Source organism: Gadus macrocephalus, chromosome 20 (assembly GCF_031168955.1).
Source record: "Gadus macrocephalus chromosome 20, ASM3116895v1".
Classification (NCBI taxonomy): domain Eukaryota; kingdom Metazoa; phylum Chordata; class Actinopteri; order Gadiformes; family Gadidae; genus Gadus; species Gadus macrocephalus.
In genome coordinates this window covers 8840398-8984277 of record NC_082401.1, presented here as the reverse complement: position 1 = coordinate 8984277, position 143880 = coordinate 8840398, and the positions used below count along the sequence as shown (strand labels likewise).

General features: G+C 45.4%; 6 protein-coding genes and 1 pseudogene across 12 annotated transcripts; 3 read left to right on the top strand and 4 right to left on the bottom strand.

The window, feature by feature from the left end:
* Positions 1-14645: 14645 nt before the first annotated feature.
* LOC132448697 (carboxypeptidase O-like) lies at positions 14646-21177 on the bottom strand. The gene is made up of 11 exons (XM_060040181.1): positions 21013-21177; positions 20460-20526; positions 19886-19987; positions 19449-19559; positions 19004-19123; positions 18777-18870; positions 18420-18512; positions 17827-17936; positions 17382-17466; positions 16605-16685; positions 14646-15754 (listed from the first exon to the last, which is right to left on the bottom strand). The coding sequence occupies exons 1-11, from the start codon at positions 21069-21071 to the stop codon at positions 15543-15545; spliced, it is 1134 nt and encodes a 377-aa protein (XP_059896164.1). The 5' UTR covers positions 21072-21177; the 3' UTR covers positions 14646-15542.
* Positions 21178-26501: 5324 nt separating this feature from the next.
* On the bottom strand, positions 26502-39412 carry LOC132448568 (toll-like receptor 13). Of its 3 annotated transcripts, none has more exons than XM_060039982.1 (4): positions 39120-39412; positions 33934-36549; positions 27810-27927; positions 26502-27112 (listed from the first exon to the last, which is right to left on the bottom strand). In XM_060039982.1, exons 2-4 carry the CDS (start codon positions 36419-36421, stop codon positions 26827-26829), a joined length of 2892 nt encoding a protein of 963 aa, XP_059895965.1. In that variant the 5' UTR covers positions 36422-36549; positions 39120-39412; the 3' UTR covers positions 26502-26826. The 3 variants fall into 3 exon arrangements, with proteins under 3 accessions (XP_059895965.1, XP_059895966.1, XP_059895967.1); XM_060039983.1 differs by having other exon boundaries at positions 36484-36549; positions 39120-39405; XM_060039984.1 differs by lacking the exons at positions 33934-36549; positions 39120-39412 and having other exon boundaries at positions 27810-28262.
* A 33742-nt stretch (positions 39413-73154) lies between these two features.
* Positions 73155-76399, top strand: LOC132448833 (melanoregulin-like). The gene is made up of 5 exons (XM_060040370.1): positions 73155-73411; positions 73738-73969; positions 75351-75441; positions 76011-76168; positions 76276-76399. Exons 1-5 carry the CDS (start codon positions 73335-73337, stop codon positions 76348-76350), a joined length of 633 nt encoding a protein of 210 aa, XP_059896353.1. The 5' UTR covers positions 73155-73334; the 3' UTR covers positions 76351-76399.
* A 5398-nt stretch (positions 76400-81797) lies between these two features.
* Positions 81798-89539, top strand: tent5c (terminal nucleotidyltransferase 5C). 3 transcript variants are annotated; one of them, XM_060039666.1, is made up of 2 exons: positions 81798-82037; positions 85195-89539. In XM_060039666.1, exons 1-2 carry the CDS (start codon positions 81950-81952, stop codon positions 86316-86318), a joined length of 1212 nt encoding a protein of 403 aa, XP_059895649.1. In that variant the 5' UTR covers positions 81798-81949; the 3' UTR covers positions 86319-89539. The 3 variants fall into 3 exon arrangements, with proteins under 3 accessions (XP_059895649.1, XP_059895648.1, XP_059895647.1); XM_060039665.1 differs by lacking the exon at positions 81798-82037 and adding an exon at positions 83667-83752 and having other exon boundaries at positions 85162-89539; XM_060039664.1 differs by lacking the exon at positions 81798-82037 and adding an exon at positions 83776-84040 and having other exon boundaries at positions 85162-89539.
* A 4169-nt stretch (positions 89540-93708) lies between these two features.
* gdap2 (ganglioside induced differentiation associated protein 2) lies at positions 93709-123073 on the bottom strand. 3 transcript variants are annotated; one of them, XM_060040812.1, is made up of 14 exons: positions 122635-123073; positions 121978-122211; positions 118452-118591; positions 117616-117769; positions 116728-116816; positions 116467-116543; positions 116210-116369; positions 115534-115684; positions 112966-113042; positions 111533-111609; positions 111122-111261; positions 109278-109332; positions 101836-101979; positions 93709-96058 (listed from the first exon to the last, which is right to left on the bottom strand). In XM_060040812.1, the coding sequence occupies exons 2-14, from the start codon at positions 122157-122159 to the stop codon at positions 96017-96019; spliced, it is 1488 nt and encodes a 495-aa protein (XP_059896795.1). In that variant the 5' UTR covers positions 122160-122211; positions 122635-123073; the 3' UTR covers positions 93709-96016. The 3 variants fall into 3 exon arrangements, with proteins under 3 accessions (XP_059896795.1, XP_059896794.1, XP_059896793.1); XM_060040811.1 differs by having other exon boundaries at positions 122849-123073; XM_060040810.1 differs by having other exon boundaries at positions 122658-123072.
* Positions 101987-108501, bottom strand: LOC132449157 (uncharacterized; annotated as a pseudogene).
* Positions 123074-123281: 208 nt separating the features above from the next.
* On the top strand, positions 123282-136530 carry wdr3 (WD repeat domain 3). Its single transcript, XM_060040809.1, has 27 exons — positions 123282-123421; positions 123972-124174; positions 124472-124681; positions 125030-125148; positions 126723-126801; positions 126974-127069; positions 127515-127613; positions 127975-128076; positions 128201-128301; positions 128523-128627; positions 128920-129174; positions 129923-130016; positions 130411-130512; positions 130812-130894; positions 131189-131327; positions 131901-131957; positions 132102-132202; positions 132433-132544; positions 132764-132898; positions 133264-133314; positions 133437-133502; positions 133650-133742; positions 134159-134209; positions 134413-134456; positions 134990-135118; positions 135748-135841; positions 136250-136530. Exons 2-27 carry the CDS (start codon positions 124001-124003, stop codon positions 136403-136405), a joined length of 2847 nt encoding a protein of 948 aa, XP_059896792.1. The 5' UTR covers positions 123282-123421; positions 123972-124000; the 3' UTR covers positions 136406-136530.
* Positions 136531-143880: the final 7350 nt, after the last annotated feature.

Genomic DNA, 143880 nt, shown 5'->3' with positions numbered 1-143880 from the left:
CGTAGGACAGAGAGAGCGAGAGAGAGAGTGGGACCTGGTCAGGCCAAACCACCTACAAACGGTAAACTAAGCAGTGCGTTGCATCCGTCAAACACAACTTACGAGTCTGCTCCCCTCATCAGAGAGCAAACAGGAAGATCAGACAAGGATACAGGAAGTCAGAGAGACAGACGGACGTGCCGTCTATCAAACAAAAACAGCAAGGGGAGAGGAGAGAGGGCGAGAGGAGAGAAGCGGTAGAGACAGAAAGACAAACAGTCTCTCAGGGCCGGAGGAGGAGTGGAGGGATTGAGGGATGGAAGCGTGAGAAAGAGGAGAGAGGGGTTGAGGAGCACCGGGTTGTGTAAACAGTGGCGGTGTCCGACGTGCTGTAAATCAGTGTGTGGGGTGTGTGCGTACGTGCATGTGTGTGTGTGTGTGTGTGTGTGTGTGTCTGTGGTTGTGTGGGTGTGAGGTCAAGGTTGACTGGAGGTGTGTCTTGGATGCATCATTAGAAGTCAGTGGCTCGAGGCCACCGGAGAGGAAGGCTGCGGAGGTGGGGTTCAACGGCAGAACCTTGCTCTGCGTCAGTCAACGTGTCGATGGAAGACGCTCCCTGTGTGTGGTCGGGGGGTCTTGTTTGTTTGCGGTCCCTTTTTGTCACGCGGTACGACATCAGTATGGACACGTCCGTTCCTCACCCAGGAGGCCAAAAAAAGCGTTCGCTCCAGGCTCTTGCCATCTCGCGCCCGGACCACTGCAACTCCCTTCTGGCTTGTCCTTCCTGCATGTGTCATCCGTCCGCCGCAGCTTATCCAGGAATCAGCGGCCCAGCTGGACCTCAACCCACCCAAGATCTTCCACACTAGACCCATCCTCCCGTCCCGTCCCGTCCCGTCCCGTCCCTGCACTGGCTATCGGTGGCGGCTCAAATCCAATTCGAGTCTCTGGTACGTGCCTACAGTGCTGCCAACGGCTCCGGCGCGTGCTACGGCCAGGCTGCGGGTGTAGCGTGCGCCCCCAGCCCGTCCGCTGCACTGTATGCCTGCCAAGCGGCGCGCTAGTCCCCCTCCCCTACATGGGGGACCCGAGCAGCCGCTGAACGACAGCTCTATTGTTTGCGGCCCTGGCTCCACCGTGGTGGGACGTGCTCCCCACTGACATCGGGACGTCTTCCAACACAGACTGGAAAAACACAACAAGCAGACACCCTCTCTTTATCTAGTTTCTACATTGTGGCACTTCAAGTAGTTTGCTTATTTGATCTTATTTATGTACTCCACTGATTCTCACACTTTTTGGGGTTATATTTTCATTGTTGAATGCACTTACTGTAAGAGGCTTTGGTCTAAAGTGTTGGCTAAATTAGTATCAATGTGTTAGTGTGTGCATGTGTGTGTGTGTGTGTGTGTGTGTGTGTGTGTGTGTGTGTGTGTGTGTGTGTGTGTGTGTGTGTGTGTGTGTGTGTGCGTGCGTGTGTGTGTGTGTTTGTGCGTGTGTGTGTGTGCGTGTGTGTGTGTGTCTGTATATGTAAGTGTGCTAGTTTACATGTGAATGTGTGCATAATATGTGCTTGGGTGTGCACATGTGTGATATTTTGTGTGTGTGTTTGAGAGAGCCAGTTTATGAACAGTCAGCAGGCATCCAAGCACTTAGCCATAATCAGTAATGAAGGACCGTGTCAATATGTAACCGTAGCAACCAATCAGACAGGAAAACAGACCATAATGACCTCTGACAGCTGAGAAAGAGCTGAGAGCTTTTGAATTTTGAACACACAACTTTATCCTAGTCATAAGCAACTTACTAAGCAAGACAGAGAATGATTGATATAGAAAGTGATATATTGTATATTACATTTATATATTGCATAAGTAAATCGCATAGTGTGTGCTCAGTGCTGATTTGCATAAGCACAGTGCCGATGTGCACGGGTACAGAGAGGATTTAGTGTGATCACTGTTTCCAGATAGTTTTCAATCTGCAATAGGCCATCCCGTCATCTGGGTTTCATTATACTGTGGCCACTGTTCTACAGAATCAGATATGTGTGCTACCACTCTATTGAGGTCACCTTTTCTACTTTATCTCTTCGTGCTGCCTATATTCAGTCTAAAGCCATTCATGTGCTAATGCAACCAACAGTATCATCATGCGGTTTTCATTCTTCTATAGCCGACAATGTTCTTTCCACAATACTTCCCAAATGACAATGTGACAATTCAGGGTGCACTTTTATAGCAGGGAACACAGTGTTGAGCTAAATATCATGTTATATAGTTGCGAATGGAAGATATGGTTTAGTAACATTGTTATAACTAGAAATAGGAGAATGAACACACACACACACACACACACACACACACACACACACACACACACACACACACACACACACACACACACACACACACACACACACACACACACACACACACACACACTATGAAATCATATGATAAACAACATCAGCTCGCCCACTTATTTTCACAATGAAGTAATGATAGACGATTTTATTTACAAAATCTTGGCAAGTTTGAAGTTCAGTCTTGCTATGTTTGAAGTTCAGATTTTTGTCAGTGAGCCATAGCCTGTTGAAAGAGGATTCAAAGAGTTGTATCTTACTTGGATCTACCTGGCTATTCAAAGCATGTAGCCTCAGGGGGATCAACCTTATTGGTGATTGTAATGTGTTCTGGGGACTCAGACTGATTTGTATGGCCCATCGCCCTTTGACACACATTCCACTCAGAGGGCCTGAGGATAACAATTTAATCTTCCATCTTAGCTTCCCTGTTTAATAATGCAGCCAGATATCATTTGAAAGTTTGCATTCTCTGAATATCTTGCTAACATATTATAATCAATCCCTTGGGTTTGACATACAACCATTTACAGGCCACAAAAATACTCATCAAACTTTGGTGATGAATTTACACTGTGGTTTATCGTATGAATTGAGTTTGACTGTCCCTGCATTGCTTGTGGTTGAAATATAGAATTACTCCACTGACAACAGTGCCAATTAATTCTGGTTTATTATGGATCATTTGGGATTGGCTCATCATGTGACAGGACCCATCCACTGCAAGGTACATCAGTACACACAGAGAAAAACAACAAATCCACAATAAAATTATAAAAAAGCAAGAGAACGCTTTTTTTTTTCGACCCTGTCAACCAATACTAAACCCTAAACACAAACCCTAACCCTCCAGTGTCAGTTGCTTTCATAATCCTTTCAGCTAGGTCAAGTAATGAATTTTGCCTTATTTTCAGCGACAAGCTCCAAAAAATTAGACGTGTCAGTACTTCCATATCAAAAATAACTTGTGTACCTCTACATATACACACAACTATTCTGACTTGGATGACTCAATTGAATCCAATTGACCGTAAAACCTGTGAGGACGCACAGCATTTGAAAACCTCTACATGTAGCCTTGCTGCACTTCCGACACGTTTCTTTAATAATGGTTTAAATTGCAATGCTTAAGATACACTACAGAGAGTCAACAATGATCCCACCTAGTGTTTCTAAGTAAAATCATTGACAAAGTTGTTTCCTTTGTCGTAGCAACTTCTTCCTGCGTCGTGCTTCTAGGAAAGATGAGAATTCTTAATGCGAAGAAGTAAACAATAGTTGTACGATACACCTACTTAATGGATGTATACACCAGTCTACTCTCTGGTAGAGTGAGCCCTGATCACAGTTTCACCCCTTCCCCGGCAAGCCATGTCCTAAGATCAAAGGAGGGGAGTATTTACCTAAAGGTAAAGAGATCCCTGTGTCCTTGCAAAGGGCTCTCTGCTTCTTTGTGACCGGCAATTACGAGCTACAATCCCTGAGCCTACCCCCCTTTGTTCAGTTCACACTGGGCCTAATGGCTAACCTACAGGGGGGCTTCATAACAGAACACGAGAAACCAAAGCTAAAATAAGAAAAGGAAAACAACATATTGATTTTCCTTCACACCTACGACTCAACACATTTCTGGTGTCCAACAGTGTGGATTCCGGCCTCAACACAGCACTGAGTTGGCTGTTATCAAGAATAACGGCCAAAATTACATTAGCTTAAAAAGTGATGTTTGCACAGAGCTCTCTACAAAACCTATTACAGCGCTCCAGATAGAGTTTAAGTTTGAGACTAACACGAAGAAAACAGACCACTAACCTCAGTGCTGAGATCACTGCACCGGTTGGTTCCTATTTGACAGATAACTGAGTCAAATATCCCTTGGAGTATAATTATAGTATTAGGTACTAAATGGGTCAGGACCAAAACACATCTGTGATCTTATTGTGTGTTATGGGTCATCAGGTCCCGGCCCGCTCACCGTTCCCCGGGTTCGAACCAAGCATGAAGCAACTTTTCGTTTTGATGCACCATAAAAACTTAGAATAAACTTCCAGAACGCGTGAGGTCTGCCTCAACAATTTATTATTTTAAGTCAGGCCTCGAAAAGATTTGTTTGTCGCAGCTTTTAATAAAAATGTATGTCTGCATCTTAGATTTTTTAATGTACTTTAAATTGTTGTTATTATAAGAGATATATTCCTTTGTAAAGCGCTATGAACTGCCTTGTGTTTGAATGGCGCTTTACAAATAAGCTTGCCTTACCTGTATATATCACCAGTTTTTAAAACACATCAGCCACTGTTGACATTGCTTCAACATCAAGTCACTGACAACGGTGTCATTGTGTGTGTGTGTGTGTGTGTGTGTGTGTGTGTGTGTGTGTGTGTGTGTGTGTGTGTGTGTGTGTGTGTGTGTGTGTGTGTGTGTGTGTGTGTGGCTTGCTCAATGCTCCCATATCAGTTCATCTTTAATACTATGTTTTAATTAACTCTAAAGTAAAAGGAAGGAAAAGAAAACACCAATTTAATCTGCGCTTTACGACTGGAAAGGAGTCGTGAGAAACACACTCTCCCTGGATGTACGCCAGGGAACAAGATCCTTATTTCTGTCCTTTCTCTCTTTTCCCCGAAATACAAATTTAGAGAAGAAGGGTAACGGATGGCAAGGTTTTAATTAGTGTTGTGCTTCGTGACACGTTAATAGCTGGGAAAAAGCGGGATAATATGACTAATGACTAATAGTGAGTTTTACGCACTGGAATCCAATTGACTCAATACAATTCTGCTTGATTGGAAGAAAATGGCAGTAATTCAATTAGGGAACACGTGCCCATTTAGCTGTGTAAGTTTGTAGCATATCACTCGTTTACGTCATAGAGACGCCAGTTACAGATGGCTTCACGATGGAAGTGTGGGGAGAGAGTGAGATAGAGAGAGAGAGAGAGAGAGAGAGAGAGAGAGAGAGAGAGAGAGAGAGAGAGAGAGAGAATGAGAGAGAGAGAGAGAGAGAGAGAGAGAGAGAGAGAGAGAGAGAGAGAGAGAGAGAGAGAGAGAAGAGAGATAGAGAGAGAGAGGACAAACGATAGAGACAGCATGACTGAAAGGAAGAGATAAGGAGAGTGAGGGAGAGAGATTGATAGCGAGATCAAGCAAAAGACATGGGGGAGAGAGAGAGACAGAGGGACAGGTAGAGAGATAATAACTACTAGTCGATCTCAGTTAAAAAGTAAATAGTTTTGTCGTGCCGCAGTGGACTTCCTTGCTAACGAGACGGACGTGTAATGGATGGAGATTTCAATTGAGTTGCATTCCGGGGACACATTAGCCAGGACACACGTAGCACCCTATCATCCATCTGAGGCACCCCCGCACCTCTGTCTCTTTCTGCTCACCTTCCGGCCCCCCCCTCCCCCCCCCTACTGGGATCAAAGGTCAAAGGTCGACCAGGGTTTCGATCCAGAGGATACAAAACTGTATAATACATACAATGCCGTCAACCACCTGTAGGTACTCTTGGTTAGGAACCACCAGATTGATTTTAATATATATATTATGTACCAATGACGCATCCTCCTGATAAAATGAAAAATGGTCTTCCTTTCACGACCCGCAGTTTGCTGACCGCAACTCTAGAGAACGTTACGATAGAGGGTCAGCCTACTCCTGACCCTAGTGATGGAAAAGGGGACAACTTCACTCACTGCCTTAAACAGCAGTCTGTATGCATGGCGCATCGCAAGGTTGAACTAATGAGGGAGGTGCACGTGTGTGTGTGTGTGTGTTTGTGTTTGTGTGTGTGTGTGTGCGTGCATGTGTGTGGGCATGTGTGTTTTCCAAAGTAGTTTCCTCTTCTTCTGAGCATGATTAAAAGGGGTGATGTGTGTGTGTGTGTGTGTGTCTGTGTGTGTGTGTGTGTGTGTGTGTGTGTGTGTGTCTGTGTGTGTGGGTGTGTGTGTGTGTGTGTGTGTCCGTGCGTCGATTACCTGCCCGTGCTTATGCATGTGTTTTTCTGCATTGTTGTTTGTGTCTGTGTGATTTGTATACAAAAAGCATCCACTATACACCAGTGTATGACCTCATCTAGGAATTATTCCTCTATTGAAAACTAGCGCCTGGTTGACTTTGACTGGAAAGTACGGTTGAAACAACCCTTCTGATTGGAGTCTTCATGCTTGAGGGCGAAATCAATGTGCAGGGATTAAAACACTATATAAGTCACACTTTGTCGAACAGTTACATTTATAGCGCAGCCAAATCACGCACACCTCACGCCTGGAACTTAGAAACAGAAAAATGTAAATAGGAGTCAACAGAGCTGAATTTATAAAGTTGAATCCACATGAACTGTTCCTGGAAGGGTTTTTCTAAATTGAGTTACATTTTCCAGACAAAGAATTATCTAATCTGTTTAAGAAATATCTTGGGTACAACTGTGTACACACTAGTGCTGAGCCAGAATACTGAAATATCCAGACATTCATTCATCATTATTCAAATTTCATTTCAGTATTCAAATTCTAAGTTTTTAGTTATCTTTATGATTACATTTTAGTTAAACACAAAAAATATATATTTGTGAACCCAGAGATTTCAAAGGGATAAACACAAATAGATAGGGAAGGGCTCGAGACTCGAGACATCCCTCAGTCCCAGAACGCTTCAAGTCAACACTGCAGCTGAGGTAATGGCAGTTAGTTTTGGATATTAGAACATTATTTGAACACTTTGACACATGCCATACAATGTGAGAATCGGCAAGATAGACAGAGACAGTCTTCAAACTAACTTGATGCAGTAATAATAATATTTATTAAATGTTCTAGGATTCTCCCCAGGATTTTGATTTCCATGGTCACGCTACCACTTAGTGGCTTCTATAGAAATATGGATATATTTCTATTGATTGCTTCTATATTTGCTTCAACAGAAATATGGGTAAGGTATCGTTACCATTGTTTCAAAAGGGTAACTATACCTACCATTAAGAACAGGTTGATCACTTATAATTCAAAATGTTCAAACCACCAACAATATGAAATAGGCCTACTCTCATGCTATGGAAGCAATGTATCTTCGGAAGTGTTAGTTAGTGTGTTAGTTAGCTCATCCAATTCTAATTGGATGAGCTGGTAGGCACTTACATTTTTTTCGCTCTTCTATTTGTCTTCTTATGCACACAGTTAAGGTGGACCACAGCATTTAGAAACAAAAAAAAAATGCAGATAATTTTTTTCTTTGGATTAGACTCACATCAATATTAAAAGGAATGGAGAGTATTACATATAGTATACAATAATCACTTCACTATGTCCCTTTTAAACATCTTGTGATGATATATTTAGGATATACACACACACACACACACACACACACACACACACACACACACACACACACACACACACACACACACACACACACACACACACACACACACACACACACACACACACACACACACACACACACACACACACAAACACACACATACCCTTCCACAACAACCATATGTTCTGCACCATTAAAATCACCACACCAAACTCTAGTACAATCTCCAGGCTAATGAATCACATGTTCAACAAACCACAAACAATCTATTCACGACAACACACTAAACAACACAGCCATGGAGAAGCTGCCAGTGAGCTACAGCGTTCATTAAACTAACACTCTGTCAGTGGTAATGAGCGCCAGACCAACAGTGCCATCTAGAGGCACGGTGTAGTAATGCAGGACGTTACCTCGCCGGAAAATACCAATGTCAAATGTCATCTTGTTTTTAATAACTTCCCCATTATAATCATCACTTTTAATCATGTGGAGTTTAGCATCTCAGTTTGTTTGTGTTGTTGGAGATGGAGAAACAGAGCAAGAGAGAGAGCAGCATGGAGAAAAGATATGTAAACAAATATAGAGAGGGGATGAGAGAGAAAGAGAGAGTGAGAGGGAAAGAGGAGAAGAGGGATGGAGATACTGAGCAAGAGAGAGAGAGAGAGAGAGAGAGAGAGAGAGAGAGAGAGAGAGAGAGAGAGAGAGAGAGAGAAGAGATGGTTTAGCTAGTATGACTTTGCTGTTAATCATGACTGATGAATGGATTCTCAATATCTTTTCAGATCCCCCCCCCCCCCCCCCCGACCCCCCCCACACACACACACACACACACACACACACACACACACACACACACACACACATACACACACACACACACACACACACACACACACACACACACAAATACGTGTGCACCAGCATACATACTCATTACTCAGTGCTGCCTGCTATAAATCAACATGTGGAATGTGGATCTATAAAGCCATTAGATCCAATTCATCACAAACATATTACTGCCCCCCACACACAGTCTCAAACACATGCTCACTGATACTCATACCTCATACACAGTCTCACACACATACAGGCACACACGAGCCCCCCCACGCCACACACACACACACACACACACACACACACACACACACACACACACACACACACACACACACACACACACACACACACACACACACACACACACACACACACACACACACACACATTCAACCACTGAGTCATACTATGTTCCTTGCTCTGGTCAGTTTATCATAAAGTAGTGAAACATGCTGATTGGAATTACCTCCAGAGACACAGTAACTGTAACCTTCGTATATCCTTGAACACATTCATGAATTTATGCATCTTCAAGACTTCTCGCATCTTGAAAATGCCATTTTGGCACTGTAACGTAAAAAAGTAGTACTGTAATTTAAAGATGTCAGTGCCCAATCCTACACCATGTGATAAAAAAATATGTGTTGTGCTGAGAGTCCTAGGAGGAGAGGGCAGGCTTTATGCCCCAGTACTGGAGTCTGGAGCAACCTTGGCTTACTGTTTGGCGGAGTATGGCTCAAACAACGGTATTTCTGCAAAATAATTTAGGTATGTATTATGTTACTTAAAAAAAGTGAAACAAGGGCATAGATTAGGTCATACTTTCAAGTTTAAAACAAAAAAAAAGATTTTGGGTTCACTGGCACTTAAATATATGATACTAAAACATCAAAGAGGTTGATTCTAGGATAAGCTACGTTGTGAACTATACAATTTTCATTAATGGGCAACTGTTCACTCACACGTCACACTGCTTCATTCGTGTGTCGTAAAAAAGAATTGCGGTCTGCAGCTACAACCCGGTTTCCAGGAAAAGGTTGGACACTTGACGTCATTCTTCCAAATCAGACTGGAGAACGCAAATCCCGGAATAATGGCGTCAATGGTTCAAGTTTTCAGCGATCCCACATATGAGGCAGTACTCTCTTATATTAGAAAATAGCAGAGCGACATGTCCACCCTGAGGATTTCACCAGAATAAGCTAGAAGATACACACCCACCTGTTTGGCCGTATCAATGCAATCAAATAACTCAGACAACCCTTTGGTGTGGAACAACCAAAGGGTTGTCTCAGCTAGTTAATTGCAACGATACGGCAGAACATCTAGGTGTTTATTTTGGGTTGAGAGAGGTGCGGTGGAGGGTGTGTACCTGGTGGTGATGAGGAGGGTGTGTACCTGATGGTGATGAGGAGGGTGTGTACCTGGTGGTGATGAGGAGGGTGTGTACCTGGTGGTGATGAGGAGGGTGTACCTGATGGTGATGAGGAGGGTGTGTACCTGGTGGTGATGAGGAGGGTGTGTACCTGGTGGTGATGAGGAGGGTGTGTACCTGGTGGTGATGAGGAGGGTGTGTACCTGGTGGTGATGAGGAGGGTGTGTACCTGATGGTGATGAGGAGGGTGTGTACCTGGTGGTGATGAGGAGGGTGTGTACCTGGTGATGAGGAGGAGGGTGTGTACCTGGTGAGGAGGGTGTCTGGGTCTTCTGTTTGTGAACATCACAGGAAGCTCCCCTCCTACTGCCCAACCCCCCCCCCCCCCACCACCACACACACACACACACACACACACACACACACACACACACACACACACACACACACACACACACACACACACACACACACACACACACACACACACACACACACACACATTCCCAGTGTGAGGGGTACCATGCCTATAAAAGACCAGCGAGGAAGGAAGGGAGTAGGGGGTCTAGTATGGGGTCCTAACATGGTTCCGTCACAGATGATATTGACTGAGGTCACACCCAGGTGTCACACCACCGTGCTCTTCACCGATACACACACGTCCTCTTCTGTCTCCCCTGTACGTCCACACCAGAAGCGAATTGAGCGACCAAATCGCCGGAAGTCATTCACTTTCTATGGGCAAGAGCGACCAAAGCGACCAAAGCGACCAACGCTACCAGCGGCCAAAGTTGAGCGACCAGAGCGTCAAAAAAAAGTTGAAAACGTTTTAACTTTATGCAAATGACTATGACGCGCTTCAGCGGCCAAACACTGACAGCCAATCGGAATGTAGACGCTCTTCGCTTGCGTGGATCCCAGGGAACACCGGCAGGCACTTTGGTTCCTACCTACCTTTATTCACTCACTGAACAAAATGTCGGCTGAAGTATTAATCGCGGCTGTAACTGGGCACCCGGTGTTGTACGACCCAACCCTTTTTCAGTTCAGAGATCGAAACGCCATAGTGGTTTGGATACCAAGTGATGATAAGCGGGAGTATTTATACATCTAGAACGTTCGTATTTAAGCGGGAATCATTTTCATTTGCTTTCCATGCCACCAATCTAACCAACCAATCGCGTGTAGCATGCTTTAAACAAAACCCAAAAAGTTTTTGAAATCGTCACATAAACAAACTAATCGACAAGACGAGGGATAAATGACAATATATCTATTGTCTTTTATCCCTCTATTCCCCACTATTCACGGAGCCTGAGGTGAATAATTCTTAATTAAATAGTCTGATAGATAGATAGCCTAGTCAAGTCTTTATTAATACCAAACGACACAAATCGTCGGGAATCCATTTAGGTGGTTCGGCCCACACAGGACAGTAGCCTACAAGACCACACAGAACAAGTCTGACTGGACATACAAACAATACATCACATTAAAAATAGACACGCGTTGATAGATAGATATGTTCCATTATTTGCTTTGCGGAGCCAACCAGTCCTGTGCACGTATGCAAATTAGCCATGTGCGCCAATGTCTATTTGTTTTGAGTGCGACGAATGAGTGCAGATGGAGATCAGTGAAACATATTTTAACTAGCCTACTACAGCACGCAGGGTTTTTTGTTCTCGGTTGTAATTAGCCTACATTTTAGGAGTTTTTTTATATTGGGGGGAATCACTGTTGTCGAAGCACTTTATCCAACAAGCAAAACCGTCTCGGCAATATGGCCAAAGTGTATTAACTCTTTGATATGGCTGTCTGTACTAAAAGCAGATGGCTCCTTTAAATGCGTCTGCATAATTGAATTGTACGTCATGAGCGACTTGAGCGACCAAAGCGAACAGAAATATTCGCAGCGAAACTTTGTGAGTGTGGACGTACGGTGTGGACGTACGGTGTCTGCTCTTCTTGTCTGTTCTGCATGAACACACAAACACACAAACACAGACACACACGCCCAAGCACACACGCCCACGCTACAACCATCATGGTGTGTGGCGGTTATTGACTGGCTGTAGTAATGATTATGACATACGGATGAAGAACCCATCCTCATTGATCTATAGTGACTGTTATACAGCAATGCTATCGCTGTTATTGATTGTGCGTGGCAGTTTGTTTCAGAAGTGATGTCGTGTGCATTGATCAGAGGGAGTAGGCCATACACACACACATGCACACACACACACACACACACACACACACACACACACACACACACACACACACACACACACACACACACACACACAATGCACGTTTTTAATGGGAGCTAACAAACACACGCACACAATAACCACTCACATACACACACACAAACACATATAAAGACATGTCACATTTCAACTCCTCATAGACACACACAAACACACACAATGCTATTTTTTTATGGGAGCTTGCACACACACACAAGCAAGCGCACACACACAATCCTATTTATCGTGGGAGGGAAACACAACATATAAGCAATGCACACACCCATGGACACACGCACACACACAGACAGACACACTCACTCAGCATAGCAATATCCCCCTTTAACCGTGAAAGTTCCAAAGGTCCACAAGGTTGAACGGCCCACTAGCTCAGTCGTAGTGCGTTGGCTTTCTATCCACAAGTCAAGTCAGAGGAGTCCATAACGTCACCATCATGTTAATAAGACCGCCAGGCCAAAACCCCAGCCCCTTTAAACGCCTTGAAGAGCATTACAGCATCACATCATCTCTCAACCAGTATAAACACATTCCCCGCTCTGGAAATGCTCTCCCCTCAGCTGCCCCGTGCTCCATCTGTCAGCCGCCGTCCCCTTTTTCTGTGTTCGTCTCGACAGAGCACAAAATGTGTTGTCATCAGGATTTTTCACTGCACCGCGGCGCCATAAAAAAGGGCTTAGCGAGACGGATATCTCCATTTGGCCACAGGCGGCTTGTCCGTCTCTCTCTCTCTCTCTCTCTCTCTCTCTCTCTCTCTCTCTCTTTCTCTCTCTCTCTCTCTCCCTCTCTCTCTCTCTCTCTCTCTCTCTCTCTCTCTCTCTCTCTCTCTCTCTCTCTCTCTCTCTCTCTCTCTCTCTCTCTCTCTCTCTCTCTCTCTCTCTCTCTCTCTCTCTCTCTCTCTCTCTCTCTCTCTCTCTCTCTCTCTCTCTCACCACCCCGACTGGCACCCCCGACACATCCATCGTGTCACCCTCGCACACAAAATGGCCGCCGCTCCCCCCGACTCGCTCGTTATGGCGCAATAACAGAGCATAAATATGTAAATGTGTACGCCGGGTTGGCGGTGGGCGAAGCTATAGGTTCTATCTGCTCTCCCTGAAAGACATCAATCACTTATGGCGTTTGTTATAGAGACTTTACTCAGATGTATCGCTTCATATTTTCAGTTTTTCCTGTCCTTTATCGACGCCTCGGCCGTGTGTTTGTCTTGCGCAGCGTTTCTTCTTCCTCCCTCTAAATGGACGCGTGAGATATGTTCTTGTTTTTCTCCAGCCTTCTAACCTTTGCAGAGTACCGCCCACACACTTCATCTTCATATCTGTCTTTATCTCCATGATTTATACTGTAGTTCGCCTAAAGCACAGCTACCGCCTCCCTCTCTCCCCTAGACACACACATAAACACACACACAGCCAGGCACGCACGCACACACACAGGCCAATGATGAGCAGGTGATATCTGTAACATCCAGACTTCGGCTTTGTGAATTGAAATCAATTTCGATCTGCGGCACTCTTGCAGTTTTATTGTGTGTCTGTGCGTGGGAGAAAGAGCAATATAGTGCACATGTTAGTGTATGTACGGTTTGTGTGTGTGTGTGTGCGTGTGTGTGTGTGTGTGTGCCTGTTATTTGTATGCGAGTAAGAGATCAGGCAATAAATATATATTGTTTTTGATGGGATGGAATAGGCATGCCAACATGTTGTGCATATATGTGTGTGTGTGGATGTGTGTGTGTGTGTGTGTGTGTGTGTGTGTGTGTGTGTGTGTTCATTCTCCCGGTTCCCTAATGACCTGTCCCTTTCTCTCTTTTGTCCAGTTGAGGTTTTTATGTGGGCTGAAATATCACTCTTTCCCCCGCCAGTCCCATACATTATTCACACACACACACACACACACACACACACACACACACACACACACACACACACACACACACACACACACACAGCTTAGGGGAACAGTCCATTCCCTGTTCCATCATTCAACCCCACATAAGTTATGCAGCTGCATTAAGTCAATGTCACTGTCAATAGCAGAGAGTGAGAGAGAGTGAGAGAGAGAGAGAGAGAGAGAGAGAGAGAGAGAGAGAGAGAGAGAGAGAGAGAGAGAGAGAGAGAGAGAGAGAGAGAAATCAGTAGGAGATAAGATACAACAATGGAGCAAAGATTAACACAATAAGAGAAAGAGTGTGTGTGTATGTGTGTGTGTGTGTGTGTGTGTGTGTGTGTGTGTGTGTGTGTGTGTTTGTGTGTAAAGAAAGTGAGAAAAGGGATAGAGCTCCTCTTGGCTGCTTCCAGCATCACTATCAACCAACGGATTTGTGTTGTCCATCATCAATCTGAGCCTTTATCAAGATAGCCTCCAGACAGCCAAGAGGACTTGATTTGTAAAGGAACTTTTGAACATAATGTCAGTAATTTTGAAATACTGTTATTTTTGTTATGAATGAATTCGGCTAAAATGTATAGTTGGATGTAGGCTAATAAGGATAAAATAAGTTGTTTATTACATTTCATTTGACACATTGCCTGAACTGGGCTTAATTTACTCAGAGAGGAATATAGGGAGACTGTAATTTACTCACTTTATTCCTGCAAGACGTGGAGCACTAGGTCATCTCACAATTCACATTTCAATGTAATTTAACTAGTTTAGTTTCCATGGATGAAGGCTGGTGTTTCCGGGTGTTTCTCGTTAGAAATAGCACTTGGTGTGAGAAAGTAATATTCAACCAAGAGTAGCGACTCTCACGTCAGGAAAGGTGGAGCATCAGCGCCCCCTGCTGTAAGGAAACGGCACTAGTTTCTTTTTCATTTGTTTTGGAACATATTTTATTTCCATAAGCTACAAGAAGTAATCAAATGTTTATGCAATGTTAGAATCTATTAATGAATAGCATGGATTTGAGCTGTTATAAATAGTTTACATGATAAGGACAATAAATAAACAATCATATTCCAGATAATAATTATCAGTGCCAATGATCAACTTTGATCTAGAAAGTCTTAATCAGAGAAACAATAATCTACACTAGATGGTGTTAGGCATTAATACGGTTGAAATATTTCATGCTTAAATATCGCACTGATATGAGCATTTGGGAGAAATGGGAGAAAGACAGATCATCCTATTGTACTTATTCTTTGATTACTTGATACTTTGATATTTATCACCATTTTCCAACCATTCGCCCACTCACCCAAAATATTTTATTATTATTTTACAATTACAATTACCATACAGTTACATTATCTTTACTTTGTACTTTTTCCTTGCACTAACATGTACCCAAATTCCATGTATGGGTAAACCAACTCAGCAATAATACACATTGTGATTCCGATTACAGATTCCAAACCCGATTTCGATTCCAAACCGTCTCACACAGATCCCAACGTAACGAGGAGTGTAGCCAGTGTCGTCATGACGATGAGCCCAGTGGCGTGCACGCAGGCGGTGGCGGCGGCGGTGGGCAGTTTGTCGTTAGGGAAGTTCTTGTCGTACACGTAGGAGAGGATGGAGGTGACCCCCACGTAGGCCTCCTCACAGGCGGGCTTGATCTGATCCTCTGGGAGCAGGTGGCCAAACTCCCCTGGAAGAGGTTATCCGCACACACACACACACACACACACACACACACACACACACACACACACACACACACACACACACACACACACACACACACACACACACACACACACACACACACACACACACACACACACACACACACACACACACACACAGGGTCAGATGTTCAAAAATGAACCTGGAATATCAGAACCAAGCAAAGCTGTTTAAACTCTGGATTATCAGAACGAAGAAGATGTTTAAAAACAACCATATTTCCAGTCGGCTTATATTATTTTATCTTATCAGACACAAAGAGAGATCTTTAAATCGAAAATATACTCAAACTGGATCATCAGTAACTCTATTTCATTTGAATGTGATATTTAGAGAACAAAACAATGGTGGTGGAGTGTGTGTGGATTGACGGCTGGTTTAAGCAGCCTCACCTGACCCGAGTCAGACTGATTGGACTTGGGCCGGGAGAGGCTGCACACCTGTTGTGCATTGACTGATCAGATCAAAGCTCACAGGTTAACCAGCGGTCACCACACACACTCTCCTGCATGGCATCATGCTACACCTCCTTCTCAGTATAATTTGTCTCAAAGTACGCAATAAACCAGTTCAAACACCACCACCCTGCGTCCTTGTTATGGAGGAGCCCAGTAAAACACACCTAGTTGGAGTGTGGCATGGAAATTGTTACAAATGGCTTGTATAAATATAAATAAATTGAGATATAAATATACTTTATATTATAGATTTAACGGTAAATAGATTTCAACGTATACGTTTCCCGGCATTCCTGCATGGCTGCATTTACCTTAGTGGACGTGGTGTGTTATGTACTTGGTGTTCAGACTCACCTTTGTCCCTCAGCTCAAAGGTGTAGGAGAAGGGAATGCCCAGCAGCCTCGCCCAGTCTCTACTGGACCCGGAGTTAGCATCTGATCAGAGCAGAGGAGGAGGGGGTGAAATGGAGAGGAGCATACGGAGGAGAGAAGAGAATGGAGTGGAGGACAGGAGGTGTAGGAGGAGGAGAATGAAGGAGGGGAGGAGGAGAGGGAAGGAGGGCAGGAGGGAAGGAAGAAGAGGGTAGAAGGAGGGGGTGGAGGATGAGGAGGAGGAGGGGTAGTTATTGAATACGGAGGAGGTGGAGAGAGGAATGAAGAGCAGGAGGTGAGGAAAGTAGGAGGAGGAGAGTGGAGGAGGGGAATGGAAGAAAGGGAGGAGAGAGGAGGAAGGATAGATATTTTTGTGGTCTTTGAGGAGTTAAGCTGCAGTGAGTGTGGGAACGAGGCAGATGGCCTTGGATTTGCACACGTTGTTTATTGCTGTGTTAATAAGTATACTTTGTTATCTTCTGTGTTTGTGCCCCACAGTAGCCTCGTGAAACCATCCTGATCTCGCGAGCTCCATTGTATTTACTCGCAGATCAGTCTGGTAACCTTCGATGGAGAAATTTTGGAGCTGATCGATAAATGACCGGCCAATCAGCGTTGGTTTTGAGGTGGGTTTAGGTGTGACGCAATTAGAAGCGACTGTTATGTCTAAAAATAACATGGCGGCTTCCGTTGATCTGATTGGTTGATTTGACCCGTCCATCACCATGTGTTGGGTGATGGGTTTGTGTTTGTTCTTACACAGTATTTGTGGAGATGTTCCAACCCTGTACTCCATTCCGTATAACTTCTTCATCTCAGAGGCTGCTGCCTTGCCCACTGACACCTGGGTCCACCAACACAGTACACAGTATCACTGCAACATGTTACTACAACTTACTGTAGTACAGTATTACTACAATCTGCTTCAACAATAGACACACCACGCACCAAAATATACACACACGCACATGCACAGACAAATACACACACACACATGCATAAAGATCTCCTTCACCACACACGCGCACGCACGCACGCACGCACGCACGCACACACACACACACACACACACACACACACACACACACACACACACACACACACACACACACACACACACACACACACACACACACACACACACACACACACACACACACACACACACACATCAACACACACACACTCACACACACATACAGACCAGCTCTTCGTAGTTGGGGGCTGTTATCTGGGGGTGTCCATAAGGCAGGAGGATCAGCTGACCAGAGGAGTGGATGGTCAGGTAGCACAAGAACTGTTCCACCCTAGTACCTTAAATAGAGAAAGAGAGAGCAAGAACTGATCCACCCTAGTACCTTAAATAGAGAAAGAGAGAGCAAGAACTGATCCACCCTAGTACCTTAAATAGAGAAAGAGAGAGCATACACGATTAGCTAGAGTTTGTAACTAACATGCTAACTATTGTAGGGCTAACATGCAAAGATAGGCGATATGTATATGGAGCAGTATGTAACGGTTCTCCAATGGCACCCCCACTAAGCACTAGGGGCTCAAACCGGGTACCCTAGGTCTCGGAGACGCTTTTACTTGAACGCAGCCATCCAGGTCAGCGGTGAGAACGATCTTAAGGCGTGAGGAGTGAGGTTTATCCTGCAGACACCTGTTGCTCCAGTCCAGTCATTGTATTAATGGGGTGACATTATGGCACATTGGAAAAGGGGGATTTTCAAAGGTCTTGTAATGGCTAATCACAGTCACACCCGGGGCCATGATATAACGACTTTAAATACTCACCAACAAAGTCCGTCACTGCCTTGGCCTCGGGTTCAGAGGCTGGAGACACGCCGCAGTACGTGTTGGAACAGCAGTCAGTTGACACACCCACCGCTGGAAACAGAGCATCGTCCGTCAACCATCAGTCAAACTTTATTCAAAAAGAGCTTTTCCAACAGAATGGACCACACATTATCTGACATACAGCCCTACACCTGAATACATACTACACACCTGGCTACACGCAACATTGGACTACTCTACGCAAACACCAATTGCTACCCCAATCACGGTTGCTGTGGCAACAGGGTGTTGCCACAGCAACCGTGATTAGGGTAGCAATCGAAGCAGTCACATTATAGTAACTTTACTACTCACTCCCCCAGTTTGCATTGAAATTTCGGTTAAGGTCGACGCCGTGGCAACCACAGCCTTGAGGAGGGAGGGACCTGGACTTCCTCCAGAGACGAGTCTACACATACACACACACAAACACACACACACAAACACAGACACACACACACACAAATGGATCCTTGGTCATGCGATAGGTAATTTAACCCTGTTTTAGTAAAATCTTCTTTGTGTCTCATTGTGAAACTCACGCTCTGATTGGTCCAGGAGAACATGTATCCGTCCACATTGAGCACAGGGGTCACATAGAGGTCAATCTTCTGCAGAAACTTGGTCAGCCTCACGTCACTTTCGTTGTAGGACTGTAAAATCTGAAGAGGAGCCCTTATTAATATTGAAATGATTCATACTAAAAAGAAAAAGCATGTGTGAGGACTGTATCTATACATTTGTATGTACGCAGAATTCAGTATTTGCAGTTGGCTATATAGTCATGTAGCAGATGGATTTAACCCAGGTTACTAACAGTCAATGTCAGATGCTTGTCATTCAGGAACATTGGAGTTCAAACCCTGAACCTTTCTGCTTGAAGTCAACTACTAGAAGACCTGGCCTGCCCCCGCTAGTGTGTATATATGTTGTGTATCTGGGTTTGTAGGCTGAACCACTGTTTGGTTGTGCTCCCTGCATGTGTACCTCTTTAACAAACCACTGGCAGAAGGCTGGAGCGATCCACTCTCTGGCGTGGATCCCACAGTCCACCCACACCGCCTTCTTCTCCAGACCCCCGGGATCCGGCAGACCAAACTGGAGAGACCAGAACCTCAGTCACACAACCACTAAAAGCACACTCATGATCAAACCACTAGTGACATAACATAACAGGCGCCACCCAGATGTGTGATGGTTGTATCAACTACCCGGTCTCCTCCCTGAGGGCTGTACCAACTGGTAAGCCGGTACACTGATCTATCTCTCTGTTCAAATCTGGGTGGAAACTCACTCTTGTGATGTCAGTAGTTTATCAAATTTTAAATGGCTGATCAACTTCAGACCTGGTGGTGATTTTGGGGACTTTTTCATTAACTCCAGTACCTTCCGACTGTGATTCAAGCTGTATTTCAACAACAAACCTTGAGTAGCTTAATGTCTCTCTTCTCGAATGTCTGGCCGTAGACAAGGGAGGTCACCAGCTTAGGGTTCTGCTCCTCCACACTGTCCATCCAACTGGAGATCTACAGAGAGACATAGAGCGAGAGTGAGAAAGAGAGAGAGAGAGAGAGAGAGAGAGAGAGAGAGAGAGAGAGAGAGAGAGAGAGAGAGAGAGAGAGAGAGAGAGAGAGAGAGAGAGAGAGGGAGAGAGAGAGAGAGAGAGAGAGAGAGAGAGAGAGAGAGATAGAGATCTTACCTGTTCTATATTGTGGTACCAGTTGTACCTTACCAGTTCTATACAGTAGTGTGGTACCAGGTGTACCTTACCTGTTCTATAGTGTGGTACCAGATGTACCTTACCTGTTCTATAGTGTGGTACCAGGTGTACCTTACCTGTTCTATAGTGTGGTACCAGGTGTACCTTACCTGTTCTATAGTGCGGTACCAGATGTACCTTACCTGTTCTATAGTTGACCATGGTGTACGTTACATGTTCTATAGTGTGGTATCAGGTGTACCTTACCGGCTGTTTAACATGCTAAAGGTATTTCTTACCTCATCCATAGGATGATATCTGGTGTAGTTGTAATTCCATATCCTCTCTGAAACTCCCAGCGACAAACTTTCATCAAACAGAAAGTTCACATTATTATTAAACATATCACGTGTGGTTAATCTTCAAATCACATATTTAAATGTAGCAGAACAGAAAACATTAATGTTGCTTTAATTTAACATTTTATAACATTTAAAAGATTACAACGTTTTTACATTGCATAATTCTTATATTCGTTATGGTATTCCTTATAATGAAAAGGCTGAAAACCACATCAAGGTAGGCCTACCTCAGTTTTGACTTTGGTCCTACTATTTATTGGAGTTATATGAACTTTGGCAGACCATGAATATCAATAACCCTAATGTAACATGACATGATGAAATAAGTATTGAGAGGAGATCGAAGAACATATTGGTCTTGATGCATTCACTTGTTAACAACTAGGTGACAGAACGATTGACATCCACAAACCAAAGCACTTACTCTATAAAGGGTCTTTCTCTCCATAAATGTAAATGCCTCTGGTGAATATAAAGCTGAAGGACTCACCTGAACTTTAAGTTGGCATGAAGCACCAGCAGGAACACCAGCAGCCCAGAGGACGGCATCCTTCTGCCACTGTGTTTGGTACTTCTACAGACGATTGGACAAAAGCGACCGTATTGGCAGATCGCTGCTGTTCACTGAGACCAGCGACCTCTGTCATGTACAGGAGCTTTAATGATAACCGGCCTCTTTACAAGCACAAGTTGATTTATTACCATTTTATTATCTCACCACACTTTGCCTTGTAAATTCTGGTGTGGCAGTCAATGTCAATGTGACAGTAAACAAACATAATGTATTTGATAGTAGGGTTGCATATGATTCTCAAAGTGCATTAAAATATACTCAGATTTCCAGGTCCCTAAGAATGTAACTCATGGATGGAATTATAGGTTGTTTGGTCTGGAAACGTGAATATATGTTGTTTGCCTTGATACATAACTCGTATTGTTTGAGAGGGACCTAGCAATCTGACTATTCATTAGGTGGAAGAATGTGATGTTTTTATAAGCATAAAACGGCCATGATTCAATCTTTTATAACTATGTTCCATCACTGTAAAGGCACTATTTATTATTAGTTTGTAGTAGTGGTTGTAGTATTATTAGAAGTAGTAGTAGTAGTAGTAATAGTAGTAGTAGAATTATCAGAATCCCAGACCATTACAAGTTCAAGTTAAAATATATATATATGATGCAAGATCTGCAAAATGTAGAGTAGCGTGACAATGTTACATTAGCAGTCTACAGAACAACGCACACACACACACACACACACACACACACACACACACACACACACACACACACACACACACACACACACACACACACACACACACACACACACACACACACACACACACACACACACACACACACACACACACACTCAAGGAATGTCCTACTGTGGGTGAAAGAATTAAGTATTCATTCTCTCTCTCTATCTCTGTCTCTCTCTTTCACTCTCTCTTTCTCTCGTTAACTCTGCTGACAGTCAGACTATACCACCACCATAATATAATAGAGATAGTGAGGGAGGGGATAGAGAGGGAGTAAGAGATAGAGTGGGAGAAAGAGATAGAGGAGGAGCGAGGGAGGGAGAATCCTTTATACAGGAGAGAGGAGGAGGTCAGATTAGAGAAAGAAAATTTGTGTGAGAAAGAGAGATAGAAATAAAGAGAGAGAGAGAGAGAGAGAGAGAGAGAGAGAGAGAGAGAGAGAGAGAGAGAGAGAGAGAGAGAGAGAGAGAGAGAGAGAGAGAGAGAGAGAGAGAGAGAGAATCATTGGGAGAAAGAGATAGAGAAAGAGAGAGAGATAGAAAAAGAAAGTCTGAAAGAAAAAGAGAGAGTCAGAAAGAAAGAGAGAATCAGCATTTGAGCTTCTCTCAACTGGTTCCCAATAACTGCCAGATCAGATTGTATGTTGCTGCTGCTTATCTGTAAATCCTTGCAGTAATAAACAACATCCTATCTGAAGGACCTTATTATACCCTTTAGTCCTTCGCGGCCCCTCTGGTTTTCGGGAGCTGGCCTTCAGCAGGAAACAGAGCATTCTCCTATCGAGCATCCAATCTAGGGAACATTCTGCCACCTGTAATCAGGGAAGCTGACTCTACCGAGATAGTCAATTCAATGCTGAAAACCTACCTCTTTTGTCTTTCGTTTGGCCCCTAGAGGTGCTAGAATCTAAAAGAATTTAATCCAACTTTATTTGGCCGTGTGTTGGTCGCTGGAGGATCGTGGATCCTGTGTGCAGCATTATGTTGCTGTTACTTGTCATAGTTCAAATAGTCTGGATGAGGTTATTCACATATTATATTAAACCCATATGTCCTAACCATAACTGAATTTCATAACCCTAATCCTCCAACTGTATGTCATAATGGTAAGGATTAATCATATCCTTACCTTAATTGTTTTAATAATTTTTAGATAATATAAACGACAGTTCCTTTGCAAGAAGCACTTTGGCTGCCCATAATCTATTATAGCACACTTTTGTTCCCATATTTGTGTTTATTTTGCCTAACATTAAATATGTATTTTATATTCCTTTCATTCATCTTACATATGGATATTTATTTAATAAACAACTGTAGTTTGTGGAGCTGAATGGACCTTTCTTTCTACAAGCATTTTTTGTTTCCTTTGCGCGTTCTCGTGTATTTGGGACACATCCCTGTTGTTTCCATTCTCACGGGTCCTCAGAGTGAGGCAGATTCCCCTTTTTGTTTGGACTATTTCCTTTTGCACCCTCATCTACCACACAAAGACCCTTTCACACCTTTCATGAACTTTCATGGCCTGTGGCCATTATTTATTTTTTGTAACATGCATGCTTATATCCTTTTTTTATTCATGAACATGTACATGTACATGTTAAATAACGCAATATTCTATACTCCAAACAATAGCTCACTTGATGCCATCAATTGTTGGATTTTTGTCATAAACTAGGTTCCGCTCGCTAAGAAATAGACACATATGCTAAGGTGCGCGGCGTGCGCCAGACAGAACAGCGCCTCTGTTCTCTGACGTCTCTGGTATTTCCACAATGAGACTTGTAGTGGGTGTTATCTCAGCCATGGTTGAGAAGAAATTGGGGGAAAGGAACTTGGGCTTTGCCTCCTTGCAGTACATGAAACGCTAAATGAAGGAGAAAGGGATTGTTGCCCGCCATTTTCTCCCACCGGAGAAACTGCCCGCTGCCACGAGGCACCACCGCCACGAAGCACCACCGCCGCGAGGCACGCTGCCCGCTTCCGAGGCGGTGGTGCCTCACAACGGGGCTCCGGCGGGAGACAATCGCGGGCAACATACCCTTTCTCCTCCATGTCACGGTTCAGTCTACTTCAGATTGATGTGGAAGTGGAAGAACCAAAGACGTTGGAGAACCCAACGCAGTCGTTTGAGAATCGTCTGGAGGCGCACACAGCTTTTGGCCATGATAACATATATTATATGATATAGATATCTGTTCTGCCTTCCGTAAGAAATGTGTTCTGCCTTCCGTAAGAAATGTATTATTTTCTACATCTTTCCTTAGTTTGTTAAATACTGCCACCCTGTGGTCAAATTGTGATATTGACGACGCTATAAACAGCCGCGAACCTACTTCCGGTGTTGTGTCGAGATCGGTTTCCCCGTCGAGATGTGTTTCCCCTAGTCCACGCCCCCGTCCGAAATTACCCGAAGAGCGAAGGAAGCGCGCGTACACAAAAAGCTCGCCCACGAGCTGCTGTGCTCGTACCACAGAGGCACTTTGGAGAGAGCTAAGGTTCAAAACTGACTTTCTTTAGCGAGTTTTATCTGAAGATGTTGTATTGTAGATTTCTATCAATAAAAAATATTATTTTTGTGAGAGACTTTTCATTTTGAATGTTATGGACTTTTGGAAGGAAGTGTGCTCATTCATAATACTGTCAGATACTGTTCCCCCTCTGTTCCATAGGAAAGGAGGCTCACACATCTTTGAAATTCATACTGCTGACTTATTTCCCCACAACAGATACGATTTTCAGGCTGATATCACTAAATTTGACCATTTAGAACAGGGGGAACGCATCCTGACAGTCATTATCTGACAGTAATATTCCAAGCTGTCAGGATGCGTTCCCCCTGTTCTAAATGGTCAAATTTAGTGATATCAGCCTGAAAATCACAGCACTTATCTGTTGTGGGGAAATAAGTCAGCAGTATGAATTTCAAAGATGTGTGAGCCTCCTTTCCTATGGAACAGAGGGGGAACAGTATCTGACAGTATTATGAATGAGCACACTTCCTTCCAAAAGTCCATAACATTCAAAATGAAAAGTCTCTCACAAAAATAATATTTTTTATTGATAGAAATCTACAATACAACATCTTCAGATAAAACTCGTTAAAGAAAGTCAGTTTTGAACCTTAGCTCTCTCCAAAGTGCCTCTGTGGTACGAGCACAGCAGCTCGTGGGCGAGCTTTTTGTGTACGCGCGCTTCCTTCGCTCTTCGGGTAATTTCGTACAGGGGCGGGGACTAGGGGAAACACATCTCGACGGGGAAACCGATCTCGACACAACACCGGTTCTCTTCCCGATTCACTCGACAAGGAAAGACCACGCCGTACTATCACTCCCGCAATCTATCAAATACGTTTGAACTATCGACATTATTTGTCTGTAAGTTAAAATCAGATCACTTCATACGAGTTTGTGTTAAGATTTTATGTTAAGATTCTGATCGAGTTCAAGTGTAAAATGTAATCTATCTGTTTAGCAATACTAGCTCTCGGATTCCCGTGTGTTAGTAATGATGCAAGACATCTAAACGCATATATGTTTTTATTTCTGTATTTGTTACAGTTCTACAAAAAACAAAGTTATGAAGAAAATAACATCCGATAAAGAAACAAGAAAAGCAAGCCTTGTGTACCGGATTCCACTTCTTTGTAAATACTGTTAACTAGCTGTCTAGTTTTGACTGGAACACATTACGAAAGGAGCACAGTAAAAAGACAACAACTCAACGAGTTCCAGCTAAGAAGATAGCCCAGGAGAATGTCGTTACACGGGGATAAACCGAAGGTGGATGCCGTTGAACAACCACACGCCGCAGCAGCTCTAGAGCCACTGGAAGACGGCCACGAGGCAAACGTGAGGGAAGACTCTCTCAGTACACCTGACTCCCGGTCACAGTTATCCAAACGGTCCAGCGGATCAGCAATATCGTCAGCGCCTGCTAGAGCACGTGCCAAGTCAAAAGCAGCACAAGCCCAGGTGACTTTCGCCGAAAGAGAAGCAAGCGTGATGAGACAAAAAGCTGAACTCGAAGCCAGTCTCCATGTTCTCAGGAGCCAGAAGATAGCTGCTGCTGCTGAGGCAGCAGCTGCAGCATACGAGGATGAGGAGATTGAAAGCGGGGAGAAGCGCTATGAGCCATACGTCCTGGGTAAGCCTTCCACACGACGTTCGTAGGATTGTAACTGTCTACTGACACGGTGCTGAAATGGTCTCCGTACTGAGAGAGACGCAGGAATGTCGCAGGAAAATGGGGTTAAAAAGCGTTAAAATATCTCGCCATCAAGGGCAACAGCAGAGTAGCCTACAAAAAGAATAGACTGCAATAATTTGAATGCTTAAGATATTAAAACACAATGGAATAGGCCTAGGCCGACATATGTTTCGGTCCTAATCCTTCATGCACTGTGCGTAAGTGTCTTGCTCAGGGACACATCAACACTCTGAGCTGGGGATCGAAATAGCAACCTTTCGGTTACAAGACAACTGCTCTACCTCCTGAGCTAAGCCGACCCCACACACGATGGTTGAATTAAAATCAGAGATAGACAGCAAGGGCAGCTCGAAAGCGACCTCACAAGACCAATGGAATCATTCGATTTTATTATATGCCTGGTGGCGTGGCAATTGATCGGTACATTTCGGTTGCGCATGTATTTTTGGAATTTTAAATTGCTGCAATAAATTGTGTTGTTGTTGACTTCTAACATGTCTCTATCTTCGCTGTTTAAATCTAACAGTAGTCTATGAGTAAAATATCGGCGGTAACCACTGTTTTTGGTTGCGAATTTGTGCCAGCTGGGCATTCCGTGGTATTGGATGTGTTTTAATAAAACACATCCAATAAAACACAATGCAAAGAATGTCCGCTGGTGATGCCACTAAGGCTATAGTAGGCTAACGATGCTCTTAGCTTCCTACGAGTACTCATGGAGTCCTCGTTAGCTATGAGTGTTTTCACGGCGTTCGTAACCAACGATGCTTTCGGGCAACGGTGTGAAAAAAACTGTACGATGCTCGTACAACGCACTTCACGATCCACTTAGGCTAACGATGCTTTCGGGATACGGGGCCCTGGTCTCTCTCCAGGGGCTCCGTCCTCCACAGTGAGCCGCATATGCTCACCCATTGGGTGCTCTCGGGTCTCCAGGGCCTGCCGGAGCTTCTCCCAGAACAGGTTTGGGTGTGCTAATGCACGGGACCAGCTCAGGTACGTTTGCCTCTTGAGGAGCCACCTCATGCGGTAGTATGGAGACAGCTGCTGTATTGGAATTTCTTCCAGGAACACCAGGATCAGCACGTCCTTCTGCTCGTCAAACAGACGGAAGCTGGGGAAATGGAGAGCTGTTTAACCATTAGGTGAAGGTTGGCCTGGGCTCATTCCCATATGAAGACTTCATTGTACCCCTGGGCAACCCGTCCCACCCAGCACCACAGAAACCATACCTATCTACATGGTTGTATTGGTCCTCGAGTGGAAATACTTTCTGACTATACTCAAGTACTTTACTTGATTTTTTTTTGACACATTTTCCATTTGCTCCATTGTCCATGCATTGATGTAGCCAATCATTGATCAGCAAGTCAGTTATGAGAAAATAAACCCATGGCGATGTTGTGATTTAATTAGATTACATATGTGTTGGAGATAATTGGGTGCCCTACTCAAACAGGGTAAATGCAGGACTCTTTCCACAGACTGCACAGGCACCAGGGGCAGTTAATCAGAAACATTGCGGGAAAATAATTTAAAGCAGTATTGTTTTGGCCCTTATGCACTGTATTATTGCCATACAATCTTTTTCCTTTTCTAAACTAACTTGGATAGCCGGTTGCAAACTTCTGGCTTAGTGGTTAGTGCGTTATAGCACGTCTGTAAATGTGTAATTTATGCTTTGGTCCATTGCACTTTACATTTTGAGGAAGGATGTATGAGGGTCGTACAATAAGGCCACAAATACACACGTGAAGCTGAATTAATGATCAACCATAATCTGGTCATGCATGTAAACTCTGGGTTCTTACCTGGCAACCTGGATCTCTCTGGAGCACCATTCACTCTCCAGGTAATCACGACTGACCACACAGATAGTCTTCCGGCTGCCATAGATGGCATCTGTTATGTTTTCCATGATGGGTTTACCTGAAAAGCATTGGTCAGTGAAAATACAATAAAATATTATAAAAGTAAAACAACAAACTGTAGCTTTGTTACGTCACAGCACTAGGGAATGAAGGGCTAACATCAATAATAATTTATATGGCAACCAGAATAAACGTCTTCATTGCGACAATTCCAACCAGTAAGGATTCAGTTCTTCTGAAACGTTCTTGTGCTGCCGCTCTTTCAGAGCAATAAATCCTATGAATTAGTAGGCCACGATCGCATGTCCCCGAAATACATAAATGTTATCAATTTAAATAATTTAGATTAGTCCTTATTCTAAACTGTTTATTATATAAATAGCTTTTCCAGCCACGTGGGTCCATTCTCGCATTAGGGCTTTGACTTGGGCTTTTTGCCCAAAAATCATATTCGAAGTTTGTTTGTTTATTAATATTAATATTCGAATATATTCGAATATTTATTAATGATATTTTGACCATTAAATGCCTTCAGTAAGACCTGGATTGGGCTTTGCGAGGTGTGTTTACTGGTGTTGCTATGGTTACCGGTCCTGCGCGTTCCAACGGTTTATTAGGTTTCTAATAAATCGCTGTCTAATCAATACTTCATTCACCGCCTCTTCCGTGGTCATTACAATATTATGAATAGACTGCGTCGGGTTCTCAGACGTCTCTCCCTCTTGGCCTGCCCATAACATGTTCGAATATTAAGGGCTGCCTAATATTCGTTTGAATTTTGATTTATTCTTTGATATTCTAATTATATTCGAATAACGAAGTTCGGAGTCAAAGCCCTATCTCGCATTAGCCAAACTGATCTTTGTTTCCTAAGACCAGTTGGCTAGTAAGTCATCTCAGGTCCAGCAGTCCAACTGTTATAGCAGAGCTTCTTGGGTGAGACGGCACCGTGCCTGGGCCAGAAACCAATAACTGTGATGGGCGGAGTTACACCATGCTTCCTCTTTCGTTATGGTTATGAAATTCTACCGAGTTCATGTTGGTTGCTCGCCTACAGATCCCAAACTCAAGAAACATGATTGATTTAAACAAATTAATTGAAAGAAAAGGAAACACACAATTCTGAGCCCGTCTGCCATCAGACTTTCAATATAAATAAAAAGTCTTACAAGTGAGTCAGTCAATTTTAGCCATCCGTGAAGATCGCTTATTTATATAGCACTTTTCACTTTTTCATACACAAGGCAGACTCAAAGTGCTTCACATCTAAACATTGTCACAAAATAAAATAAAATGATAGTTAAGCAATAGAAAACTTGTGGAAAAAATGAGTATAATGGATAGAAAACAAAGGCAGAGTTAAAAAAACATCTTAGAAAGTGCAATGTATTTAAGATCAGGGGCCGTATTCACAAAGGATTTTAGGGCTAAAAGTAGGTCCTAACTGGCGAATTTAGGAGTAACTCCTAAAAATAATGGGCGTGTCACTCTTAAATTTAGGACTCCTAACTTTTTTCACTAAGAGCAATTCACAAAGTATTTTAGGCCTAAAAGTAGCACCTAAGTCTAGGAGAGCTTAAAAGTCCTCAAGAGGACTCCTAACTCAGTAAGACCTATTCACAAAGAATCGTAAATGCCTGCGAGACGAAATGTTAGGGTATTAAACTTGTTGTGGAGTTAATCGCAATGCAATAACATCCCCGACTAACAGGAATAATCAGATTAGTCCCGAAATAAAATGTTTGGCCACACTACGTTATTTAGCAACAGGGGAAATGCAACTTTGCAATGCCGACGATTTAAAAATATCGCAACCATCAGTCAGCCGTGCCATAAACTTTCCTTTGGACATTCAACAATTACACAGGATCAAAGCCAACTTCATGGCAATTGCAGGTATGCCCGGTGTGGTCGGTGCTATTGACGGGACGCACATAAAAATAATTGCGCCATCAAAAGACGAGGACGTGTTCGTCAATAGGACGAAAGTGCATTCCATCAACACGCAGGTTGTTTTTGATGCAAATTTTAACATAGCCTACTGGATGTTGTTGCAAAGTGGCCTGGATCTTCAGCTACCCATGATTCGCGCATTTTAATGGAGAGCGGTCTGAGGCAGCTTTTTGAGATGTACCAGTTGGGTGTCCCTTGCTGGGAGACAGTGACTATCCATGCAAGACGTGGCTCTAGACACCCTACCTCAATCCACAACCGGGAGCACAGTTAAAGTATAACATGTAAGTGATTACGCATATTACGCTTAGTCCTACGTGTAAAACACATCGTATTGGCTCTTTGACGCCTTTTATTTGTTGAATCCATATTTATTATTGTTTACTGATTTCTTCCATATATGCTAGAGCACACAAACATACACGAAATGTTGTGGAGAGAGGAATTGGGCAGATGAAACGTCGGTTCATGTCCTCCATGGCGAAATACGCCTCACCCCAGAGAGGGCAAGCACAGTCATTACTGTATGTGCCATTCTACACAACCTCTGCAAGCGGAGGAACATTCCACAGCCAGACGATGGTGATGATGATGATGATGATGATGGCGATCAACATGACAATGAATTTGGCCGTGTGGAACCGAGTGGACTGGCATTTAGGGATCACTTTGAAAACACATTTTAGGTAAACACCTTGGCACAAATCAGTCAACACTTGTGTAGTTCATAACATTTATTTTCTTTTCAATTGTACGTATTTTTATTGTTTGCTTTCTCTCTCTTGAACGTGCAGGCTACAACGTCATTATCGTGGTCTGCACAAAATTGTCATCATGCGTGTATTCTGCTAACTGCACTATAACTACTTAATAGGAATTCATTTCTAGCCTAGGCTATTTCCTTGTTTTTCGGTGATTCAGTGGGCTCGTCTGAACAACCAATCACCGAACTGACTGCTTCTAAACTCGTGCATGAGAATTGACGTAATCCATAGCAACGGCGCGTCACTCTTAGTTCACTCTTTGTGATTTATCCTTAGTAAGAGTAGGTCTCAGCGGCTTTGTGAATAACTTTTAAGAAAAAACTCCTACGTAAAATGTTTTAGCGCGAGTTAGGAGCACTCCTAGCGGTAAGATAAAATGCTTTGTGAATACGGCCCCAGATAAACAGTCCCTCTCGTACCCACGTTGGGACTCCTACCCGACCAAAAGGAACTAGTTCCTTTCTCTGGGACACCAACATGGATTCTAGGACTCTAACCCAGACAGAACTCGGGTCTCAAACCCTTCAAAGTTCATGTCTCTGGTTGATTATCTCTGCCATAAACAGAACAAAGTCATTTTTATTCACTATCAGAGTTGCCTCCTTCAACTTGTCGCCTCCGTGATGTTGCTTGAGACCTTTTTAACTGCCTCTGCATAGCCAATTCCCTGAGCAACTCTGGCTCGCTGAACCTCTTCTGTTTTTTTGCTCACTCCAGAACCGCGGTACGCTGAACTATGTTCCCCTCCACAATTGCAACACTTCTGCTTTGCCCCCTCTTCACACTTGCCATATTCATGGTCTCCACCACATCTGCCATCTTGCTTACCCTTGCACACCCTTGCACACCGCCGCCACATGCCCAAATCTTTGACATTTGAAACATCTTAGGGGTGGAGGGACATACGGTCTCACACCATAACACATGTAGCCAATAAAGATCTTTTCCGGACCTTTCTTCATCAAAGATGATCAAAACTGAGAGACCATCCGTTTTAATCCCATCCCGATTTGCTTTAAGACGTTTGACCTCAGTTATTTTTAAATTTTTTACATTTTCTTTCACTTCATCAGTCGAAACTCTAACAGGTGTGCCGAAAAGTGATCAGCTGCCGGAAAGTGATTTCAGCCGCGGGAGCGCGCACAGCCTGTTAAAGCTAGGCTATATCGCCTCGAAACGTGTGTGCGGCAGCAAAGTCTGATCAGTCATACTAGTCAATAGCACTACATGTATTAACTGTATTAACACAGATATGTATTTTAAGGTGACAAGACATCGACGTTGTACGGGGATCGACGTCTGATCGGTCATAAATAGCACTACAGGACTATTGTCCATGAGTCAATTATCCTTCTTTATGTTTTTAAACCACTGTAATTAAAATTATTTCTGTGTCTTTTTTATACAATAAAACATGTATTTTCTTACTATGCATTATTTTCCCATCTTATAGATTTTTCAAGAAGAAGTTTTTTTCTTCTAAAAATGAATTGATAACATTCATGAGTAGGTCCTATCACATTAAATAGATTAGGGTTCAAACTGACACTATAAAATTCATGTGGGCTATGTGGGGTAGATATGAACAAATCCAGTCTCTTTTATCAGCTGTAATCAGCGAAAATATGACACATTGGAGTCCTTTTCCTCCTGCCAGAAAATGATCTCAAGCCCTCTCTTGGTACTGAAATGTTTTATAATGAGTTGATAACATTCATGAGTATCACATTACATAGATTATATCCCATCCAGTGTCTCTTACCAGCTGAAACACCTTTACATGGGCAAATAAAACATTTCAGTAGTAGTACCAAGAGAGGGCTTGTGATCATTTTCTGGCAGGAGGGAAACAACTGAAATGTCTTATATTTGCCCATGTAAAGGTGTTTCAGCTGGTAATAGACACAGGATAGGATATAATCTATGTAATGTGATACTCATGAATGTTATCAACTCATTTTAAGATAAATAAAACATTTCAGTACCAAGAGAGGGCTTGAGATAATTTTCTGGCAGGAGGAAAAGGACTCCAATGTGTCATATTTTCGCTTCAAAACGTATTACAGCTGAGTTGATGAAAGAGACTGGATTTGTTCTTATCTACCCCACATAGCCCACATGAATGTTAGTGTCAGTTTGAACCCTATTCTATTTAATGTGATAGGATCTACTCATGAATGTTATCAATTCATTTTGAGAAGAAAAAAACTTCTATAAGCTGGGAAAATAATGCATAGTAAGAAAATACATGTTTTATTGTATAAAAAAGACACACAGAAATAATTTCGATTACAGTGGTTTAAAAACATAAAGAAGGATAATTGACTCACCGACAATAGTCCTGTAGTGCTATTGACTAGTATGACCGATCAGACGTCGATCCCCGTACAACGTCGATGTCTTGTCACCTTAAAATACATATCTGTGTTAATACAGCAGACAATAGTCCTGTAGTGCTATTGACTCGTATGACTAATCAGACTTTGCTGCCGCACACACGTTTCGAGGCGATATAGCCTGGCTTTAACAGGCTGTGCGGGCTCCCGCGGCTGAAATCACTTTCTGGCAGCTGATTACTTTTCGGCACAACACCGGCATGAAAACCCACACAACCGAAACGTTATTTCGTTGATAATCGAATATAGAGCTTGCCCAAAGTTGCCCGGAGCAATGTAACAGCCCAAATTACTTCCATAGAGGCGCCAACAATTATAAATGGCCAAGTATCAAGAGGGGAGATTTGTACTGTTTTACAAATCTATAGAGGCTCTGTCACAAATTTGGTGTGACAGAGCCATATTGTTTACGGTAGCCGGTAATCGATTTGTGTGATGGACTTCCTGGAAACATAGACCAACCGGTAATGCACAGACTTGGAAAACTGTATTTTAAAATAAACTGCAGTAGGCTAACTAAGTTGTTGATGCTTCGTTTTATGTGTAAGGACCCTAATCATATGATACTGCATAGGTTTGGCGCTATTTTAGAGCAATATTAGTGTTTAGAAAATGCCGATTTGGAAGCGTTAGAGGGGCCCCTAACCAATAACATGGAGGTATTTTTTTAATTTTAGTTTTCATGCCAATTTTCGATAGAATTACACTTTAACACATTGTTTTGCGCCACATTAGATATTTTATATTTGACAGGGATAAGAGTATATATGATTATTCGATTCAAAGCCAAGATTTTAAAAAAAAAATCATTCTGAGCCAAGAAAAATCCCCCTACCAAGTTCATGAGCATATCTGATAGCATATCAACTGGCATGTACAATATATGAAATAGTGTAGGCTAGCATGTATGCTAATTGAGGTGAAAATGGTGTTCAGGATAGGACTCCTCACCTGGCTGGAAGTCTCGGTGGTGCAGACAAAGTCTCCAGCCCTGCTCGTCCTCCAGCTTGGGCAGCAGCTCCCCAAGAACCCAGCCCTCGTCGTTTGCGTTGTAGGAGACGAAGGCGTCGTATTGATGAGCACGTTTGTCCTTGTTCTTTGAGTTGTAGAGGATAGCCAGCATGAGGTAGTACGCATAGACCAGATGCCATTGCAGGAAATGGTGGGTGAAGGAGACTGCTATGGTCATGATGACCGTGCATGCCGTGGAAATATAAAAGATGAAGCCCATGTCTACTGTACAAGAACCGAGGCCAATCTCCAAAAGTTTTCTTCCTTTAAGGTTTGGAGGGTAGTTGCATTCAAAGTTGTACGCATCAACCACTTGTGTTTGCTTGTTGCTGATTACCCATTGGAGGAACCACGCATTGTCACAATTACAGGTGAAGCTATTACCCTTCATATCCAGGATATTAAGTGCTGTTAGGGACAGCATCACTGGCTCTCTAATCACAGAAAAGGCATTCTTTCTCACCTGCAAGAACTCCAGCTCTGTGAGGTTAGCATGGAGCAGAAAATCTAGAGACCTCAGGTTTGTCTGTGAAATCCAAAGACTTTTTAGTTTTTGAATCGGGGAAAACAAATTGTCCGGAATGTCTGTGATATCATTTTGAGACAGAATTAGCTCAATCAAATTAGGAGTATAGTTGAAGGTGTGTGGGTGCAGGGATGCAAGTTCGTTACCTCGGATATCTAGTACTGACAGATTTGTCAGGCCATGCAGAAAGTTTTGAGGGAGGGCCCTCTTATGGATTTTTTTTTGAGCTGTAAAAAGCAATGTATCCAGTTGTGAAAGCTCAACAAATGGTGGATAAGAAATACGCTCTACCGATGCATATTTAAGGTGATTGCAATTCAAATTCAAAGTCTTTAAAGCTTTCAAGTCAGCGAAAGCACCGTTTGAAATTTCAGTTATTTCATTTGATTGGAGAGAAAGATGTGTAAGACTGGACAGTCCAAAAAAAGTCCCATTATTAAGTTTGTTTAATTTATTCCCTTCTAATGTCAAAGTCTGGAGGGAATTCAGAGCTTTAAATTCTCCATGATCTAGAACAGTGAGTTGATTGTGTAATAAAGAAAGATGTCTAAGATTTGGCGTGTTTTTTTTAAAGGCGCCGTTTAACTGATCAATGCTGCAGTTTTGCAACATCAAGTCCTTTAAATTGACCAAATCTTTGAAAACACAATCCTTGAGAGCCACAAGAGGATTTTTGTATAGATGGAGAACTTTGAGACCGGTCATATTAGCAAAATCATCACAGTCAATCAAACTGATGTTATTGCAGCTGAGATCCAGTGTTGAGATTTGAGTATTCCTTATGGCATAGGGGACCGATGTGAGACAGTTAGACTTCATGATTAAAGTCTGAAGCTGCCTGAGAGATTGAAACGATTTGTTTGAGATTTCAGTTATTTCATTCGCCCCTATGTCCAACAGTTTCAGATTAGTGCAGAGGTGCAGCATGTCTGGTCTTATATGTTTGATGCCGTTGTTTCGGATTTCAAATTCACTCAGCAATGGGTTTTTGCAGGAAATATTGATGAGAGCCTGCAGGTTTTTATTCACATGGTTTAGCTTCAAATAACTCAGTGAGGAGTTAATTGTCTCGAGAACGTCCTGCAGTCCATTTAATGAGGAGCGAACCCCACTGATATCTAGTTCGGACACACTGCTAAGGTACGATGTGTCATTCATCTCCCAGACGATACCATTCTCTATACTATCCTCAAGGTTCAACCTTGTGAGGTTGGGAAAGATATCTGCAGTGAGCCTAAAGGCCATGAGCTCATTTTGAGACAAATCAAGTGTAACAAGTTCTGTAGACTTATTCGACAGCTCCCATGAATGAAAAGTGGACATCTCGTTTGCTGTAATGATTAGGGAGTGTAAATGTGGTGTATGTTGTAAGACGTTTGCTAAGTTGTGCAGTTTGTTATGGCCTAGGCCCAAAATCATAAGCTTGCTCAGAGACTTGAAAGAGGCTGGTGCTACTGTTTGGATCTGATTGAAATTCAGCCACAATAATGTGAGATGGACCAGGCCATCAAACATACCCTCCTGTATATTTCTAAGCTTATTGTTCTCTAAATGCAACACCTCTAGAGAGATTTGACGAACAAAACTGCCAGATTCAATCTTGGAGATCAAGTTGTGACTCAGGTCTATGTACAACAGTTTTGGTAAATTTTCCAAATCTCTTTCATTTAGTTTAGAAATGTTGTTTCCCTGCAGGAGTATTTTTGTGACTCTTGCTGGAATGTCCTTTGGAAACACTTTGAAACCGAATTTCCTACAGTCGGCCTGTGCGTTCTGTGTGACCCAGCAGTTCTTCATCACGTAGCCAGTAGTGGGACGAATATAACTGTTCAAAAATAAATATAATATTCCAAATGAACAGAAACAAATTCCCCTTAGAGGCATCGCAATTTCTGTTTTCATTCAAGCACACAAAGAAGTTTGTTGATGTTGTTAATTTCCAGGACAATGTATCTCAGTCCTACCAAGGTGATCTCTGGTTCCGTTCGTTAATTTCTTTCAGTCCAGGTTAAAACCCCCACTCCCGAAATCTGTCAAACAGACACATGAAGAAACACAGAAAGTGGTCATTACAATCTACTATCTACTATTTAGGCACACCATCCGCACGCTATGTGTTTGAGATTTCATGAAAACGTCTTATATAGGCCTACATGATGTAAACATCCTCAGTTAAATATAATCACATGGTAATTCATATTTTCTAGGAAAATAATGAATTTCAGTCATAGCCTTAGGCCTACATAATCTATTTTTAAACCACAATAAAAAATATACATAAAAAAGCAAAGGAGAAACTGATTGCTTCAGGATAATCAGTGTTGGCCCGAAACAATTTTTAACATGAGGAGGTGATGTACCTGTTGCTCTGGTGTGGTTGCTTACATTTAAATTTTGTTAATTAGAAGACCTCCTTTACATTTATATTTGTCAAGTATTCCTAGTTATTATTTATATTTAGTAATTTTTCAGAGTAGAAAATTCTCTACACTTTCGTCGCAATTCCTTTACCAGATATTGCGTCTAAGGCAGATGAGATTTCCAAACGCAAAAAGCACACAGTACTTGTGGACAATTATGGTCATATATATTTGTAATAATAGTACAAACAACGATATATCACAACATGGATCAACAAACAATAGAATAGGCATACAATACATAATCCGAGGAATCAGAGGGGAGTTCGCTCTGCGTCTCTCTAAAGGTTTGCAAGGAGAAGTCCACTACTTGGCTAACGGCAGGAGTTCTTATACATTTCTGGTGGGTGTCTGAGGGCAGCAGTCCCCCATTAAACCAAAAGCATTTTGTTAACCAGATGGTGATCTATTGATTGAAGTTTCTCAGGATTTCATAAAGGGGGTCGCGGCCGTGCCTTTTGGAACCCTTCGCTTCTCGACGCTCCCCAGGGGGTCAAGAAACGGGCCAAACCGACAAAAAGCAACATGGGAAAACGACCCCGAAGAAGAGCAGGGTGGCAAGACCACACACATAGTAAACAAAGCCTAAGTTCATAAAGAAAAACGTCACAACATTTTTCAACACATCTTCCGTAACCGACATTCTGTATGCATGTCACTCAGATATTTTGTTATGACGAGGGTCTTTCTCTGTTGTGTTGTGTTATTATATGTCATCTATGCATCATTCTCACTATTAACCATCTGTGCCACTTTTCTGAGTACGTGTCTATTTTGCTTCCCTCTTGTCTGTGGATTACCCTGAAGATAACAGATAAGATGCATAGGCTTTTCATGTCCGGGTCGTGGTCTTCCCCTTGAACGAGCTGTATAAACGTTAGATTTCTCCAAGTAATACTGCCTTGTGTCCCAGTGTTGTTTTTGGCAGGCATTTTAGATTTAGTTTTAGTCTTAGTCTTTTTGACGAAATGCTTCTTAGTTTTAGTCCCATTTTAGTCATTTCTATCTTTGAAAGTTTTAGTCTAGTTTTAGTCTGACGAAAACTCAAAAGGTTTTAGTCTAGTTTTAGTCCGACGAAAACTCGTCCACCAGCCTCTCTCTGTAGTGTATGAGTGTGTGTGTGCCGTGTGCGTGCAGGCGCAGCTGCGCGCGAGCACACGAGCCAGTGTTGCGGGGGGGGGGGGGTGGAAGGGTCTCACGTGACGCGTTTTATCCAATCAGGTTGCTTGGATGCTCCCATTGAAACCCATTCTATTCTACGTGAACCACCTACATGTAAGCCGCTAGAAGCAGTTAAAATTGGAGCGGACTAGAGCGGACTGGAGCGGAGTCAAATCCCCGCTCCGGCCTTTGAATTTAAAACCGCTCTGCGCTCCAACCCGCTCCAACGTATTTCTTCCGCTCCGCTCCACCACCCGCTCCACGCTCCGCTCCGCTCACATGCTCTCACTAACAATTTAGTCTCGTCTAGTTCTCGTCTGACGAAAATGTCTACATTTTTCGTCACATTTTAGTCTTTATATGGCTTTGGTGACGTTCGTCTTAGTCTCGTTTTCGTCATGGAAAAAAGGGGTCTGACGACGTCATTTTCGTTTTCGTCTTGCCTGACGAAAACAACACTGTTGTGTCCCATTGATTCAGCTCGCTGCTTTGCTTACAGAGATGATCCAGAACCAGAAAACTCAGCCACATTAGAGTTCAGATCAAGAAAGCATCAGTTTATAGGTCTTCTTTACATTTATATTTAGTCAGCTAGCATGCTTCCTTTATATATTTATTCAGGCAGTTAGAAGGCCTCGTTTATTCAAAGTCACTTTCAGGTGAGGCTGAGAACAATCCAAGCATGGATTTAATATCGCCACAATTCCAAAACGGACGTGACAACCAAGTTTTTAAAGAACAACTGAACTCTACATTCCATGATTTGGATGTAATTTCTGACAAATAGCTCCTATATAATAGTGAACTGGTTGAGTCTCTCCTCTCCAACGGTTACTTATAAGGATGATTATAATGATGAAAAAAAAGCCTTTACATTTTCATCATAAACTAACATAAACAGGCAAAAATAAACACATGAAATGGTTGAAATGGTAAAATGTTAATTTCCTTTTTGCAGAAAGATAATGTACTTGAGTTCTAGCTAAATTGTAGTGAAAGAAGTGGGTTTAAATACTTACTTTACATTTTTCGGTATTAAAAAGAAGGAACAATCGAAATTCCCCGCAAAAAAAGAAATCTTGATCTGGCCTCCCCAAGAAAAATTCTTCTTCAAGATGGGTCTGGCAGATCAAAATAATGTGTTATTGAAAAGCTGGTTGGAAATGGCCTTTTGTGTGGACCATTGGGTTATAAATGACAAAGCAAAAAGAAGAAGTCAAATGTTCTATAGGGAACTGATACTTTTTTTTTTCTAAATAAAAGACTGCAAAAGATAGCGAAAAGCAGGATCCTGGTAATCTACATGAAAGTGGGGGAAACTATTTTGCACTGCATGCCACATTGTGGTGGAAAATAAGCGGAAATCTTGCATTGATAAGCATTTTGCCACCGTGAAACATAACTACAGAAATGCAGAACTGCAGGCAGGACGTCAGACGACGAGGCAGATCACTATCAGTTCAGTTCAGTTTAACTTTATTGTCCCAAAAAGGGAAACTTGTCTTGCAGTCAGGTACACATAAAAACATAAAAACACAATACACACAAGGACACACAACAAGGAGATAGACACGGGCTAATAAGTAAAAAAACGGTCATACTTATCTAGTCATCTGATTCAAATACATTTACAGGTATGTGCAAAGAATTGTGCAAATTTAGCAAACGAATTGCGCTAGGAATAAAAGAGTTCTTTGACCTATTGGACTTAGAAAGAGGGACTCTTAGTCTCCGGCCTGAGGGAAGGGCCTCAAATGAACAATGAAGGGGGTGATTTTTATTGTCCAATATAGACAATGCTTTCTTAGTAACCTGCTTCTCATAAATGTTCAGCAAGGATACTTGTGGACACTATGACAGGCTATGGCATCCAAGTCAATTGCCAGCGCGGAAAGAATCAAGAATCAATTATTCATAGGACCATTTCTCTCTTTTAATTACAGGCCTGATAGAGTTCAGGCGTGGTGCCTGAATTCAGGCTTGAGCTCGGCCATGTATGTTGTCAAGAAAAGTGAAAATAGTTAAGCGTTGCCTTTTTAAAATGTCTAGTCAACGCGTCACCCTACCTGAACTTTTGATTGTTATGTCTGCCACCAACTAGGCGTAGTCTTTATAAGGAAGTCTTTTACCTTTGTATGTTTGTACTGAGGATGGTCTGAATGGGACTGAAAACGTTTTGCACTCACTTTGGGCAGCACTTTACACCTTTATGCAATAAAAACTTATTGTTGCATCGGCTACATGGTGTGAGAGTTCCGCTCCTTTTATTGTTGTCAAGAAAGGCAATTCTCTAGGGTGTCTACGAATATATTAGTAATTGTTGAATGTAAAAAGTAATTTCAGGCACAGATAATTTCATTTCCTATTAGCCCTGTAATTATTATTTTTTTGTGATAACTTAATGTTTAACAAATTACTCTGGGAAATTTTCAGTAATAACTTAATATTTAACATCAGGAAAATCGCAACTTTCACTTCCTCTCGCACGGTAATCGTAACAAAAACCTAAAAAACATCGCAACTTTCATCGCAACTTTTTGGAAAAGCTCACGCAACATCAGGGGACTGTACTACGTACCTCGATTAGAGGGTTAGCGAGGTATGTTGAGCTCAAAGCCTGGGTTAGCAGGACCACGAAAGTCGATCTCTTTTAGCGTCGCTGTATCACCACGGTGACTTATGCCCGCAACCAAACCTGGTCTGGAGCAGGTTTTCAGATTATGCCGCGTTTCCACTGCAGGGTGCGGTACGGTTCGGTTCGCAAAGGTGCGGTACGGATTGCGTTTCCACTGCCAAAAGTGGGCGTGACCCGGACTGAGCCGTACTTGTTTTTCCCTCGTCTTCAGTACTCCTCCGTTGGGGTACTGGGACGCCTGAAAGGGTGCCGGAAAATTCGAGCTACACACCCCCTCCGTTGATTGGTCGACAGAATCGTCACTTCCGGGCGACGTGGGGATAAAAACAAACAAACAGTAGCCTCAAGGTATTATTCTTAAAAATGAACTTGTCGCGTAAAACGCTTGATTGGGCGAACAAGGAGGTGGAGACATTCCTCTGCATTCTTGGGGAGGAAGATGTGCAGAGGTAGCTCTTGGTTTAATGTGTCGCGTTAATCTTTTCCATTGTTTTTATTGAGCAGGCTACACTGTGTCGCACTGCTATGATGTCACAATGTTTACGTAGCTGCCGCGGCGATCGACATCCGGCCTACCATAAAGGGTACTGTCGGCGGTGGAAACGCGACCTTGGAACTGAGCTGGGCTATACCGCCCCCTCCCTACCGGACTGAGGCGAACCGAACCGTACCGCACCCTTCAGTGGAAACGCGGCATTATGCCGCGTTCTATGTCGTATAGGCTTTGCCTTTTAAGGCTATCGCTATTGGGTTATCCCTAGGCGTGAGCTGTAGCACTGAAAAATGTGTAATCCCCGCCCACCAACAGCGTTGGCCTCAATCACGTCCGCAGTTCGCAGATATACGCGGGCGGCGGCGGACGTTCTGCTACCATTTTCTTCAGGACGATCCTGTAGCATACTGAAGTAAATAAATAGATATTATGGACTCGAAGACGATCCGCATCTGCAAGACACGGGTTACATCTTGCCGTATGGCGGCCATGAGGTGTGCGAGGGCTGCCTTGGCGCTCTGTCTGTGTCGGCATTGTGCGGCGCTGCCGTCGGACGACGGACAGCGCAAAGCCGACACTGCCGCCGCCATTGCTGAATGGGCTGACAACTTTACTGTTCCGCTCGACGATGCCCTCTCTCCTTGTGAGCTCGGAGTCGGACGACTCCGACCGCGACGAGGAGGGGGCGTCTCCCCCGGCTTCCCCTCTCCGAATGGAGAGGCCCGGGGCAGCAGCATTGCTCTGTGTGGTTGGAGCTTTGGTGGCAGATGCCTCAGGCCCCCCAACCAGAGGTGGGTAGGAACGCGCTACATTTACTCCGTTACAAATACTTGAGTAACTTTTTGGATAAATTGTAATTTTAGGAGTAGTTTTATTGCAACATACTTTTACTTTTACTTGAGTAAATATTTGAAGAAAGAACGGTACTTTTACGCCGTTCCATTTGGCTACGTGACGGTCGTTACTTTGTTTTTTTAGATCTTTTCTTTTATTACATGCGAGATCTATTTCTATCACGTGAATATTCCTTAGCCCAAGTGAAGGAGTTCAAGTACCTCGGGGTCTTGTTCGCGAGTGAGGGTACTATGGAGCGTGAGATTGGCCGGAGAATCGGAGCAGCGGGGGCGGTATTGCGTTCGCTTTACCGCACCGTTGTTACGAAAAGAGAGCTGAGTCGCAAGGCAAAGCTCTCGATCTACCGGTCGATCTTCGTTCCTATCCTGAGGGTTGGGTGATGGCCGAAAGGACGAGATCGCGGGTACAAGCGGCCGAGAGGCAATTGAATAACGCCTGCACACACACACAGGCACGCACGCACGCACAACGCAGAGTGGTAATCGGGAGAGTTGGGAAAATTCCCTGTGGCCCGTTAACGTTTCGGGGGGCGCCGGGTCATCGTCGCAACCAATTCGGTTTTGTCTAGAGGGGAGTAACTGAGCGCCCCCTCCCGAAGTGGCACAGCCCAGGTCGGCCTTGAACTGCGATTGGTCAGAAAGACGTTACAGCTAATGACAACATTGAACTCTCATGCAGGCTCGAACAGAGTGACACGCACGCACGCGCGCACACACACACACACACACACACACACACACACACACACACACACACACACACACACACACACACACACACACACACACACACACACACACACACAGTTTTTCACCCACTCCGTATCCAGCTTATTCCATGCTTAAAGCACCCAGGCTACTATGCGGCGAGCTGGGGCTCTCATGTTTTCCCCTGCGGTGTATTCCTTGTCCGCATCCCCTGCCATCCAGTTGTCATACGATTCATGCAGACTGGTTTTGAACGGCTGATTCCATGGATGTACTTTGTTAATAATGTTAGTTAACAGTTATACGTGTACTGGTTTTAATTAATATAATTTTGGATAAACCGAATTTATTTTAATTTTATTTAAAGGTTGATGTATTTAATTTTGCAAAGATTTAATTTGTTATTGTTTTAGTTCAAGGGTTATACATTTTATTTTTAAAGACCTTATTTATTTTATTTAAATGGATGTTATTTACATTATCTTTATTTGAACATTGCTGTTGTATATTTTGTTGGTGTCTATTTTGTACCGTTTGTGTCGCTCTGTTTATTTAAAAAATAAATCGGAGAAACTCAGTACTTGTACTCTTGAGTACTTGAGTAGTCTTTTCACTGCATACTTTTTTACTCGTACTTGAGTAATTATTTTTACGAGTACTTTTACTTCTACTTGAGTAATTATAATCTTAAAGTAACAGTACTTTTACTTGAGTACATTTTTTAGCTACTCTGCCCACCACTGCCCCCAACGCCCGGACCAGCTGCATGGCATCTGGGGGCTCGAGGCCGCGACACGCCCCGCCCGTCTCGACCTGATCTGGCCGATGTTTCCCGCCATCAGACCGCTGCCCCACTCTCAATGACCAGCTGACGGCTAAGCTTACAGACAGAGCGCATCAGTGTATGATGCAGCAAGAGGCCGTTATGAATAACATCGCCCTGCTGGCACATAACATGGCGGCTGACCCTCATCGTCTGGCCGAACCGGCAGTCGACGTGGCGAAAACCACCCGGGCAGCAGCGCTCCGCTCCAGGCTCCCGTCGCCGCCATAGGCCCCCGACAGCCACTATCACCGCGCCGCCGGCAGCTCCTCCTCCTGGCCCCCAGGCTTACCAGCCCCGCCCGCCTCCATCGCAGGCTACGGCGAGTGGCCAGCGAAGGCCCTGGGCAGCGGGCTCATGGGGCTATGTCCCGCCCCACAAGCGCCGGCGAAGGCAATTACGGGGCAAGGGAGAAGCGTGTGACAGCGAGAAACCCCTCTTTGCTAAAGACGGCTGTTTTCTCCCCACACCCCAGTTAACGCCGGAGCCTATCGGCTCGGCCATAACTGTTTCACACGCAACTCCCGCTACATAATAGGCAGGCCGTCAATAAACCTCGTATTATTGATCAAGCCAGCCCTTCATTGCTTTTTAAAAAGGCAACCTCGCCCGGCTAACCAGCCCCGCCCGCCTCCATCGCAGGCCGCGGCGAGTGGCCAGCAAAGGCCTCGGGCAGCGGGCTCTTGGGGCGATGCCCCGCCCTGCAAGCGCCGGCGAGGGAGAAGCGTGTGTCAGCGAGAAACACCTCTTTACTAAAGGCGGCTTCTCCACACACACCAGTTAACGCCGGAGCCTACCGGCTCGGCCATAACTGTTTCACACGCATCTCTCGCTACATATAGGCAGGCCGTCAATAAACCTTGTATTATTGATCGAGCCAGCCCTTCATTACCTTTACAAAGGCAGCCTTGCCCGGCTTACCAGCCCTGCCCATTCAATCGCAGGCTGCGGCGAGCGGCCAGCAAAGGCCTAGGGCAGCGGGCTAATGGGGCAATGTCCCGCCCCACAAGCGCCGGCTATTACGGGGCGAGGGAGAAGTGCATGACAGCGAGAAACACCTCTTTACTAAAGACAGCTGTTTTCTCCCCACACAGTTAAAGCCGGAGCCTACCGGCCCGGCCATAACTGTTTCACACGCATCTCCCACCACATATAGGCAGGCCGTCAATATACCTCGTATTATTGATCGAGCCAGCCCTACATTACTTTCCCCTCACCACATCATGCCTGGCATGACATCTGGTGAGACGGCCGCTAAAACGAGCTCTCTGTCTACGAATGACACGCAGCTCGTTCACAGTGTCAGCAGTCTGCTACCCAGTCACAGTGTTATTCCTCCTCGCGTCCCAACGCTCAGGAGAGAGGAGGCTACACTCTTGTCACAAGCTGAGCAGGCAGAGCATGCCTCTGCTAATGACACACACACCCAGCCCTTTCGGGCAGAGCTCCTCATGGGCTGCGAGGAGGACTCCTCCCCTCGCAGCGGCGGCAGGGGCTCAAGCGTGGCTCGTTTCCATGACAGCCGCATCAAAAAAAGAGGCTGCACAGCCGTTTTCAAAGCATTACTCAGAATGGCTGAACGCATGCACCCTGGCCAAATGGATGGACAGGCTGATCAGCAAGGGTCACACCCTACAGTTCACCTCCGTTCCGCCATGATACAATGGGATTGTGGAAACAACGCTGTCATCCAAGGATCAACAGCTGTCACTTTTGGCGGAGCTCCAGCAGCTTCTAGCGAAAAAAGTGATTTCCACATTCCCGAAGGGAGAGGAAATGCAGGGATTCTATTCCCATTATTTCCTGGTACCCAAGAAAACAGGAGGGCTGAGACCGATTCTCGATCTAGCCCTACTCAACAAATGCATCGCGGAGAGGCCGTTTCACATGTTAACAATCAGACGAGTGTTACAGTGTGTAAAACCGGGCGACTGGTTCACCTCAATAGATTTGAAGGACGCCTACTTCCACGTCACAGTGATCCCCAAATACAGGAAATTCCTGCGTTTCTCATTCCAAGGGTCACACTACCAGAACAGCCGTCTCCCGTTCGGCTATTCTCTAGCCCTACAAACGTTTTCCAAATGCGTGGAGACGGCTCTCCGGCCGCTGCACGCAACAGGAATGAGAGTACTGTTCTACTTGGATGATCTGCTTTTGATGGCTCACTCCAAGGAGGAAACAGCTATTCAAACAAAAAAGCTGGTAATTCACCTGTCGAATTTAGGCTTCGCCATAAATTGGAAGAAAAGCTCCCCCCTCCCCTCACAGAGTGTGATGTATTTGGGGGTAGAGCTGGATTCAGCTGTAATGAGAGCACGGCTCTCACAGCAGAGGATGGAGACGCTGTGGTCTCTCCTCCGCCGCTGTTCCCTGGGCAGCGTCGTGACAGCCGCCTTGCATGAGGCTGCTGGGAATGATGTCTGCCACTCACACGGTGGTGCCGCTGGGGCTGCTTCACATGAGGCGGCTGCAGAGATGGTTCTTTTTCTAACTTCGCTCGGCGTTTCACTATGGGAATCGCCTAGGCGTGACCTACTACTGGAAGCTCCAATTGGACCACCTCTGTCCTTGACAAAAAGGTCGGACTGTGCCACAGGGTCCCTCCTCAAATCATTCTTGCTTTCTTCTCGTGAGAAAGCTACTCAAGCTCCCTCAGCTCATCTAGGTTAGCTTTAAACTGCTTAACAGTTCACAGACGGGCTGTCAAGGATTCCGCGTCGAACGTAGGCTTTTAACCTGTCCGCATAAAGGCGAGCTGCTTCTCCGGTTACCCTGTATTTTTTTACAGGTGTCACTGGTTTACGGTGTAGCTTATCGGCTAACGCGTCAAGGCGAGCTTACCGCGGCACAGTACACATTAGCTTGTTGGCTGAGCCAAAACACCCGGAGTACAACGAACGCATCATGGCGAGTGAACTCTGCGGTATGCCTTCGCCCGCCACCCCCACCAAAGGGTCGGAGCCGAAGGCTAAGGAGGCTGTATCCCGCCTGTGCCCCGCGTCATGTGGAGCCTCCATATCAGGCCGGGACCCCCACCCCATGTGCATCGCGTGTAGGGGCATTAAACACGCTCAAACTTCGCTAGCGGACCCGCATTCATGCGCTCACTGTGCATCGATGCCGGAGAAAATTCTGGAAAGGAGGCTAAGGGTGACGGTGGCTACCAACCAGGATCCCTGCCTGGCAGGTGCCCCTGCTATACCCTCAACGAGCTCCCATCAGTCCCATGCGACAACGAGCTGGGCGGACATGATGGAGGCGGCATCCCCGCTCGTGCCCCCGCTATTCGATGATTTAATCCTCGAGGCGGAACCGGGCGCTGAGGACGCAGAGGGTGACGGCGACGCCAACTTTGACCTCCTCAACATGGACGGAATTGAGGAGGAGGAGGACGACTCCACTTTTCCGGTCCAACTGTCCAGACCCCCTAGCGCCTCTGACGCTGTGCAACCGGTAGACGGTAACCTGTACGAGGTGTGCAAACGGGCCGCTGCGAAACTAGGCATTCAATGGCCTGCAGGGGCAGAGAGAGACCTGTACGACGGCAAGAGGCTCCCACCAGCCCAGCCGCCTTCTAAGCAGCTCTTACCAGCAGTTCCCAACTGCATGAAGGAAATGAGCCGCTACTGGTCCAGCCCATTTAAGAGCAAGCTTCCAACCAAGGGCTGCTCAAAGCTGGAGATCCACGGGATGGGTGAGCTGGGGCTGGCCGAACCCCCAGCTGTGGAGCCTTCAGTGGCTTACCACCTCCACCCAAACCGTCACTCTCTGTCCGCTTCTTCAGGCATCTCCCTGCCTGGTAAGATGGACCGCCTTACCGCTTCCACTTACCAGAGGATGTATATATATGCAGCGCAGTCGGTATGCTTGCTTAATGCCATGACACTACTGTCTGCATATCAGGCTGAAATCCTAGAGGAAATGGGTCGCCAGCTAGACTCTGGGTCACCCAACCCTGCCCTCTGGGATGAAATTTGCATCGTCAATGACCTGGTCCTACGCTCCTCACGGGGCGCAGTTCAGGGCTGTGGCCGAGTCATGGGACTCGCAGTCTCGGGTGAGAGAGCGTTGTTGCTCAGTCTCTCCGGACTGAGTGACGCGCAGAAAGCCGAGGTCATGGATGCTGCATATGACCCAACAAAGGGTCTGTTTTGTCCAGCGCTGCAAAAGATGGGAGAGACCAGCACTCTCAGGAAACAGGAAGGAGAGGCCTTCGATCTCTGCCTTCCCCGAAAACAGGATCCCCGCCCACCCCAACCAGCGAGGTCACGCTTTGAGGCCGCGGCGGCGGCAGCAAGGGGAAAACAAGGGGGAAACAGGCCTCAGAAAGCCTAAAAAAGGTCTTGTACGGTCAAGACCGCAAAGGTCTTGTACGGTTCGGCCTTCTGTCCACACGAAGCCGACGAATCCGCTGACCGAAACCGTAAACTTCAAAAGGTGGTTTCAAATCTACCCGGTTTCGTTTTGGATTCGTGTGGACGCCTGAAACCGACTGAAACCGTAAACCATGACGCCATCGCCCCACCCCTCGACCCTCTAGCCAGTGGCGAACTTAGCCACTGGCTAGAGGGAGCCCCCCTTTGGGGGGCTCCAGGCGAACAGTCTTTTGGGGGCCCCTGCATCTACCGGTCTAATGTACCATATGTCGCATAATGAGATACTCCATACATGGGATGACAAAAGTCACTATCCTTCTTTCATGCAAATGTTAATTATCTATTTACAAATTGAGAATAACATACAAAACAATAAGATTAGTTTTGTTGACACATTACACTGACTGTTAACCTTATGTCATCATTTACCTGAGGGTTTCCAGTAGCTCACAGCAGCTATCTGCTGTGACCTACTGGAAACCACTACTGGAAACCTACTGATAGCTGTTTCCAGCTATCAGTATTTTTCCTGTGCTCTTCAGACCTTTCATGGTTGATTAGATGCATTGCAAGGTTATTCCAGTCTCTAAATCTCAGTTGATTTTGTTTTCCAAAAAGGCAACAACAAAAGCAAAAAACACGGTCTGCACTTTCACTGTAGACTAACCAAGACCTGTTCACCCTCTCACCATTTTTCATTACTATGTAATAGTATGCTTTTGTGATTCTGCGGCCCTTGGGCCAGAGTGCTGGGTCATCCACAAGAATATGTGTGCACCTGGCCAAGACACAGCAGCTTGGGCCAGAGTGCTGGGTCATCCACAAGAATATGTGTCTCGCAGTCATTGTTATCGTTATTGTCATCAATTTCAATAACCGAAGTGGAAGAAGGAGAGTGAGAAATATTCACTACCAGTTGTGCATCATCTCCGTCAGTTTGTTGACACACGTCATTAGCATCGCTGCTGGCTGAGCCAGAGCCACTTGGAATGAAAGGAGCAGTAACGTGACAGCAAACGACGTTGACGGCTGCTCTTGATCCGCTGCCACTGCTGTGGCTGTAAAAAAGCTGGATAGCTTTGGCAGCTTTGAAAGAAAGTCCTGCCTTTGGTCTTTCTTCTTCTTTTTATGTGACCCGCTTTTGTACGATCGCTTCATGTTTCACTCGATTTATGTCTCACTCGATTTCTCTCTCTCTCTCTTACCGCTTACTGTTTTGAATTTGACATCATTTCCGCATACGCGTGATGAGCGTGATGAGCGTAACATGGAATAGTCCATATAGTGCAGACTGAAGGGGGGTGCACACGGAAAGATCGTCAAATGTTACGCGGCTCAGACGCAACAAAGAAACGGGGCAGGAGACAGCGCGGAAAGTCAATGTTTCTTAATTTAATTGACTCAAAAGCAATGAATCAAACAGATAAGAACATTCATGGTGCAAAGCACAAATCAAATCTCCCGCTCCCGCTCCCCGTCTCTCCAGGCCAGGCCCCCTTTTATCCCGTACACGGGGACACACCCCGTACGCGGGCACACCCCCATCCTGGAACATGCGGGTCCAGGCCTATTAGAGTAAAGGCAGACAAAACACGTAGCACACATATCACGACAACCGAAAGGCCAATGTGGCCGTAACACCCCCCCCCCCCCTTAAGAAGGAGCTTGCAGAGTATCAAAAGACACCACAATTACAAAACAACTAAATTCCCGAACCCATCTCCAACTAAAACCCCTTTTCCTGGTAGGCGTTTTCCACTTTGTCCAAAACGTTGTCATCTGGGCTCTGGAAAACAAAGCAGACAAAGGAAAACATGGAGAAACCACATGACCACACCTAGTCAGTGGGAGCACGGGACAGGGTATCAGCAATCACATTAAGCGAACCCTTAATATGACGTATATCTAAACTAAATGGTTGAAGAAAAAGAGCCCAGCGCATCAACCGCTGGTTGGGGTTCTGAAGTGACTGTAAAAAAGTCAAAGGATTATGGTCAGAATAGACCACCAGAGAAACAGCACCCCCTACATAAACATCAAAATGTTGAAGTGCCCAAATTAACGCCAACACCTCTTTTTCAATCACAGAGTAACTGTACTGATAGGAGAGAAACTTCCTCGGAAAAAAAACTAACTGGGCGATCGATGCCTTGCTCATCTTCCTGGAGCAAGACAGCACCAGCTCCTACCTGGCTCGCGTCCACATGCAGCTTGAACGGCCTGTCCAACTGCGGCGCGGCCAAAACAGGAGAAGATGTTAGGAGCGCTTTTACTTTCTCAAAAGCAGACTGGCATACCGGAGTCCAGTCGAACTTCACCGAGGACCTCAAAAGATGACAAACTAGGACAGAAACCACGGTAAAACCCCACCATGCCCAAGAAACGCATCAAGTCCTTTTTACTTGTGGGTGATGGGTACCGGTCAATGGCCAAAGTTTTTGCCCGAACAGGACGCACCTGTCCTTGTCCTACCACCTTTCCTAGATAGGTGACTGTTGCCCTCGCAAACTCACACTTGGCAAGGTTGACCGTCAGACGGGCCTCAGAAAGGCAACGAAAAAGAGCCCTGATGACCTCCAAGTGCGCCCCCCAGGTATTGCTATGGACCACTACATCGTCTAGATACACAGCACAGCCGTCCAGTCCAGCTACAACGGTGTTCATAAGCCGCTGGAAGGTGGCTGGTGCGTTCCTTAACCCAAAACTCATCACATTGTACGACAACAATCCCTCTGACGTAATGAAAGAGGAGACTTCCTTCGCACGGTCAGTCAAGGGCACCTGCCAATAACCTTTTAGTAGGTCAAACTTGCTGACAAACCTGGCGGCACCGGCCTGATCTACACAGTCCTCGATCCTCGGGAGTGGAAAACTGTCTGGTTTTGTAACAGCGTTGAGTTTACGATAGTCTGTGCAGAACCTGAAAGTACCGTCCGGCTTGCCAACTAGAAGGCACGGCGACGCCCAGGCTGATGAAGACGGGCCAGCAAGTCCATTTTCGAGGAGATAGGCCACCTCTTTGTCTATGTGTTTCTTTTTCTGGGGAGAAACGCGATAAAAACGTTGTCTGATCGGCAAGCTATCGCCAACATCAATATCGTGTTCCACCAAATGTGTCTGAGTTGGAGTATCGGAAAACAACATTGGAAATTCTTGAATAAGACGAATTAACTCTGCACGCTTGTCCCCAGACAGGTGCTGCAGTAACTGGGGAAGCTGCTTCAAGGTCTCAGAATTATCTAAGCGGGCACGCAAGACGCCATCGTCAGGAGCCCGGATCTCTTCTTGTTCCTGTGCTTCCACCGAAGGATCTACAAGAGAAGTAGGCGCTAGAACACCCTCACTCAGAGCCACAGCACTAACAGCGCCTCCTGCAGGCACGTTCGGACGTTCATGATACGGCTTTAGCAAGTTGGCATGACATAGCTGCAAGCTCTTTCTCCTGTCAGGGGTAGCCAGCAGATAATTAAGATCCGACACCTTTTTGGTCACCGTATACGGACCAGCAAACTTTGCCTGAAATGGTGAGGACAGGACCGGCAAAAGAGCGAGGACTTTATCCCCCACTTCAAACACACGGCGCTTAGCTTTCTGATCATAGCGCTGCTTCATCTTAGCCTGAGTGTTTGTCAGATTTTCCCGAGCTAGACGAACTGCCTCATACAGACGTCTTTTAAATTCATTAGCATAATCACTTAAGGCAAGTGGTGGCTCCTGGAGGCCTGCACCATCCTTAAGCACAGCCAAAGGACCACGCACTGAATGGCCAAAGACAAGCTCATTAGGGCTAAACCCTGTGCTCTCCTGTACTACCTCCCTAGAGGCCAGCAGCAACCAAGGAAGGCCTTCTTCCCAGCCCCGTCCCAACTCCATACAGTAAGCACGAAGCAGAGACTTTAACGTCTGGTGGAAACGCTCAAGGGCTCCCTGGCTCTGAGGGTGATAAGCCGAGGAAGTGTGATGCTTGATAAAAAGCTGACGCATGACCTGAGAAAAAACACGAGACATAAAATTAGAACCTTGGTCAGTCTGAACGACTTTCGGAATACCAAAAATTGAGAAAAACTGGGAAAGAGCCTTCACAATGGACCTGGTGGTAATCGCATGCAATGGGTGGGCAGCAGGGTAACGAGTGGACTGACACATGATGGTCAACAAATATTTACACCCAGTTTTCGTCGAAGGCAAAGGCCCAACACAGTCCAACTGCAAGTACTCAAACGGAGCAGCCTCCACTGGTATTGGCTGCAAAGGCGCAGGCTGAACAACCTGGTTTGGCTTACCAGTCATCTGACAGATGTGGCAAGTCTTTATGTATGCAGCCACGTCTTTTTTCAATTTCGGGCCAAAAAAATTACGCATAATGCGGTCATACGTCTTTCTAACACCAGAGTGCCTCAACATGTCATGGGCAGTCTTCATGACTGCTCGTCTAGCGGTTTCAGGCACCACAACCTGTAACCATGGCTCACCCATCGAAGTGTCAGTGGACGGCGTCCATTTTCTCACAAGCAGACCATTTTTTACACAGTAGCCATGAGCCATGCTCTCAAAAGTGTCAGCTGGGACAGCACGTTCAAACAATGAACAGAGAGACTGATCGGCAAGCTGTTCTTTAACTAGGTCTCCATACGAGAGATTCAATGGAAAATCTGGTAAGGCAAACCTAGTCTTCTCGGGAGGTACCTTGAGCTGCACGGCGTCCGCCGCAGCACGAGTAGCTGAGCGGGTCACGGCACAAGCTGCAAACACGTCAGGGAACTGCTCCGAATCAGCAGTCTCCGCTCTCAGCTGAGGAGAAGAAGATACTACAGACACAGGATTACTCCGCCAAACAGCTCCTCCCGCGTAATTATTCCCAAGAATCACGTGGACATCATCAACAGGGAGGGCAGGGCGAATTCCCAACTCAAGCTCCCCCTCAACCAACTCAGAAAACAACTTGACTCTATGTAATGGAACTTCAAAAGTAGTGAGGTCAATTCCCTGAACTAAAAGAGATCTTCCAGAACTTGAAGTGGGAGAAAATGGCAAAACAGACTCCATAATGAACGACTCTGACGCTCCTGTGTCACGGAGAATTTTAACTGGAACCAAATCATCACCGTCTTTTAAAGAAACAAAACCACTGGAAACGAACGGAGCGTAACTAGAATTCACTCCAGTAGGCTGCAACGAATCAACACTCGAGTCTGAAGGAGATACTGCCAACATGTCCGGCTTCACCTCAAAAAAACGCTCTTTTGATTTAACTTTTAGCACTGGACATGTCCACTTTGAATGACCAGTTGCATGACAGTACGTACCGGCAACCCTGATCCGCGTCAGATCTACTCGAGCGATCTACTCCAGAAGCCTGATGTGACTGTGCACCAACGTTCACACTTCTATTGGTAGAAAAATCAACCTTGCGGACGTTAGATGAGCGCATATGAGCTTTGTGAGTCAACTCGTACTCATCTACCAACACCGCAGCGACAGACTCACTAGTTGCCTGCTTCTCCGCAACGTACGTTGCAACACGCTCTGGCAATGTGTTCTTGAATTGCTCGAGGACAATTAAATCTATCAACTCCTCATAAGACTCAACCTTACAAGCAACACACCATCGCTGACATTGCAGACGCAACTCCCTTGCAAACTCAACGTCGTCTGGTCCGAAAGTCGCCGCATATTCCTAAAGCGTTGACGATACGCCTCCGGAATTAATTCATATGCCCGCAACACCGAAGCTTTCACCAGGTCGTAATCACGGGCCTCTTCCACAGTTAAGGCAGAGAAAGCCCGCTGTGCCTTTCCTGTGAGACGGCTCTGGAGCAGAAGCGCACGGTGTGAACCAGGCCAGTCCTGTGTATCAGCCACACGCTCAAACAGAAGAAAAAATTTATCGACGTCTTTCTCATTAAAGCGAGGAAGCAAGTGTAGACTAGTTGCTATATCGAGTTTATGACCTGCTGCACCAGGTGACATTATTTTCCCCTGCCGAATGAGATCCAAACGCTGAGCCTCAAGCTCCAGCTTTTTGTGTTCCAACGACCTCCGTGCGCGTTCATTCTCCTCAGTGAAGCGGAGCCTTTCGAACTGCAACTGCTGCAAAACTTTACTGTTATCCAGCTGCATCTGAAGCAACTCTTTCTGCTGCTCAAAAGACAGCATTGCCGCAGGTTTACGAGACGGACCTTCCTCTTCGTCTGCAAACGAAGGGTTTCCGAGGTCCTCAACTAAATCATCGAGAGGTTCTTCCTCATCCTCTTCGTCAGACTCGGGTCTAAAGTTGGGCGCGTTAATCAGACCCTTCGCGCACAACGCCAACTTCACCGAAAGTTTGACGTAACTTTTAAGCCGAGTGGAAGGAAGTTCGATGTTATAATGGGCAGCCAACTGCATTAACTGATCCTTAGTTAACGCATTGAAGACAGCCCTGGAGGGTTCCTCAACAAACTGTGCAACAAGTGACGTCATCCTTTTAGTGATTAACGCGTCACACCTGCTGATCAACGGAATCAGCCAAATCTCCACGCCACCAAACAATGAAAACTAAACAGGGAAGCCCAGCGATAACGTAAGCAAAAAAACATTCCAATTTTAACCCAAATTGCAACTAAACGCGGATCTTCAAACAGGCCCGTGGTGGGATGAATTAAGCACCAAGCCCGGAGGTATCGCAAAACAACCAGAAAACTGGGGATTCCACCAATGCCTCGGAGTGCCCCCGAGACAAATGCTCTAGCCACAGGATCTGTTCAAAAATAAAAAACCACACGTCCCACAAAATACGCAAGCCCGAAAGGAATAGTTAATGGCCCCGCAAATAGATCGCTGAACTTACCCTCTCTCATTGTCCGACATTCCTGTGCCGAACAACGTAGCACGCAGCCTAATGCAACGCAGCTGCAGCCTGCAGGTAACACACACCTGTCTCACGGCAGAATTGCGAGTTTGGAACGAGCCCCCATTTGTTACGCGGCTCAGACGCAACAAAGAAACGGGGCAGGAGACAGCGCGGAAAGGAGTAAAGGCAGACAAAACACGTAGCACACATAACACGACAACCGAAAGGCCAATGTGGCCGTAACATCAAAACATAAGTAATTAGAAATCCTGATGCTACTATTGTGAAGAGATTTTTATAAAAATAATAAATATGGGGACAAAATATATACATTGGGGCATTTTGGGGGCCCCAAAAACCTTTTATGGGGCCCGGGGCTCCAGGCAAATGCCTGGTTTGCCTAATAGTACGGCCCGCCACTGCCTCTAGACAATGACTGTTAAGCCCGCGGAGTCTCAGAACTCACAACAACAAAGATGATGGCGGACTACAGGCTTGTAATCGTTCTGCAGCAGATCATGTCCCTTGTTGGGTTGCTAAGCCATTATTTATTGAGACTGTTGACTGACTATTTGTTTGTGTTGTTAGTGGTTCCGGGGGCAGCCTTTATGCGCATGCTTGCCCCTTATGGGCCTGGCATGTTTACTACAGTGTTTCTACAGATCTACCCGGTTTCGCTTGACTCTGTCTTTACGGAGATACTCCGAAACCGGATAGATCGAAACCGGTACGGTTTCGCCCGTTTCGGGCTTCGTGTGGACGGGGCCTCAGTCTCTCTCGCCTCACGTTCAGGGCGAACTGAGACAGGGGCAACTGTTGACACAGTGCCAGCAAGCATTTTCCCAGTGTCACAAGTTATTTTCCCTCGTTTTAAAGGTGAACACAATAAACCCTGCATTTTCGCAACCAGGCCCAGAGCCAAGGGTGAAATGCACAAAACAAAATAAAACAATATCTTGGTCCCAACATTCCCATAGGGGGAGCTCACGCTTCTCCTGTGAGGGCAGACCTCTCCCCTTGCATCTCGAGGGTGACGTCGCTGGGGCGTGATCACATGGGCCCGCTACGCGAGTGGAACAGTGGCGCGAATGCACAGTTCACCCGTGGATCCTGTCTACGGTTTCCCAGGGTTACAGACTGCAGTTTGCTATGAAACAACCCAGATTCAACGGCTTGTTGGTTTCTATGGCCAGTGGGGATTCGGCACGAATCCTAGAGGACGAAATATCGTCCCTGCTGCGAAAACAAGCGATCAGGGCTGTCCCGAACAAGCAAGCCCAACAGGGTTTTTACTCCCGTTATTTTCTCATTCCGAAGAGAGGGAGCTCGTCCCTTCGCCCCATATTAGATGTTTTTTTAACAGACATCCTGAAATACACGTTCAGGATGTTAACACACAAAGTACTCTGTCGTTCAATCCGTCCAGGGGATTGGTTTGTAACGATCGATCTGTCGGACGCATATTTTCACATTGCCATCTATCCCGCGCACCGGAAACTTCTCCGGTTCTCTTTTCAGAACAGGGCTTACGAATACCAAGTGGTCCCGTTCGGGCTATCGTTGGCCCTGAGAGTGGTCAGCAGGTGTGTGGAGGCAGCACTGTCACCGCTAAGAAACAGCGGCATCAGAATATTCTCTTATCTGGACGATTATCTGATATGTTCCAGTTCACGCGAACAGGCACTCAGAGATTCTACTACGGTGGTCAATCATCTGAGGACTGGGATTCAGCATGAATTGGGAAAAAGAGCCGTGTGGACCCCGCACAATGTGCGGAATATTTGGATCTCCACATAGACTCTCTCTCTTATCGCGTTACACTATCAGAGAGGAGACGTCTCTCACGCAGTGTCTCTCCCTCTTCAGGCGGGGAGAGACCGTGTCGTTCAGATTATGCCTACGCCTACTTGGCCTTATGGCTTCGGTGATATCAGTAGTGCATTTGGGTCGTCTGATGATGAGAGATTTTCAGCGCTGGGTCGCAGCACTACGTCTGTGCTCCTGTCGCCACCTGAATCGCAAGGTGAAAGTAACACCAGCGTGTGTTACGCTGGTGTTAAAAAGTGCAACTCTTGGCGGGCGACCCATGGCCCCATCCCCTGCGCAGGGATCTCCTCTCCCAAGCGGGCGGGGAGATTTACCATCCGCACCCGGACCGCGTAGCGCTCTGGGCTTGGCCCGTGAGAGTTGGAACTTGAATGCGGCCGGCCTGCCTGCACAGGTCGTTGACACCATTCAGAATGCAAGGGCCCTTTCAACTCGCCAGCTCTACAGTGGCAAGTGGCGGGTTTTTGAGGACTGGTGCGACTCGAGGCACGCCATTCCATATCAGTGTTCCGTGGTGAACCTACTGTGTTTCCTACAGGGATTATTGGAAAAGGGTAAGGCCTTTTCCACGATTAAAGTGTACTTGGCGGCCATCTCAGCTTGTCATATTGGCTTTGGGGATAAGCCTGCAGGGCAGCATCCCTTGGTTTGTCGCTTCATGAAGGGGGCGCGTCGCAAGCTCCCAGTTTCCAGGCCCCTGGTCCCTTTGTGGGATTTATCGGTGCCCCGGATGCCCCGTCTCATCACCCTTTTGAGCCGTTGGAGGCGGTGGGGATGAAGTTTGGTTCGCTGAAGGTGGTGTTGCTCTTAGCTTTAACCACAGCTAAGCGTGTGAGTGATTTACAGGCATTGTCTATCCATCCTTCCTGCTTGCAGTTTGCTCCGGGGATCTCGAAGGTCTGTCTGCGGCCCAATCCGGCTTTTTTTTGGAATGTCTTTATTTAGGACGTCATCAAGCATCTAAGCTCCTCCCCTTACTCTGCCTGGCCCGCCCAGAGACGTTGGCCAGAGACGTCGCCAATGAGACTCGACATGTGTGTGTGTGAATACACACACTGTGACGCAAGTGTTTCTTGTCGGTTCTTTGACGTGTCTTGTATTTCCACAACGAGACTGTTGTGGGGGTTATCTGAGCCATGGTTGAGAAGGAATTGGGGGGAAGGAACTTTGGCTTTGACTCCCTCAAGAACATGAACCACGACATGGAGGAGAAAGGGATTGTTGGCGGCCCTCCTCAAAATTATTTGAGGAGGGCGGGTCGACTGTATAAGTGCAGGGGGCGGGACCCTGTGGCACAGTCCGACCTGTCTGTCAGGGACAGACATGGTGCAATTGGAGCTTCCAGTAGTAGGTCACACCTAGGCGATTCCCATAGTGAAACGCCTCACTCTGTTATCAAAGAACCAGGGATTACGTTAAGTAACTCAACGTTTTCTCGCCTGCGCATCGACCCGGTGTGCCAACAGCGGCGCAAAGTGACCATTCCCCTATCAGTGGGCCCCGATTTGACCCACTGGGGCGATCCCCGAACTCTTGCGAGAGGGGTGCCGTTGGGCAGAGCAACGTCACACATCTCAGTGTTCACGGATGCTTCTCTGTCGGGCTGGGGAGGAACATGCGAGTTTCACGTAGTGGGCGGCATTTGGCCGCCCCCCGTGACCATACATATAAACGCATTGGAGCTCCTCACTGTGTTGAAAGTGATCCAACACTTTGCCCCAATGTTGATGAATCAACACGTAATGATTCGCACGGACAACAAGGCGACAGCAGCATACATAAATCGCCACAGGGGCGTGCGCTCGGCACAGCTGCTGAGCATAGCGAGACAGCTGTTATGCTGGGCGCACACAAACTTGCTCTCCATCAGAGCAGGGTACAACCCCGGTGTCCAGCCCATCTCACAGACCGTGGCCGAACACACTCCTGTACGCTTTCCCACCCGTCCCTATGATTCCCCAAGTCTTAGACCGGGTCCAAGAGGAGCGGCTGTATATGATTCCCATTGCACCGCAACGCACGAGTGCACAGTGCTTTCCCTGCCTCCAGCGTCTGCTCTCGGGGCCGCCGAAGGGACTCCCTTGGCGGCGAGACGCTCTCTCACAGGCAGGCGGAGCAATCATAGATTACCCAGAGATCGGCCAGCGCTTGTGGGCCTTGCCGCTGAACGCGAGCGCCTAGAGGGTCTCGGCCTCTCTCTTACTCTGCCTCCAACGAAGGCGGTCGCTTCTCCCTCTGCTCGCTCCCGGGCCTTATCTCTCCTGCCTCCGCTCTTTGTCTCTGTCTCTATCCTGTGCTGTCTCTTCTAAATCTGTCAGAGCCTCCCTCTGCATTTCTATCTGAAACCTAAATTATGGATCTGATTGGCTGGTCTCTCAACGCTAGTGATCATATTTTCTCGACGAGAAAACAGGGCAAAGGAGAGCCCGCCTGCCCTGACGGAACGTTCTCAGCGGGATACATGTTGGACTCCTGAAAGCAGTGGAGGCCTTTGTGTCTCGCCATACTTTCCGTCGAGGATGTTGAAGACGTCTTCATAATTGGGATTATGATAACAGGATTCCTTGTTTGGAGGTTGCGGGTTCCTGTTCTATCGCAAAGCTAGTAAGGCGATGGCAGCATATTCGGCTATTGAGAAGCTGCCCGTCATTGTTGGATTGTGCCGGGCTGCCCTCACACAGACTCATGCGATGTGCGAACAAAATTGCAAGTTGGATACCATTCTGGTGAAGTTGGATCGGGCTTAGTACGGGCCACCGAAATTCGGCTAATTCGGCTTTTTGGATTCTGGAGTTTGGAATACTGCAGAGAGTATCAGAGAGACTTTAAGGTTGGCGGAAAATTGCAGAGTCGGCCTGACCCAAAGCAATCGTTATCTTTATTCGGCTCCCCCACTTCGGCCTTGGAAGGCTGATATCTCTCCACTCCCCTGGTTGTTATGCAGACAGATGCCCTGCCACCCCTCCCCTATCCTCCACCTCCCGTGAACTTTGTCTCTGGTTCAGAACTCTTCGTGGTCGTCTCCACGGCGACGGTCGTGTCCTCGTCACCAGCATCAGACGGGAGAGACACTGTTGAGTCTGGGTGGAGATGGAGTCCTTGGGCTCACACACACACACACACACACACACACACACACACACACACACACACACACACACACACACACACACACACACACACACACAAGACAGATAACACAAACCCCCTGGACTCACCGCCTACTGGACTCCCTCCCCCTCTCCGTCCCTCGTTACAGTACAGTATGCCGTGTGTGATGCGATGCGCCCGTTGGCTGCGTCCTCCTCCCGGGGTCTGAGCTGTGACACCTCCCCTCCCCGATACCCTTCCCCCCTCCCACATGTGTTTGTGATGTTTTTGATATGTTGCTTATGTGCTGAGGTGTTTTTTGCTAATCCCTACACTGTGCCCCCCTTAGAGGAGCATAGTTTAGGTATTCACTTTTTTTCCCTTGTTACCCTCTTGTTTTGCTTTTTATTTTTATTTTCTAAAGAGGGCAGCATGTTTCTTATCAAACGAGCGCCTGACAGTCTCTCTGTCCTGTCTCCCCAAACTGTCTTTTATGTTTCTTGGACGGAATGTAACTGGTAATTTCGTTGCTATGTAACATGTGCAATGACAATAAAGTTATCTATCTATCTCCCAGGAGTTTGTATGGACCATCCAGGGTGCCAGAGCGGACTCCACCAGAGCGGACTCCACCAGAGCGCGTTACTCGGCTAAATGGGCGGCTTTCCAGAAATGGTGCACAGAGAGGGGTTGTGATCCCATCTCCTGCACTTTGTCGCATGTGCTCTCTTTCCTCCAGGCGCTGATGGAAGGAGGGCTGGCTTTTAGCAAGGTTAAAAGGTACGCGGCTGCTGTTCCATCATGCCACGAAGGCTTCGGGGATAAAAACAGTTTTTAGTCACCCCTTAATGAAGCGCTTCCTAAACGGTGTGAGGGGAGAGAGACCCGTGACGCGCTCTCGTACTCCACAATGGGATTTAACACTGGTGCTGCGCGCACTGGTTAAAGCCCCATTTGAGCCTCTTGACCGGGTGCCCCTCAAGTTTGTGTCAGCCAAGACAGCTTTGCTGCTGGCCCTGACTTCAGCTAAGAGAGTGAGCGACCTGTCTGTTATGTGAAGCGCACGGAGGCTCTGCTCAAATCTCAACAGTTATTTGTGCATTATAGTGAACATTCCCAGGGCCTCCCCCTGACGATACAACGGCTGTCACATTGGCTGTGTGATGCTATCACACAGGCTTATGTGTCAGCGGGGGCAGAGACGCCTGAGACTATCAGAGCTCACTCAACCAGAGGAATATCGTCCTCTGTCGCTCTGCAAAGAGGGATGCCTATGGAGGATATCTGCACAGCAGCCTCCTGGGCTTCCCGATGCTCTTTTATTAGGTTTTACCTAAGAGACATGTCGCGCCTCTCTATGACACACTCAGTTCTAGGTGCTTTGTCAGAGTGAGTGTGATTGTGTGACTATTCCCCTTGCATATTAAACGTCCCATGACATTCTATTTTATGTATTCTTTAATATAGGTATTAGTGGGCAACTAACACAGTATTCAAAGACGTTCCCGAAATTCAGCCGTGGTGCAGAGTTACAGCCACTCCGAGCCAGTCGCACATTGAGCTTCCCCCAAATGCGCTGTTTTGGTGTCTAGCTATAATGCAAATGAGGAGGAGCGAGGCGGGTCAAGGAGGAGAGTGGGGCCCTGAGCAGCTTGCAGCCACGGTACCATGCGCTCTGTTTACAGTTGATGTATCTCAATGGCGAGGCGCACACAGCCATTAGCCGTGTTCTGTAAATATTCTAGAACACACGGGAGTCCTGGAGCTCTATATCTAAATATTATCATATAGCCTACAGAGATATCTATATCATATAATATATATTATCACGGCCAAAAGCTGTGTGAGCCGATATTATGAATCTCAAACGACCGCGTTGGGTTCTCCGACGTTCCTGGTTCTTCAACGTCCACATCAATGTGAAGTAGACTGAACCGCGACAAGGAGGAGAAAGGGATTGTTGCCGGGCAGCGCTTAGGCACCTCCGCCTCCGGCGGTGGTCCCTCAGCGGGGCTCAAGCGGGAGACACTCGCCGCCAACAATCCCTTTCTCCTCCATGTCGTGGTTCATGTTCTTGAGGGAGTCAAAGCTTCCCCCCAATTCCTTCTCAATCATGGCTCAGATAACCCCCACAACAGTCTTGTTGTGGAAATACAAGACACGTCAAAGAACCGACAAGAAACACTTGCGTTACAGTGTGTGTATTCACACACACACATGTGGCGCTCGCACGGTCGAGTCTCATTGGCGGGCCAACGTCTCTGGGTGGGCCAGGCAGAGTAAGGGGAGGAGCTTAGATGCTTGATGACGTCCTAAATAAAGACATTCCAAATCAGCGCGCTTGAGCCTCCGTTTTTTCAAAGGCGAGCAGAACAGCTAGTGCTCGTTTTACACCAAACGCAAGTTTTAGCCACTGGGGGACCATAGGCAGGCTAGGGGAACTCATATTTATGTTAGAAAACCTCATAAAGTGAGATTTTCATGTCATGGGACCTTTAAACAATGTGAGGTGGAGTCAAATATCCATGCTGAGAGCTCTTGTGTCTTATCAGACACATTAGAGCTGCTCGTTGATGACGTGCCGTTAGACGCATGACGTATGTTATGCTACGTCTGACGCATGATACTAGCGAGTATGTAGCTGTGTTTCTGGTACTGATCGGGACCAATGAGGCATAGACTATATCTTGCTTCGCCCTTTTAACCCAATAGCGATAGCCTTAAAAGGCGAAGCCTATACGACATAGAACGATAGTTACGTATTGTAACTCTAGATTTTATGAGTATGGGCGCAGCCTTTTAAGTGTCGGCCTCATTGTCCTTTAAATAGCTGAAGAAAAGCTGTTTATTTGGAGCAAAACGTCCGCCGGCGCCCGCGTATATCTGCGAACTGCGGACGTGATTGAGGCCTACGCCGTTGGTGGGTCTTTTTTTTCTTTATGCCCCTTGCTCCGGCCTGGAGCATAGGCCATCGACGACGACTCTCCACTCAGCACGGCTCTGGGCTCTCTTCTCCGCCTCCCCCCAGCTGGATCCAAGCCTCTTCAGCTCCGCCTCCGTGTCCCGTCTCCAGGTGTTCCTGGGGCGTCCTCTCTTCTGCTTCCCCTGGGGGTTCCAGGTCAGGGCCTGCCGTGTGATGCTATCGGCGGGTTATCTCAGTGTGTGGCCTATCCATCCCCATTTTCTTCCCCGAATCTGTTCTGCTACTGGCTCCTGGCTTCCTCTCTCCCACAGCTCTTTGTTGTTGATTTTGTCTGGCCACCTGATTCTAAAGATGCGTCTCAGACAGGTGTTTATAAAGGTCTGGATCTTCGTCATTCTCCACGTCTCTGAACCATAGAGAAGGATGCTTTTGACATTAGTGTTGAAGATGCGCACTTTAGTTGATGTTGCTATTTCTTTGGAGGCCCAGATGTTCTTCAGGATGATGAAAGCTACTCTGGCTTTGCCTACCCTGGCCAAGACGTTGCTGTCTGTGCCCCCCTGATGGTCTATGGTGCTGCCAAGGTAGGTGAAGGAGTCAACTTCCTGAATGGGTCTGTCATCTATATTGACAGGGTTGGTGGTAGGGGTGTTAATCCTCATGCAGTTGGTGAGGTCTCCCTTTTTTGGTATCTTTATGATAACTCCCTCCTTCCAGTCTTCTGGTATTGTCTCTTCTTCCCAGACTATGGTGAAGAGGCTGTGGAGCACGTCGGGGGTAGTCTTCAGGTCTGCCTTGATTGCCTCAGCTGGTATTCCGTCTGGTCCTGTCGCTTTTCCTAGTTTCAGAGCTTTGATAGCTTTCCTAATCTCTGCCTTGCTGGGTTTGAGGCAGTCTATTGGTTGCTCCGTGTCTGCTGTTGGGATGTCCGGTGGTTCGGTCCCATCTTCTCCTCTGGTCTTCTGTTGTTGTAAGTTTGTTTCTTTCTTTGCCTTTCACTTGCTTGTCTGTCTGTTGGAACCTTCCTGCTAACTTCTTGGTGATCATGTAGAGGTCTTTCAGGTTTCCTTGTCCGGCGGCTTTTTCTGCTTGTTGGGCCAGGTTTTCTATGCTGTTGGTGGGTGGGGATTACAAATGTTTCAGTGCTACGGCTCACGCCTAGGGATAGACCAATAGCGATAGCCTTAAAAGGCTGCGCCTATACTCATAGAATCTAGAGTTACAATACGTAACTATCGTTTCCACTGAAGGGTGCGGTACGGTAGTCTACCCGGAGATCGGCTACTTAAATCGGCGTGCGCAGCTTCCTAGCCCCTCCTCCGACAATGGCGTCACCATTAGTGGGTGTTCCCGTGGACCTCGGCACACTTATCGTACAGGCGTCTCTCCGGAGACAGAGGGTTTTTCGGGACAGAACCGATCCCTTGGCATTGTCTGATGATATTCTTTATGAGAGATACAGAGGGTGTTCGTTATTTGATCGTCCTTGTTGGACCGTATGTAGGCAATGCTACACAAAGAAGCTGTGCACTTACTGTTGCGCAGTATGTCTGTGTTTCAAGTTCAAGGGTGGCCCCACGTTCAACGTACATTAACCTTGGATCAAGTGTCGTGTTGTCCATTATCTCTTACATAACCGCTATGTCAGTGACTCAATTAGGCCTAGGCATTTTTTATTCCACAAATTCATATTATAGCTGTGAGAATTGTTAAGAAAAATCACCTCCATAATCGCCCTGGAGTCACAGGCCGACAGTCTCCTGCAAGAATCAGGGAAACCTCGACATTCTTTCCAAAAATTTAACATTTAGAAGAATACGTGACACTTTGCTTTGATATATACCTCTAATTGGGGATTGATTGTCGGTGGCTCCTCCAAAATAATGTTTGTACCTTCAACTAAAAATGACACAATTAATTGACATTCAATCATTTCACATTTGATTAGCAAGACAATTATTTATGTCCATTGCCAATGCATGAATACATACTCGTTACAAACGCCTTGGATGTCGAGGCAGTGGGGTCAGAGGACATCCCCCCTTCCACTCCTACCATCATCGGCCGACCTTCGTTATTGGCGTGAGCCAGCTCCTCCGAAGTGGTGAAGGGTGGTGGAGCGGTCCCCCTCCCAGTCGTATTCATTTGGGTTTTCTTTTTATTTGCTACAGGTTTTCAACATGAGATTAAAGGTTAGATTAGATTAGAATCATAGGCTAGATTCACCTGAAATTATTAAAATGGATGCTTACAATTTGCCACATTGAATAATATTTTTATATATTTTTTTTACATTGGCCCCATGTTCGTAGGAGGGTGCTGGCACCACATCTATGGGGGTAAAAGGCATGATGATACATGAAATTTTTTAGACAATATGCAGAATCTTTTCACTTACGAATTAACACGGTCGGCTATTTTTTGCCAGCATGCCACCCTAGCCATATTATGGGCAACCGTGTTCCCCTTGGCTGTGATTTGAACTTTGAATTCCTCGTAGGAGTTCATAATAATACACTCATAGGCGTAGATTACGGGGGGGACGGGGGGGACATGTCCCCCCCACTATTTAAAATATGAATTTTGTCCCCACCACTTTTAAAAATGTGCAAGCCAATTGCGACTGAAAAAATCCCCACATGCTCAACCGAAATTGTCGAGTCTAAAATCATGTGATAGGCGCACACGAAGACATCATTTAGATAGGCCTACCTAATAAACCGTTGGAACACACAAGACCGGAACCCATAGCAACGCCGGTAAACAAACCCTGAGAAGCCCAATCCCTATGAGAGCTCCCCGCGCTACGGCCATCCGGAGGCGCACTGAGCTTTTTGTCGTGATATTATGTATACAATTATATTATATTATATACTATTATATAAAGAGCTCCGAGAGTCGCAAACGGCAACAATCACTTTCTCCTCCATGCTGCAGTTCACCCCGGACTGCACTTAGTTTGACTGTTGAACGCTGATTGGCTGTTACGTTACACATGTCACTCAGTGGCCACGCTGTTGAACGCTGATTGGCTGTCATCACGCGAAATTCGTGTCAAAGTTGAAATATTTCAACTCGGGCGAATTTGTCGCGCCACAAATCCTCGTGAACGCGCTTGCCTGTGCACGGCGAAAGTGTGGCGCGACAAATCAAAACTTGTCGCCGGTTTTCTCTCTCGAAAATTTCGCCCGATACGCGTCTATACGTTCACTTTGTATGGGATCCTGTCGCCCCATCGCGTTTGGTGTGAACGCACTGGAGAAGTTTCAAGACAGACAGCCAAAATTGACCGTTTTATTCAGAAAATAGCCGGTCCTTTTGCTTCCTGTAAAAAGCATGTTTGTGACATATGGATACATCATCTAGCCTGCATGTGGAGGGCCACATAAGGTAAGAAATTGGTTTACGTAAACTTTGCTGCTGGTTCTGTTTGCTCGTGATGACCTGGCCAAAGGTTACCCACGGTCCTAAGCGATTGTGATCTGATTCTGGTTGGTGCTCCAGCTAGTATGCATTGTATATATAGATTGCATATTGCGATTGCTATGCCAATGTGGTTATAGTTGTTTTGTCTGGTTGAGATATGTGACGACTTGGAGCCTGGTAGGCCTATCCTGAGATAAATATGTTCTTGCATAACCTGTGTGATTATCCTAAACTGTAGGGGATTTTATTTGCGGGCAATTTGCTTATGATGTTGTAACGAGTGAAGTCTACATTGGTCCTTCGCAAGTGTTTACTGTTGGTCAGGATTTGGCAGATGCAATTCTCCTCTGGGTGCTTTTTTTTTTTAATGCAGCATAACATATGCTACCAGCAGCCCTTGCTCGTCTTCAAAAGGCTGATGCTCAGTACCTCGTTTCATTTCGTACCCCCTTTACAGTCTGGCATTGTTTGTCTGCTAAACTTTGTTGATGTCAAGATAAGTGTTAAATTGCCAACACTGTTCTTTGTCCTGTGTGTATTAGTATTACATATCCCGAGCCAATACCCTGGTGTTTCCAACGCCGTTTTGCAAAACAAGCCGAAACACAAACTGTGGTTTTCAACTTTTATTGTTCGGATAGGATTTTCAACACCTGACAATACACGCCAGGGGCGTGACTGTTGGCAACCCTGCACTCAAGCTTATGGTTATTGTCCCCACCACTTCTAAAAACAAACTGACGCCCTTGAATACACTGCTCTCCTTGGGTGAAATACACCGCTCTTGCTCGATTCATTTTGCATAAGGGTGAGTCAAATCAAATGACGCGATAAACGGCCCTTTTATGTGAACGCGCATTGAACCTAAAGCGGAAAACCTGGTTCAACTAATTTAATCTAAAGTGAGCGTCATGGTACCATTTAACTCTGATTGCGAGTTGCGTCTCTGTCGAGCCAGGTTTTCCCAAGAAAGCCTGGGTATGTTCAGCGAGGTTCATGGTATACCCCCCAGGCAATTTAGGCCGCATAAATCTCAAAAAAGGCCCGCTGTCATGGTCTGTCTGTTTCCTTGTCTTGTTTTGGTGTGTTTCCTGTTTTACTTGGGTATCTCTGTCTTGTTTCTCCCCAAGTCAGGTCAAGTTTCCCTCCTGTGTAATTACTGCTCCCTCCCCTAATGTGTTTCAGCGGTTACTCGTTGCGTGCCGTGTGTTTGTTATTGAAGCCCTTGTCTTTCCTTTGTTCCTTGTCGGATCTTTGTAGTTCGTGGTTAGTTGTGTCCTGTGTGTTACCTGTGTTCCCGGTTTTCCCTGTGTTACCAGCGTCCCCTGTGTTCTCGGTGTTCCTTGCCTTTTGCGTTAATAAATTATCCTTTACCCGAACTGTCTGCTATTGGGTCCTACCTGCCTGCCTGCCACCCGCTACCCGTGACACCCGCGAAATCCTGGAGGGACTGGATAATGGCCCCATGTCAATGGACCACATGGGTTTCATGCAGGCTCAAACTGGCTGTTAGGTGGGGCCTAAATAGGCCGCATACATGTCAGGTGTTTTTGATGTTTTCAAAGAAATGTACTTTGCAAAACAAGGCATTCAGCTCAAACAATTACAAAAATATATTCCTGTTTTCAGGAGGAAATGAAAGATTTATTTTTTTGCTGTTGTCAAAAACATTGGGTTATAAATGAGGAAGTAAGAAAAGGGACATTTTCTATAGGGAACTGACACTCTTTTGTAAGTCTTCGGTGGACATGAGCCCTCTAAGTCTTGCTACATTTTTAAGGTGATAATATGCCGATTTTGTAACTGATTTGATGTGACTGTCGAAATGTAAATCTGAATCCATGATAACCCCTAGAAGTCTGGCTTTGATTTAGGTTTTCAGGGACAGAGAGTGAAGGTGTTGGGTTACTTTAAGCCTTCCCGTTTTAGAACCAAATACAATTATCTGTTTTGTCCTCATTTAGTTGAAGGAAATTTCGGCACATCCAGTCTTTCACTTGCTCGATGCACTGGCACAGCAGATCTATGGGCCGATAGTCATTTGGTGATGGCGATACAACTCTGGGGGAGCATTTCAATACAGCACTAAGGTATTTGAATGATGGAAAATCACTAAATAACATCTGTTTCCCCTGAAATACATTTAAAATTGCTAAATAAATTTACATTTATTTAGCAAAAAATATATATCAACAACCACCCTATACAGTAAAATCAAATAACACAAATACTACAACTATCAAAAAGGTCTGTGCCTCCAACCAATGCATCTTCCCACTCTCTCCCCTCTCCCCATCCCAAAGGTTGCAGTAGGACCATAAAGAGGCCATGCCTCTATGGAACAAGTTTTGGGGCTCTAGAGTCAATAATAGACGCTATTGAAATTGTTGCTAAATAAAAAATCCTCAAAAATAAGAAGAGATATATTTTTCAAAACTAGAGGTTTTAGTATGACCATAAAGCGGCCATACCTCTATGGAACAAGTTTTGGGGCTCTAGAGTCAATAATGGCGGCGCTGTTGAAATGTTACCATTGTGGTCATTTTCAGTTTTGCTCTTTGCAGACGGTCCCTAAGCTCGCGGCGAGTAGGGTCTGTCTGCGTCCTGCAAGACGGAGGCGTAACTTGTAGTGGGCGTAACTTGTAGGAGGCGTGACTTGTACTAGGAGGCGTAACTTGTACTTTTCTAAATCGCGGTCCACGCGAGATCTTCCTTGAAGTCGGATCTTCAGATATTCATGTCGGTAAGTAAAAAGAAGTGGATTAAAGGTCCCATGACATGCTATTTTATGTATTCTTTAATATAGGTATTAGTGGGCAACTAACACAGTATTCAAAGACGTTCCCTAAATTCAGCCGTGGTGCAGAGTTACAGCCACTCCGAGCCAGTCGCACATTGAGCTTCCCCCAAATGCGCTGTTTCGGTGGGCGTGTCAAGGAGGAGGGTGGGGGTGTGGCCCTGAGCAGCTTGCAGCCACCATGCGCTCTGTTTACAGTGGATGTATCGCAATGGCGAGCCGCACACAGCCTTTAGCCGTGTTCTGTAAATATTCTAGAACACACGGGAGTCCTGGAGCTCTATATCTAAATATTATCATATAGCCTACACAGATATCTATATCATATAATATATATTATCACGGCCAAAAGCTGTGTGAGCCGATATTATGAATCTCAAACGACCGCGTTGGGTTCTCCGACGTTCCTGGTTCTTCAACGTCCACATCAATGTGAATACACACACTGTAACGCAAGTGTTTCTTGTCGGTTCTTTGACGTGTCTTGTATTTCCACAACGAGACTGTCGTGGGGGTTATCTGAGCCATGGTTGAGAAGGAATTGGGGGAAAGGAACTTTGATTTGACTCGCTGAAGTACATGAACTGCGACATGCCGCTGGTTGCCGCGAGGCACCATCGCCCGGCAGCGGGCAGCCGGCAGCAGGCAGCAGGCAGCGAGCGGTTCAGTCGACTTCAGGTTGATGTGAAAGTGGAAGAACCAGAGACGTCGCAGAACCCGACAAAGTCGTTTGTGATTCATAATATCGTCTGGAGGCGCACACAATATGTTATATGATATAGATATCTATGTATATGATATTATTTAGATATAGAGCTCCAGGACTGTAACGCAAGTGTTGTACACTTCCTTGTTATTTGGATAACCGTTCTGCTGTTGGTGTGATGGCGCATAACACGTCGGACTCTAGATATCTGGTATTTCTACAACGAGACTCGTATTGGGGGTTATCTCAGCCAAGGTTGAGAATGAATTGGGGGGAAGGAACTTTGGCTTTGACTCCCTCAAGAACATGAACCACGACATGGAGGAGAAAGGGATTGTTGGCGGCGAATGTCTCCCGCTTGAGCCCCGCTGAGGGACCACCGCCGGAGGCGGAGGTGCATAAGCGCTGCCCGGCAAAGATCCCTTTCTCCTCCTTGTCGTGGTTCATGTTCTTGAGGGAGTCAAAGCCAAAGTTCCTTCCCCCCAATTCATTCTCAACCTTGGCTGAGATAACCCCCAATACGAGTCTCGTTGTAGAAATACCAGATACGAGAGTCCGACGCGTTATGCGCCATCACACCAACAGCAGAACGGTTATCCAAATAACAAGGAAGTGTACAACACTTGCGTTACAGTCCTGGAGCTCTATATCTAAATAATATCATATAATACATAGATATCTATATCATATAACATATTGTGTGCGCCTCCAGACGATATTATGAATCACAAACGACTTTGTCGGGTTCTGCGACGTCTCTGGTTCTTCCACTTTCACATCAACCTGAAGTCGACTGAACCGCGCGCTGCCTGCGGCCGGCTGCCCGCTGCCGGGCGATGGTGCCTCGCGGCAACCGGCGGCATGTCGCAGTTCATGTACTTCAGCGAGTCAAACCAAAGTTCCTTTCCCCCAATTCCTTCTCAACCATGGCTTAGATAACCCCCACGACAGTCTCGTTGTGGAAATACAAGACACGTCAAAGAACCGACAAGAAACACTTGCGTTACAGTGTGTGTATTCACACACACACATGTGGCGCTCGCACGGTCGAGTCTCATTGGCGGGCCAACGTCTCTGGGCGGGCCAGGCAGAGTAAGGGGAGGAGCTGAGATTCCTCATGACGTCATGAGCACAGATTTCCAAATCAGCGCGCTTGAGCCCCCGTTTTTCAAAGGCGAGCAGAACAGCTAGTGCTCGTTTTACACCAAACGCAAGTTTTAGCCACTGGGGGACCATAGGCAGGCTAGGGGAACTCATATTTATGTTAGAAAACCTCAGAAATTGAGATTTTCATGTCATGGGACCTTTAACAAGAATGATTTTTTTTGTTTTTACAAGCTTAATGAACTCTAGAACTAGGGCAGACTACTTGTGGTTGTGATACGGTTTAACATTCTTTAAGAAATGTTTGCACGCTTAGGCCTACTGTTAACGTTGGGATCAGGCTGCATGAAAGGATGTGAGGGGTGGTTTCAACCCTGGACCATATGTTTGACACCCCTGCTTTGTGTTATAAGGTCATGTTCATGAGGACCTTATGCTAGGACAGTCACATTCATATGCCCTCATAAAGACAAGATGATAGTGAGTGCAGGGGTTTACTGTTTCTTTCTGATTGGTTGCACAATACACAGAGATCTTGCACAAAGGATAAATCCTGGGGAATGGACAGAGAAAACTGGGTACCATTTTGAGGTAAGTGATATTCATTTGTATCAAGCTTTACAGCCTGCATTTATTTGCAATTGCAAACTTCAATCGGCACCATTGCAATCAATGCTGATGGTGGTATTATTCTGTTCGAAGTTTCCTCGGCAAACCAGTGGGAATGACTGTGGAGTCTTTATGATAATGGTAAGTCGTATTTAAATGTTTTCATGTCATTCGTGTGTTCACCCATTAATGTTTTCCTTGTTTGTTGTTTTTTGTGCAGTTGACCTTGTACGTTGCACTTGATGCTCCATTCGACTACAGTAGTAAGGAAAGATCATTTATGTTTAGTGTGATGGAATTTATAATAACTACATATTTAAAGATGTCATAAGTCTACCTATTTTATGTTTAGGTAGATATGCCAGCCCTTAGGAGGTGGTGGTGTATCATGCTGATGGAGAACTTCGCACTGGACAAGTACTTATTTAACATTAGGGCATTTACAGATTCTCACATGATTCAACCTTTATTAGCAGGATTCATGCTTCAAGTCATTGGATTTCTGATTATTTTTAGCATTTTCCACTCTTATCTCCCTCCACTACCTCATTTAGCCATGGAAAGCTTTTTGCACACTGTACCAAAGAATCCAGGGATCTCCTAAAAGGTCCTCGGATCTCCTAAAAGGTCCTCGGCTCGCGGAAGGTTACCACCCTCGACTTCGTCTCGGGAGGTAACGCCCCGTGCCCACTGCCTCCGTCAGTTGTCCGTTGCCCATTGACTTTGCATGGGGACGGACGCGCAATGCATTGTGGATCCGTCCGTTCAGTTGGAGCGTTCGCCACCGTCAGAAAGTTGAAAAATGTTCAACTTTTTCGGCAGTGACGGATCCGTCATCCAATCAGATCGCGTATGCAAATTTAAGCACTGTGACGCGACTCGGGCTCTGACGATACTGGAAAGCGGGAAAGCGGGTCATCTTGCCTCGCAACAAGCAGGAAGAAGCGGGAAGAACCCGGTGAACCGATTTGATTGGCTGACGGATGCATCTGCAAAGATTACTCCCCCATCCGTCAGCCACGCCTTCCCACGTCCGTTGACTGACGGTGCAGTGGGCACGAGGCGTAAGCCGTCCACGAGCCGGGCATATCAAACTGTTTATTGCCCGGCCTCTCGGTGATTATTCCTTACTTAGTTTGTAGTAGTGGTTGTAGTATTATTAGAAGTAGTAGTAGTAGTAATAGTAGTAGTAGAATTATCAGAGTCCCAGACCATTACAAGTTCAAGTTCAAATATATATATAATGCAAGATCTGCAAAATGTAGAGTAGCGTGACAATGTTACAGTAGCAGTCTACAGAACAACTCACACACACACACACACACACACACACTCAAGGAATGTCCTCCTGTGGGTGAAAGAATGAAGTATTCATTCTCTCTCTCTATCTCTGTCTCTCTTTCTCTGTCTCTCTCTCTTTCTCTCGTTAACTCTGCTGACAGTCAGACTATACCACCACCATAATATAATAGAGATAGTGAGGGAGGGGATAGAGAGGGAGTAAGAGATAGAGTGGGAGAAAGAGATAGAGGGGGAGAGATGGAGGGAGGAGGGAGGGAGAATCCTTTATACAGGAGAGAGGAGGACAGATTAGAGAAAGAAAATTTGTGTGAGAAAGAGAGATAGAAATAAGAGAAAGAGTGAGAGAAAGAGAGAGAGAGAGAGAGAGAGACAGAGAAAGAGCGAATCAGTGGGAGAAAGAGATAGATAAAGAGAGAGATAGAAAAAGAGAGTCAGAAAGAAAAAGAGTGTCAGAAAGAGAGAATCAGTGAGAGAAAGAGAGAGAGAGTAAGCGAGAAAGAGAGAGACAGAGAGAGAGAGAGAGAGAGAGACAGAGAGAGAGAGAGAAGGGGGGGGGGTTTAGAGAGATAAGGGGCGTGCAATACAAGTTATTAAATTACCTCTCCTTTTAGGGAATTTAGAAACAGCTAGGGTATGAAAACCTTGTCGCTAGCCTTGTTAGCTAGGTATGGCCATTGCTGGGCTGTCTTGACATGATATAGTCTATAAAGCTTTTAGTTTGCCCTGATGGGTGCTGGGTACACCGTGTGCTGCTTTCCTCACCACATGCAGCACCACAGAGGCGAGAACCACGCTATTCTACGGTACGTTACCTATGCCTACGCTACGACTGTCAGTGAGTGGATGACAACATTTTTCTGACAGAAACCAGAGTAGATAATAATGTATAGTATAGGCTGAACATGCTTCAGTCGCTGGTATTGCGGTTTACAGAATTCTTTTAATTTTGTTATTCAATTATACTTTTTGTATTATCTATAGTAGCAAATAGTTATATTTATACGCACATTTTATTTGAATAAATGTTTTAATTTAATTGTGATAACTTTGCCTCCTCCTCTTGTTCAGAATCATCTGGTGTTCGACTGTGCTTGTCATCATGACAACTCTTACACTTATTTATTCCCAGTATGAGGAAGACCAAGGCAGCCAAAACGCCAGTGCCTGCATCCAGTGACTCCAGCGACCCGGCTGAGGAGGGCGTCTTGGGGTCGCAACCATCCCAGAGTCCGTCCCCAGATCCCTTCCAAGGGAGGGAGCCGCGGCCCGCCCCTACAGCGTCCAGCTGCTCCAGGAGGGAGTCAGACACGGAGCTACAGGCCTTTTTAGACATGAGGGACCAAACAGACAGCAACACAGAGGTGAGAATCAGACACACAGACTGACAGACAGACCACAACACAGAGGTGAGAGCCAAACAGACAGATAGACCACGACACAGAGGTGAGAGACGGAAAGACTGCCAGACAGACAGACCACAACACAGAGAGGAGAGACAGACATACTGACTTACAGACAGACCACAACAAAGAGGTGAGAGACAGACACACTAACTGACAAACAGATAGCAACACAGAGGTGAGAGATAGACAGACCGACAGACCACAACACATAGGTGAGAGACGTACAGACTGACAGACTGACAGACCAACAACACAGAGGTGAGAGACAGACAGACAGACAGACAGACAGACAGACAGACAGACAGACAGACAGACAGACAGACAGACAGACAGACAGACAGACAGACAGACAGACAGACAGACAGACAGACAGACAGACAGACAGACAGACAGACAGACCACAACACAGAGGTGAGAGACATACAGACAGACAGGCAGGAATAAAGTTGACAGACAGGCATTGGGAGACAGGCAAACATGCAGGCAGAACGACATACAGACAAGGATTCATTAATTCATAACATTTACAATCTACATCAAGGCCCCTATTAAGCACACATGCATACACACACCTGAAGTATAGATACAGATCTTTACTAGCTCCCCCGATAGACTCCTGCTCAAGGTTCGGGGAGCTATACTGGCACAGGTCCCTGATTAACAACATGGGACTAGTTTGATTGAATCTAGACGAAACCAGCACAGCCGTTTAAGATGTAACTCTGTAATTGTACAACTCTGCTTCTACACAAAAGGTTTAGTATGTATAAACGATGGCCTATGGGCTACACAATATAGCTTTAAATGTATAATAACTGATGCAGTTATAATTGAATGTACAATGTTTCAAGTTGAGTCAAGTGGAGTTAATAATGAAGACCTAGGAAATGTATTTTATATATCTCAGGGGTATTTTAAACTGTTCGCTGCGTGTAAATAGTGTAGTACACAGCGCTTCCACAGTAGGGCACACACTGGGGACATTGTACTGTCTAAATGAGTTTCTAAGACAAAATGTAAGAAGCCTGGCTCTCAATTTAAACAGAAAAAAAAGGAGTGTGTTCTTTCAGGGGGTCAATGCTAGCCCAACAAGGAATGCGTTAGGATCGATAAAAAATGACATTTCTATCAATAAAGTGTTTTCATTGATCATTTGCTGTGTCCAAATATAGTTTGTTCTGTAAATTCTGAGCAAAGGCACATATCCCCATAGCTGCTTTTAAAAATAATTGTAAAGATCATTATCTTCTGTTTTTTCCTTTCATGGGTGTGTTCGTGTGCGTGTGCGTGTGTGCGTGTGTGTGTGTGTGTGTGTGTGTGTGTGTGTGTGTGTGTCTAGGAATGGGAGAAAATTAACTACGACATTCATTCTATTCGCTACACCAGAAGAGAGGTCTGCACTCGATGGAAGAAAATACTACTGCAGCTCGGTCAGACTTTTGATCTATACTCTCGTCTTAATTCATCGTATGCATGTTGCATTCTTATTTTCTTCACAAGCAATATTTTTTCATTGAACGATCTGACCAATGTCGATCAAGTTAGTCAAAAATGTGATTGTGATTTATTAGATAGACAAACTTAACCTTTAACTAACTTCATCTTGGTGGTCACACGGATTTGACCAATGAGGACACATAAAGTAACTCATGAATATATAATACCCCAAACTGATTTAATTCCATACGTTTTGTGACAATACTCACCGTGGCAACGAGAGGGCAATGTCGCCTCCGCAGGTGAGCAATAAGTGGCTTTGGAGCCTTTTCTCCCACTCTAAAATTCTTCTTTCTTTCGAATGGCCCCTAAAAAGTGTTCTCCCTGCGGGTTATGTTATGTTATTTACTTTACATTGTTTTGCAATTTGCATATGTTTATATATTACACAGGTGACAAACTATCATTACCTTTATTTTCTATTATCGATTTGTATTATTTTTTCTCTTCATTCACAAACAAGGCATTCCATAAATGACTGTGAATGAATGTGATTGTGAAGGTTACCAGTCCGAGGTGGAGTCCTTGCTGGGTATGAATTCCCCGAGAGACCGGCGGCAGAGTCTGCCGAGAGCCGAGGAGCTCCTACAACATCTGCGGGACCACAGCGCTCTGTTTCCCCCTGGTGGCGGTCCGCAGAATAGATACCTCCACGTAATGGTACTACATAAATTCATGCATACTCACAAACATACACACATAAATACATGTATGTGTATCCTAACATGTGTACCCCCCCCCCCCCCCCCCACCACCACCTTACTCAGGACTGCCTGGTGTCACTGGACAGTGCTGAAGACTTCATCAGGCTGGCCACCGAGAAATACCCTAAGACAGAGTAAGAGATAGAGAGAGGGAGAGAAAGAGAGAGCAATAGAGAGATGGGGGAGATGTGTGTGTGTGTGTGTGTGTGTGTGCGTGTGCGTGTGTATGCGTGAAGAAATCTGTCAAATTTTTTATCAACTTGTCTGTAGTCTATCTGCATCGCTCCCTTTCAACAATATAAGTAAGCTGCCGTTATTCAAAGTATCATTTTGTTTGTGATATTGTGTAATCTGCCTACATTTGTGTTCATAATGACACAGTATAGTTCTATGTGATATTAAAACAATCGCTTATGTAAAAAAAACTTTTATGGCTCCCCAACTGAACAACTGACTGAACTTTTATCAGTTTAATACTTGGGTTGAATCCATTATTAAGGATGTGGATTTTTATGTTATTCAGTATTTAAAGCGCCACGCTTTTATAGGACTCAAAGACCCTTTTTACTCATAGGATAGGGTTTGTTAAACTTTAGTCACAAATCAGAAATCTTTTGCATCATATTTGTGTCAACCAATCATGTTACTGGAATCAGAAAGCCCTTAATTGGCCAGCACATGCCGGCCAGCAGTAGTTAACTGTAGAAAAGTATTGCAGAATTGATTTATTACAATCCCTTTCTGACTCACCCGATAAGTTTTCTGTGACGAAAGGAAACGAGGAGGAACTTCACCACTGGCAGTCTGTGGTTTCCAGCCCAGGCCCTAGACGTTCTGCTACGATGTAGTAGGGCTGCTGGAGCCCAAATGAGTCCAAATGAAATCACTGAGAAACATTTAAAACCTCCATACATGTCTACGATGTCTTTGTTTTTGTTCTTATCAGGTTCTTATTATTCTTGCTTAAATGTGTGCCTTTGTATAAAAGGGACGGGCAACATGGCGTTCACAGTTCATAGGAAGCAACAGAAATGATGTTTCTGTGGCATAGTGTTACACATCAAGACCCAATCTCAGCCTGCATGCAGTTCTCTATACCGAACCATGACATGAAAACCACAGGAAAGGGAAACTTAACGTACCCTAGTTTCGTCGCGTTGTGAAATCTCTCAACAGATGGCGTTTTTTTTCATGTTGATTGCTATGTTCCCACTGGGTACCCACTTTTTTTGTATTGAAGCTACAAAACCATATCCTTGTTACATTACAACGTGCCTATTAATACAGTACTCTGAAGTCTTCCATCTACCTAAAATGAAACGCACAAACTAACAGTGACACTACTGTCCTATTAGTGTTATTGACGTTCATCCTGCTTGTTACACATCTTCTGTATTAGTTTAGTGTGAGTGCGGTCCTCCTGGTCTGCTTGTTAAGTAAGTCATCTCTGGCTCTTATTGATAGCGGTCAGTGCCTCCCTGCGAAAGCCATTGTTAGGGGATGGAGACAGTGAGGTACAGAGAGGTCAAGTCCCCACAAATCAGTGATTGTCTACCAGCTAGCTCTATCATTTTGGTGTGTAAACCTCATTATTCAGTACTAGACTAGAGCCTGTCTGTCTCCAGTGTCTGTCTGTCTGTCCGGTTCGGCAAACACAGACAGAGGCGGAGGTCTGTGGAAAAAGTGATGTGGCCGTAATGCGATGAGCCTGTTCCCACTCAGGCAGACCAAAAGCATACTCCTCCTCTGTCTACCAGGCCACCCCCTCCCCTGACAGCAACCGGCTGCAAACAGAGACGCCATGCAACTGGTGTGTAGTCTAGTGGGGTCTCCACATGGTCTGTCCCTACTTTATCTGAAGGACTAGATCAAATAAACCTAGAATGATGTCTAGTAGTTCCAGGGGCCACTATTCGATTTTTGCTTTTTAATGGATGGATCAGCCTACCTCAACTACGTGGACTGTACTGAACATTGGATCTATCCTTCAAACATTTGGGTGGACATTCTCACGTGTGATGAAACATTTATATGCATGTTGAAATGGCCACATGAGTGTATGTCATGTTCCGATGCATGATGCACATTGATTATTGTTAAAGGGGTAATATTATTCCACCAGGTGTGCGTGTCACTGGTGGCATAATATAACCCCTTTAATTACAGAATTCAAAGTGCATTTTGGAGTTCTGCCGTCCATTGCTTAATGTCTCATGTCCCCGTATCCAAGGGTCACCTTATTTTTGTGTGGCTCTACTGAGCTGCTCAGTTTTATAAGAAAGAGGTAGAGTTTAACCACCAGAAGTAGGGGTCTGGTGACATCACAGGAAGTAGGTTTTAAACTGCCTGTGAGTCAATCGATCAGATACCCAGAAGACCTCTGTCGTTTACTCCCTCGTGAAATATTTAATGGTGCCTCTCAGTGTGTATATGTGTGTGTGTGTGTGTGTGTGTGTGTGTGTGTGTGTGTGTGTGTGTGTGTGTGTGTGTGTGTGTGTGTGTGTGTTCATCTAGGTGGAACATATACTATTGAGAAACATTTATATCAAGTAGCCCTCTCATATGTATGAAGAGGTTTGGGTTGTGTGTGTGTGTGTGTCTTTTTGTGTCAGTGGCAACTCTACAGAGTTCCAACAAAAATCCAACCCCGCACCGACGCCGGTTAGTTACACCAACGTTGGATCAGTCAAATGTCAATGTGAGTGGCGTGTGTGAGCGTGTGTTTGTGTGTATGTGTGTGTGTGTGTGTGTGTGTGTGTGTGTGTGTGTGTGTGTGTGTGTGTGTGTGTGTGTGTGTGTGTGTGTGTGTGTGTGTGTGTGTGTGTGTGTGTGTGTGTGTGACCAGCCACATGTTTCCCTGGGCCTGGTGCCAAGCTGGGCGGGGGGGGGGGGGGATCCAGTGTTGATGCTACAGATGGATGGACAACCAGTAACACACACACACACACACACACACACACACACACACACACACACACACACACACACACACACACACACACACACACACACACACAGTGGCATCCCGCCCCTGAAGCCTCGGCCTGAACGGTCCCGTGGGACCGTGAAGGACGGGGTGTACCACCCCCACCCACCAGCCGGCGACGGAGAGCACCGGGTCCTTCCCCCCAATCAGGGTGATTGGGGGACACCTGGCCGTAAGCAGAGGAGCCATTTTAAGTGGAGGTCCAGACCAAGAGCACGGCAGAGGCAGAGACACACATGGACTGCAGAGGCTTGAGGCCCACGGAGACCCAAGCGCACCCTTATCCTGTCTTTTATAATTGCAATAAACGCCGAAGTCGGCTTAAACCAACCGTTGCCACCTGTTTTCCTGAATCCCGGCCCATTCTCCAAGCCGGATACCACATATGGTGGAGAATGCAGGCATGAAGATCCCACTACAACCCCCCGGTAAAGTACCCCACCAATTCGGTATGCCGAACCCGGTCGGGACAGACGCCGCCGGCGCTGCGAGAGACGCCGCCGGCGCTGCGAGAGACGCCGCCGGCGCTGCGAGAGACGCCGCCGGCGCTGCGAGAGACGCCGCTGGCGCCGCCAGGGACGCCGGCGCCGCCGCCAGGGACGCCGCCGCCAGGGACGCCGCCGCCACCGCCGCCGCCAGGGACGCCGCCGCCAGGGACGCCGCCGCCACCGCCGCCGCCAGGGACGCCGCCAGGGACGCCGCCAGGGACGCCGCCGCCGCCGCCAGGGACGCCGCCGCTGCCGCAAGGGATGCCGCCGCCGCCGCGGGAGAGAAGGCCGCAGCGCGAGGCCGGGACGGGGCTGCGCCGCCGGCCGGCGCGGACGTGCGGACGGGTCGGCCCTGTATGCTGGCGACCTGCTGGGCGCAGGGGACATCTGGTAGTCCGACCATCCCGGCGAGGGTTATGAACCAGGACACGCAGGCCATGGTGGACACCGGCAGCGTGGTCACCCTCCTCCGCCCCGACTTGGCGGGAGGGAGGGAGGGGAAACCCATCGAGGTGGCCTGCGTGCACGGGGACATACGGTCCTATAAGACCTGCCATGTGGTCGTACGGACACCACAAGGGGTGTTTACGGCACGGGCGGGGATTGTGCCCCGGTTCCGCTCCTAATTGGGAGGGACTGCCCGATTGTCCGTCGGCTTTGGGACTCGACGCTGGAGTCCCGGGGCAGGAGAGGTGTGGTCGCCACCGCGGCAGGAGAGGCAGCCGCCGCCGGCGCAGCGGGAGACGAGGCGGCGGGAGACGAGGCGGCGGGAGACGAGGCGGCGGGAGACGAGGCGGCGGGAGACGAGGCGGCGGGAGACGAAGCTGCCGGAGACGAAGCTGCCGGAGACGACGCAGCCGGAGACGACGCAGCCGACGCAGACCAAGGCCCTGGCTACCCGGGGCTTGGACAAAGGGTGGAGGAGTGTGGCATCCCGCCCCGTAAGCCTCGGCCCGGACCAGCCCGAGGGTTGGTCTTGGACGGCGTGTACCGCCGTCGCCCACCAGACGGCGACCGAGAGCAGCCCTTTCGCCTCCCCAATCAGGGTGATTGGTGGACACCTGGCCGGTGGCAGAGGAGATATAAAAGGGCTGACACTTGGACAGCACGGCACAGCACGGGAGGAAGAAGGAAGCGCTCGGGTCCGCGTGCAGCTAGAGGCCCACGGAGGCCCTAGAGACCGCGAGTGCCTTGGTTGACTAAAGTTGACTGTTAATAAATGCCCGCAATGGCTTTAACCTTCACCAAACGCGTCGTTTGTACCGGTAACCCGGCTCATTTAAGGAGCGGGTTGCCACAACACGTACACTTGCACACGCATCTATACATATGTATACACCAGGGGCGTTTCTGTCCCCAAGATAACCAAACGCACAGAAGTTTAAATGGCTCTAGGTTAGGCTGGCTACAAGCAGTATTTTTGACCACTCTATGTAAAAACTTCTTGCACACCACTCAAAAGTGAATACTAAAAAGGAAGTGAGGACGCTAACAGACAGGAAGTGTGTGTTCAAAATGCTATGAACAAGAGGAGGGGGCAAGTTCTTAGAACTCAGATGGAAGATGAATCTCTGTAGAAGGTTACACAAAGGTGATCTAACGGCTGCTTTAAGAAATAAGCAAACAAATGTGTTGATATTTTGATGAAAGTAACCATTAGCATCAATACTATATCTTGTATAAACACTTTGAGTTAGGTTAAGGAAATGTTTCCCCTATTCTTCGCATGTTTCTTGCTCTGTAAAGCTGCAATAAGGTGATAGCCATTGTGCCTAGCAGGAGGTACGAATTGGGACGTGACAACATGGAACAGCGAGGCAGGAATATGTTATGTCTGTTGCCATAGCCCCCAGGCCCTGGATGGCCTTATCGGTTTCTTCCTCCGTAAAGCAGCATTCCAGTGAGGAATAGCACTCATAAATAATTATCTCTTAAAATCTCTTAAAAATCTCAAATTAAGATCAAACAAATATATGTAAATATTTAATGTTAAATGAATTATGATGCAAAATACTGTTTCAATTGACATGTACATTTTGGGCATTTAGCAGAATCCTTATCTAATGTGACCTAAATGCGTACATTTGTCATAAAAAAGACAAACAATATATTGCAGTTGGTACAGTAAGGATGTTCATAGAACAAGTGCTAAGCACTTTGCCAGGTTAACCCGTCCCTGTATACAGCAAAGATAGCTATTGTAAGATGCTACACGTTTAAGTACTATTTTTAATTGCCAGGACGTACAAACATACAATTTAAGATGTGTTACCTACCCCCACACATAACTCAAAAAGAAAATTCGCTCACTGGGACCAATCCTAATTATTTCTCAGTTGACCTTTCAAATGGTGATACCTACCATGGACGGAAATGGGCAGGATGTTTCTGAAGGGTCCTTACGGGAATAACAGGTATCCACCAAAGCCATCTTTTTAGTCAACCCACCACACCATAGAATATCAACAACAAGACAGCGCCTTCGCTTTTTTCGATAGATAATGCTGTGTTACTTTATTTGATTGTAATATTGGAAAGTAATTGTAAAGAATAGCGATAGACTAGATAAGCAGGGGAAATCCAGTTAGGTCATTCATCAAGAGTTCAACTATTCATTGCTGCTGACTCAACAAAGACACACACACACACACACACACACACACACACACACACACACACACACACACACACACACACACACACAGGGGAAGACATCTGTGGTAGAGTTTATGCAAATCAACATCCTGTGGGATTTTACCCTGACTTTACTATCAGTGCATGACATTTGTATCACAAACACACACACACACACACACACACACACACACACACACACACACACACACACACACACACACACACACACACACATAACCACCACAAACCACAAACCAGAACACCCAGAGCATCTGTATGAGCGTGAAGAAGCTATTTGCTAAGCTACAAAGCTCATGCTCTTTGTTTACGTGAGTTCAACAGAATGAGAACAAGAGACAATAGTAGAAATGAGAAACATAACAGCCCTTCTCTGATTCTACACCCTGGAGGACTCCCCACTAGCTCACTCTCTTTCTCTATCTCTCTTTCTCGCTCTCTATTCTCTCTCTCTCTCATCCTCTCTCCTATCTCTCTCACTTTCATTCCCTCTCTTTCTCTCTCTGTGACGTAAAGAGAACATCAAAACAACAACACTTTGTATGTGTGTGTGTTTGTGTGTGTGTGTGTGTGTGTGTGTGTGTGTGTGTGTGTGTGTGTGTGTGTGTGTGTGTGGGGGGGGGGGGGGGGGGGGGGATTTCAATGTGTTTTACCTATATTGACAGACTAATATGATTATGACATTTGGAAACACCGGTTTGCTTGTAAGCTTTCAAGGGAATTGACCAAAACATACCATCTTCTGTGGAATTCAAAAGGAGACCATTTTGTTTTCTGTTCTGTCATGTTCTATGTGTGTGTTTCTGTTTGTTTGCGTGTGTGTTTGTGGATATCTGTGTGTGTGTGTGTGTGTGTGTGTGTGTGTGTGTGTGTGTGTGTGTGTGTGTGTGTGTGTGTGTGTGTGTGTGTGTGTGTGTGTTTGTCGCCATAATAAAAACAATTCCAAGAGACTATTTTGTCTATTTGCAACTGTTACTAATGAAGTTTTCTACCTATTTAGTGCTTTGTGTTACGTCATTATTCAAATGGGAATAGGGTCAAACCAGTGAATAAAATACCATAATTCATAATAAGTATAATGATCGTAGTTTTATTTTAACGCATATATACTTTATTTAAATTTAAAATTTCTATAGACCTATTTGTACTTCCTTTACTGTATTTGACGTGGGATGTCGATTGTCTATGTTCTAGACCTGAGTCAGAATTATTAGTATAGTCAATTCATCCACTCACGTCGTGGTGACTGCCCTGACGTTTCAAACGAGAACAGGAAGCGACCCTGGTAACCTGGCAACACAAAAACCTTAATCGACCAATCACAGGTCTTCAATCGGCGCATTGATACAACCAAACTTAAGAACGAATTGATTCAAAAAGCCCCCATCGTCGATTTAAATTGGACCTGAAGGTAATTTAGAAATATCCTCCTATAAATCTAAATAATTAATACTTTGCAACTATTTAAATGCACATTAAATAACCAAGAGGGACTGTATTGTGGGCTGGCTGTGTCTTCCGGCGAGGCTGTGGTTCGGCTGATAAATACCTGCTCTCAGTCAGCTGCTGAGGACGAGTTTCTACATTGCAGTCTGCTGCGGTTGTCTGTCTTACTGGATTATATGGAAGTATCGGCACGAATGCAAACTTTCCTCAGTCTTTTGTAATTCGACCTCTATCCGTGGAAGCCTTTTGAACCGTATGTACCTTTTTATTCATCACATGGAGAAATGACCTGCTTTGGGCGTTTAAACCTTTCACGTGTCATGACATTTCTGCTGATTTCGCCTTTCTTGACACGTGATACCGATATCATTCCCCGGTTTAACTTTTAATTGTTGGCGTTTTATGGCTCAAAGTGTTTTTGAGTTTTGATCGATAGATCTACCTAGTAGGCTACCCTTTGCTTTCGCGATTGTATGAATGACTTCATTGATTTACAATGTAACCAGCTGAGCGCAGTGGTCAAGCCGGACGGTTCTTTATAACATGATATCCATGATGTGGTGCTATTTGACTTGTACCACTGCTAACGTTGGTATGGTGTTTAGATGACATGCCTTTTTTTTATATACATTAAGATCTTTCAACATTATGTAACGCAACTTAACATTTACACTCGGGCGTTTGGTGTCCACTAACTGGGTTTTGATATAAATGTGTCATTAATCACAAACGGGGAAATGAGGCTGACAGCGGTCATCAATAAATGAAGGCCGATACGGTCGGCATTCTTTGAATACCCGTCGTTTTGATTGACAATTATTTAATAAACAATAGTCGGTTGTCGTGTTTATTTAAAACGTGTGTGCCCGTCGTGGTTCTGGAACGGAAGGCTCGCGGCGTGGTACGATCTTCTGGAAGCCAGGCGCCCCTTCGCCCCCGCCCCTCCCCCCTACTCTCTGTTGCGCAGCCAGGTGTGTGTGATGCGCGCGCCCCGTTACACACCGGTGAGCCCTTAAAGGTCAAAGGTCGTTCCTTCTTTATGATATATTGCGGTTTCCCTTTCTCAGAATTTGGCTACTACAACACGTCCTATGGTATACTTTTATTTTGTTGTGTGTGTGTGTATATATTAAGTGCATTCTTTAAATCAATAAGTTGAATCTTAATATTTCCGAAAGAAAATATTTTCCCTTCCTCCCTGTTTATCAGAACTCTTAACTGGTAGGGTCTTGTCACCTTTGTACAAGTCAATACTCCTTTAAAGCAAGTAGGTTTGTATTCTTTAAATCAAATCAATAAGGGTTGAATTCTAAATGCATCAAGTTGTTAAATTGCTTACGTTCTTTTTTTTTTTTTTTTCTTCTGTCCTGCCAGTTTATCTGCACTCTGATTGGAAGATGGCTACAGTGGCGACCAACCTGCTGTCCTGGGAGCAGGTGAGCCGCCTGGACGAGGTGCTGTCGGAGGCAGTGCCCGTGCACGGCCGTGGCAACTTCCCCACGCTGGAGGTGCGCCTGAAGGACATTGTGGCACGCGTGCGCTCGCGCCTGGAGCGCAGCGGCGTGCGCGTCAAGGACGTGCGCCTCAACGGCTCGACGGCCAGCCACGTGCTGGTGCAGGACGTGGGCTGGAGCTACAAGGACCTGGACGTCATCTTCCGCGTGGACCTGCCCTGCGAGTCGGAGTTCCAGCTGGTGCGCGACGTGGTGCTGGGCACCCTGCTGGACTTTCTGCCGGACGGCGTGAACAAGGAGCGCATCACGGCGGTGACCCTGAAGGAGGCCTACGTGCAGAAGCTGGTGAAGGTGAACACGGAGCAGGACCGCTGGAGCCTCATCTCGCTGTGCAACAACAATGGCCGCAACGTGGAGCTCAAGTTCGTGGACACGCTCCGCCGGCAGTTTGAGTTCAGTGTGGACTCGTTCCAGATCGTGCTGGACTCTGTGCTGGCCTACTACGAGCTGTCGCGGGCGCCCATGTCGGCCACCTTCCACCCGTCCGTGGTGGGCGAGAGCGTGTACGGCGACTTTGGCGCGGCGATGGGCCACCTGCGGGGCAAGCTGATCGCCACGCAGCGGCCCGAGGAGATCCGCGGTGGCGGGCTGCTCAAGTACTGCAACCTGCTGGTGCGCGACTTCCAGCCCACGGACGCCGACGAGTTCAAGGCGCTGGAGCGCTACATGTGCTCCCGCTTCTTCATCGACTTCCCCGACGTGGGCGAGCAGCAGCGCAAGGTGGAGGCCTACCTGCACAGCCACTTTGTGGGCGAGGAGCGCTGCAAGTACGACTACCTGATGATCCTGCGGCGCGTGGTGGACGAGAGCACCGTGTGCCTCATGGGCCACGAGCGGCGCCAGACCCTCAACCTCATCTCGCTGCTGGCCTTCCACGTGCTGGCGGAGCAGAACGCCATCCCCGACGCCTCCAGTGTCACCTGCTACTACCAGCCGGCGCCCTACGTGCGCGACCACAACTTCAGCAACTACTATGTGGCCAACCAGAACATTCCCACGTGGTTGCCGTGCAACTGACGCAAACTGACAAACATGCACACAAAAAACAGACAAAAAGTATTCATGAGATGAGCAAAAAAAATATGGCCATATGGCGAGACGGTGGCCGCCGCTGGCGTTGAAGAGAACAGAATTGTTGCAGAGAAAAAGTTGAAAAAAAAATAAAGACAATATCTGGGCCATAAAAAAAAAAGCTTTCTTTTCCTGTGAAGGCATAGAGGACTGGGAACTTGCCAAGTGTCAAGAACTCAATCCTTGCGTGTCGCAATGCCATCCAATCCAAAGTGATCTATTTTGTATTTAAGTGTTATTTGGATAATTCTGTTTTTGGTTTTCTTTTTCAAATCTTTATTGATATGACGGCTTCCTCTTGTGCCTTATAGCTCCTCTGGGTTTGCACGTTTCAGTTGACTATGGTCCATCTTTAAAAAGGAAGGAGGATGAGAATAAGGCCTTAATGATTATAATTTATTTTGAAGTCATGTAACTAAATGAAGCAAAAAAAGCTCAATCTAATATAAAATGTATACTTGGGGTAAAAACAAAAAAAGAAACGCAGAGCACTGGTGTAAAAAGGACATACTTAAGAAAATATGTGCGTGTTGTAAAGTTGAGCGTCATGCTGTATCATGTGGGTTTAGGCGGTCTTTAGAGGCTTTATGATTGAGAGGGGTGACAGACCGCGGTTTATTTTTTAATTTTGACGTGGAATTACGAAACGCACTTCCAAGATGGCGTCCCTCCCCCCCCCAGTGCTGTGAGGACATGGGAGTGAGTGCGCGTGCGTGTGCGTGTGTGTGTGTGAAGGAAATGTCTTCACGTTTGTCTATTGGGGATTTTCTCCTCCACTTTAGCCTTTCCTTGTCGTTGTATACCCCCCTCCTTCCGGATCCTCTCTCCTCAGGAGACGGAGCATGCCTCTGGGAAGCAGGGTTCCTGGTAGTAGTGGAGGACGGCGTGGCAGCCAGTGCCTTCCCTTATAAGGAGCAGCACATGGCAGTCAGAGGCCGCACCAGAGGGAGTCCCGGACGGTAGTCTATAATTATCTACTTTCTGGGTTGCGTTGGCATGGTGCCACCCTCTCGTCACACAGGGCGGCTGATTCACCGTTTGGGGACGATGGGGCAAGCATTTTTTTTTTTAGCCCCTTTTCGGGTCATAGGGGATAGGCCAAGGACGGGCTGGTTCACCAGCCAGGAATTCCTTTCCCCTTTTGGCACTACCGGCAGGGGTCGAGGCATAGCTGTTATGTGAAGCCAAAGGTTCTTGTCATCCACTGACGTAGAACTGCCCCCTGCCTCCCCCCCAGTCTCCATTCAGCTACCAGCTTTACTCCCAACGAGCCCCTCCCCTCTCGGAAGTCACTTCAAGGGGAAAGTTGTACCCCTACCACCTTAGTGGCGTTTACAAACCTGCATTGGCTCCTATTTTGTGCGTTGCAGCATATGTATGCGTGATTGGCCTGCTTGAGAGGTTTTGTCTGGCTAACTGAATGGGGTTTTGGGGTAGGAGGAAAAGGCTAGGCCTCTAATGTAGCAGAGCTCTGATGGGACAGAGTGGGCCTCTACAACTATCTTGTCTTCCTGTTTGGTGTTAAGCACAGGCCACACGCCTCTAGCACCACCAGCAACCAAACCTCTTGGTGCCTTTTTTTTAAGAGTTTCTGTATCTTTGTTTTGAAGGTTGCGCCAGGAAGTCTTAACGCTGTCAGCTGTCTAGGGGCCTCCTCCCCACTTCCCAACCATACGACCAGTGCCGCACTCGGATTACGGGGATAGGGGCGCATGTACAGGCTTGGCATTTCATTGGTTGGTTAAGTTTGCCATTATTGTAAACATTCTCCCCATTTGAGACCCTTACTGTGCCGTTAGATGGTTCCTCTAGTCATTCCTGTAGCCCTTCATATTGTTTTGTATTATCTGTTAACGTTGCCATGCAATATTGTATCCACTGTACAATCTTTCCTCCACAATACTAATGGGGTCAAAGTGTCTTGTGTGAGGCCCTGTCTCTAGGGCTGCTTTGTGGAGGTCATTGTCATGAATTTGTAAAAGTCGAGTTCTAGAAGACTCCAAGCAGCCCAATGAGCTTGTGTCCCTCAGCAAATGGCTGTGCAGCCACCTCTGGTTAAGCTACGGTGAAGGCCCCCCACCCAGCAAGCGTGGAAGCATAAGGTAATATTGGATGGATGGAGCACGGAAAGCTCGGTGTGATGTGCATGTTGGGTGGATTCAAGGGTTTACAACTTCCAGGGTTTTCAGGTGGCTGATGGTTCGACTGTCCCATAACTTCACAATTCCCCCCCCCCATGTTTTTATGTGAGAAAATGGCTGCTTTGTTTTGGGTTCCCCTGAACGAGCTGCTTGACTTTTTTCGTTTAGTTTAGCTTTTTACTAGCGAGACATATTTTTACCGTGGCAGCAATGGATTCAGCCATTCCCTAGTCATTTTACCTTGAAAAAGGTAAAATAATGCCAATTGTTTGTTTCTTAAGCCTTGTGACCCACTTTTGGATACAACTGCAGCCCAACCCCAGACTGCTAAAGTTCTATGACCAACTAGGATCTATGATCGACTAGCAATGCTTGATGGAGTAGGATCAGGTTAGCCCTATGCTAGTTGGAGTAAAGGGCAGGGAGGATAGTCTGAGTGTTTAAAAGGTGGCATGTTTAGACAATCAATCCAGACCCAGACTGTGAATTGTTACTCCCTAGCCGTGTGTGTGTGTGTGTGTGTGCGTGTGTCTTCTGAGCTTGTTTTTCTGCTGTTTTCCCTATGATCAGTATTATGATTCCCACAGTTTGACCGCAAATACAGATAATACACATGTATTTTATCACCTTGTGGTCAAACTGGGAAGTGTATTTATTTCCTGTAGTTAGCCGGTCCCGCGCTTCAGGAACATGGATAACTTTACTAGTGCTCTCCTGTTTGTCTGCATGGAGAGTTTTGGGAATAACATGGCACCCTGTTTACGTTATGCAAGCGTGGATGTATGAGTGTGTGTGTGTGCATATAAACTACAAAATGTGGGGAAAATATGAAGTGTCATACTATAAAAATATATTTTTGAAATGGTGATCAGTAAAGTGATTGTATGTCAGCTTTTGACTATGATGGAATTTCATTTATTCGCAGCACCTTTACCTCACGCTAGTTTACCTTCGGAAATGTATATCAAGAAAATGTGTTTGAAGACTTCAATGAATAAAGTATTGAACCACATCCCCTTTTAAAAATGTGTATATTTTTTTTTTCTCTGTTGTGGTTTTCCTGTGCAATCATGTGTATTTTGTCAGGCGTGGCAGATTTTTTTCTAATATTTGACATGAACAGTCGTTATTCAGTAACGATCTTCACAGTTCAAATGCTTACAATTATAGCTACGTTAGCATCTTGAATTAACGCAACAAACCTTTTAGATGGCAGTTCATTGACAACGGGCCTAGAAACTGGGTAAACCCGTGGTAAGCCCACCCAATACCCATCACCTTAATCATAAAACATTTTTGGTATTGGACTGACCTCAGGAGTCCGGACTTCTCTGTACTCCCTTCTGTCTGCCTCCATCTGCCCTTCTTCAGTTCATTATTCATTCTTCCTACACTCGGCGATCACATACACGCACAAAAGGAGCTTATCGCAGACTGCATCATTCATCTGGAATGGTCCAGAACGGATGAATCCAGCAGAATGAGGTCCACCACTCTAGCCAACCATCTTTATACATCTCGGTCATGTTTTATCTTTTTAGCTCCGTCTCATGCTCTCGCTCTCTTCGTCCTTCACACTCAATAGATCAAATCATCACATCAGATCCCACATGATGCTGTGGATTCCTAGTATTATAATTCTCTTGGTTGCTGCTCTAGTTTTTATATCTGGTTGGTTTCCAAAGTCTTGTGTCTATCCTTGGGAAGTGCGTTCGTTTGTCCTACAATTGGCAGGAGGTTGAGGGCCGCTTTGGTTCCTAGTGATCTTTGTGTGCGGTCTGTTTTCTTATTTTGCTTACTTTATAATTTATGGGCTCTAATTTGCATGGGAAATCTTTTGATACACATTTTGTGATATGGTATACTCATGATGAAAGGTGTCTGCTTAGAGTAACCATCGCATGATGTCTAGTCCAGGGATTGGTTAACAGCTGGCAGTTTGAACGGACATGACTAATGTTTGTAAAGAGTTACAACATTTTGTATTAAATACTATAGTATACAAAAAATAGTGAAATATCAGGTTCATATATTTCAGTTGAACTTGATCGGAGTTCTGAGACGTGTCGGGGTTAAACGTATGCCTAGCTGTGGGTAATACGTTTTCTTAGTTGGATACGACCATGGTCTAAGGTCATTCCCTGTATACCAAATCAAAGTCCACTTATAAAAGATGTATTGCTAGATACACCACCCAGCTCAAACATCAACAGATGACTCCATGAAAAGGGAGACATTCAGAGACTTTCAGAATTAAAAAAAAAACTAAATTAGTGTTCAGTCTACTGTAAAATGATGGGCAAATGTGTGATGTGAACCAGCTTAGCTCAGCTGGCTGGGCAGTTCATTTGAGGGGTTTTGGAAGGGTTGTATGATTCTTGTAACTAAATAGAGGTTACAGGCTGACCAGCATCTTGTATTTGTAGAATATTTTTGTTACACAATGTTATCAATCACATCATTGAAATCAGTCAAGCGGCATTGACTACAGATATGTGAAGGTTATTCTAAGTGAGGAGAGATTTGACATGTAACACATTGCGACTTTAAAATATATATGAATGGCCCTTCTAAACCTTGTCTGGCCTCCGTGTATGAAGCCCAACTGGACTTCGGAGCTGACGATGGAAACAGGTGTGAGAAAGTGAACAGACAGAGCAAACTGACCCCCCCCCCCCCCCCCCCCCCCTCGCACACCTCAACACCTGAACACATGCTTATGCACACACACTCCCAAATTTCCACTCTGACATTAATAAAGTGCTATTTTACCTTGCACGGATTCACCATCAGACACCCTCACACATGCAAACACACCCGGAGGGACAAGGTAAGAGTTGAGGGGATGGAATATTTGTTTGGATGTGCTTGTATCAATATTCAACATGTTTCAAATCTAAAACGTGTGTGTTTATGTATGTGTGCACATTCTCTGCCAGCTGTACAGGAGGCAAATCCACTTGTACACACACACACACACACACACACACACACACACACACACACACACACACACACACACACACACACACACACACACACACACACACACACACGACCCGGAGAAGCATATTATAGTCAGTAGTAATGATGGAGGTCTGAAGTAGGTTATGCAAGTGGCTTTGATGTTGACATCCCCTTGACCCTTTCTTCGCCGCCTTCGTAAAGAAACCCACCACTGGGTTTCTTTTGAATCCTGTATGGTTCTGTCTCATCTACCTGTACATATAAGGGAATAAATACTAGTACCTATACTTCTCCATCAAATACTACATCCTTGACCTTGGAAAAAAATACCTGAAACTTACACTACATGCCTCGCATTGCATACTCAATCACTGTCATCTTACACCGTCAACCATCCCAATCCCCAAGCATATTTCAAATATCTGAAAGACAAGACACCTGTCTGATTCTCCTGCCTCTAACAGAAGCCAATCAGCTGTTTCCCCTGCCCTGCTGCGGCCAATGAACTGCAGGCTAGGCAGTTTGATATCCCTTCTATTGTCGCTGTGAGGTTAAAGGAAGAAGAACTTGAGCCGTCTCCCTCTTTAGTCTTTAATTACAGCACGTAGCCAATTGGGGTGTGGGGCCTATGTGTCCCCCTGGGTCTCCACCAACACCACCAGAACTTGGAGAATGGAAACTAACACTGAAGCCCAGCTGGCTTACTTTGCATCCAGGACGACTTGGGTTTCTACAACACAGGAAATACTTTGGCTGTCTCGGTGCGGAAGGCTGAAGCATGGTGTTCACGCATGGACTTCTTTGTTCACATATTCCATTGAATACTCACTCTGTCCCTCACTCACTCACATAATAGCCATTCTACGGCCTGGTTGATTTTGTATTGCTATGCGTGTCCCTGGAACATGCTGTCCAACCTGGACATGAGATTCTACAGTGCTTCACTGTACAAGAGCTATGACTCACATGTTAAATAAGGAGCAACCCACATGGACGTTTTAACGGAGGCATCAGGGTCCCATCAGCTGCACAACTTTTTCCTTCAAAGGAGCAGCTGAGACATGTCTACAGGCGTGGGTCGGGTCCTGCCGTTGCTTACTAATAAACTCTGATTGCGCCGAGACGCAGGCGGCTTCTTGGCGCAGCGCTGAGGTCGGTTTGTCCGTGTTAAGGGAGTGACTGGTGGCCTTTGCCGATCTCGTTTGCTCGTGTTTACAAAGTAATGCTTTGTGTTCTCTATATCCCGAAGCTTCATGTTCTGTTTTTTTTTTTTTTTGCATCCCTCCACTCTTAGGTCATCCGTCTTCACTAATGCTGTTGACGAGTGAGCGGCTTTGTGGACAATGCCTCGGTTCTGAATCATTCGGTTCTGGAAGTTTGTCCATGCTAATTAGCTGGACCAAAACATGCTTAGTTTGTAAAACTATCCCTGATGGCGAAATGTTGAGTCGGACGAAAGGCCACATGATTCGAGAGCGCAGAACAAGCCAGAAAAATCAGTGTCTGAAGAGTCTAAGCTTGAGATAGTTAATGTGAAAGATTAAGATTCATCTCCAAAAGAAGGCTTGGTTCAAATTAGTTTGTCATCAGATGGTTTTCCACATGGAAGGGGAATTTTAAACATCCTGAAGGCAAACTCCTGTGATCTGATAATGATGATAGAGTTGGAACCTTAGAGGCTGACATCCCTTGTCATTAAAGATTCGGGTCGTCCCCTTGTTAACAAGTTTACACTGTAAATTCTTACCCTCACATCTTGTTATATAGGAAGAGGACAGAGGCACACCGATTAGTGTCCCTGTGTGTTGCATACCCTGAATATATTTTCCCCACTCGGGAAACATAGGACCCTTTTTTTTTCCTATGCATAGGACCCGGGGAACATAGACACGCTCCCGGCATTTCTTCTCTGCAGTAGACTGGAGCCGTATGGCCCTTCTATCATATGTCCATGGTATGGCCCTACTCACTTAGTGGCCATCTTGGTTCCATCTTTGTACTAAACGCTAGCTGAGTGGCATTCAGGTCCCCCCACCCAGAAAGTGTTTAGAACCAAGATGGCTGCTCGGTGAATCAGGCCCATATATAAGACTGTAGCTAACACTCCAACTGCCAAAACAACTCACTCACTGAGGTAACTTGGCTTACTGGGGGTGATCTCTTCCCACTCTCTGATGTTGGAAATAGTGACTGAATGGACACACTAGGCAACCTGCTCAAACACACAGTTGTAAAATTCATCAATTTATTTTTTCTTCATGGGGGGGGTCTGGCCGGTCTCCCCAGTCTCTTCTGCTACAAAAGGGACATTGCTGGCCGTTCACAAACATTTTTCCTTGGCTCCAGTAATATAAACATTACAACTACAAACCGTTCATTATGACTGGAAGTGTGTTGTAGCATGTATAAAATATACTTTGTTTATTATATAGTGCATAATTTTTTTCATAGTAAATACTTCCTGAAGTTTCAGGTCATACTTCCTGTTACAAATACTCTTGTTTGCAGGACTTTCATTTCAAAAAGACAAATTCCACAATGTTTTTCATTCCTGAAGCAGGACTTTTTCACCAGAAAGACTTAGAATTAAAATTCATAATTTAACGAAAACAAATACCTTTTTAATCAAACGTGTAACCAAACGATAATTTAACTGGATAGCCTTTGTACTGTGAACAGACAGTTGTTCCTTAAGGTTGTAACCCTTCAGCATCTCCAGCAAAACAAACAACACTTGCTTGCTGTTTATACATTCTAATCTAATGACAATATTGAATTGTAAAGTGTGCGCTGATGACATATTGATTAGGTTGAGTGATTGACTAGGCTGATTGAACACAGTCTTGTATTTTCCTGAAAACAGAGTTACCAATGACAACATGAAAATGTGTTTCTAGAACGCACTCCTGTCCCCATGGTTTGAACGCTTGTGATCGCCAGTCGAACAAAGTCAGGACAGATTGTTGTTGAAGATTCCGTTCTCTAACTGGGAGGGTAGTCGATGGCAACCAGCCGGGGTACCCCCAACTGAGATTAAGGCAACGATCACCTGAATGGGGAACCATCACTTTATGTTCTGAAATGATGATTACAGAGGCAAGTGAATAGAGCGGTTTGATTTGACGAAAGCAGCTCGGAAGACGTCATTTTAAAAGTAGCATTGAACGTGGGAACAGGAAACAGATGGAGGGCGGTCGGGTTAGTTGAAAGGTGAATTACGACATGGCAGGGGCTGATTCATTACAGACAGCTAACGTTTCTCGGTCCATCTTTAGGCATCCCCGTTGGAATGTACACGTATGCGTGCGCCCATGTGTGCGTGTGTACACATTTAACCTAGTTTGTGTGTATGTGGGTTTGGAGTGGAAGTTGGTCACCACAAATGATGACGCTAATATAGTGGGGCGAGCAGGTTAGCGACTGAGAACATCCACATTCTACTCCCTCTCTCTTTCCATCACAGGTGGAGAGACATTGACCATCAACACATTGCGTGTCAGAACACACAGTGGAAAAAAATGCTAGTCCTTTAGTCCTAGTAAGTTCATGTAAATAATTGTGTGTGCGCTAAAGCAAAACCTGCTTTGTGTTGACATTGCACCTCAACTGATTGGACAGATCAGCCACTGGAAAGTTGTGGGCCAATCGGTTAATGCCAAGAATGCCAAAAACGACCATCAGATTACAAGAGAGCTGCCACCACTTGGGTTTTTCCACGTACCCAGCCTGATTGGCTGATATTAGTGCCAGCTATGCTTTGGCAACCAGCGGGCAAATCAGTGGAACCAGTGGGCTTGGGTTTGGTGGGAATGTAAACCAGAACATTAAATTCTAGTTGGACAAGTTAGACGTCCACAACCGCAGCAGAGCAGGCCATCTATTAGACAGCTTGAGGACATCTACATTGCCTCGATACAAGCATATTTGGTACAAATGCATTGAAAGGGAAGTTAAAATGTACGCAAAAGAAAGGGACAAGTGAAATAGGAATGACATAGACAAGAGCAAGTAGTCTTTCACAGTCGCTCCGTCACACATCATATTCATAAGGTGGGGATTTTCCTGAAACCCTCAATAGCCCGAAGGGTTTAAGCAAATGAATGCCAATATTATTATTACTGCAACGCCGCAGTGGATTGCCTGGAAATCAGCTGTCAATCAACACAGAGAAACCTGCTGTTGACCTATAGCTCCAAGCTCCTTGACTTTAGTTTTCATGAGTCAAGTTAATCTTGTCGTCTTTAGTGTTTCACCGACTGGAGGAACTGGTGGAGGGGATAAACCTTCTGAAGAGTCTGGTACCAACCAGAAAATGGCCATCCATCTCTCCTCTCCCAATGGCTCTCGGCTCAGGCAGGTTGAGAGCTCGTCCACCAGTAGTGTTTTCATAACATGACCGAAGAAGGTCTTGAGACCTTGGAGTCCTGTCATTGGCTAAGGTGATGGTTGGTTGGGTTGTGGGCTGGTATTGACCTTCAGATGCTCTCCTCCGTGTGATGTCCGACCCCCGACTGAGGCGTGTTGATTGGCTGAGGCTCACAGCGTGTGGGACTGGGATTGATGGTAGGGGCCGTTCACCTGCAACAGAAGAGGAGATGTATGGCAAGTCGAATTGTCATTTATTAACTAAGTTTGACTATCCGGAATTAAAATTGTAGATATCAACAACTTCTTTCTGACTAGTCGTAATTACATTTAGAATCGTTGGAATTTTGATTCAAGATATCAGTATCGTAATTGTGACTAGTCGAAACGACAGATAGAGATATTTGTAATTCAGTTTTGACTAGGCGAAACTGAATTACAGATATCTGCAATGACGACACGGAAAAATACATTCAACTCGTCACACATCTTAAATGACAATTGCAGATATCTGTAATTCAGTTTTGACTAGGCAGAATGAAAGTTAAAGATATCTCAAACGTCATTTGAGTGCGAATTATCGGGCGTGACGTTTTAGATATCCAGAAATACGTAATTTCCCCATGCCGCCATAATCAAAGAAGAAGTTGGTTCATTTCCTTATTTTTATGAGAAAGGAGCAGTCAAGGCGTTGGCTGTAATTGAAAAAACCATCGGAAAATGCCATGAAATTGAACGAGTGAATGATGATTTGAACGACAACGACCTGCTCCGCTCCCGCCTAAAGCGGGAGGCGGTCCTATAATTTGTCATCACAGATATCTGAAACATCATTTTGCCTAGTCAAAACTCAAATTCAAGATATCTGTAATTAGATTTTGACTAGGCGGAATGAAAGTTACAGATATCTACAATTTTAGATATCTCTAATCAAAATTCCTTTCAAGATATCTATAACTTGATAATAGATATCTACAACGTCATTTTGACTAGTCGTAACTCCAGTTAGAGTTATCTACAACGTCATTTCGCCTAGTCAAAACTTAATTTAAGATATCTGAAAAGGGACATGTAGATATCTTGAATTGAGGTGAATTAAAGATATCTTGAACTGGAATTATGACTGGTCAGAATCAAATTGTTGATATCTCAAACTGGAATTACAGATATCTACAATTCAGTTGCAGATATCCGTAATTCACAAAGTGGATATCTGCAACTGAATTGTAGATATCTGCAATGACAAACCCCATAGACATGAATGGCGAAAATGACGTCATTTCTCCTAGGAGGAATGTCTTTGTGGATATCTGAAATGACAATTGTGGATAGGAGGAATGTAGTTGCGGATATCCGAAATGTTAGTTTTGACTAGTCGAAACTGAATTGCAGATATCTGCAACACATATCCAGTCTAGCGAATTTATGTCAAATCGGCTTGCCATGGAAATGATGAAGGCACGATGGGCTACGGGACAGAAGTCAACATGTTCCTCTAAATGAATTCATGTGTTTGACTGAAATGGAACTGACTTTAGTCACTTTGGATAAAAGAGTCTCCTAAACTACTAAATCTAAGATAATGTAGAAGCTTTAAAAAAAAAAAAAGATCCGTAACACTTTACAATAAGGGTACATAAGATAATGCAGTAATAAGAATTAACTAACAGTTAATTAACAGATACGTTTTAACTAGTAACTTTTACTAACTAGAACTACATTACAAAAACGTAACCCTAACCCACTACCCCTGATCTAAAGCTATATCATGCTTTATTAATGCTTATAACAGCATCAACTAATGTTCATTAATGGATTACTTAATGAATGTATCCCTATTGTAGTGCTACCAACAAATGACATTTGATGAAGCCCCCAGACAGCCGAGCAGAAGGTGTCCAACGTCCAGTTATCGTGGTTTCCGTTACTGTGGTAGCCGGGCACAGCTCCAAGCAACTGGACATGAATATAACAGGCATTTAGTCGTAGTTACGAAACATTTTCCACGAACTGTTTTTAAACAAAGGTCAGAGGTCGTTCCGGGACCCATATGCTGCTGTCTCAGAGCGGGAGGGATCTTATCTCAGCGTACGCATGCAGCCGGGGGAAAACACTCTGAGCACAGGGATCCAGGAGTACTCTGCCGTCTGGCCTTTGTTTACCATGAGGATGGGTGGGGAGGGCAGGGCCAGATCTAAGCTCAATGCCTGGAATGGAAAGATGCAGAGCTTCCATTTGTTTTCTTTCCTGTTATGATTCTATTTATTCCCGACCCGCTTGATTGTGTTTAGCTTCCGGTTTTAATGTGATGCAGAGTGTCGCTGGTAGGGGAAGTTTTTGATCTCTGAATTTATCCACTTGGTTCTCACCATGTGGCTACTGGTATAAAACTGAAGGAACCCAGTTCCTTCAGCACAGGCCTGAGGTTCAGGCCACTGGTGTAGAACCCAGTTCCTTCAGCACAGGCCTGAGGTTCAGGCCACTGATGTAGAACCCAGTTCCTTCAGCACAGGCCTGAGGGCCAGGCTTCTGGTATAGAACCCAGTTCCTTCAGCACGGGCCTGAGGTTCAGGACACTGATGTAGAACAAAGTTCCTTCAGCACAGGCCTGAGGGCCAGGCCACTGGTGTAGAACCCAGTTCCTTCAGCACAGGCCTGAGGTTCAGGCCACTGATGTAGAACCCAGTTCCTTCAGCACAGGCCTGAGGGCCAGGCTTCTGGTATAGAACCCAGTTCCTTCAGCACGGGCCTGAGGTTCAGGACACTGATGTAGAACAAAGTTCCTTCAGCACAGGCCTGAGGGCCAGGCTACTGGTATAGAACCCAGTTCCTTCAGCACAGGCCTGAGGGCTAGCAGTATATAACATTTCCAGTAACATGTACCATTATGTATTATAGTATTCCAAAGTATTTAAAGGGAAGCCAAAACAAAGATATCATTATGATTATGCTTGCAGAACCAAACAGCAGCACTGAAAACCCCTGGCACTTTGCAATGGCGTCTTTATGACATACTTCTGGATACATATAATTCCTCATTTTATGAATAATTTAGTTAAGGTCCAATATGGGTCCAACAGAAGGCATAAATATATGCACAATCTCTGTATATCCTCTGCTGCAGTCCAACACACACACACACACACACACACACACACACACACACACACACACACACACACACACACACACACACACACACACACACACACACACACACACACACACACACACTCTTCAAAGAGTCCCAGAACAATCATCTTGAGCAAGTTGTAAGCTAACTGATTAAATACATGCCCACACCAGTGATGAGCAAAGGCTCTAGTGGCGCATTTCCACCGGAGGTTGCACCGTTCGTGTTTCCACCGCCAAAAGTGTGCGTGATCCGGACTGAGCTGTATTGAGCCCGGGGCCGTACTCGTCTCACAGTACTCCTCCGTTGGGGTACTGAGACGCCTGAAGGGGTGCCGGCAGGTTCAAAGTACACACGCCGTCCGTTGATTGGTCAACAGAGTCATCACTTCCGTGCGACAGGGGGATAATAACAAACAAACACAGTACCCGCAAGGTATTTCTGGACACAGCGAAAGATTAATTTAACCGAAAAAGTTTGCTGTCCTTCTTGGACATCCTACATTGTTGCTCTTTGTTCATTGTGTGCGTTCTTCTTTTTCCTTGGATTCATTAGCAGGCTACACTATGTCGCGCTGCTATGAGATCATGATGCTTACGGAGCTGTCACGGCTATCGGCATACAGCTTAAACCCGCCCTACCATAAGGGTACTGTCGGCGGTAGGAACGCGAGCTGTAACTGAGCCGGGCTATACCGCACCCTCACTACTGGGCTGAGGCGTGCTGGGTCCGAAGCGCACCCGCCGGTGGAAAAGGGGCACTAGGAGAGAAACTAGAACCCGAGGATGAAAGGACAAATAGGTGAATTTAAATTGGGATTGGGATTGCCGCAAGCACATGCACACACTTTATGTTCCTGGCCAAAGAAACATCCAATTAAGATTAAGAAGATAAAAGAATTGAGCTTTTTACAGTCAACGTCATCACAACTTTGGGACCGAGAGGCATTGGCCCCAATCATTTAGACAAGTGATCGAACTTTATTTGGGAATAAGCAGCATCAAAATGAGCGCTTGTGACGTGTCTGGTCAGACGAATCGATACCCAGCTGACAGTCAGGACCACGAGTGTTTGAGAGCCAGCGATGGGGTCAACGGCTTCAGGCTGTGAGACATGCATACGATGGCACAAAAGGCTCTCGTGTCCTCGTCGTTGGTGCGGTAGTCAACTCATCCTTCATGAATTACTTTGTGTTTGAATAAGTGCGCTTTGTGTTTGAGTAGTTCCTGAACACATAATACAGAAATGACCTAAATTGCAGAACCCGTGTGTCTGTCTGCCTGTCTGTGTGCAGTATCCTATATACACACATATACATGCAAAGTGTGTGTGACCGTGTCGTGTGTTCCCATGTGTGTGCGTCTGCATGCCTGCATCGTAACCAAACCATGCAAGTCGGCTGCCACACATGAAAGCACGACTAGCTTACGGCTACCGCCGTTTCCATAGCGCACGCATGCCATTGTCAAGGTCGCAGAACGGCGTGCCAGGCTCAGGGGCTGAGGCTCGCCATTGGGAGATTGATCAATGAGCGCTGAACATTATTCAGACCATGTTCATCCCACGGGTATCCAATCGCATATCAGTGATGTTATCAGGCCTCCCTAGTTTGGCACAATGTCCCTTACCAAACTGTATTCACTATTCACCAAAGGTGAATACAGAATAGGCCCACAATGCCTTTTTTATTGTGCTGCGTTAGGATATAATAATAATGGAAATTAATTGACACGGTCTAATTATACAATTATACAATTATGCAATTATTTCAAAGAACACATGATGACGAATCACGCAGTTGAAATTTTTACTCTGGGATGCTGCCGATGTTTGTCATGAACACACATATTAGTTTGAGACAACACTGGCCATATAAATGATGTGTGCACCAATGAATAATAACCAACATAGCAGTGGAGAACTCTACTCTGCGTGTGCGGTGATGTTTGTCAGACACAACAACACGCACACACTTATTGTATTAAGTTGCTTCTAATAGCCCTGTCAAATTCGAGACGTTGGATTTATTTGGTCTGTTTCAGACAGACGGAACACACACAATTACATATAATAGATTTGGTTATGCCGTTGATCTCCTGTGATTATTTTTTTGGTTCCTTATCTTAATGGAGACAGGGCATTCTCTGCCAATGCTCCCACACTCTGGACACATGGAACCACCTATCACTCCACATCCGCTCTGCCCCATCCCTGCCCATGTTTAAAAAACACCCCAAAACATTCCTCTTCACTAAGTCCTTTGACCCCTAACCTCCCCTTCCCCTCTCCCCTTTTTTGTTAAGCGACCTTGGGTATCTTGAAAGGCGCAATCAAAATCCAAGTTGTTGTTATTATCATCATCATCATCATCATTATTATTATTTAATAGCTCATTGAAAAGGGAGCCGATTTATTACAGATACTTGTTTCAAAGAGTACATATTCGACAATGCTTCACAAATAGTTTCCCGAGCTTCACACACAATGTCCTTGTTCTTTGGTAAAACATTTGTTGAATATAAATATCAGCAACCTAATAGTGTGACATATTGAATATAATATATAATATAATATAATATACTATACTCTTATAGAACACAATAGAACAAGACTAATCTAAAAATAAATCTGTCGTCTCTCAACAAGCTATATTTTGATTTGCAAGCAAATATCGTCAAACTGAAATCACGGCCCTTAAAGCTGAATCTTGGGATTATTGTCCCTCACGCAGGCGTACTGTCAACGCAGCGATAGTGAAACAGTTGGCAGCTCCCGTCTCTTGTTAACGTTTTTTTGCACTCGATTTTGGTGGAACCAAGTGTGTGATGTATGCGTGTGAGTGTTCCACACTGCTCACCCGTGCGTCGTAGTCCAGCACAAATGGTGGGATGTCTATCTCCTCAGGTCTCATGCAGGTGAGCAGCTGGCGCAGACTGTCCAGATAGTGAACCTTCTCCTTCAGACCAGACACACTGAAGGACGTGAAGAACCAGGTCGAGAGCTGCGGGGAGAGAGAGCATGAGAGAGAGAGATGGAGCGAGAGAGACAGAGAGATTGAACGAGAGAGACAGAGAGAGAGAGAGATGGAGCGAGAGACAGATTGAACAAGAGAGAGAGACGGAGTGAAAGAGACAGAGAGTGAGAGTGAGAGTGAGTGAGAGAGTGAAAGTGAGTGTGAACAGGAGATAGAAAAGATGTAGACCAAGAAAGGGAAATAGAGCAATGGACAGAGCCAAAGAGAAAAAAAGAGAGAAAGAGAGAAGAGAGAAATATGGAGTAAAACATGTAAAATGCAGAGTTTATATTTGAATGTTAACGGTGTGCTACATGTTTACAGTGTACAGTATGTGATTGTGTAAAACAGTATGTGATGTTTACTGTGTACATTAAGTGATGTTTACTTTGTACAGTGTGTGTCGTTTGATCTATTTAGTCTGTTATGTTTACTGTGTCGTAAAGTAAGAAGTTTACCGTGCACAGTAGGTGGTGTTTACCGTGTTGTAAAGTATGTGATGCTTACTGAGTACATTAGGTTATGTGTGTGCGTGTTTGTGCGAGTGAAGGGCAGGCTTTAGGACCATGGGGTTCTGAGTAGAAGACAGGAACTTTGGGTTACTTAACGTAATCCCTGGTTCTTTGATAACAGAGTGAGGTGTTTCACTATGGGAATCGCCTAGGCGTGACCTACTACTGGAAGCTCCAATTGCACCACGTCTGTCCTTGACAGACAGGTCGGACTGTGCCACAGGGTCCCGCCCCCTGCACTTATACAGTCGACCCGCCCTCCTCAAATCATTCTATACCGGTTTCTTTCCGTGTAAATGCAAGGAGGGACGTGTTGGTGAAACACGTCACTCTGTTATCAAAGAACCAGGGATTACGTTAAGTAACCCAAAGTTATTTTCTAACTTCGCTCGGTGTTTCACTATGGGAGATATAGACCACTCCCGTATTGCATATGTCTCCCGAAGCTATGCAAATTCAGCCAGGCAGCAAACATCACTTTGAGTCTGGTGAGATCGTCTCCAGCACGGCTTGAGAAACAGAAGGCCCTGAGACATCCAGCCTATCAAACCTAACAAAGGTGTGAGGCGTAGCCCTGCTCGCCGCAGCACAAATGTCATGCACCGACACTCCCCTGAATAAGGACCATGAAGTAGCCATACCCCTTGTGGAGTGGGCCCTCAAGCCATGGGGGGGCTGCAAGCCCCTACTTTCATAAGCAAGAGATATAGCCTCTACAATCCAGTGGGATAGCCTCTGGCGGGACAAAGGTTTGCCTCTATGGGGAGTGGCCCAGGACACGAACAGCTGATCCCCTTTCCGAAAAGCAGCTGACCGACTCACATATACATGTAGGGCCCGTACCGGGCATAATGTATTGAGTCTCTGCTCCTCCGCAGAGGAGAACGGAGGGGGGTGAAAAGCCGACAGTTCCACCATGAGACACCTATAGGTCGACTCAACCACCTTAGGCACAAAAGCCGGACTGGGCCGCAGACAGACCTTGGAGATCCCCGGAGCAAACTGCAAGCAGGAAGGACGGATAGACAATGCCTGTAAATCACTCACACGCTTAGCTGTGGTTAAAGCTAAGAGCAACAACACCTTCAGTGACACAAACTTCATCCCCACCGTCTCCAACGGCTCAAAAGGGTGATGAGACAGGGCATCCAGCACCACCGATAAATCCCACAAAGGGACCAGGGGCCTGGAAACTGGGAGCTTGCGACGCGCCCCCTTCATGAAGCGACAAACCAAGGGATGCTGCCCTGCAGGCTTATCCCCAAAGCCAACATGACAAGCTGAGATGGCCGCGAAGTACACTTTAATCGTGGAAAAGGCCTTACCCTTTTCCAATAATCCCTGTAGGAAACACAGTAGGTCCACCACGGAACACTGATATGGAATGGCGTGCCTCGAGTCGCACCAGTCCTCAAAAACCCGCCACTTGCCCCTTTAGAGCCGGCGAGTGGAAAGGGCCCTTGCATTCTGAATGGTGTCAACGACCTGTGCAGGCAGGCCTGCCGCATTCAAGTTCCACCTCTCACGGGCCAAGCCCAGAGCGCTACGCGGTCCGGGTGCGGATGGTAAATCTCCCCGCCCGCTTGGGAGAGGAGATCCCTGCGCAGGGGAAGGGGCCATGGGTCGCCCGCCAGGAGTTGCACTATTTCCGCCACCTAATGTTTGGATGGCCACCGCGGCGCTATCAGGATTAGCGACAGACTCTGTTCTCTCACCCTGGCTAGGGTGGGGGAGATCAGGCTGAGAGGGGGGAAGGCATATAGCAGCACGTTTGGCCACGGATGGGCCAGCGCATCTACCCCTAGGGGAGCCCTTACGTCTGACAGGGAGAAAAACAACGGGCACTGAGTGTTTTCCAGCGAGGCGAAGAGATCTACGGCTGCCAAGCCGTATCTCCGCCATATTTGTCCCACAACCTGTGGATGAAGAGTCCATTCCCCGTACAGGGGGTCTCCTCTGGACATAAGATCTGCTCCTCTGTTCAGGACACCCGGTACATGGGTCGCCCGAAGGGACAGGAGTCTGGTGCTGCTCCACAAGTTAATTTCTCGAGCTAACTCGTGTAGTTTCATTGAGCGAGTGCCGCCCTGCTGGTTGACGTATGCCACTACAGTGGAATTGTCTGTCTTTACCAAGACATGGCGGCCCTGGATAAATTGCAGGAAGTGTTTTAGAGCAAGGAACACTGCCCAAAGTTCTAGGAGGTTTATGTGAGCCTGAGCTAGATCGCGACTCCAGGTGCCGTTCACTGCTCTGCCCATCATTGTCGCACCCCCACCCTGACAAGGACGCGTCCGTTGTCATGGTTACCCTGGACGACACCGCCCCCCAGCGGGACGCCCGCTGTCAGAACCGTGCGCACCGACCACGGGCGGAGAACGGTAACACACGCTGGTGTTACTTTCACCTTGCGATTCAGGTGGCGACGGGAGCACAGACGTAGTGCTGCGACCCAGCGCTGAAAATCTCTCATCATCAGAAGACCCAAATGTACTACTGATATCACCGAAGCCATAAGGCCAAGCAGGCGTAGGCATAACCTGAACGATACGGTCTCTCCCCGCCTGAAGAGGGAGAGACACTGCGTGAGAGACGTCTCCTCTCTGATAGTGTGACGCGATAAGAGAGAGAGTCTATGTGGAGACCCAAAATTCCGCACATTGTGCGGGGTCCACACGGCTCTTTTCCCAAATTATGCTGAATCCCAGAGTCCTCAGATGATTTACCACCGTAGTAGAATCTCTGAGTGCCTGTTCGCGTGAACTGGAACATATCAGATAATCAGATAATAAGAGAATATTCTGATGCCGCTGTTTCTTAACGGTGACAGTGCTGCCTCCACACACCTGCTGAACACTCTCGGGGCCAACGATAGCCCGAACGGGACCACTTGGTATTCGTAAGCCCTGTTCTGAAAAGTGAACCGGAGAAATTTCCGGTGTGCGGGATAGATGGCAATGTGAAAATATGCGTCTGACAGATCGATCGTTACAAACCAATCCCCTGGACGGATTGAACGACAGAGCACTTGGTGTGTTAACATCCTGAACGTGTATTTGCGCAGGTGTCTGTTTAACACACGGAGATCTAATATGGGGTGAAGGGACGAGCTCCCTCTCTTCGGAATGAGAAAATAACGGGAGTAAAAACCCTTTTGAGCTTGCTCGTTCGGGACAGCCCTGATCGCTTGTTTTCGCAGCAGGGACGATATTTCGTCCTCTAGGATTCGTGCCGAATCCCCACTGGCCATAGAAACCAACACACCGTTGAATCTGGGTGGTTTCATAGCAAACTGCAGTCTGTAACCCTTGGAAACCGTAGACAGGATCCACGAGTGAACTGCGCATGCGCGCCACTGTTCCACTCGCATAGCGAGCGGGCTCATGTGATCGCGCCCCAACGACGTCACCCTCGGGACGAAAGGGGAGAGGTCTGCCCTCACAGGAGAAGCGTGAGCTCCCCCCATGAGAATGTAGGGACCAAGACATTGTTTTATTTTGTTTTGTTTTGTGCATCTCACCCTTGGCTCTGGGCCTGGTTGCGAAAATGCAGGGTTTATTGTGTGACACTGGGAAAATGCTTGGTGGCACTGTGTCAATCGTTGCCCCTGTCTCAGTTCGCCCTGAACGTGAGGCGAGAGAGACTGAGAAAGGGCCCCTGGAGAACTTGAACACATCCAGGTCCCTGAACCATGGAACTCGGGGCTTTGCGCTACCCCCCCAAGCTTTCTTTTCTTCATGGGAGGGGGAGAGAGAGAAGCTGGGATTGCTAGGTCGCACGCTTCTTCTTCCCCTCCCCGGGGTGGGGAGAGTGGTTCCTGGCTGCCGCAGCAGCGAAGGAGTGTTTGCCCCATGGCCTTGGGTTCTCTGACCTAGGCTGTTGGTCGGCCTCTGGGCCAGCTGCGTGGGCTGGTCTGTAGGCTTTCTGAGGCCTGTTTTAGGAATGCGCGATATAAACGATATACGATATAAACGATAAAAAATTGCCTACGATAGAGATTTTAGTTATATTGCTCTATCGCGATAATGTATGTTTGACGCGATCTATCCATGACTCGCGAAATATAAAGAGCCACGAGCTGCAACCGTCTGCAACGCATCGTCCGCGACCCGCGAAATTTAAAGAGCCACGAGCTGCAACCAGCTGCAACGCTTCGTCCGCGACCCGCGGAATTTAAAGAGCCACGAGCTGCAACCGGCTGCAACGCATCGTCCGCGACCCGCAGAATTTAAAGAGCCACGAGCTGCAACCGGCTGCAACGCATCGTCCGCGACCCGCGGAATTTAAAGAGCCATGAGCTCCAACCGGCTTCAACGCATCATCGTCATCTAAGTAAATATGGCTGAAAGCGAAACGGAGGAGCTGGTGATTGCTCTCATTTCATGTTCATTTCAAAATTATCTGCGTTAATTTTCCACTTATTGTTTTATGTTTTAATAGCAAGTATCTGTGCACACACTTGGAAGATTTTTCTTTATTTAAAATAGCCATGCCTAATACTGGACGTATTTCCCTAATTCACAGCATCCGTTTCTTTATTATTCTTTATTAAGACACCACCAATTTTTATTTCATTAAGAGAAGTATACGTCATTACAGAAGATTTTTTTCTTTTTTAAAGTCTCTGCAGCTACAACATTATGTTGTATGATTAGTTTTGCACAATAAATGTTCTCAAAACGACATACATTTAGCAGTTTAGCTTTCCTTAGAGTCTATGTAACCTGTTCTGAAATGGTTCTATTATGATTTATATATCGTGATATATATCGTTATCGCAATAGGTTGCATGTATATCGCAATATGGATTTTAGGCCATATCGCCCATCCCTAGCCTGTTTCCCCCTTGTTTTCCCCTTGCTGCCGCCGCGGCGGCCGCAAAGCGTGACCTCGCTGGCTGGGGTGGGCGGGGAACCTGTTTTCGGGGAAGGCAGAGATCGAAGGCCTCTCCTTCCTGTTTCCTGAGAGTGCTGGTCTCTCTCATCTTTTCCAGCGCTGGACCAAACAGACCCTTGGTTGGGTCATATGCAGCATCCATGACCTCGGCTTTCTGCGCGTCACTCAGACCGGAGAGACTGAGCCATAACGCTCTCTCACCCGAGACTGCGAGTCCCATGACTCGACCACAGCCCTGAACTGCGCCCCGTGAGGAGCTTAGGACCAGGTCATTGACGATGCAAATTTCATCCCAGAGGGCAGGGTTGGGTGACCCAGAGTCTAGCTGGCGACCCATTTCCTCTAGGATTTCAGCCTGATATGCAGACAGTAGTGTCATGGCATTGAGCGAGCATACCGACTGCGCTGCATATTTATACATCCTCTGGTAAGTGGAAGCGGTCCATCTTACCAGGCAGGGAGATGCCTGAAGAGGCAGAGAGAGAGCGACGGTTCGGGTGGAGGTGGTAAGCCACTGAAGGCTCCACAGCTGGGGGTTCGGCCAGCCCCAGCTCACCCATCCCGTGGATCTCCAGCTTTGAGCAGCCCTTGGTTGGAAGCTTGCTCTTAAATGGGCTGGACCAGTAGCGGCTCATTTCCTTCATGCTGATGGGAACTGCTGGTAAGAGCTGCTTAGAAGGCGGCTGGGCTGGTGGGAGCCTCTTGCCGTCGTACAGGTCTCTCTCTGCCCCTTCAGCATCAGGGGCTGCAGGCCATTGAATGCCTAGTTTTGCAGCGGCCCGTTTGCACACCTCGTACAGGTTACCGTCTACCGGTTGTACAGCGTCAGAGGCGCTAGGGGGTCTGGACAGTTGGACCGGAAAAGTGGAGTCGTCCTCCTCCTCCTCCTCAATTCCGTCCATGTCGAGGAGGTCAAAGTTGGCGTCGCTGTCGCCCTCTGCGTCCTCAGTGCCCGGTTCCGCCTCAAGAATTAAATCATCGAATAGCGGGGGCACGAGCGGGGATGCCTCCTCCATCATGTCCGCCCAGCTCGTTGTCGCGTGGGACTGATGGGTGCTCGTTGAGGCTATATTGGGGGCACCCGCCAGGCAGGGATCCTGGTTGTTAGTCACCCTTAGCCTCCTTTCCAGAATTTTCTCCGGCATCGATGTGCAGTGAGCGCATGAATGCGGGTCCGCTAGCGAAGCTTGAGCGTGTTTAATGCCCATGCACGCTATGCACATGGGGTGGGGGTCCCGGCCTGATATGGAGGCCCCACATGACGCGGATACAGCCTCCCTAGCCTTCGGCTCCGACCCTTTGGCGGGGGTGGCGGGCGAAGGCATACCGCAGAGTTCACTCGCCGTGATGCGTTCGTTATACTCCGGGTGTTTCGGCTCAGCCAACAAGCTAATGTGTACTGTGCCGTGGTAAGCTCGCCTTGACGCGTTAGCCGATAAGCTACACCGTAAACCAGTGACACCTGTAAACAAATACAGGGTAACCGGAGAAGCAGCTCGCCTTTATGCGGACACTGCCCAGTGCCCAGCGGGTGTAGTAACAGATAGCTTCTTACAAAGTTATTACTCAGCCGAACCAGGTTAAAAGCCTACGACTGCGTTCGGCGACGGAATCCTTGACGGCCCGTCTGTGAACTGTTAAGCAGTTTAAAGCTAACCTAGATGAGCTGAGGGAGCTTGAGTAGCTTTCTCACAGGAAGAAAGCGAGAATGATTTGAGGAGGGCGGGTCGACTGTATAAGTACAGGGGGCGGGACCCTGTGGCACAGTCCGACCTGTCTGTCAAGGACAGACGTGGTGCAATTGGAGCTTCCAGTAGTAGGTCACGCCTAGGCGATTCCCATAGTGAAACACCGAGCGAAGTTAGAAAAAGAACCTACCTTGGCTCTGAACGTGGGATGGACAAAGTAGAAGGCCCTCAAGTTTTTCTTAAACCTGAACACGGACACACACGTGAACACACACACACACACACACACACACACACACACACACACACACACACACACACACACACACACACACACACACACACACACACACACACACACACACACACACACACACACACACACACACACACACACACAGGGACAAACCCAAAATTCATAACCTTGATTATATTTAAATTACTGAAACGCTACAACAATGTTTTAATACTTTGGAATTAGTCACAGGACCATGGGAATTCCTGCAAAGATATCTTCTCTTAACGGGTTTTGTTGAAGTAGTAAAGTGGTTAGGATGATGAGACTTCATAATTGCTTACATATTAATAGCTACTGCTGCCGGGTAGTAGGACTTGTACTGGGGTATGTCTTCAACAGTGTTAGCTTAACTGGCTACACTCCAAAAGCACAATCGAACCGTACAAACGAACCCAATGACCGTGAAACTACACCATTAACCACACACACACACACACACACACACACACACACACACACACACACACACACACACACACACACACACACACACACACACACACACACACACACACACACACACACACACACACACACACACAGCAGTATCTTGGGATGATCTATATTTGTGAATCAAACGTGAGCCCTTATCACCCAGGATCTGTGACTCATGCACAACGGTCTCTCTTTCTCATACTCAAAATGTCCATATTTGACTCTGGTCAGCTCTTTTTTCCCCGCAGATCATTTATCTTTCCAACAGAGCAAGCCTCTCCCCTACAAAACACCCACACTGACTTTGCATTCTAATGTGAACACGTGTCCCTTATTGCATTGATCCAGGTTGCATTGATCCAACAGTCATGCTTAACATCTCAGTAAGAAATGGAAAGCTGGGAAACTAACCCCTGAAGAGTTACATCACAACGTAGGATAAAAAAAAAAATATTTTTGTGTTTGTTTTAAACGTCTTAGTACTACATAACAAGATGTTTTAAACATCTTAGCATTTCTACTATGATTTTTTTTCCATAATCGAGCAGCCCTAGATCCCTAACAATGTAGTATGTTAAGTTTAGTCCCTTTCCCTAAAAAACACTGCCAAGATAACAGCACTCACTGTTCAGCCCTCTGGGTGCATGAACACACTCGACACGCATATACAGAGAGCTCTGACAGGCCAGAACCAAACACCTGCTTTTGGCAGTGACATCTCTCCCAGCGCTGCTCTATAAACCGGTTTCTACACCATCCACCTGTTTCCTGGTGCTGCAGGAGCACAGTGAGACAGCCCAGGTAGCCTGTTGTAGGGTCAACTGTCACAGGTCCGCTTTGGCTGAAGCCTGATACCTGCAGATCATAGCAGCACTAAACTAGGAGTCTGATTCTTGTCTGTCCCTATTGTGTGCTGCTGTGTTATGCTTTATGTATTCTTACCTTCTATCACTGTTGTGTGCTGCTTTGTTATGCTTTATGTATTCTTGCATTCTGTCACTGTTGTGTGTGTTACTGGCTGTTATAGTTGTGTGATGATGAAAAATCTCTTGCTGGTTTCCCCTTTTGATGTATAGCTTTGTGGAAAATAATTTCCCCCAGGGGACAATAAAACCGACTAACTAAAAAACGATATAATACCGTAACTTACAAAAAACGGGCCTAAAATCGTACGAACTAAAGTCCCTTTTAATTTTACTTTATAGTGCCTTTTCAGAGTCAATTTCGACGTTGCGGGCAGGCTCTTATTATGGGTGTGGTTTTACTGGGGGCGGGGTCTTAACATGGTGGGCGGGTCTTACTTGGCGTCAACAATATCGTAGAGGTTCTTCAGGAAGTCTGTGTCCAGGTGGTTGTGTTCGCCGGTCAGCGTGTGGAAGTACACCATCACATACTCCTTCACCGCAACATGGTCCATCACATGGATGAAGTAGAGCAGCGCCTGGACACACAAACATATATGTAGAAAAAGCCATATAGATACACACATAAAGACATGCAGATAAAAACACACCAGCATTAGGCTGGTAGTGTGACTATGCTATTTATGCTATTTATGCTCTTAGCTACTTCTATTTTATTGTTTATTTTCATAAACCATGGAAGGAGCAGGCAATGCAAGCCTTTCACTGCTAGTTTTACATCTGTGACTTTGTGAGTGGCTAACAAGGCATGAACCCGGAGGTCCTAGGGGGAGGAGAGGGGGAACTCACCTTCTCCAGGTCAATGATGCTGACGGGGATGTTCCTGCCTATCACTACCACCACCGTCCGGCCACACAGGTCCACTCCTATAGACAAGCACACACGCAAACAAACTTAACAATGCTCCAGAATACAGAAGTTGGCTAGCATGGAGGTATGGGTGTTTTCTAAAAACATCCAGGACATTCACATTGACAACCTTCTATGGTTAAACAGATGAACGAGGTTGCCATCTACTGGTAGGTTGGGCAAATTACACTGGTACGGATTACAGTTTTTCTCAGTCGCTTTGGTTCATTTCTCAGATCAGAATTGAAATTCTCAAAACTACCTGTTCAATCTTCACATCAGTGTGTCACTTGTGCACATGAAAAAAACAGTTTCTCATTTATTTGAACACATTGCAAATGCTTTGGTACATCCATGCACATGATTATGTACAATTCTCTGCTCTTTCCTACATTATCAATTGCTTATGTCATGTTGATCAAAATGTATTGTAATGGTCTCTATGGAATAGTCTCACCCCCACAACATTTAGGTATTAGTTCATTGCATAAGTCTTTACCAGCAAAATGGTTTAACAAGTTGTCATAATATGTCAAGCATATTTCTATACATGTCTATACACTGGCATTAGACTCTTTTTTTTTAAAATCTGTCCTGAATTGGTCAATTGCTACCACGTGAATCTTGACTTTCTCTCAAGAAGGGAAATATGTGAAGTGTTAGATCAACCAACGATCAACCAGTTTACTGGAATAGCTCAAAGGTGCATCTCCTGAACCATGAACTGGCAAGTATATAGCTGGAGCACGACACAATGTTACATTGTCTGACAATTTGTGGCCCAACAGACAGGAACGTCAGGAGTTGTAGGATGACTGCACTGTAATTCCTACAGCAATGCATGTACAGTTTACCCTAAGGAGATTTTCCTATGTTCACATTTCTAGCAATGACATGGTCTGTCAACAAATTACAGTACAAACAGTCAAAGCGTAAATGTGAATCTTGTCCAGTCTCTTGCAATCAATCTCCCACGTACACTTAGGTGTAACTTACAATTTACAATAATTGTCTTCAAAACTTTAGCCATAGTTTACATCAGCACATCCCTCCAGAGTACACTGTTATATTGACAACATGACTAAGCAATTTGACTGTCTTATCCGTAGACAATGACACAAGGACTTGTCATTCTGATGGCACTGACATGTTCATTGAAACAGATATTTACTTTTGAGAGATTAACTAAGGATTTTGAGCAAGAGACTGGCTTTTGCAGGTAATCCATGGTATTTTGCTATTTGAACACATTGTTTTGAGAAATGCACTTACTGCTTTGCAAATTTCAATTCTGATCTGAGAAATGTACCAAAGCGACTGAGAAAAACTGTAATATACAGGTCAGAAGTGACAGACGGAGGGAGAGATCTTACCAGTTTGGTATAAAGCCTTCAGGGCTGCTATGTCTGACAGATCTTCTGCTCTAGCTCGCCCCAGCCAGCGGTTATAACTAGGAGGGAGGGAGAAAGGAAGACATAGTTGAGATAATCTATAGGTGAGAAATGTTAGCTATTCTCATTGCAAGGCCTTCTCATCTGACACAGAAAGCCTGGAACAGAGTGCATCAAATGTTTTTGATTGGTGAGAGAGAGGGCTCCATAGGACGCTGCTTTGTTGAGTTCTTAGTAAAAAAACGACACAAGTTATTGTCAGGTTCTTATTATTTTCACTCCAGTGACTAAAGGCTGGCGTCCACAGTTTTTAGGAAGTAAGAGAACAGAAATAGTATTGTGGTAGATCGCAATAACGCTAAAATTCATGACCCTCTCTCTAGGGTTTTGCGATTCTTTCTATCATCATATTTTCCAATCATGGTTATTCTAGATCGCCAATATATCTAGATGCAGCATGTAACTTTAAACATTATTACCTCGTTATCTTTAATATTCCAATCCAAATATATATCCAAATCCATAATGTTAACTCCCCTTATGGAGTGCAGAGCAACATTTTGGATGGCAGGCACAGGGTGTGTCAGATCCGTGGAAAAGATACGTCCAACTGGTTTTAAAATTCACTCATCACTCGTTATGATTAACGGGGCTAAGCGGGTAAAACATAAGTTCATCACTCAACTATATGACAGCTTTATTGCTCGATCTGACAGCTCTATAACTTGATGTAAACCAAAGTAGTCCAGGCGGGTAAACACATTATTTCCAACTTACTTTTAAGACGTGCTTGCATGCAAAACCCCTGATATTGTCAATAAAAATCAAATTAGAATATCCCTTCAATTGACAATATACAATCTGATGACTATTTTGCCTACTGTCCGCCTGTAAAGGTCCCATGGCATGCTACTTTATGGATGCTTTAATATAGACTAGAGTTTTCGCTCACGCGTTGCGCACGCTCAACCTCTAGTTGTAATTAAACCCAAAGCAATAATGTAAAAGTAACACATTTCTGAGCGGATAATATAATAACATTTGGCCTATCATTTTACAACTTAGAACATTCGTTCACCACAAATGACTCTTAAAAGCAGTGCCAACATTTAAATATTTTTTAACCATTCAGCAAACGAAAAGGCAACAGGCTGATTATCATTTAGGGGGCCACTCAATGACATGCAGAAGCGTCATCAACACGCCCACTGAAGTGATGTGTGAAATACAGACTTTCTACTCCTCATTCACATATAAGGTAATTTACCTTTCCTACGGAGAAAATACTACCTCAGGGGTAGTATTATTCAGGAGATTTCCAGGGTACAAATGTCCGGATATGTTGTTCACAAATACGGCCCATCAGGAGAATATCAGGACTTACACGCGTGTCTGAAAGCAGCTAGTGTGTGAGCATTTGATTACATTATAACATTTAAATTTAGGTAATTATTCAATTGAAAGTGTAGTTTACCTATGCATGCAAATCAATTATTAAATAGCTTTTACTGTTATTCAGGGATGAAAAGTGCATTGACATTTTAAAATGCAAGGCAAATATTGGTTAGTTGAAAATAATAATCATCATTGAGATTAAACATCTCTTCCAGTGTCCTGGCGTTTCAGGCGGCTCAAGGAGAAGAGTAAGACTAACAAAGTGTAGTCTTCTGGTAGACTCTATTGACATAATTCACCATACTGTGTTATTGACATGTTTTCGCTCTTTGTTTTAGTAATATAGTAGTATAGTTACTTAGTAACTGGTGCGACAGGCCTGCTATTATAGTAGTAAGATATTAGTGGGATATTGGCGAGGCGCATCCCTTTGGCAGTGTTCTGTATATATTCTAGAACACTCCGGGTGTTCCGGCGGTAGTCCTTGAGCTCTATATCTAAATAATATCATATTATACATAGATATCTATATCATATAATACATATTATCATGGCCAAAAGCTGTGTGCGCCACCAGACGATATTATGAATCTCAAACGACTGCGTCGGGTTCTCCGACGTCTCTGGTTCTTCCACTTCCTCATCAATCTGAAGTAGACTGAAACGCGACATGGCGGAGAAAGGGATTGTTGCCCACGATTGTTGTCCGCGATTGTCTCCCGCCGGAGCCTCGCTGCCCGCTGCCGAGGTGGTCCCTCGGCAGCGGGCAGCAGGGCTCCAGCGGGAGAGAATCGCGGCCAACAATCCCTTTCTCCTCCATGTCGTGGTTCATGTACTAAAGGGAGTCAAAGCCAAAGTTCCTTTCCCCCCCCCAATTCCTTCTCAACCATGGCTGATATAACCCCCACTACAGTCTCATTGTGGAAATACCAGAGACGTCTGAGAACCGAGACGTTATGCGCCATAACACCAACAGCCGAACGGTTATCCAAATAACAAAGAAGTGTACAACACTTGCGTTACAGTCTGTGCAATCTCACACACAAACACACACACACACACACACACGTGGTGTTTGCATGTTCGTAGCTCATTGTCTCATTGTCGGGGCCAAATGCTGTGAGGCGATTGGTTGGTGGAGGTTGTTGGACTCACTTCCTCTGGTGCTGTTTCTGCATGGCTGCGTCTGATAGGTTGCCCTGCAGGATGAGGCGGCGCTGTTTGTCCACGTCCCCCTCCATCCGGGAGAACGCATGCTGACCCACCTGGGCCATGTCCTGGTCCAGACTGTCCTGCTCGTACTCCTCTGGACACCCACACACCAAGGTTATTATATTAGTAACCAAAGCAACAAACAATGAACGTTTAGGTTTTTTCGGTAACTGAAATAACTATGAATAAATGTAGCTTTACAAAGACATTGTCTTTGTGAATTTGTCTTTTGTGAAAGATTCTTCCATAAAATATTGTCCTGAGTCAATAAATGTTTTTAAATGATATGTTGTTGAGCTTTTATTACACAATTATTTTTCAGACTTTGCTTAATCTCGCCCCAAAACAATATAAAAACGATTAAATGCATACAGCACAATCAAACACATACACAGGCATAAAGATCAGAAAATTAGTAATTGCACATTACTTATGATCATTATCTTGGGAGCTACAACCAGGACCTGGTCTTGTAACTTATAGAGCAGCAGTAGATCTAGGACAGGACCTTTTCTGGTGCCCTCTTGACTATCTGTAGATCTACAACCTGGACTTGTCCTGCTACCTTCTGGACCAGCTGTAGATCTAGAATCGGGACTGAACAGGTCTGGTCTGGTACCTTCTTGGTTCCCTGGTTTCTCTGTGATGCGGATCTGTCTCTCAGGAATGATGGGTTCTCCCTCAGAGTTCCCGATGTCGCCCGGGACGAGGGGCAGACTGGCCCGCTCCTCTTCCTCGGAGCGGGGGAAGTATAGAGGTAGCAATTTCTTGTAGACCGGCTGTGGAAAACGGAATACATGTTACAGAGTGTTAATTCAGAGGGCAGGGCTAAGCATCATTGGTATAGAACAGGCGGAGCTTGGGTCGTTGACCCACCTCTTCGTCTTCTGATACTGCAAACACCACCGTTTCAACGCCCTCGCCATGGTTCTCTAAGAACCTGCGTACCGTCCCTATAGCACACAAACACACACACACACACACACAAAGTGAAAACATCCGTAGCATTCTAATTGACACACTAGTTATATTCCTGAATACACTTGTAGCTGTGCTCATTACATTCCTGTAAAACATATAATTAAATTAACATACATGTACATGTAGTGTGTGTGACCGTTTGTATGTGTGTCTTACTGAATGCGATGTGTGTTGCTTCCTCCAGAGGGTAGCCTCGCTTCACGGTGCTGACAACACACAGTCCCACAGAGGCCATAGACTGCTCTCTGTTCACACACACACACACACACACACACACACACACACACACACACACACACACACACACACACACACACACACACACACACACACACACACACACACACACACACACACACACACACACACACACACACACACCGAGTTTAATCATAGACTAAAGCCCCCATTCACAAATAGTTCCTGGTCAATTACTTGGATAACCTTCCAGGCACCTCTAGCGACTTCCACTATTCACATTTGCAGCTAGGTTCTGGAAGATTAATCTTGCGCCCATTCACGTACAGCATAACAACGCTGGAATAGATGGGACAAGGCACAGCCCAGCAGATGGCGGTAATGCAGCCAGTCATGGACAAAGGAGCTCCCTTATTTCAGAAAGTTTCCCGTTTCCAATCATTCTTGAAAAAAATTAGCTTTGCAAACAAAATAAGCTATGTTTTGACTGGTTGGCTTTATCCTGTCTTTTGTCAGACAGACATAACCGCATTGTTACTGCTTGCGTGCGTACGTGCATGTGCGCGTTGGTTAATGCAGATCTGTATTGTTCCCATTTAAATATTACAATGTATCACATCCTTCTTTGACAAAAAGCTGACCATAGTCATTTGTCTTACTTCACACACACAAGTGAATGACTAACAGACAGACAAACAGACAAGCAGATGGATTTTACAGACAGGCAGACAGATAGACAGGCAGGTCATACAAACAGACATACAGAGATGCAAGTTATACATACAGTCAGAAAGACAGACAGACATACAGACAGGCAGTTCACAGAGGCAGACAGACGGGTCTTACAGGGCCAGCTGCAGTATGTTCCGGTAACAGCTGAACAGAGAGCTCTCGGCCGCCGTGCGGTACTTGGTCTTGTATTTTGGTCCCACAGTGTGAATAATAAACCAGGCCGCCAGGTTAAAGCCCTTGGTCACCTTGACCTCTCCTGTACGGCAGCCTGTTGAGGACAAAACAGTGGATTACTATTACATCCATTCAGCTATTGTCATTTAGGATACGCCCTTATCCCTACAGTGGATATAGAGACAAGTCAATAGGGACGTGTCCCATCCTATCATTGGCATGTGGGTTGATCGTCTCGACATTGTTACTCCAAACAAGATACACCCATTGTCAAGTTGGGACACTCTACTCAACGTGGGAACGTGTAAAACAGAGGAGTATGGCGGATTAGTTTGGGGTAGGAGAGACATGAAATAAAGGCCTGTACATGCTCGGAGGACTGCAGCACGTGAGCAACACAACAAGGGGTCTGCAACACCAAGTAGCAACATGGTTGCAGCGCCACGTCATGTACATGTCGATTAAATCAAAAGATGTGACAGCTACACAACATCCACTTAGATGTTGCGGATCACTGGTGAATTGACAGCTGAGGGCACGTGGGAAAACCCCTAGCTGCAGGCTACAGTTAACCTAGCTTAGTGTTGATCTAATCAAATCACATGCATAGGGCTAGGGTTAGCAGTAGATCTAGAACAAGGACTGATCAGGTCTATTCTTGATTAGCAGAAGCTCTAGAACAAGGACATGTTCTGGTCCATTCTAGATCAGCAGTAGCTCTAGAACCAAGAATTGGTCTGGTACAAATTAGATCTATCAGCGCCCCCCTGGATTACCTTTGAGTTTGAGCAGCTCGTCCCGAAGCTCAGGCCCAGCGTGGTGGAGGACGCTGTCTGAGACGGGGTTCTTGTCACTCAGAGATTCATTGCTGGTGTTGACCACTGCTGTGCAGTTCAGCAGCGCTACGTCGCCCACACTGTGAGGGAACATCACAGACACACACAGAAGTTAGACTTGAATTTGAACCTTCTACAATGAATTCAGATTCATGTCATTAGGAGTTAGGAAGACTACAGGTAGGAAGAATGTGGACGTTAAAGGGGACCTATTATGCTTTTTCGACTTTTATGACCTATAAACGTTATAATGTTTGATAGTCATGTTTAACCATACACAAAAAACGATGTAGACTTTCGGGAAACTCTTCCTCTCATCTGGGCAGCCACCCCAGACTGTCAGCAGGGAATATGTCGAAATGCATGTACGTCATTATTTGACACTTTAGTATGGTTAAACATGACTATCAATCATTATAACAACGTTTATAGGTCATAAAAGTCGAAAAAGCATAATAGGTCCCCTTTAAGGATCAAATCCCGTCCCTTTTGGCAGTGAGTTACCCGCCAACCCTATCCCATCTTATTGTGGCCAAGACAATAACTAGCTGAAAGGCAAACCCCAATGTCCACAGCCTGATAATACCAAATGCGTAAGCCCTACTTTCTGCTTAATGACCTTTAGCTCAGTTCCCTGTTGCTTTGGATTACAGAATCAGCTAGTGACTAGTACAATAGTCATCTGGGATCCACTACTAGATTATAGCAGAACTTCGGGAGGAGATCGCATGGGGCCTGGGCCGGAAACCAAAAACTGATGGGGCAGAATTCAACAGTGTTTCCTGTTTTGTTACTTACAAATTCTATTGAGGAATGGTCCTTCATAGGCTTTTTTGAAGGGGATTGTGTGTAAGTGTATACAGTGGCCAGTCTACTGAGAGTTTAGTACTTTTTTTAGAGTTTACCAATGCTGGGCGAGTTTGTCAATTGTGTGCTTACTGCTTGAATGGTCAAAACAAATATGAAGAGAAGGAACGTGAAGCAACCCGTTCACCTGGATTTAAGCTTGGCTTTAGATATGAATCAAATAAATTAATCTAATGTAGTAATGGTTGTTGTGCATGCTAGTCAATCAGCAGATGGATAAATACTAAATACATCTTGCAGCAGCAAAACGACTTAATAATTTCTGCTCTGATATCGATATTCTTTCAAACAACTTAACATCTTAGTGATCCAGAAGCTAATCTCCTTTGAGTTTAGCAACATGTGCATTCCTCTCCCTGGTCCCTGGGTCCTGTGATGCCAAGAGGTTGGTAGCAAAAGAGGAAGTGGGGCTCAAATCGAACGCACGAGACCCGGCCTTAAACAAGGCCTTTTCAACAGAGAACCAAGGGGGTCTTAGCATAATGCAGTCACATGACGCACAGCGCTTCTGAAACAGCCGTAAAAAAACAGAGTTCCCCAGAGGAAGGTTATAAATAGATAAGGTGAGACACAAAGTGTCACCAATGACAGGAGAGTATATTGTCCTCTCTTTGTATTATCCATTTGTCAGTAGTCCTTTTGTACTGTTTTTATGTATTGCAAGTCCATATTTTTTTGGAATTATGTTAATGTTTTGATTCGAAGCACCATCGTGCTTGTAATAAAAAAGTCCTATATAATTTTTTTTTTTGTTTTTGTTTTTAAACCAACCCCACTACCTTGCAGTTACAGTATGTTTACTACTGGATTTACTTTCTCATAAGGATTTTAAACATCAGTCCTTTGCTACCTGGGGGATGGGACCTACACGGGGTCACCTGATATGCATATATGTCTCAGGAGAATGCTCACTTATAAGCTATAGATATTTTATGATTTTGATAATAAAAAAAAGACTTGCACATAGCACATTTAGTCTGATGGGACGATGTGTGGGGAACTATACACAATAATGTACGACGTTGGAGGTCAAACTTTTTTTGGCTTTAAAACGAGGACAAAATTGTGTGTGCGTGCATGTGTGCGTGCGTGCATGAGAGACAGAGAGGAGATTGTGTTACAAAAGTGCAGCCCGAACAGACTCTTTGTGTGTTTATGCCTTAACAAGGTCATCCAATTCCATTCTTACTTGATAAGTCTACTCATTAACTTTATTCCCCCTTAATTTTTCTAATAGACGATTAAAGTGGATGTTATCTTGAGAAAATATTTTCCAACAAGTCAAAAATAATAACAACAACAGACCTTCCATATCTTGTTTCCTGAGCTTCTGTAATCAAACATTAAAATTGTTGATGTTTGACTTGCAGTCTTGTGAGATCATGTGGATGTCACTAGTTGACTGATTGTGCAAATCAGTCTTGCCTTATCTCCTTGAAAACTAGGACCAAGCACTCGACGGAGGGTCAGTCTGATTGGCAGGTGTTTATTGAACAACGTAAGGCAGCGGCCTTATTTGGAAATGAATTGCCTCCCAGCAAAGGCCAGGCTGATATTCATTGTGAAACACAATTGAGAATATCAGGATGGACTCACAAGAACTTTGTTTCTATTCATAAATCATTTGGTCCCAGAAAACTGTTTAGGGCGGAAGAATTAAATGACCTAAATCTAAATAGTTTAGAATTCCCTAAGAGAACTGGATATTTGTAGGTGCTGTTTTTATTCTACAACAGGATTGAACATCTTTGGCTACAGCTATCTGCTAGAGATTTGGGATCTGCAGTATAGTGTATGTGTGTGATGTATTCCTTGGTTACTGCTGTTAATTCCCTCTGAGCTGTGGCAATCCAAAAAGGGGGAAGGACAAAGGCAAAGCACTGGAATAAAAGAACAGCAGCAAAACCACAGCAAGGCACTCATTTAAAGGCTATCAACACATATATAGAAGCTGGTTGGAATATTTGAGGAACTAGGAATATCTAGTAATGTTTAAATAAAATTTGAATGGCTTTCAGTCGTACAGAAAGGAATTTGGAACGGTCTGCTACTCAGACATTAAAAATAAATAACAGAAAATATCAACAGAACACATATGTAATATTGCTCTTGGGAAAATGTGTTTGTTTGAGAAAGGCAAGAAGCATTAAAGAATGATATAAATAATAATTATTATAATAATAACACATTTGATCTAAAAGTGTGTAAAAGGAGTTTGGTATGGAAGATAGAATTGTAGTAAGATGTTATGAGCTAGCAGATAACCGGTTCCCTTTAGGAAAATCAATGAGTTGTGATTATATCTGAGTGAACAAGGAGTATTTAAAAGGAAAGAAGACTGGCATCTTATCAAGGCATCTGAAGCCCTTTGAGACATTCAAGGTGATAGAGGACTATACAAATAAGGTTTTTAATGAAAGGTTGGTCTTCTCTGCATGGTTTCTGCTACCCCTGCTCTGCCCATACCTGGCAGCCAGGAATATATTAACGTTCTGCCATTGAAAGAGAATGCAGAAAAGTGAAAGAGAAAAGCAAAAAGTAAATGCCAGAATAATAAATAAAGACTTTAAATAGCCATCAAGGTTGAAGCTCCACTCACAAGAGGACGATCTTCCTGTTGATGTCGGGCCTGAAGGGAAAGGGAGAGGAGAAGGACTGCTGGCTGACCATACTGTCGTCGTGCTCCTCTTGCTTAGGGAGCAAAGGCTCTGGCTGCATCTGCTCCCAGGTCAGTAGCGTCTGGATGTCAACAAACCGGGAGCGGGCTCCCAAGGGGTCCATGATGACAGATAGCGGTTGCCTTCTGCACACCCCACCGCCGTCCGAATTAGACCTTTTTTTGTGGGGTTAGTGCAAAACGAGAGTCAATAGAGAGACAAAAGGACTGTGTTTTTTAATAGTTCGATTCATTGTAAATGTGTGTATCTGTTATAAAAACCGAAGTGGTTGGCCTCTAACTAAAGATGATTACATCCTGAATCTTTACTTACTATTGATCAAGATCAAAGTACTCTACACCGTATACGAAATAGGTAATTACTGGTGTCATTCATAATGTGGGTTGACTCAATCCAGGTTTGGTATTTGTTATAAAACAGTAAAAACAACAGTATCGGGAAAATAGGTTCCTGTAAACGTATTTTTTGACACCAGCTGCGGTGGCAACACCAAAACATTGGCGATAGCAAAACATGAGCATAAGAGCCTACATACATAGGCTTTATAACTTCAGAAAATACTCAACATGTAGGCCTACCTTTTGGAGGTAGAATATCTCACCTAGTAAATCAGCATTGTCACCAAAGAAAAACTCGCCTTGACGATACCAGAGATATGCTCGCAAATAAACGATGGATAGCGATCACTTGAATTGTGATGATCTATTTCCCTTCTCTTGTCCATCAAATGCCGCAATAGCCGTAAGAAAACGCAATAATCGATCCGTTAAAACGTTTATTTATGTGGTTTACCAGCCGTTTCTGCAGCATGCTGGTGAATGTTGAAATCTGTGTTCCTGATCAGCTGACACGCAGGACTGTAAGGGACGTGCGAACAACTCCCTGCGCTCGGCAGAAAACGAAAAAAATGAAAAATCCCAACAGCGACACTTGTGAGTGTCACACCGCAAAGGTTAAGCTATTTGGATGATATAGCGTATTTTTTTAGATGCACATTTTTAAATTGTGATATTAATTCCATGGACTCTACAGATAAATTATGTTTTGACAGTTTACATACAGAACTATGCGTCCCAGTTTTCGCAGCCGAAAGCAATAGATTATCTACACGAAACCGTGGGACCGAACCTTGGCAGGAAGTCACTGAACTATAATTAATTATCCACCAATCCAAACATTTGTGCAGTAAAAATTGAAATAATTACGGGCGGATATATGTAGAGTTGTTACAGAGGAAACATATCATTTATTGAGCATTAAAATAATATCTTCATTCGATTCGTACAGTCTGGCGAAGCATTCACACACGCCGGATGCGCTGCGCTGTAGTGTACAAGCAGAGTGAGCTACACACCGCATTTACAGGTAGGAAAGAAAAACCATTTCAGGCATTTACACTTCTCACGACTATAAATCAGGTGTATGAAATGACTTCAACTTGAATAGATTTGTGTGTACGCCGTACGAGAATGAACAGACCCGTTAAACGTCGGAACTTTTCCACGTGGGTTCGGTAGTATCCAACGCGAGGGTGTCGGTGCGCTCGATTTGCTGTTCGGCTGCAGTACACACGGAGTTAGGGGCCGCTTAAACGAGTTTTGCAGTTCAAAGGGGTTATCCCCGATCGCACTAAACTACACAATGGTAAAACCAAGCACACTGCTACAATCTGCAAATCCACTGTCAATACTACAGCGTGCAGCATTGCTTATATCTGGTTAACTTACTAACAATAAATGCACAGTTTTGTTGTATATGTCACCGTTTAGTACGAATAAAGTGATACATTGGTCAGAGGTATATGAATATATATCTGGTTGTCTTATTGTCGTTCGGTAATGACTATTGCTGTAAACAGGAATTTCCGTCCCATGATTAATATTGTCTTATGATATGTGTTTTTGCTTTAACCCAGATTAAGTGATCGTCAAGGCTTGCTGGGTCATGGGGTTGACCAAGCAGTACCTGCGCTATGTGTCCAGCGCTGTCTTCGGAGTCATCGGCAGCCAGAAAGCCAACATCGCCTTTGTGACGCTGCGCGGGGGGGAGAAGGCAAGGCACGTCGCCGTGGCCGCCTGCGAGCACGTATTCATATGGGACGTCCGAAAAGGAGAAAAGGTAATATAGAATAGAATGTGATACATTGCTCCCTGGTAATGGTTCCTAACTTACTGCCTTCACTACTGTCAACGTAATTAACGCAAGACTTGATGGATGTATGATTTAATGAATGGATTTTTGTGGAGTTTATGAAATTGTTGGATTCCGTGTAAATTAGGATGGTTATTGTGTGTATGGTTTCTGGTATAATTTCCTTTAACCAAGTAGCCAAAATAATCCAAAATTCCTCTCTCTCAATTCAATGTTACCCAGTTCTCTCATCTTCCTCTCTGCATATCTCTCTCCCCCGACCAGGTGCTGATCCTGAAGGGTATCAAACACGAGGTGACCTACCTGTGCCCCGCCCCCGACGGCAACCACATCGCCGTGGGCTACGAGGATGGAGCCGTGCGCATCTTCAACCTGCTCAGTGGAGAGAGCAATGTATCGTTCAACGGACACAAGACCGCCGTCACCGCAATGGGCTATGACGCTCTGGGGGCGCGTCTCGTCACAGGTTCCAGGGTACGATCTCTACCCCCCATTGGCTTATCCTATTGGACCCAACCAAAGTGTTGGAGGTGGAGGATTTAACCTTCCATCTGGGGAAACACCAAATCAGAGAGAGTGTGTTTGGATAAAACCTTCAACTAAATGCAAATGGGATTGGTTCTGTATGGTCACATTAAATGTAAAATCGTGTTTTATCTGCTTCCTAATAAATCGTCTTATCCAACCTCTGCTCGTAATGACAATGTCCCAGTGAACATAAGTGCATACCTCTTCCATGTCCTGTTGTTTGTTTGACTTTACCAGAGTCTGTGGCTCACTCTCGCTGTCCCTGTCTTTCTATGTCTCTCTCTTTTTCTCCAGGACACGGATGTCATCGTGTGGGATGTGATCAACGAGTGTGGTCTGTTCAGGCTGAAGGGCCACAAGGACTCCATCACCCAGGCTCTCTTCCTGGAGAACCACAACCTACTGGTGACCAGGTAACTGCCTCCTTTGCTACCCCTCTTATGCCGCTTTTCCACCGCACATGTAGCTCGACTCGACTCGACACGACTCGACACGGTAGCAGCACGGGTCGTTTTCCACCGCAAATAGTACCTCCTGGACGTGGGCGGGGTCGGCTGCGCGAAAGGGCCGTGACGTATTTTTGTACGCGACGCAAACAACACCTACGCAACTCACACATGGACAGAACCCACATAACAACAATGGAGGACATCGATGCGATGGTATTCGTGTTCGTATTATTAGCTGGCATGTTGAAGAAGTTGAAGAAGTGGAATATGTTGGCTGCGGCGCTGCTATGGCTGTTACCAGCATGGTTGCCATGTCGCTCTCGTGACTTCGTCACACTCTCTGGCCAATCAGTGGCCGGCCGTCTGCCGACGTCACCTTTTAGCATCGGCTCAGCTCGCTTGGAACCTAGAGCGAGGCGGTACTAAAAAAAGCAGCCACTTCAGGTACCAGATACCATGTTTTCGCGTTGGAAACGCCAAAAATGCGAGCTGAGTCGACTCGACGCCCTCATCAGTGACCTAAGCCCTGTCCCAATACCCCCTGCCCCCCCACACTACTCTAGCCACTACACAATGTTCAAGCCTCTGCATTGGACAATAGTTTAGACCCTCCAGATGATGACCACTCAGTGAATGCAGATGCTGAAGGGGTTAGAATGGAATGCACATCAACAATGACCCGCAAAGTGAAGAGCATAAATTAATCTACAGAAATCCAACACGATGAATAAACTAGAAAATGCATTTCCTGCAGAAAATGCGGTGAGTGCTGTAGTAGGAAATCGAAATTCCGTTTGGATATTATTAAAGATACAAGTGTCGTGATTTGTTAAATGGTTTGAACGAAGGTAAACGGTTGAAAAATTATTGAGTTACGACTTCTTGAGAAGTATGAGTGTCAGAATGGGCAGACGTCTTCAATGAAAACAGCTGAAAACGAAGCGTTATGAAACTAAAACTGTGATTCTGAAGAAAGTTTAAATGATATTGAAATTCCGTTTAGATATTATTGAAGATACAAGTGTGCAGATTTGTGAAATGGTTTGAACAAGGATAAACGGTTGAAAATTGATTTAGTTACGTCTTAAAAGGTTGAAGGACCAGGCTCTGCCGTTCTCCCATTGACTGAAATCTGAAAAGGAGCGCAATTTGAAGCTATTCTGAACATTTTAAAATTTGAATGGTGTCTCTAGGTGGACAATTGAGGAAGGAGATAGGTCCCAAAGTTTGTAGAGAATAATAAAGAGGGAAGAAAGAAAGAAGAAGACTTATGAAGAACAATAGTTATGTGCTGCATGCAGCACTCACCCAATGATATAATAGTGTATGTACAATGTCGTTAAAATACCTTTTATGAGTGCAATAAGTAGTATGTAGTGGTTCACAAATCAAATAATTTGGTTGTTTCCAAAACAATGGGTTGTCGCCCATTGGTGCATATTGTGTATTGGATATATGCACGGCCTATTGGATGTATGCACATCGATAAATTATAGATATTTGATGATACATACTTATGTGTGTGTGTGTGTGTTTAGCTCCAAGGACAGCTTTGTGAAGTGGTGGGATCTGGACACGCAGCACTGCTTCAAGACTCTGGTCGGCCATCGCAGTGAGGTCAGTACAGAAAGGACCTGCTCCGGCTCTCTGCAGGATGGCCTCCTGTCAGCCAGGCACAAGCTAAAGCAGACCTTGTAGAGAGATTGTTGAGTCATTGTTGTGAATTCTTGGTTGAATTGACTGTGTTTGTGTGTGTGCGTGTGCGCCTGTGTGTATGATTGTGTCCCAGGTATGGGGCATGGTTCTGCTGGACCAGGAGTCCCGTCTGCTGACGGGGTCTGCGGACAGCGAACTCAGAGCCTGGGACATCAACTACTTGTCGCAGGTAGACCTCAACGCATCACTATAGAAGCAACACACCATGTACACCTCATAGCCAGTCTCCACTGGGCATGTGCAGTATTCTTAGCCAAAAGTCCTGTTGGAATGCTGGGGTTTACTGGAGAAGCTTCACTAGTTGAGCTTATTGGCTGAACAGGCCTGTGTGGGAATATCAACACACAGATCCTGGCTGTAGTGCTGGCATCATATAGATGTTACTTGTGTGGAGATCCTGCAGGTAGATCTATTTAAAGGGGTGGTATACATTCACATGCCTTAAAAGGGGAGTTAAGTATTACTCTTCAGTTTAAAACTGAAGCGTAAAAGACATGACTAGCACACATTGCCGATAACTTCAATTCAACATTCACAATGTCTGTTTCTGTCTGTCTCTGTCCATCTATCTGTTTTCCTGACCGTCCGTCTTTCGCCATGTCTCTGTGTGTCAGGAGAAAGATGAGGGGGAACCGAAAGAGAAGAAGGTTAAATCTCTGCTGGATGATGAGGACGAGGCCGAGGATGAAGCTATGGACGAGAGCCCTGAAGATGTGAGCTTTAGTTAATATTGACCCCCCAAGCACTGACTGAAGTTAACAACCCATTATGGAAATGATCCCAATACAAACCTCATTCCTCCATTTAACGTATTCTTCTCTACCTCCCTCTCCCCTCCTTTTTTTTCTCTCAACCTCACTCTATCTCCCCTGCTCCCTCCCGGTCACTCCTTTGCTTCCTTCCACCTCTCTTTCTCTATCTCCTCTCATCCTCTCTCACTTGCTCCTTTGCCCCCTATCTCTCCCTTTACGTATTCGTCTCCCTTTCTCTCTCCTCTTATTCGTCTCACTCCCTTGCTACTTCCTCTCTCTCTCTCCATCTCGGCCTCTTTCTCGGCCTCTTCCTCTCGATCAGAGGATACTGAGCTGTAAGAGTGCTGGTTCCATCCTCCGGGAGGCCAGGGACAGGGTTGTCTCAATGACAATGGACAGCAAAGCCCGCATCCTCGCCTGCCATGTGAGTAACCCTATCGTTATCATACAAACCCTGAGCATAATAACGTATCATCAGCCCTTCTGCTGTCTTCTAACCCAGTTGAGCTGCTATTGCTAAATCCCAAGTGTATGTGTTGTGTTGCCAGGGTAATGAGACAGTCCTGGAGCTCTTCAAGGTTCTGTCAGCGAAGGACGTGGAAAAAGCCATGGGCCGGAAGCAGAAGAAAGCCACGAAGAAGGCCGCAAAGTATGCACCGTCTTTTATACGTACTAGTGCTACTACCACCTCTTCAATTGAAGTGCGTTATTTTTATTGCATGTTTTATTTTTGAGTCAGGTGATAAACAAGCTCGTAGGGGTTAGGGGCTATCTGCTCTAGCATACCTACCCTTGTAGCTGGGAGTCGTACCCCCTAACCTCTAGACTCCCCTGCCCCCTTCTGCCTGGTGGGACGTCCCCCTGCTGTAGGCTGAGGGAGGACACAGACCAGGAGGTTCCAGAGCCCGTGGTGCAGAAGACTCTGGGAGACGAGATCACAAGACTGACCAAAATCAGGGCTTCTTCCAAAATCAGGTGAGCTTCAAACCAGGCCCCCCGCACCATGTAAGAAACCAGAAGCACCATGAACCAAACCCTACCCAAACTAAATGCACGGTCAACAAAACACACCCTAAACCATGTACACCACAACCCAACATGCCCTAAACCAAATGCACCTTGAACCAAACGCACAGATGTTTTTCTTCTTTTTATTACTGCAGTTGTAATATGTCAAATGTAATTCATTGTTTATTAGTATTGTAGATGGGTGGACTGTCTGTTTTGTTGGTATATGTATAATAGATGTTGTTATTATTGATTTTAGATGGGTTGACTCTCTGTGGTGTACCGGGGGAGAGCTGAAGGTGGCGCTGTTGCTCCAGAACAACACGGTGGAAACCTACAGCCTGAAGCTCTCGGACCACAAAGCCACGCCCAGGGCCACGCCCACACCTGTGGCTAATAAGACGTCTCGGCTGACACTGGCGGGTCATCGCACAGACGCTCGCACGCTGGCGTTCAGCTCCGACAACATGGCCGTCCTGTCAGCCTCAGGCGACACGGTCAAGGTCTGGAACAGGTGAGGACTAAACATTGAACCTCCATCTTAACCATGCAGCATTTAACCTCCATCTTAACCATGAAGCATTTAACCTCCAGCTTAACCATGAAGCATTTAACCTCCATCTTAACCATGAAACAATTTACCTCCATCTTTACCATGAAACATTTAACATCCATCTTAACCATGAGGCATTTAACCTCCATCTTAACCATGAGGCATTTAACCTCCATCTTAACCATGAAACATTTCACCTCCATCTTAACCATGAAACATTTAACCTCCGTCTTAACCATGAAACAATTAACCTCCGTATTAACCATGGAATATTTCACCTCCATCTTAACCATGAAACATTTAACCTTCATCTTAACCAGGAAACAATTAACCTCCGTCTTAACCATGGAATATTTCACCTCCATCTTAACCATGGAACATTTCACCTCCATCTTAACCATGAAACATTTCACCTACATTTGAACCATTTAACCTATCTTTATCTTAGCCATGAAATATTAAATTTAATCTCACTGTGTTGCTTTTCCGCTGGCACATAAAGCATACGGTACTGTGTGGATTGCATGCTACTGTAGCTATCGCAACCCGTGTACCTTTATTTCAATCTTGACCATGAATCATAGAAATAATCTTTGCTAGGATATTTCTGTTACGGCTGTCTCACGGCATTTGATTGGTCAATCTTCGTTTCTTTAATTGTGATGTGAGTTTATTGGATTGCTAACAGGAAGTCCCTCCTCTTTGTCAGGTCTACCCTGCAGGTGGTGCGAACCATGGAGTGTGACTACGCCCTCTGCTCCCTGTTTGTACCTGGAGACAGACAGATCATACTCGGAACCAAGGTACGCACACGTGTGTACACACACAGCACTTTCCTCTGAGGGACTGAAGCTTGCAGTATAACAGAATAGAGCCAAACTGGTGCCGGTGGTACGCTGGGTCTCGTTGGTTCCATGCGGCTTGCTTTTATGTTTTTACGTTGTTGACTGTGTAGTCTGCCCAACCTGGACAACGCTCAGTGACATCTGGTGTTCTTTAACCGTGTGAAGATGACTTGTCTTACCAATGTGAATAATGTGTGGAATCGTCAACTCTTTTAGTCTACCATAAATTAACCAACGTAGCAGGATGGACAAGGTGTGGGCCACTGCCGTATAGTCTGCACCCAAATATATATTGGATTTAAAACTCAAGTGTGTGTGTGTGTGTGTGTGTCTGTCTCACTCTTTCTCTCAGAGTGGGAAGCTCCAGCTCTTTGATCTGGCCTCAGGAGGACTAATGGAGAACGTCGCAGCCCACGAGGGAGCTCTGTGGTCCCTTGCTCTGTCTCCAGATCAGGTATGCCTCTCCGATTACCCGTCTGTTTGTCTCTCTACCTACGTGTCAATCTGTCTGTCTCTCTACCTACCTGGAAATCTGTTTGTCCCCAGGCCAGGTTCACCTGTCTCCTTGTTTCTCTCTCTCTCTTGCTCTCTTTCTCTGTATGTCTGTCTTACGGTCTACATCTCTCTGTGTATAATTGTATGTATATTTGGTTATAAAAGTTGTTAACAGATGTGTCTATATATAACGACACACATGTGTATGTTTTTATAAAATGTACAGACTGTTTATGCTAAGTGTGTGTTTGTGTGTAGAGGGGTATTGTTACAGGCGGTGCAGACAAGACGGTCAGGTTCTGGGACTTTGAGCTGGTCAAGCGAGAGGAGAGCGAACAGAAGTAGGTCATCATTTTGAGCTTATCAGAAACCAATAGTTCACTGTATTATAATGATGCTCGTAACTCCTTCATAGGCTTTGTGAGAGCTCCGTTCAGGGCATTGTAGTCATCTGTATCCTTAACTAGTCGTATTAGTATGTTGTTTGTGTATTTGTATTTGCTCTGATATTTGCAATATGTCATTTGTATGTTTTTAATGGACTTGTTAAACATTAAAAGTGTTAAGCTCTAAAATATTTTATGTTTCCTAACCCAAACTAAATGTGTGTGTGTGTGTGTGTGTGTGTGTTTTAGGAGGCTAACGGTGAAACATACGCGGACCCTGCAGCTAGGAGAAGACGTGTTGTGTGTGAAGATCTCCCCGAACCAGAGGCTGCTGGCGGTCGCTCTGCTGGACTCTACGGTCAAGGTCTTCTACATGGACACGCTCAAGGTATGTAGTCCTGACTCTTTCCTGACACACACGCACACAAGGTGGAACACTCCCACAGACGGTACTGATTCATACACGTGATTTGAAAAAAATCCCAGAGTGCAACATCAACTGTGTTTCCGGTATAGCCCAACTGATATATCGATAGGCCGATTTTTCGGCTGACACAGATACGTCTTATCGACCTATATGTTGGCCAACATGAGCTAATCTGAAAACTTTAACCGAGCACATCAACGTCATCACTAACAGCTTTACATCCTGTTCTGTGTTAAGGTAGCTCCTCCCCATACAGTTGGTCCCCATTATGTTATCCAATGTTGCTGTGGCCCAAAGACTTACTGGAGGGTGAGCAGCAAATCCCAAGGAGCTGCTCCACCTCCAAAATACCACCAAATAGATAAATCATTATATCTTGAATAACGGCCGATATATCTATATTTTGAATATCGAGGGCCTTCCCTCCAGTCAGATTCAATATGTAGATTAATATGGGTCCTGTGGTCTGTTGAGTTGGCAGTGCTGAGGTTTTTATCAAAGGAGACTTAAGTCTTGTTTTTGTGTTGCCTCTAGTTCTTCCTGTCGCTGTACGGACACAAGCTTCCCGTTCTCTGTCTGGACATATCCCACGTAAGTATGCCAGAAAAAAACAAATGATTCAACAAACAACAATTATTCCACTATCTCTCACTCAACGAAACAAGGAAGTCATACGAAAGTTATCCTTAAACAGTTGATTCATATTTCTTCTTCTTGTGCTCCCTTGACCTCCAGGACAGCACACTGATCATCACAGGCTCGGCCGACCGAAATGTCAAGATCTGGGGTTTGGATTTTGGAGACTGTCATCGCTCTCTGTTTGCCCACGACGACAGGTAGGGTCCCAGAATAAACCGGGACACATTGAGGCACATTATAACGATGTCACGTTTCCACACCTTTGGTCCCGATTGTGAAGACAAACTACAAGTTTAACTGCTGGTTCATGATGTCTTGTATTGCCATGAAAATGTTGGCCAAAAAAATGCAAATGCACTAATAAAAGCAATAAAAACTATGATTAAACTAATCAGATGAATTGGCATCCATTTCTCTCCCTTTCCAGCGTCATGTTCCTCCAGTTTGTTCCCAAGACTCACCTGTTCTTCACGGCGGGAAAGGACAAGAAGATCAAACAGTGGGACGCAGACAAGTTTGTGCTCATCCAGACGCTAGAGGTGTGTTTCTATCCCTCTCTCATCAGCCCTCTCTCTCATCAGCCCTTTATCGCTTCAGCCCGCTCTCTTGGTCTCACAAACACTGCTCTTTTTACGTTTGTAGAACATTAAATTTTTTTAACCTACCAATCAGCAGAAAACACTATGTGTAGTAGTTAATGAGTAGACACTTTCTGTCACCCTGACGGACAATAATGAGCCCTGAATGTGTCCCCTCAGGGCCACCATCGGGAGGTCTGGACCCTGGCTGTGAGTCCTAGTGGAGACTACCTGGTTTCCTCCTCCCATGACAAGTCCCTCCGGCTCTGGGATCGAACCCGCGAGCCCATCATTCTGGACGAGGAGCGCGAGATTGTGAGTGGGCTAGCATTTAGCAGTTTAGGAGTTTGAATGGTTGTGAAATACACAACCATGAATAATTATTTTGTAACGTTCAGTTCCGTAGTTCATTTCTACCAATCATATTGTTTATATTGTCATATTTCATGTAATTTTTAAAAAAGTTACTTTAATTATAGATCTTAATAGCCTTAATTATAATGATAAATATTTTATATAATATTATATGCATATATATATATGTATCTGACTACTAAGTACGATTTGGTATTTTTAATCTCAATTGTGTGTAGACCTTTTTGTTTCACTCCTATTTCATCTGTACAACATCAAACAATGTAAATAGTAGATACCTTTTGTTCCCGGCCTTTGTTTCCTAGGAGCGCGAAGCAGAGTTTGAAGAGAGCATTGCCAAAGAAAGAGAACCTGTGGTGAGTGCACATGAATAAATACATCTAAAAATGATGCAATCTCAACACATGTATTGTGAAAGTGATTTTGCGTTTGTTCGTGTGTAGTTGTCACTGATTGGTTGTGCCCGGTTTGACCTCAGGTTCCCGGGGAGACGGAAGGGGAAGTGGCTCCGGCCGCCAAGAAGACAGTGGAGACGGTGAAAGCTGTGAGTTGGTTTGTTTAAACACCCAAAGAGCTCTGGCTGGTTGGGGCCAGCCAGAGGACCAGGTCATAACAGAAAACCCCTCCTTGGCGTGTGTGTGTTGTGTGTTGTGCATGTGATGACCTGCCTGTGTGTTGTGTGTGTGTGCAGGCTGAGAGGATCATGGAGGCTCTGGAGCTCTACAGATCGGAGAGCCGCAAGTTGGAGGAGCACAAGTACGCCTGTGAGAACGCTGGCAAACAGGTACATCATTCACTCACACACTCACTTGCCTTGCAGGGATAGCTACAGCATGCAAGCACTTTAGCTTGGATTCATCCAGAAAATAAGAGCGACTTGCCACCCCCTGTTAATGCATGAATATCAAATCAAATCAATATTTTTTTAGACATGGAATTGCACCCTGACTAGTTTTGTACTGTGACATAACTGGTAGTTAGGCATATTCAAGAGCTACAGTAGAGAATCACAATGTCGAGCATGCGTGTTGCATTATTAATCAGAAATGCTAACTTTTTTTCTCCATGCATTAACTGCGGGTTAAATCTGCAAGTTGATGTGTAACCACTGACTTGTTTTCCTAGCTTTGCTCTGTCTCCATCTAGTGGCACTGTCTACAGAAATCCTTAAATAATCTAATACTACATTGTATTCTGCAGTTGCCTCTGCCCAATCCTAACCCCATCCTTGTGGCCTTTGGGAACGTCTCGGTAAGTCACAACTGGATCCGTCTTTTGTTTTGTTGCACTAGACTTCAAACGGAACCAACTTTTCTCGTGAACCTCTGAACAGATGACAACAGAAATCAGTCTGCATCGCTCTGATGAAACTCAACTAAAATCTGATGACATTACAATGTAGTGAGATGTTGTGGATCGCCATGGTAACCCAGTCTGTCCTCTCGTCCTGTTAGCCTTCCCGCTACGTGTTGGACGTCATCAAGAAGGTCCGATCCAGGTGAGAACTCCTGTCCACAATGTAACCTAATGAGCACGCCTGCTGTTTTACCCGCAGCCAGTTGCTCCCCAGCTACAGGTCAATTGGCTGCTAAGCCAATAGTTTAGCAATACTAGAAGCTTTACACCTAGGCTTGCTAACATGAGGGCAAACCCCCCCAATAATGTAACCTAGCCAACATAGGTGCTAATCTTATAGGATTGTAAGAGAAGGTCAGGTTGGGGATCTTGTCTTGATCATAAAATAGTTTACCGCCATTTGGGTTTGAATTAAAGGTGACATACTATACCACCAGTTGTGAGTGTGATTAGCCAGTAAAGTTTTTAGTTGGACACGCCCACTTGTGATGTCAGAAGAGGCAGTTTTCCAAAACGGCTTGTAACGGCTAATCACACCACACCTGGTGGCATGCCATGGGAGCTTTAAGAATGTTTAGATGTACAAGTCCCAAGTAAAGCTATCCAATTAGTTCTGATTGAATATTAAAACGAGGAGCTCTTGTATAGTTTAACTGTGTGTCTTATCTGTAACAGTGAGCTGGAGGTGTCTCTGCTGGTGCTGCCCTTCCCCTACGTCCCTGAGCTGCTGACCCTCTTCAACAGCTACCTCCAGGGGAATCTGGAGGTGGAGCTGGTCTGCCGCTGCCTCTTCTTCCTGCTCAGGTACATAGCACGCCTGGACAGATGGGTCATTATACAGGGTTCTACCTGCTCAGGTACATAGCACGCCTGGACAGATGGGTCATTATACAGGGTTCTACCTGCTCAGGTACATAGCACGCCTGGACAGATGGGTCATTATACAGGGTTCTACCTGCTCAGGTACATAGCACGCCTGGACAGATGGGTCATTATACAGGGATCTACCTGCTCAGGTTCATAGCACGCCTGGACAGATGGGTCATTATACAGGGTTCTACCTGCTCAGGTACATAGCACGCCTGGACAGATGGGTCATTATACAGGGTTCTACCTGCTCAGGTACATAGCACGCCTGGACAGATGGGTCATTATACAGGGTTCTACCTGCTCAGGTACATAGCACGCCTGGACAGATGGGTCATTATACAGGGTTCTACCTGCTCAGGAACATAGCAGGCTGGACAGATGGGTCATTGTACACGGTTCTTCCTGCTCAGGTATAGCAGGCTGGACAGATGGGTCATTATACAACCCATCATCACGTGGAGACAGATCATGATATACTGGTACATCAAAAAGGGCTGTGCAGAATGATTCCCTCGTTCATTATGTGTCACCATAGTGTTTTATTATGGGATGTGTGTTTGCAGGATCCACTTTGGCCAGATCACCAGTAACCAGATGATGCTGTCCGTCATTGACCAGCTGAAGGACAATACCATCTCCAAAATTCGGGAGATCCGAGTAAGTAACCATGCAGACACACCCTATTATGGGATATATATATAAATATTTTTTAATCATTACCGGCAAGTCTAAACTTGATCCAGTTATTATTGAGAACATTATTTACTATTTAATCATTAGAATTATTCAGATGTGAAAATTAGGATAGGGCTTCTGCATAATGGCGCACATACCTCCATTTCGGAAGGATAGGGCTTGTACATCAGAATGCATCATGGGATTATTTTGAATTGGCTGTGACATCACCATGATCACTGTATTTGAGTTGTATCCAAAAGGTTGTAATGGCTTGGGAAATGTACATTTACATTACCTCAGTGCGAACAAGATGCATCACAGACTGAAAGATACAATAGAAGAGTGTGTTACGCGTGTCTAAAAGGTGTTTTCTCCCCCGCCCTGCAGGACGTGCTGGGCTTCAACAGTGCCGCGCTGCAGTTCCTCCAGAGAGAGCTGGAGAGCAAGGAGGAGGTGATGTTCTTTGCCGACGCCACCGGGCGTCTGGACGAGAAGAGGAAGAAGAGGAGGCGGAGGGAGAGAGTCATCCTCACCATTGTCTAGACCACCAGGAGGATTTATACCGTTTAGTTTTCTATGTAAGCGCTGATGATGAGAGTCGTTAGAAAGGATGTAACTTACCCATGACGTTTTTTTATTTCCGCAAATAAACTGTCTCAAACCCGTGACCATGTCTCTTGATGGCTTTCAACACGAATAAAAGCGAGTGCACCAACGAGCGAACTGCTGTAAAACACCACAAGCAGGGGCTCCACATAAAATACAATGTGTGGAAGAGCTTGGAGAGAATTAACTCTCCTCACACACATGCACACACACACACAGGGTGGTGGAGGTGGGGGGGCGCAGGGTCGAGACCCTCTGAGTACCAGACCACCAGGTCTCCCCCACTTGCTCCCTCTCTGGCAAGAACCCCTAGTCCCTGGGTTCCCACACACCCCCCCCAGTCACCCGCCAACCCGGCGCTTAAATCACCCAGATGTATCGGGACTTTACGGCGTGTAAATGTACGGTAGAGTGGATTTACCGTCGCCAGGCACTGGACCCGCCGAGTAAATCGAGCGGTGTCAGAGAACAGCTGGACAGAGTTGCAGCGGAGGTGGATTTCTGTCTTGCCTGGTTTTGTAGCTTAGGCCTAATGTTCTGAGCATTAGAAACATTCAGATTAAGGTTTCTTTAGCAATCCCAGAGGAAAATGTAGGCCTTATTTGTTTCTGAATTGCTCTTCTCCAGACAGTACAAAAAATGCATGTAAAACCAATGTTTATTATCACAATAAAAAGGCTTGCATATGTGCATAGGCCCTATCGGCCTACAGGAAAAAAAAGAAAGCATAGAAAAATATTATCTAAACAATGTGCATTCAGACACTTAACTCTCCACCAGTGTGCTTACGTGGCGACCAAAGTGAAACGTTAAACATAACATTTAAAAAAATCTTCACTCCGTGTTAAAGTTAGCATGATCTCGGGGCCGACAAGGAAGCCCTACAAGACCGACCGTAAAGACCGCCGTAGGGTCGGTGTCGGAGCTGTAAATATCACACCTATGAAACATTCCTCGGGAATCTTTCCCACGCCGAGCCAGCCGTACCGCGCTCAGATTATTTACAGACTGTATAAAAACGTAAATCGTCTAGGGTTATATTTGTTTAGCTACTACTTTAGTCATGAGGGATAATAACAAGAGCCACGTTTAGGATATAGCACCTTTTAAAATGGTGCATTTTCTCATTAAACAATAGGTAAGTAAGTAACACAATGTTACTCATCAAGGTAAATTCAAATAAACTAATCCAAATGAATTTGTATAATATCTAAGGTAAGCCTGAATACAATTTTGGATAAAAAAAAGTGAATTAAATAAATATATGAAACCATGAATAGGCTACATTCAAATTAATAATAAAAAAAGATCCACTTCTACTTTCACAAAGTCACCCGGGGCCTCACTGGCCTCACGGTATGTCTCGACTGGAGGATTTCTCTTCATAAATGGAGGCCTCTTCTGTAATTGCTCGCTCTCATAGACCCCCTTTTATTTTATATATAGGCCTACATAAATACCAAATACCAGGTGTTTTAGTCAGCCTATAATCTTGTATTTAATTTAATAAACCGACTGAAGCTGAATTCTTATGTTCTAAAAACATGACCAGAGCAATTTGTTTTAATACTTCTATGAATAAATATTAGCATTGTTTTTTTACTTCCTTATTCTTTTTGTAAAAGATAATATTTTATGTTGCGTGTATAATGCAATTTACAGTTTAGTTTCAGAATAGATTTTTAACTCACCGCTAGGTGGCAATATTGCATCTATTAAAACCTTTCTGCAACAGATCGTCAAAGTAGGTATTCTAATCATCGTCTGTGTTTAAAATGTTCACCTGCTGCTGTGTACAGCTCATATAAACAGAGTAGAGCCGTTTTCTCAATGATATTTATGAATATCAACAACATGCTTTTATGTGAAAGGTTAATTTGCAAAACAACTTTCTAAATCTGAGATACATTCCATTATCATTATATTCAAGAGATCAATTACAAGATGCATACATTTAAACAACAATTATTATGGCTTTAGTTTCTAGTCAAAAATATAAGTTGTGCTAATATATTCATAAAACAATAGATTAGGGGTAGGCTAGTAAAACAACGTCAGAAAAGGAAATACCAGTTAATGCACTCTATACGTTACTCTGTGAAGGGCAACCTTCAACCAGACTGGATTTTCCAGCTCAACGTATAGCAATATAGTAATTTTTTGTCCCTGGTGTTAGGAAGAAAAGACGATGGTTAATCCAGGTTTAATAAGAAACCAATAACCACACTTTGATTCATCAGAGACACTTGGAAAGGTTAATGAACGGAAGAGTTGTGTGTTGAGGAGGGAGGCTGACTTTAGGTTAGTGTGGGATCCTGAACCCGGGGCAGATACAGTTACATATCAGCTCCGCACTGACATTGTTACAGTGCGCGGTCGTAACACGGCGCTCGGCGGTTCTCTGGACTGGATCTTTGTCTCTGGATGGTAAATCTGATCTGGGATATAAATATGTGTGACCCACATCTCTGGGAGAATGCGCCAAAGGTTCAAGTTGCTCCATTAAAGAGCTTGACTAACCATCACACATGTGGCGGCCCGCACTGGAGGCCAACACGCAAACACACAGGGAACAGATGCTGAATTAAATATACTCACACCATACGTCAAACTCAACCCGGGCTCGCCGTGGGACGTGCCATTACGTTACAATTACATTCACATGAAAATAAGTAATTATGTCCGCACAGGGCCAAGTCAAATGTAGCCCAGCAGAATAATAGGCCTAATAAACATACCTGGTGTGACCTTGATGCACCAACTTCGATGCACTTTACTGCCACTAAGAAAGCTAAAGAGAATGACTGACATGGTGGTTCTGCTTCCTTAAACCACTCGCCACTTGTCCGGCTGCTTTTTGGAAACTTGGTCGTGCAGTACTAAAAATGTTTGTAGTTAATAAAATGTTGAATTGATTGTTCTTCCGTGGAAACCCAACAAGCTGAAAAAATGTTGTGGTTAAAGTGCTGATCAAATTTTTTTAATTCTGTCTAAACTTTAAGAGCAGACAAGAGTTCTGATCGCCCTGCATGATTGGCTGAAAGGTCTGACCAGTGAGTCAAGTCCGTCCAGCTCTCACCTGAGGAACACAGGCCAGGTGTTTGGGCTGGTTACCAGGGCAACCGGTCCCTAGAGACAGGGGTGGGGAGAGGGTGTGTGCTAGAGGAACGGGGGTACGTAGGGGGGTCTGTTGAATGATGAGGTGATGTTATGAGCTCTGGCTAAGAGCAACTGCTCGCTAACTAACCTCAGGAAGTACGCAAACAAACACAAACACACACACACACACACACACACACACACACACACACACACACACACACACACACACACACACACACACACACACACACACACACACACACACACACACACACACACACACACATTAACACATATGCACACAAACACTCATACATGCAAACACAAACAAACACATGTCCACACACCCATAGACAAAGGCACGCGTGGATGTAGACATGGGCAAACACAGGCCTACAAACACAATCTCAATTTAATGATTTTTATATTTCTACTTTACTAACAAATTTTCATTAACTTTTGGATTTTCTATTTTATGAAGAATAAAAGTTTCCTAACCATTGATCTATTTCTGGATAGGTTTGTTTAAAAGAAACCGGTGGTTTTGAGTCTTTATTTTTACTGCCACCTGACTCTCGCTCCTGACTCCTACATACAACACACATTCCTACACGCAGCCACATGCACCTACACACATGCAAGCACGTACATCTGCACAAAAAGACACTTGCACCCAGACAGTCTTTACATACATTCACACACCGAAGTACCATATACCCCCCCCCCCCCCCCAGACCAGTAGAACAGTACAGGGCTGATGTAATTAGTGATTTTAAAGCACAGCACTTGGTCTTACAAGCCATAAACAGACATTCAATCCAGGCCCCTGGGAGCCCTGTTTATTCTACAAGTTTAAGGCCCCGTACAGGGCCCTCCAGTGTTTACCCTGCAAGAACAATAACACCACTATGCCCACCACCAGGAATGCCATTCATTTGTCCAATTAAAGGCAGAAAATAAATACAAATCCACGTCAACCTGCAATGCCCCAGTTTGTTCCAAAAACACTCTAATAAGTTGCGACTCTTCTGAGGGATGTGGAAACGTCGTCTCGATGCGCGGGGAAACCCTCTGTGAAACTGGAGTCTTATTGAAGGTTAAATCTGGGGTTGTTACCTCGATTATACAGCGCCGTAAATCTGGAGCGCCTCGGCAACAAGAGCCTCTGTCCGCTGAAAGCCAGGAGCCAGGGGGAGCCAGAAGGCTCGGCGGAAAACAATAGCAAGGTCGCACGCTGGATGTTTGTCCGTCGCATCGAAGGACGAACGTTAAGCGCAGCGGGACGATTTGTGGCCGTTCATTACACATGAGAAAATAGGATTTCCAGAACCGCACTGGAATCCTTTCTAAGTAAGCAGATTTATGACAGGGAAAACAGTTTTAGCTTTTGAGATTTTTTTTTAAAGCAGGAGTGGTATAATTTCCTGTAAACACAATCGGTGAATTGGGACTGACCAAGGGGGTAGTGTGTCTACGATACGCCCCCTGCTGGTCGAATTGTGATTTACGAGGGGTACGCCAGGCTGACAGACGTGTAATTTCCTGTCAGAAATGACCGGCCGGGTCCGTGCAGCAGCATGCCAGCCAGACAGAGAGGCCTTTCTGACATGGCTCTGAGCTTAATGCCTGGCTGGGTTCTGGCGGGACAATCGTATTGTAACCACTTTAAAAGTTTCCCCTCATATTTTCCTACCAAAAACTAAGACTGCTTTAGCTACATGTTTAATGTATTTCCTCTGGAAATCCATAAACACACGCTTACACGTGGCTGGCCATGTTTACCTGTTTTATGGGAGCGCCCAGATCACATGACACACCTCGTAAATACTAGCTGAGTGCAGACCAAACCCATTGCAGGTTGGCTGTTGGAAACAGTAAGCCACTGCTATGAAGGGGAACCCCATGATGAAAACAATGGTGAATACACTAATATGAGGATGAACATGATTGTGATCATGATGGTTAATACATTATTACGATGGTGGATATGACGGCGAACATGATGGTGAATACATTAATATGAGGTTGGATATGATTGGGGAATAAATGAGCATGACGGTGGATTCAATTCGGAATACCATGGTGAATACATGAATATGATGGTAGATACGATGGGCAAATAAATGGTGAATAAATCAATATGATGGTGGATACATTGATGAATACATTGGTGAATACATCATTGTGATGGTGGACGGGTTGAATGGTGAACACACCCACATGATCCTTGAATACAAAGGTGTTGTATAATGGGGACTTCATGAAGCCGCTTTGATCAGCCTATAACAGCCTGAGGCCCTCGAGTGTGGGGTCAGGGAGGAGACAGAATATTCACATCAAACCAAAGCTCAACAACACCTCTTTAGACTCTCCTCCCCCTCTCTACTCCTCCTTTATTTCCTCCTCTCACCTCCTTCCCTCTCTTTTGTTTCACCTCCTACTCCCGCTTCTCTTTCTCCCCTCCTCATCCTGTCTTTCCTCCTCTCCTCTCACCTCCTCCTCTCTCCTTTCTGTCTCTCCGCCCCTCCTTTCTTGTGTCCCCTCCTCATCTTGTCTTGCTTTCTCTCTCCTCCTTTACTCTCTCCTCCCCTCCTCTCCTTCCTTGTGTCCTCTCCCTCCTCTCCTCTGAACTGAACATGGTGTCATAACAGGAACATTTGGTGTTGAAAATAATCCAGGCATCTCCTTAAGAGGCGGAGCTACTTGGAAAGGGGTGTGGTCTTAAAGAGGCGGATCACATGTCGGAACCCCTCAGGGCTAGATGCAGCAGGGTGGGACCACCCACACGACACAGTGAGCTGTCAATCATTAGATTTACATCACAGTATTCTGTTACTTCTTGAAGACCTGCGTGATGTGGGTACCAGTCTCTGTATTTATACAAGTAATTCATATTTACTATAACAAGTGTTCTGAGTTTCAAGCAATCACACACATAAGCACTCATACACACGTTTTTATTTTGTCGTAAGGTGTGCTAGCACTAAACTGTTTGTCTGGTGTTACTCTGTAGGAATACTAGTTAAACACGTGTTTGTGTGTGCGCACGTCGGTGTGTGTGTGCGTGTGTTTATGTGCATGTGTGTGCGTGTGTTTATGTGCGCGCGTGTGTGTGTGTGTGTGTGTGTGTGTGTGTGTGTGTGTGTGTGTGTGTGTGTGTGTGTGTGTGTGTGTGTGTGTGTGTGTGTGTGTGTTATTGGATAATGCAAGCTAGTGATTCCAGTTGATCGGAATGAAAACAGAAAAGAGAGGGAAGAGAGGAACAGAGGGCGAGAGAGAATCCTCTAACTTGATTAAACACTAATACGAAGCAGTCAGACATAGCTGCAGGGAGGCCCCTGGAGTGTGTGTGTCCTCCTCTCCATGATCACTTTCTTTTTTCATCTCCCTCTCTCCTCCCTTCTTCTGCTTTCTCTTCTCCCTCACCTCCCCCATCCTCCCTACCCTGACTCCCCATATCCGCCACTGACAGCTCTATATCTGCCACCTTCCTTTATTGACAATCATCTGCTCTCCTGCCACACACTCCAGCTCTAGGGTTTGCCTTCAAACAAGTTTCATTTGTTATATTAGTTTCCGACATACGTTCCCAACATGTTGATTAACTCTGGATGCCAAGCTGCAAGTTGCACTTTGAAGTAAATCTTTAAAGCTGTACAGTCTGCTGTTGGGCGATTATTAAACAGAAATGTTAATATGACAATATGTAAGCAGTCTGTGCCAAGACAAGCAATCTCCCATTAATCTGAAGAAAAGGAGGGAACTGTACCAACAAGTTCAAGTCCACAGCGCCCCCTACCTAACCCTAGCCATTAGACCATCCCGATGATCAACGTTTCAATCTGCAGATCGTTCTGTCCACAATCCCTTTGAAAGCCTTTTACAAATGTATTGAAATGATTGGAACATTCATCGCTCGGGGGAGGGAGTGTAAATGAATGATGGATGATCTTCAAAGAAATTCAAAACAGTTTTTTATCCAAAATCCAACACTGAAACAACCCTGAAGACATGGCTATACAACAAGCTACAGGGTGTCTGGGGAGCACTTTTAACCCCTGTATGTTTACATATCCATCTGCTTTGTTTTCTTATGCTAATCTGGACATATGTGTGTTTATATCTAAAATGTGTTATAGATCACTTGAAAATGCTGCATTTATACTCTTCTATATACATTTGTTATGTGAGATCAAATGACTGATGATTTTATTTTTATTAAATCAAATTGAAAAGAAAAGCATTTTGACTCCCGGGCAGAGTGCCACCTCTCAGTGGGGGGCCTCAAACCCTATAGGCTGTCCGGCCCC

What these genes read in the sequence shown, in the direction of transcription:
- gdap2 (XM_060040812.1), bottom strand. Translation starts at nt 122,159, where the DNA reads ATGGACCCCTTGGGAGCCCGCTCCCGGTTTGTTGACATCCAGACGCTA. An exon ending in AACAGGAAGATCGTCCTCTT is followed by an intron (nt 118,592 to 121,977) that starts GTGAGTGGAGCT and finishes GTTCCCTCACAG; the next exon opens with TGTGGGCGACGTAGCGCTGC. An exon ending in GCATCATTGACCTGGAGAAG is followed by an intron (nt 111,262 to 111,532) that starts GTGAGTTCCCCC and finishes TTGTGTGTCCAG; the next exon opens with GCGCTGCTCTACTTCATCCA.
- LOC132448697 (XM_060040181.1), bottom strand. Translation starts at nt 21,071, where the DNA reads ATGCCGTCCTCTGGGCTGCTGGTGTTCCTGCTGGTGCTTCATGCCAAC. An exon ending in GATATCATCCTATGGATGAG is followed by an intron (nt 19,988 to 20,459) that starts GTAAGAAATACC and finishes GTCTCTCTGTAG; the next exon opens with ATCTCCAGTTGGATGGACAG. An exon ending in TCTCCTGGACCAATCAGAGC is followed by an intron (nt 18,871 to 19,003) that starts GTGAGTTTCACA and finishes GTGTATGTGTAG; the next exon opens with ACTCGTCTCTGGAGGAAGTC.
- LOC132448568 (XM_060039982.1), bottom strand. Translation starts at nt 36,421, where the DNA reads ATGAAAACAGAAATTGCGATGCCTCTAAGGGGAATTTGTTTCTGTTCA. An exon ending in CCACCGAGACTTCCAGCCAG is followed by an intron (nt 27,928 to 33,933) that starts GTGAGGAGTCCT and finishes AATGCTTTTCAG; the next exon opens with GTAAACCCATCATGGAAAAC. An exon ending in AGAGAGATCCAGGTTGCCAG is followed by an intron (nt 27,113 to 27,809) that starts GTAAGAACCCAG and finishes CCATTTCCCCAG; the next exon opens with CTTCCGTCTGTTTGACGAGC.
- LOC132448833 (XM_060040370.1), top strand. Translation starts at nt 73,335, where the DNA reads ATGGGTGCTGGGTACACCGTGTGCTGCTTTCCTCACCACATGCAGCAC. An exon ending in AAACAGACAGCAACACAGAG is followed by an intron (nt 73,970 to 75,350) that starts GTGAGAATCAGA and finishes GTGTGTGTCTAG; the next exon opens with GAATGGGAGAAAATTAACTA. An exon ending in GAAAATACTACTGCAGCTCG is followed by an intron (nt 75,442 to 76,010) that starts GTCAGACTTTTG and finishes GTGATTGTGAAG; the next exon opens with GTTACCAGTCCGAGGTGGAG.
- wdr3 (XM_060040809.1), top strand. Translation starts at nt 124,001, where the DNA reads ATGGGGTTGACCAAGCAGTACCTGCGCTATGTGTCCAGCGCTGTCTTC. An exon ending in GCCACGAAGAAGGCCGCAAA is followed by an intron (nt 128,302 to 128,522) that starts GTATGCACCGTC and finishes CCCCTGCTGTAG; the next exon opens with GCTGAGGGAGGACACAGACC. An exon ending in AGGGCTTCTTCCAAAATCAG is followed by an intron (nt 128,628 to 128,919) that starts GTGAGCTTCAAA and finishes TATTGATTTTAG; the next exon opens with ATGGGTTGACTCTCTGTGGT.
- tent5c (XM_060039666.1), top strand. Translation starts at nt 81,950, where the DNA reads ATGTGTTACCTACCCCCACACATAACTCAAAAAGAAAATTCGCTCACT. An exon ending in CTCAGTTGACCTTTCAAATG is followed by an intron (nt 82,038 to 85,194) that starts GTGATACCTACC and finishes AGATGGCTACAG; the next exon opens with TGGCGACCAACCTGCTGTCC.